This window comes from Leucopleurus acutus, assembly GCF_964270905.1.
Source record: "Leucopleurus acutus genome assembly, chromosome: 1".
In the NCBI taxonomy this organism is placed as follows: domain Eukaryota; kingdom Metazoa; phylum Chordata; class Mammalia; order Artiodactyla; family Delphinidae; genus Leucopleurus; species Leucopleurus acutus.
In genome coordinates this window covers 169,991,141-170,133,795 of record NC_139142.1, presented here as the reverse complement: position 1 = coordinate 170,133,795, position 142,655 = coordinate 169,991,141, and the positions used below count along the sequence as shown (strand labels likewise).

Sequence of the window (142,655 nt, the reverse complement as noted above, 5' to 3'; positions counted from 1 at the left end):
TTCCCTGTCTTCAAAAGGTTTGAACAGAGGTCTACACCATCTCTGTGAGAATTCCAAATAGATGGGACCTGTTGAGATGTTTGAATGTGAGGCATAAAGGAGAAAGGCGTTACTGAAGGTTTTTAAAAAGGGTTTCGTGCAAAGAAAAGCACGTTGGTTTGCCCCAAGACTTCTTCAGAACACCGAGTACCAGAATCTAGAAATAAATGTTCTGGCCCAAGTATCAAACTGTCCAAAGTAAATAAGGCTTAAGTAATAAGTAAACAATTTGAATGATTCAATCACTGAGCTTGATTTGAAAGGCATATCTTGAACACTGGACCTTACTCTTTAAAGCAACCCTGTGCTAATCACTGGTAATGTGACTCCCCTTTTTGTATAGGCAAACATTTTCCTGAAAATGTACATATATTCTCCCTAGCGTATTGACGAATTTCACACACGGGGTTTCCTCAAAGCAGGGTGTAGCAGAATTGGATCTGCTAAAAAAAGTAATAGAAACTTTGAGATGACAGGTGATGGTTTTCTTCCTCTCACTTTCCCCAGCCTGGGTTGCAGGTTCCATAATTACAAATAAGCCTTTGGAGTAGGTGACACCAACGAGTGGGTCTCCGTGGGAGGGGTCTTTGGTAGACTCAAGAATGGTACCCGTGTTTCTAGACTCAAGAATGGTACCCGTGTTTCAGCGCCAGGGGAACCTGTGTGAGCCGGGAATTGGGTAGGAATCTAGCATCTGGAATTCCAGTCTGGTTCTTGCTTCTTGTTTTAATGGAGGGCAGTGACCCAGCCTGCCCTTCTCCGTCCACAGGAAGTGGTTTATGAAATTAAAGTGGAGAATGGCTGTGAGGAACCCACACTTTATGCCCCCAGAGGGATTCTCAAGCACAGCCCGTGGCTTCTTCTCTGCTCTCCCAGTGCCCTGCCTGCCCCCGTGGATGCCTGAGCCATCTGCCCAAGTGCCCTCAAACATCCACCTTGAAACCCCTGTCATGGCCCATATCCCTGTCCTTCCCTCCGGTCTCAGAAGGACTTGTCCTTCCCACCTGGGCCCCTCCCTCCACCTCCTCTCATCAGGTGGGCTCCTGACATCTGAACACCTTCGTGGGATTCCTCATCCTTCTCCAGCTGCTGCCCTTTTTACGCCGATACATTTGGGAATGAGAGGCCTGCATCTGCCACTGTCAATCCCACATCATCCAGTCCCTTGTGACCTCCTGGTGTCCCACTTTCACCTTCACTGCCCCACTGAGATGCTTCTTTCAGAAGCCACCAATGTTTCTCATTCTTCTAGACCACCCTGCCAGGTGGGACCCACTTTAGATAGCTGTTCCGTGGAACCCTAGGATTGACACACATGTCTCAGGTGTTTTGAGGAGAGGAGTGGCCAGCTGGCTGCCATCCCATTTCAACCGGGACACCTCTGTTCTTACCTGTAAGTACTGGGATTTTGTGAAGAGCTTGTGAGAGTTGGGCCTTGCCGCTCACACTCACAATTAAAGTTTGAAAACCATGGTTGTGTCCACATGAAATGCTCCTCTCGTTTCCCCAGGTAGACCCATGTGGAAGGCCCGCTCTGGGGCGCTGCACTGCAGATGCAGGGGTTTCTGCAGGTTGACCAAACACCTCAAGGAGTGTTAGGTTTTTGGAGGGAGTGTGGGAAGGCCGGCAGGCCAGCATTTCCTTTATGAAATTTCCTCAAATCCTACTGTGCGTGAATCCCCTCTCACACATCTCCAGGCTGTTATCTTTTATGAAGAGCCTCTTGTGAATTAACGCATCCTGACACAGCACAGCAGAAGGGATGTGTGTGTGTGTATGTGTCTGCGTGTGTGTGTGCCTGTGTGTGTGCATCCGTCCAGTGGGTAGCCAGGCTCCAGAGTCCTGGCCACTTCTGACCTGGTTTTAGTGTTCTGAGGGGATCTGGGACAGCTCTGCACAGAAGCCTGTTTGTCTTACAGTCCCACGTGGGCCAGGTTTCCCGGTTTGGGCCGATGGCTGGTCACTTTCACATCCACCCATAAACTTTCTTTGTTCGATATTTCTGTTTGTCATTTGCTCCAGTTTGGTAATTCCGTTCTTTCATATTCGTCTGTTGGCAACAAATCACAGTGCAGTTTCCTGCAGTAATTACTGCAATCAGCGTGAAGCATCAGCCCGTAACTATGATCACGACGCCTGTACTCGACAGTTTTTATGTCTTGTTAGTGTCACAGCGTTGGAGCAACATTGTAGGGAGGAAGCCCCTCCTCGTACTTAGGAACCTCCCTCAAGTGTCTTTCTGGTTCTAGAACGGTGATTTTTCTGACGTCCCCATTCTGTTCATGGCTGAGGCCAGTCTTGGGGGCCCTGGAACCTACCAGGACCAACCACTGTCCCCTCCCTCCTGCCTAAAGGGCAGTGTGGACAGGGAAGGGGCCCCATGGAGTTGCCCTATGGATGGATGTCTTTGGTTTCTTTGAGATTCCTTACCGTTTCTTTCTGCCATCTGTGAACTCTTTGGAAGGCTGTGTTAACTGGGAACAAAATTATCTTAATTTTTTTTAGCTTCATTATGTAATCAAGACCCTATAGGCTGGGACTTCCCTGGCGGTCCAGTGGTTAAGACTTCGCCTTCCAGTGTAGGGGGTGCAGGTTCGATCCCTGGTCAGGGGAGCTAAGGTCCCACATGCCTCGTGGCCAAAAAACCAAAACATAAAACAGAAGCAATGTTGTAACAAATTCAATAAAGACTTTAAAAATGGTCCACACCAAAAAAGATCCTTAAAAAAAAGACCCTGTAGACTGAGTCATGTTACTAGGTAGCAAGGTGGGGTGGATACTGATGACCGAGTTCAAGCCATGGTTTTGCCCCCTACTACTGTGTGACTAGGCTTGTCTGTTATCTTCTCTGAGGCTCACTTTCCTCATCTGTAGAATGGGGGCAATGATGTCTGCCTTGTGTTTATTAAGTCATTCAACATTTATGAGTGTTTATGCATTTTTGTGTGTGTATACTGACCATGTGCGAGGCCCAGAACTGGGCCCTCATGGAGTTCATGTCCAGAGGGAAGTAAATCAAGAGGCAGTTACAATACAGGGGGAATTAAGTACCATTAGGTTTGAGAATCACTAGGTCTAGAGGGCAATGACCTCCTCTTCCAACCCAGAGGAATTGGGAGGTGTGAGAAATTGGAGGCCTTTGCCGACCAGGACTCTGTGTGCTTGGGAAAGAACTTTACATGCTTGGTCCAGGCAGGAGGTGGAAGGAACGTTTTGTGAAGGTGCTGAGGTTTAGGTAAGGTTGTGAATTACAAGGTGGAGCTCCACAAGGCACCATGGGGAGAGGCTCAGAAAAAGCATGAAGCAGCTGTGGGGGCGGGGCGGCGGTGGGGAGTGGGTGGGAGGGGACAGAAAGCTTACGGGGATGCCTTTCTGGAAATATCCAAGGTTGCCAACCAATGAATGAAATGGCAGATCCAACTGATCACAGCATTTCCAAAACAATCAATGCCACTAGTCTTCTGGGGGTACTGGAGTGTGGGTGAGAGGTAAGTCGGGGGGAAGGATGTGTGTGGGGGTGTTGACTCAGGATCTATGAGAGGAGGCAGCTGTGGCCTGGGCTAATCACGCCACTTTGGGAACAAAGCAGCAGGTGATGGGTAGGGAAAGACAGACCTCTCTGAACGGGGGTCCCATGTAGAGGTAAAGAACGTACGCAGCTCTGAACACTCCATGCACTGATGGCTCCAAAGCCCAGGCAGGACTTTCTGGGCTCCCTGATCTCCCTGGTTCTTGATCGCTTTACAGAGACCTGCACTTCTGGATGTCAAGAGAGTTTCACGCTGGGAAAGCTTGGTGAGGGTCAGGTGTCCCCAGGTTGACCACCAGTTACAGCTTGCTGTCCCTCCTCTCAGAGGGCCTCTGGGCACAGCTGCTGGCCGCAGGACTCTTCCAAGGGCCGCAGTGCCAAATTTCCTCCTCCCTGGCCTTCCCCACTCTGCTCTGTATACAAACGGAGCTCCGGAGGAAAGGTGGATTGAGAAACGGAGTGACCGCGAGGGTGACACAGGTAGAGAGAACCTGTTGCAAACATTTCCCATTGATTGTCATTCAGATGAGTCCAGTTAAGCATCACCTGCTCTGGCCCAAAGCGACAAGAATGTTTTGCAGAAGCAGCCCTGGATACTGGGCGTACACCGGAGCGAGAAGCAGTCTTCCAAGTCGGCCTGCCTGTTTTGCAAAATCATGTTCAAAAACTTTGCCCTTTCCGCATTTAGCAACATTTCAGTGGGTGTGACTTACGATAGTCATGGTCGTGAGTAATTCACTCTTTGATCTAAGTTGCCTGAAATTTACCATATCAGACACTCCTTCAGGTTTCTAAAGCATTGGTTTAAAATAATGCTTGGGGGGTGGGTGGTTGGAGGGTGCTTCTCATAGTAATGAAGTGTTGTTATTTTTCAAAATAGGGATCTATTTGTGTTTTTAAAGTTTATGTTTTTTGGACCAAAGAATATTCTGAATCCTCACTGCAGAGAGAGAGAGCCTGGCATTCAGTGGGTTTGGCAATCCAGCTCCACCCTTCTGCCTGCCTTTCCTTATCCCACCTATGTATTAATTTTTTTTTTTTTCGGTCTTGTGAAGCTACTGTAAATTCCCTCAATTCACCATGCCTTTGCTCAAGCTGTTCTCTCTGCCTGGAATGTCTTTTTTCAAGGTGGCCCCCTGATAAAATCCTGCTTGTATTTCAAGGCCGAGGTCAAGAGTTCTAAGCACCCCCATCCCTAAACAGAATGAATTGCTCCTTCTTCCGTGTCCCATAGGGTTCTTGTCACACCATCCGTCCTTGCGTTTGTCACTGTATGTAGGGGTTGGTGACGTTCTAGTCTGTCTCCTCCTTCGAGTGTCGGATGGGACTATGTTGGCAAACATTCACACATTCATTCACTCATTCATTCATTCATTCATTCACTAATCGTGTCCTGAGTTTCTTCTAAATGCCAGCCCCTGCGCTGGGCTCCTGCATTATAGAGAAGACTAAACCATTGACCCCACCCTCAAAGAGCTAGCAAACACACAGAGACACCCCTAGTACTTGTGGTACGCCTGGCAATACAGGCGGGCACCGAGGAGGAGAATTTAACACTGGACCTAGTGTTAGGGCTGTGGTGGGCGGTGTCAGGGAAGGCTTTGAGTAGCACGTGGCACCAGTGCTGAGTCTTGAAGAATGAGTAGGCGTTTCTAGGCAGAGAAATGCCTAGTGTCATTGGCACCTAGCCCAAGCGCAGACAGGGTGGGAGCTCAATCAGTATTGGCTCAACTGTTGACATTTGTAACGTCCTGGGTCTGGGTGAAGGCCAGAGCCCTGCATGTCCAGCCTCACCCTCCAGGGGCAGCCAGTCTATGCTTGTCTGGCCCACAGAAAGGCCCAATTTGTCTCAAGCATGTGGAATCTACCAGGCTGTCTTTGGGGGTCTGAATCTACAGGGTGTCCACAAATTCTGGGAACAGATCATATTATTTTATTGCTTTATAGATGGGAGGTATCGATGAAGACATTGTGCATGTTCCCTTGTCTTTCCAGGGTCTGTGGACACCCTGGCTTTCTCTGGCATTCCCCCATCCCAAGGGACCTTGGGCGTGGTGCTACAGCCTTCGCTGTCTCTCTTCTCTCTTCCTCTCTGCCTCACCCCTTGATCATGGCTGGTCTAGACAGATCAGAGTCTTGCCCCAACTGGAACCATGGAGTTTTTTTTTTTTTTTCGAAAAAACATAATAAATATCTAGGTGAAAATGGAAATATCTACATGTTTCTTTTTTTGTGTGTGTGGTACGCGGGCCTCTCACTGTTGTGGCCTCTCCCGTTGCGGAGCACAGGCTCCGGACGCGCAGGCTCAGCGGCCATGGCTCACGGGCCCAGCCGCTCCGCGGCATGTGGGATCTTCCCGGACCAGGGCACGAACCCGCATCCCCTGCATCGGCAGGTGGGCTCCCAACCACTGCGCCACCAGGGAAGCCCTTAAATGTCCTTTTAAAATGTGAAGTCCCTTTGTTGGTTGGGAAACATCAAAATAGATCAATGTGTAACTTGGTCTGCTCATAAGAAGAGGCTCATACTTAGTATATTTAGAGAGGAGAGAGAAAAGTGATTTTTCACATTGAACTTTTCTCTATTTTTCTTTTTAAACCAAAGAGAGCTTGGAAAATTTCTCCACCTTCTCCACTGTTTGTGTATTTTCCTGGCTTCACAATGCTGGTGTGGTCTTTCGTTTCCTGAGCTGGAGAGTGAAAGATGCAGAGCTTTGTTTGACCTTGAGTTCTGCTACTCTCTTTTAAATGGAAAAAGCATCTTTTCGGGGCAGGTGTTAGTCATGAGCTGAAGGCAGGGTGCGGAAGAGCAGAAGAAGGACTTTCTCTGGGAAATGAAGGCAGTGGTGAAATAAAATGTTTTTCTGACATCTACCTGTCTCTGCAAATTACCTGTTTTTTAAAAAATTTTTATTTTATATGGGAATATAGTTGATTAACAATGTTGTGATAGTTTCGGGTGTACAGCAAAGTGATTCAGTTATACATACACGTGCGTCTATTCTTTTTCAAATTCTTCTCCCATTTAAGTTATTAAAGAATACTGAGCAGAGTTCCCTGTGCTATACAGTAGGTCCTTGTGTGTTGTCCATTTTAAATATAGCAGTGTGTACATGTCAATCCCAAACTCCCTGACTATCCCTCCCCCGGCCCCGCCCCTCCCTGCTGGTAACTGTAAATTCATTCTCTAAGCCTGTGAGTCTGTTTCTGTTTTGTACAAAAGTTCATTTGTATCATTTTTTTTTTAGATTCCACATATAAATGACATCATAATATTTGTCTTTCTCTGTCTGACTTACTTCACTTAGTATGATAATCTCCAGGTCCATCCATGTTGCTACAAATGGCATTATTTCATTCTTTTTTATGGTTGAGTAATATTCCCCTGTATATATGTACCGCATCTTCTTTATCCATTCATCTGTCGGTGGACATTTAGGTTGCTTCCGAGTCTTGGGTATTGTAAACAGTGCTGCAGTGAACATTGGGGTGTGTGTATCCTTTCGAACCATGTTTTTCTCTGGATATATGCCCAGGAGTGGGATTGCAGGATTATATGGTAGTTCTATTTTTAGATTTTTAAGGAACCTCCACACTGTTCTCCATAGTGGCTGCACCAATTTACATTCCCACCAACAGTGCAGGAGGGTTCCCTCTTCTCCACATCCTCTCCAGCATTTGTTGTTTATAGATTTTCTTGAGGACGGCCTTTCTGACCGGTATGAGGTGATAACCTCATTGTAGTTTTGAGTTGCATTTCTCTAATAATCAGCGATGTTGAACATCTTTTCATGTGCTCCTTGGCCATCTAAATTAACTTTTTCATTCACTTACAACAAAAGTGTTAGTGAGCGTGGTGGAAATTTTACTGAAGTTTTCGTGGGGAAGGAGGGTTTTATGACACATACTTCATAAAAAACAGCTTGAAAACTGTTCTCCAACGTGTCTGGGTTCCATAGTTCCTGCTTCCTCATCGTCCCACCCTTTTAAGCCTTTTCTCTTTCCTCCTGGATATTCCGCCAGCCAATCCCCTTCCCACCTCCCCGATCGAATCCGAAGTCCCCTCTCCTGTACCATGCAGAAAAATTTGGTCTGGTGTCAAATTCCATGCCCAGATGTTCATTTCCCAGCCAACAGGGTTTTTAGCAAAAAGCCGTTACAAGAACCGTAGCAGTAGGAAGTTTCAGATAATCTTTTTATAACAAGTCAGAACAATAAGGTAGTACCGGAAGGACTATGCAGAGAAGTCCTAGAAGGATTTCTGAGCCCCTGGCTGCACTGAACCCTATTCTAGAAAGGTTATTTCCAATTTCTCCCAACCCCCAGCTCCCATCCTGCAGAGCTGGCCTAGGACTCACCCTCCCCTTCTTTGGGGACAGACCCAGCCCAGCGGTCTCTGTCTATCTGCGATCCTCAGCTGAACGTGGTCTAGGGCAGCGGTCCCCAACCTTCTGGCACCAGGGACCGGATTCATGGAAGACAGTTTTCCCACAGATGGGGCGTTGGGGGATGGTTTTGGGATGATTCAAGCGCATTACATTTATTGGCACTATTTCTATTATTATTACATTGTAATATATAATGAAGTAATTATACAACTCACCATAATGCTGACAGGAGGCGGAGCTCAGGCAGTAATGGGAGCGGCTGTAAACACAGATGAAGCTTCCCTCGCTCCCCCGCCACTCACCTCCTGCTGTGCGGCCCAGTTCCTAACAGGCCACAGACTGATACTGGTCTGTGGCCCGGGGCTTGGGGACCCCTGGTCTAAGGGATGTGCCTGGCTGGGTCCCGCAGCCTGAGGCGCAGGTGTAGATGCTAAGACCTCGGAGCAGTGCCAGGCCCTCCTGACAGCCTGGGTCCTCAGGGAATCTGTGGCTGTTCATAGAAACAGCAGAACTTTCACCAGATACTTCAAGATGCTGCCGGTTGTGAGAGAATGTTGCCGTACCAGATTCCATGCTTGACAGAATGATAGATAGATGTGCAAATGGAATGGACCGAGAGACATGGGAGGGGTATAGATAACCAGTGGTATCGTCTAGAAACAGGGAAGCAGAGGGTTTCCCAGGTTCCTGGGGAAGAGGCATTCAAAACGGCAAGACTTGAAAAAATCCTCTATACCAAGACGTGAAAGCACTTCTCTATACCAGCCCGGTACAGGGCGCATCCCAGGTACCGTCTCTGTCCATCCTCACAGCTTCCCGGAGAGGTCGCTGGAGCCTAGAAAACTAAGGGTTGCCCAAGGTCATGCAGTCAAAACTCAGATGGAATGGCAGAGTTCACAGTCCTACCCACCCCCCCCGCCATAATGTCTCCAAGAGGTTGCCCCTGGTTGGCTGGAAATCTTGTGCCAGATACTACCTGATAATGTTTTCCTTCTTTCCCATCTGCCTTCCATCAGGAGGAAGTGCTTCGATATTCCAGAGCATCTAAACTGAGCATTCTTGCATTTATCTCGGGGACATCATTAGCGCTCATTTCATTTCATTTAAGATGCCAGCCGGCGGGAGCAAGGCTGCCCCAGCTGAGCTCATGGTATAGACACAGAGAGTTGCTCATGGGAACCCACCCCACCTGGAGGTTTCACCTTGCACCTTGTGCAGTCCGTGGTCTTCGTGGCCCTTCGCTGTGCCCTGCATCCAGGCACGCCAACTTCTCTGTGTCTAGGTGAGAAGATTCTTTCTCCCACCAAACTCTACAAATGAGTTTTCCCTTCTGTCGCCTCCCACTGTTCCCAGGGCGTCCTCTGTGCTGCAGCACCTTCAGGTTTCTACTCTGCTCTTCCCTGCTCTGCCCCGGACTCTCTGCTTGTCCACACCCTCCTCAGGTTCAAGGCCAGGCCAGTGCCACCTCCCCTCATGCCCAGATGCATTTGGTTGGACTGGCTTCCTGGGCATGTGCCCTGGACCCTCTAAGTAGCCTTCTTTCTTTCTTCTGCATTTCTCCTTGGTTCTCACCTACCTCACTAGTCAGGAGGTCCTTTACGGCAGAATCCCCACGTAGCTTATCCTGGTATCCCTAGGTTGCATACCAATGTCCTATTCGATGGGAACCTATTTTTCCACAGCTCTTTAAAATTCACAGAGGACTCCCGCCTCCTTTCTTTGGACATGGGGCAGGAATTCCCATTTTACAGAGGAATACACTGAGGTTCAGATAGGTTGGGCAACTTGCTTTAAGTGACTCAGTAAGTAAAGGCCAGAGCGAAGGTTGGATTCTGGGCCTGCCTGGCTCCATCACGCGTGCTCCCTGCTTCTCCCTGCTCTCTCGGGGCATCAGAAGTGGTCTGTGCATTTTTGGTGCCCAGGTATTGGGGCTCCGGTTAAGAGTGTCTGGCACTCAGGAGCTGAGACATCTTGGTTTGCAGCTGAGCCCTCGGAAGGGGGAGGGAGTGGAGGCTGCAACGGAGGCTGTCCAAGTGGGAGGAGGCGGAGGGAAGCAGCTGATGGGCGGTGGGGGCAGCCACACCCACTCACACCCACTCAGGTAAGAGGCGCCCTGCCCAGGGGCCCAGATGCCATTTCTCCTCAGTCAGCAGGAACCGCATTCCACAGCACAGGAACGCTCTGTTCAAAGGAGGCCCCGTCAGGAGCCAAGGCTCCTCTCTGTGTGTGTGTGTGTGTGTGTGTGTGTGTGTGTGTGTTCTCTGGAGGCCAGACTCAAGAATGAGTTAAAGGGACTTCCCCGGCGGTCCAGTGGTTAAGACTCTGCGCTTCCGCTGCAGGGGGCGCGGGTTCCATCCCTGGTCGGGGAGCTAAGATCCCACATGCTGCGCAGCACGGCCAAAAAATTAAAAAAAACAAAACAAAAAAACTGATAAAGAAAGAGTGAGTTAAAGAGACAAAGAAGGAAAGAAGGGAAGCTTGTCCCTAACTGAGGGTGAGATAAGTATGGAGCTGGAGGATATGAGCGTCTGAAAAAGTCAAAATCACCAGTGGCTCTCTGCACCGCTTCCCATCCCACATCTTTGCCCCAGGCTGGGCCTGCAGGGGCCCAGCACCTTCTTAGGCTGCAGAGCCGGCCAGACCAGCCGGCCTCCCTGGGCAGCAGAGGGCTGTTCCGCAAGGCGTCAGGCTGCTGCAGCCTGTGCAGGGCCGGGAGGGCAGCCAGGGGAGGAACGCTGGCCTTCATGGCTTCTGCAGCGTCTACGTGGGATGGAGAAATCAGAGGTTGACCGTGGGGTGCTCAGGCTGCTCCAGATCACCAGCCTGGGGCTGAGCAAAGGGGGACCAGGATGTAAACTGTAAAAAGAGGGGCGGTGATGGGTCCCAGGTTACGTAGCTGGTAAGGGTGGGGTCTGGATTTGAAGCTGAGTCTTTTGGAATTTCCTCCTCCCAAGGGTTGCCCAGGCCGGCAGGGAAGAGAAAATCGTAAACACTCAGCTCTGGTAGAAGGTGGAAAGTAGAAAGGCGGGGTTCAGAGCTCAGAGAGACTTCAGAGGGGATGAGAGGCTGGCCCCCAGAGGGCTGGTGTTTCCCAGGGCCCTTGAAGCGGAGGGGATGCCAGGCAGAACCTCTGGGACCAGCCAGACCTATCCCGACCCTCCTCCGGGACCAGATCCCTCCAGGCACGTTGTCTGTGCGCCATGCCTTTGTGCTGCCTCTGAGACTGTGGAAAGACAGCCATTTCCAAATATTTGTTTGGGTTTTCTGGAAGCTCCTTGAAGTGGAAATGAAATATCTACCTGGTGGCTCTGAAACAGGCTCCCCCCTCAGCAGGCCTGGCTCTGACATCACTCCCTGAGGCAGCAAACAGGCCGGAGTCCTGGGGAGCTACACGGGCCATACAGCTGGGATTGTTGAGGGCACCAGCCTGAGGCATGGGGGCCCTGGGCCCTGCAGCCCCTGAATATTTGCCCAGGTGCCCTGGACAGAGCAGCTGGGGACATGGGGGCCTGGCTGCCTGCGAGGGAGCTCCAGGGGGTGCAGGCCGGGAAGCCGGAGGTGTTTTAGGCTACATTAGAAATAGCAGCAGCCTTCCTGGAGTGGACTGAGTCCAGTGGTCAAGAAACAGGCAGGCTTGGAGGCGGCCTGGCTCCCACCGCGTGGCCACCGTGCCTCAGCTCCATTAGCTGACAAAGCCACTCTTTGTCCTCACCAGCCACAAGTGGAGGATGACGCAGATTTTGGCAACATTCACGCTGCTAGCCCAGAGCGTGGAGTCGTGGCCAAGGGTGGCTTGAGGACCCCTCCCTTCTCTTACACGAAGCGGGGGGAGACTGTGCCCGACGTGAAGGGGCAGCTGCAGCTCAGTGCCAGCTGATGGTTGCCATGTGGGAATTTGGACCCGAGTTGCCAGATCTTCAGATCTTCCAGGAAAGCTGAAAATCTAGCAATTCGTGTGAAATTTCTCAATTTTTGAAATTCTTAAAGGTGCTATGCAGGCTGAGGCCAGACTTGGTCCCTTGCTGCCAGTTAGTGACCTCTGCTCTTGGCCTTTAGAATCCAAGGACTGCCTAAGCAAAGGGTCCCCATACAGGTGATGGGATGGAGGTGGGATGGCGAGAAGGTTTGAAGAGGGGACCCAAAGTCCACAGGCAAGCAAGGCATAATCCTGCCCCCACTCCCCAAAAAGGGCAAGGAACTGCTCCAATTCTTCTTGGTTCTCATCTGCCATCTTGGTGCAAATATAGGGGCAGGAGGGGAGGGGTATGACTTCCAGAACTTGGACCTTGTTTCTGTCTCAGGCATTTCCAGTTGCACTTGGCCTGACCTCATTCTGCTGGCTTAGCTGATAAAGTTTGCCCACGAGGAGGGTCTTTCTCCCACTCTGCTCCCCTCTCTGTCCACAGCTTCCCCCCCGCATAAGTCCTTGTGGCCACCAGAGCCCTCCCACTAGGAGGTCTGGCCCGTGACGAAGCTGGGAGGCTGGTGGCCAGCCAATCAGAGCAGTTGGCAGTATTGGTGGGAATTAATGACAGTTTAGCATAGGGGAAGACAGCACAAAATTTAGGATCAGACAGATCTGGATTCAACTCACAACTCTTTCTCCAGCTAGCTCTGTGACTTTGAGACTGTTATCCAACCTTCCTGCAACTCTCTTCCATCATCTGTAGAATGGGGAGAGTAATTTCTCCCTGGAGGAGATTAAATACAAAGGTTATGGAAAGTGCCTAGCACGGTACCTGGAACATATATTAAGAGCTAATCTATAGCTGTCATTGATCTCCGACTCTTCTTTTTTTTTTTTTGTGGTACGTGGGCCTCCCACCGCCGTGGCCTCACCCCGTCGCGGAGCACAGGCTCCGGACGCGCAGGCCCAGCGGCCATGGCTCACAGGCCCAGCCGCCCCGCAGCACGCGGGACCCCCCCCCCCCGGACCGGGGCACGAACCCGCGTCCCCTGCATCGGCAGGCGGACTCCCAACCACTGCGCCACCAGGGAAGCCCCGACTCTTCTTGATTTGAATTTCTAACAGAAGATACAGTGCCAGGTTCTAAGCACCCAACTTATAAACACACTCTTGGAACAGAAACAAGTTGGATACCATCTGCCCATGTTTTATAGATGTATTTCCATTTCATCTTTTACCTTCATCTCCTCTAAACAAAACCATGGTGGACCGAAAGGTAATAAGTTATGTATAAAGTAGCCTTCCACTTTTCTTCTCTTCCTACTTGGCCTCTCTCCGCCCACCAGGACCTTTACTCCAGTCTCCGGTGTCCATGACTCATCAGCCCACAAATACTTATTGAGCACACATGTTGCTCCCTGCTCTCCTGGGACCCACAGCCAGTGAGGGTGGCAGATAGGCAGACGGATGATTGTAGCCAGCATGCGGTTAGAGGGAAGCTCGTGGTGCTGGAGGGGCCAGGGGCAGGGAGGACGTCTGGTGATATCTGTAGTGAGGCTTCAGAAAGGATCAGAGCTGTGGAGGCAGGAACGGAGAGGAGACGGAGGCCCGAGACCTGCAGAGGGAGCATGGGGAGAAGGTACTGGATACTGAGATGCCAGGGATGAGGCAATGGGAAGAGCCGGGAGGAACCCCCGTTTCTGTTTAGATGGCTGGGTAGATGCCACCAACTGAGAGTGAGAGCGGCAGAGAAAAAATGTTGCCCTGAGAGGTGTCAAGTTAGACTGTGCGAGGTGGCCTTGGAGGTGTTGGTGGGACATTGGGTAGAGCAATCCTGTAAGTGACAATAGTGAACCTGCCATGAGTGAGAATACAAAGTGTCTTCAATGCTCTCATTTAATCTCCACAATGGCCCCGGGAGGCCCGATTCACTTTTCCGGTGAACATATATTGAGACTCAGAAATGTTAGGTAATTGGGATTGACATATATACACTACTATGTATAAAATAGATTAACGAATGAGAACCTACTGTATAGCACAGGGAACTCTACTCAGTGCTCTGTGGTGACCTAAATGGGAGGGAAATCCAAAAATGAGTGGATAAATGTACACGTATAGCTGATTCACTTTGCTGTACAGCAGAAACTAACACAACATTGTAAAGCAACTATACTGCAATTAAATTTTATTTTAAAAGTGTTCATGGCTAGTATAAAGTCAGTGATGGCTTTCACTTTTGCCTTAAAAATCTGTATGTTTTTAAAAAATCTAAAATTCTATATAGTCCCCCATCAAGGACACTGTGGTTTTTGTTTTGGTCTCGCAAGATCTAAAAACACTTAAACTACTAACTTGTAAAACAATTCTTCCTCATAGAGATCTATTTTCTTAAGAACAGCTTATAATAAATATTTTTTAGATTAAAAAAACAAAAAAGAAATGTTAGGTAACCAATTGGTCCAAGGTCACACAGTGAGCCAGTAGCGAGAGTCTGTCTCAGACAGCCAGTCTTCCCACCCATTTGTTCATGCATTTGTTCAACTGCCGTTTATTGAGCACCTACTATGAGGATGGCACACTTTGGGTGCTTTGGACTTATCAGTCAAGAATATCTTCCCTTATGTGGGTCCTCTTCTACTGCACATGCTGACTCTGCTCAGGGGCGGCTGGGTGTGCAAGACGGTGTTTCTGGGCTGGAAGAGCAGGCGGGTGCTGTCAGCACACCAGGGACAGCCGATCCTGCAGAGACTCTTGCCCTGGGTGCTTTCACCCGGCTCCCAGCAGCCCTGCCAGGGCTCAGGAGAGAGGCCTGCCACTCACTAGGGAGACAAGCTACGATGACGGTGGCCCGGCACCTGGGAAAGTAGGAGACCTCTCCTCATTTTACAGAGAGGGAAACTGAGGTAGGGAGGAACCAGGCATGGCCCAAGGCCTCCCAGGGAATCGGGGACAGAGCAGATGAGAACACAGCCCTGTGTTTGCCTGGCTTCCCCTCGTTCAGGTCATTGACTCTCCATGGGGCCTGCCCTGGGGGAGCCGGCCTCACACACTCACCTCCCAGGAAGGCAGGGCCCCAAGGCTCCCCCCAGTAGGCACTGGGGCAGGTCCGAACAGCCCGAGCTGGCCTCCCTGGGACCCACGCCCAACTCAGGAGCAGCTGGTCAGTGGGCATGGACTTCCTGCTCACGTGACCCCTGCCCCTCATGTGCCCCCCTCCCCTTCCTGGGGATGAGCTGCAGCTGCCTGAGCCCCCAGGCGGCCTGTGCCCCTTCCCTTATGGCTCGGGGGTCCCGGGGAGAAGAGCCGGCAGTGAAACAAGCCGAATGCCAGGACGCAGGGGCGGGAGGGGGTGGCAACAGCTGCAGGCCCCTCTCCCACATTTAGCCAGGCGACTGCTTCGCCCTGCTCCTTCCTCTTTTTGGGTGGCCACTGCCTCCACGTGGGAGTGTGATCCTGACGGCCACTCCCAGGATGACTCACGGGCGGGCGTGGCGGCCCAGAGAAGAACGCCTGCTCCTGTCAGTGGAGGCTTTTTTAAGCCAGTTGAACCTGAGCAGCTGCTCCACAGGGGGCTGGGGCTGAGGCCAAACGGGGCTGCCCCTTGTTTCCTGTGTCCCCACCTCCCCTTCAGGGCCTCCCAGCTCCAGGGAGCCTACATTATGTCAGCAGAGAGCAAGGGATGCCAGAGGCCGCTCTGGGAACGCAGCGAGGCTGGGGCGGGGAGCCGGGCCAGGCCGGCCCTGGGTGGGAGAGCAGGGGAGGTACCAGACCCAGCGCCCAGAGCCCCAGAACCATCACATACCACAACCAATTTCTGTTCATTCTCTAAAAAGAATGTCCAAATCAGCTAGTCCACAGTGTCCCAAATATGAACGATTTGTGAAATGATTTCAAACGTGGACAAATTTGAAAAAAGTTTTTGACGTAATGAGGGATTTGACACTGATTTATTAGAGGATGGAGCTACTATTTGAAGAGGAATACGTTTAAGACATATATTAAGCAGGACGTCACTGGCGGTCCAGTGGTTAAGGCTCCGCGCTTCCACTGCAAGGGCCACGGGTTCAAGCCCTGGTCGGGGAACTAAGATTCCACATGCCGCATCGCCCCCCAGAAAAAAGAAAGAAAAAAGGACATATATTAAGCAAATGTTGTGCTACAGCTCGTAGATAATCACGTCATAAAGAAAAAAACCTCAGGGATATATAAATGAGTAAAGATTGGAAATGCTGGTTGCGGCCTCCTTCCTTTCGGTTTTCTGGTCTTTTCCTCCCCTCCTTCCCCTGGTCTCCATCCAGGGAAGACAGGTGTCTGAATGTCTCTGTGAATTTGACTTTGGTTTAGTGGGACCAGGGTAGCACTTATTACAGCCTTCAAGAGTTCCGTGGTGACTTGGGCTGTCGCCTGGGATGGGGCAGCTGAGCCATCATCAGATAGAAAGTCCTGTTGGTGAGGTAGATAGAGTCACTGGGTGGGGCTGGATTAGAGCCAGGAAAGTGGGAGAAGGTTGTGATCCTAGACGCTCGTGTAGACGCCGATGAGTGGGGAAACCAGCAGACGTTCCAGGGCTGGCCCCTCCTGCCTGCACCGTCCGGATCTGGGTGAGCCCTTCTAAAACACTTCATCCCACCCACCCCGGCGACAGCTCAGTCTGACCCTGTCCTGGGTGGGCATGCCCTCGGCTACACGCCCATCCCACCCCGAAACCACTGCTGGAGGGTAATGGACACGTGTTTCCTCTCCCCACGCAGTGAGTCTGCACCTCCATACAAACCTTGTGCTTTGGGCCAGACCAGGTGGAACCAGAAGGCTGGGCCTCGGAAAGGACAGCCGATGGAGCAGTTTTTGCCTGATGCTTTTGCTAGATCAGTGCGTGCCTCCCCCACCCAGCAAGTAACGCACACAGTGGGTGTGGGACCCGCATTCACTCAGTCTCTCAGTCTGCCAGGAGCACCCTTCCCCTGCTTCCTCAGGCAGGTCACATGCATCTTGCAGGTCTGAGGCTCTCCCCGCCTACCCCCTTCCCAACCTACATTTACTTCTCCTCTTGTCCTCCTTCACAGCATCCCGTGTTTTCACTGAGCGTAACTCATTATGTTGTTCGCCATTATGCGTTTGGTTTTGTGACTCTTTGATAAACGTTGGTCACCCCAATAGATTGTAAACTTCAAGAGGATGAGGAACAAGGTGGTTTTGTTGAGTATTGATTTCCCAGTGCCTGGCTCAGAGCTGGACTGTTGAATGAATGAACGAATGAATGAATGATGGACTTTGGAGTGAAGCAAGTCAAGATTGAATCTTGATTCGCTACTTCCTAGGTGAGGGGCCATGAGCACCTTTCTGAGCGTCACCTCCCTCTGCACCTGTCAACAGAGGCAAAATTGTTCCCCGAGCTGTGCGGTTGAAAGGATTATGATACTGCATGGAAATCATGTAGACCGAGCCCAGCTTCATATTATGAGTCTTACGATAATAATAATTGATAATAATAATGATAGTTCTGGTGTTTAATGAGTGCTCATATGTGTCCCATGATTTACAGGCACGCTCTAATTTAGAGCATTCTCATCCCTATTTTTTAAAAAAATTATTTATTTTTGGCTGCATTGGGTCTTCGTTGCTGAACTCAGGCTTTCTCTACCTGTGGCGAGCAGGGGCTGCTCTTCGTTGCGGTGTGCGGGCTTCTCATTGCTGTGGCTTCTCTTGTTGTGGAGCATGGGCTGTAGGCATGTGGGCTTCAGTGGTTGCAGCTCGAGGGCTCAGTAGTTGCGGCACACGGGCCCTAGAGAACTTGGGCTTCAGTAGTTGTGACTCTCGGGCTCTAGAGCGCAGGCTCAGTAGTTGTGGCACATGGGCTTGGTTGCCCCACAGCATGTGGGATCTTCCTGGACCAGGGATCGAACCCGTGTCTCCTGCATTGGCAGACGGATTCTTAACCACTGCGCCACCAGGGAAGTCCCCTCATCACCATTTTATAGATTAGAATATTGAGGCTCAGAGAGGCTGACTTGTCCAAAGGCACATGGAGACCAAGTGACAGTGCCTAGGGGTTTTTCTTTTTCTAACAGCTTTATTGAGATTTTAATTTACGTACCATAAAATTCATTCTTTTGAAATATACAATTCAGTAATATTGACGATATTGACAGAGCTGTGTAACCATCATCACCACCACTATCTATTATTTTCAGTTTTTTCATTTTTTGGCCATGTAGCATGTGGGATCTTAGTTCCCCAACCAGGGATCGAACCCGTGCCCCCTGCATTGGAAGCGTGGAACCTTAACAACTGGACCACCAGGGAAGTCCCTCCACCACTATCTATTTTTTAAACGCCTGATCACCGCAGTTAGCAGAGACCCTACCCGTTAGCAGTCACTTTCCATTCTGCTTCCCCAGCCCCTGGCACCCAGAGACAGCATCTACTCTGTCTCCGTGGACTTGCCTATTCCAGACATTTAATATGTATTTCACATATTGTATGACATCCCATAACAAGTGGCCTTCTGTGTCTGGCTTCTCTCACTGAGTGTAGTGTTTTCAAGGTTTAACTGTGTGGTAGCATAGATCAGTATTCCATTCTTTTTATGGCTGAATAGTAGTCCGTTGTATGGATGGACCACATTCTGTTTATCCATTCATCAGTTGGTGGATATTTGGGTTGTGTCACTCCTTGGCTGTTGTGAATAACATTGCTATGAACATTTATGTGTAAGTCTCTGTGTGGAATATACTTTCATTTCCCTTAGGTATATACCTAGGAGTGGAATGGCTGGATCAGCGGGTAGCTCTACGATTAACCGTTTGAGGAACAAGTAGACTATTTCTCAGAGCTGCCTTACCATGTGGCATTCCCAGCAGCTATGAATGAGGGGGCACACAGATTGAAACCTAGCCTGTGCTTTGACTGCTGGGTGGATTACTCTGAGTGGTGTCTTATCCTGCACTAATCGTGGTTGTGGGTCAGGGGTCTTTGGAGCAGATATTCATGTGCCTGGCCAGCTGGGCCAGCAAAACCGATGTTCAAATAGGATGTGTCCAAACTCGCCTTCTCCTTGGAGCCGTGGTGTTCCTGGATTCTGAGACCAGCGTCTTTGGCAAATGCGTAATGGCAACAACCAACACACAAGCTAACAATTATTGAGCATGTACTGTGTTCCACACAACGAGCTGACTGTTTCATGCAACTACTCTGGCTGGCAGAGTCTCTGTTTGGTGACCATCGGCAGCTTGGAGATCAGCTCATCTGTTTTTTCAGACACTCAGATGGAAATGAGGGAGGCTTGCCTACCGGAGGTTCTGATGCCATTGGCTGGGGAAGGATTTGTGGGGGCAAGCTTAAAATCTGAAAGATCACAGGCAGCTGAAATGAAAAGGAAGCTTCCTAAGCATGAGTGTGAAGCCCTGTTTCTTGGTTCAAAACTCAGCTACAAATATTAAACCTAACGATTATCCTTGTTCTGGTGAAATGATTGGGCAGGGGGATGGGGCTACAGGTAATTCCCATTTTCTGACTGTGTATCCAAAGCCCTGAAGGCATTTTTTAAAAGATTGATTCCTGGATCATATCCCAGATGTATAGAATCAAGATCTCCAGGAAAGGGCTCAAGTATTTGTATATTTCAAAGTGCCCCAGGTGGTAATTATGTAGCTTTTGTGAGCCAGTGACTAGTGAACTTCAGACTCTGTGCAAATAAAAATACTATCGATAAAGCTAACCTGAGCCAACAGAGGCTTCCTAGGGTGAGGTGGAGCCTGGGTGCTCCAGCGACCCCAGCAGCAACTCAGGACCCCTTTATGAGGGGCCAGAGAGCTAAAAAGCCACGGTGGGTAGCAGTCAGGTCTGTCGCACCGTGAGACCCGGGAGTAGGACCCTCAGCATCAGATAGTTTCTCCCCTTCCTCTCCAGCAAGATGCCTTTGATCATGCACTGCAATTGGTGGCTGTGTGATGATCCTGGTTGCCAGGGGCAGCGGCCAGCAATGCTACTGAGAAGACAGGTCCTGCCTACTCCATGTGCTCAGAAGACCCACTCAGAGGCCGTCTTCTCCCAGCGTGGCAACACCGTGGGCTTGTTCAGAATGTTACAGAGTGACAGGATGCCGAGGCAGGCGGCAGATGCTAAGCGGCCTGTCTGCCCAGACAAGAGGGACCCGAAGCAGCAAGTGCGTATCACGAGCTGCAGAGACGCACGACTCTTCCTGGGATGCCCTCCGTGACTTTCCTGAGATGGTGATGCCACAACACAGAGCTTTCCAACCTCCTGCTGGGACAGAGGGGAATTTATTCCCAACAGGGGGCCGTAGAGCTCTCCAAATGTTGAACAGGATGATCTTCAGACCTTTAAGAAGGAGATGACCGCGATCAAAGAGAAAGTGGATTATTTAGCAGCAAGTTTGGAAAAAACCTCCGAGAGAGCCCTGCAGGATACTACAGGGTCTGGGAGGGCTGATGGGAAGATCTCTGATTCTGGCCTCCACAAGCCACGTCGAATTCCTTCTACTCTGGCCTCGACACCTGGCCTCTGCCAGCCGCTTTCCTCTAGGGAAAGCACACATAACAGGGGCTGGATCCATGTATAGGCGGTGGTTCTGGGAAAGGCGCCGTGAGAGATTCGGTTCCCAGGCTGCCGCCCCTCAGCTCTTCCTGCCTTGTGCTCAACACTTTGGTTTGGCCTCACACAACCTGCGTGACACCTTGTAACACATTAACAGGCCTGTTGGCTCAAGAACAGCTGGTGGGGAGCCTCAGCCTGCCAAGACCTAAGCCCACGGGGCTGTTTCTCCCGGGCCCCAACTCACGCGGTGGCTGGCATTTCCAGGGAGAGAGATGAAGTTCACATCCCCCGAGCTGTGGAGAATCTCTCCTGGGGTTACTCTTTCAATGCGCATCAGCAGGAAAGGAAGGAAACCACCTCCTGATGTTCCTAGGGAGGGTCCCAGACTCCTCGTTGAGTCCCAACAGCCTGGGGCCGCTGGGAGCACGGAGCAGGTGGTGGGCCTGGCTGGCAGCCAGGTGCTGGCGGCTGGACCGCCGGCCCCGCATGCACCAGGCGGGGACTTCAAATCCTCTGACGGCTTTGCTGGCCCAAAGGGCACAGCCTGCCCGTGGATGGGAAGGGGGGCCTGGGCAAAAAGAAGGGCTGGAGGAAGCTGTTGAACAGAATCACGGCTCCCAGCATCTGAAAGCAAGGCCAGCCCTGCAGTGTGGGCTGCAGCCACCTAAGAGGGGCCCAAGCGGACTTTGCAGGGTCACCCCAGCTGAAGCGTGCTCTTAGGGCTCTCCCAGTTGATGTGTCTCCTGATGAGTTCACACCCTCAACCCTGTGGCTTCAGGGACTTTTTAAAACTGCAGCTGCAGCCCACGCCGCTCTCCTGATCTCCGGACCCACCCACGCAGCTGCCTGGTGCACGTCGACGCTTGGACGTGAGGGCATCTCAAATCCAGCAGGCCATTCCAGCCAGCGGAGAAATCTGCTCCCCATTCTTTTGGTGGGGGGCCCACCCTCCGTCCACCCTCCGTCCACCCTCCGTCCACCCCAGCTACAAACCCCTGAGTCATCTTGATATCCTCCCTCTAGCTCACCCTCTTCACGTAACAGGATGAATTACCGGCTCTGCACACAGGAGCGAGAAGAATGCGGAGGAAGAAGGTCACAAAGGATGTGTAGGGTGTCTCTTAGTTTGCAAGTCATGTTTGGTTAAGGGGAGTGAGCAACAGAGAGAGAGAGAGAAAGTTTATCAGGAAGCAAGGTGTCAATTAGGCTCACCGGGAAGTCCTCGAAGTCAGGCAGAATGGAAATAGGCGGAAGTAGGCAAGATATATGAATAGGTGGGGGGACTTCCCTGGCGGTCCAGTGGTTAAAACCCCATGCTTCCACTGCAGGGGGCGTGGGTTCCAGCCCTGGTCGGGGAACTAAGATCCCACATGCGGTACTGCACGGCCAAAAAAAAAAAGTTAAAAAAAAAAAAAAAAAAAAGGTGGGAAGGGCTTCCAGGCAGGAGGGGCTGGGCGAACAAAGACACAGAGGGAGATGCAGTCAAGGACCCCCTGTGGGACACTGTGGGACCCACGAGGCTGCAGATTAATTGGCACAATGTGTGATGGGTTAGGTTGGGGCCTCGCTCCGCCAAGCCATCAAAAGTTTGTAGGTCGTGTTGGGGTGGCGGATGGGGCAGGACCGGCTGCTTCTGAGCAAGACGGACACATCATAAATGTGTGTTCAGGGACAATTCTGGCGGCAAGATGGGCCGGGGAGAGAGGGGCCTGTTGTGGCTGGGCAGAGCGTGGACTGTGTCAGGGTCAGGGGATCGGCAGGGGTGGTAAGGGCGGGGGAGTTTTGGTGGGCATTGGCGGGGGGAGTGATTCGAAAAGAGAGTGGGGCACCTTCTTCCTTTTTTTAATTTTATTTTTTCAAATGAATTATCATTGGAGTGTCGTTGCTTAACAATGCTGTGTTAGCTTCTGCTGTGCAGCAAAGTGCATCAGCTCTACGTATGCGTATATCCCCTCTGTTTTAGATCTCCTTCCCATTTAGGTCACCCCAGAGCACTGAATAGAGTTCCCCGTGCTGTACAGTAGGTTCTGGGGCAGCTTCTATATCGGTGTCTTCTTTGCAGTCCTCCAAGGAGACAGACGGGTGCTGAAGGGTAGGGTGAGGAGAAGCCATATTTTTAGGAACTTTGCTGATACTAAGGGGGGAGGGAGAGCAGGGGTGGGGAGGGAGGCCCACAGCACCTCAGCGGGGCCACGGTACAGTGCCTCAGCCCAGCTTTCCTCCTGGTCTGTCCGTTCACCTCTTCACTCATCAGGGCTCTGGGGTTGCCAGTGACAGAAACCCAACTTAAGTAACTTGCACCGAAAGATTCTAGATAGCGTTGAAAGAGCAAATGGTAAAAAGAGTAGTAGGGGGGTCAGATCTCAGGGACGACTTGGAGCAGGGCTGAAATGCTTTCGAGACCTTGACCTGCCCCCCTCGTTGCCTTTTGGGTCCCTCAGGGTGGACTGATAGGGAACCAGGTCACTGCCAGGGCTGTTGCCTTGTATTGAATAGCTTCCCCCATAGCAGCAAGACTGTCCTCCATCTCGATTTCTAGCCCCAAGTCCACAATCCCAGGGAAGCGACCTATTGGGTGGCTTGAGTCAGGTGTTGACCTGTGGACCAGTCAGCTGGGGCCAGCACTGGAGAGGTGTCATAGGAGTCCCTGTAGTGACCACATGGAAGAGGGAGGGCCAGGCTTTGGAAGAGAGGAGGTGGGCAGACAACCGTGGGGTCCAGCACCCCTTCACAAAACAACAGGGAGAAATAAGGGAGGATGCAGAAGACAATGAGATGGGCCAGTGATTGGCTGACCAACTTAATCCCTCTCTGGATGAGGTTCTTTTTCAAGTTAAGACATTTGTTCGTGGATCTGTTGGTTCATTGATTCTGTTATTCGTCCAACAAGCATTGACTGAATGCTTATTCTGTGCCACACCCTGGACCAGGCATATAGAGGTGAAAAAAATAAGATTCCCTTCCCTCCAGTAGCTCACATTTTAGCATGGGAGAGACAGGTGATAAATTCTATAATGATAATCATAAATAAGTACTAAACAAAGATGGGAAATAAGGAAGAAAGTAGTGATTCATTCCTCTTGGAAATCCAATAAAGGCTCCAGGAAGAGGTGAACTTTAGTTGCCCTTGATGGGCGGGGTAGGGATTCTCCAGGCAGTGATGCAGAAGGAGTGCTATGAGGAAAGGCACAGACCGTGATAGTGTGTAGGGCATTGGGAGGGGGGGTCATCTGGTGGTTTAGGATCGCCAGAGTGTAGGTTAGAGGGTTGGAGATGGAAAGTGGCAAGAGGTAAGGTTGGCTAGGCGCCTAGGGACCACTTCTCGAGGGGCCTCAGACATCACAGGTTTTGGAAGGGTGTGAAGTACAAGATGCTGTAAGACTATTCTGACAGCAGAGCGGGGGACGGATCAGAAGGAGGAAGAGACTGGAGACAGCAGGCTGGTCAGGAGGCCCCCGTGAGTGTCCAGGAAGGCAATACAGAGGTCTCGTGCTCGTGATTGGAGAGGGGAGAAGCGGAAGGTGCTCGTGATTGGAGAGGGGAGAAGCGGAAGGAGCTCACTGCAGAACTTCACCGTGGGCGGGATGAATCCACGAGCAACGCAGGGAGGAGACAAAGTTTGCTGGGGAAGAAGCGCCCGTCTGAGAATTCCCTGTTATCCTCCTGAGGAACAATCAGCTCCTTATAATAATGGAGCAGCCGGAAAAAAGGCAATGGCTTGCAAGCCAGACAATTTGTACCCTAGAAGAGACGTGTCGCTTACTGATTATGTGAATTTGGACAAATGGGTTAACCTCTGGGATATGGGGTGGGGGCAGATAGTAAATAGCCCAATGTCTGGCACATAGGATGTGCTCAACAGGTGTCATTCGAATCAGAATCGGAACCTTTCGGGAATCGATGGCTGGTTTCAATATTGTGTTTTGGAAATTGGAGAGGTACAAATGACAACTAATAGCAGTAATGGAATGAGTTGAGTCTCGAGGACAGCGATTCGTTTTCATGGCACGAGAAACGTTCTGACTGGCCATTTCCTCTGGCACCATCTTCCTTTGTACTGAAGCATATTTTTAAAAACTCTTTGGTCCCCATTCAAAGGAGGGTCTGACTCCTCTGCTTTCATGTCACGACACACTCTGAGGGATGCTCTCACCCCCTTCCTTTTTCCCTTTTATGCCAGGGGCCCTGGAGAAGAGACAAACAAGGTGGTGCTTATCTCGTTTGAAGTCCTCAGAGAGAAAGAAGACAAAGCATGTGCTGTGCTAAGTGTCTGGAAGCTGTTTATTTGATTTTCGGCTTGTTTTTGTTCCAACGTGAATTGAATTGTAGACACACGAGAGCAGCTCCTAATAGGTGCCGAAATAGCCAAGTGGTAAAATGCCCCCAACACCCCTCACTCACGTGTGCAGCCTCCACTGATCCTGCTCAGCTCGCTCCTATCCGCTCTTGGGATATGGAGTGAGTCGGGGGCATCACATCCTCTCTCCTAACAAAGTCGTAGCTACCGGAGAAGGGATTGTGTGGCCACATAAGAGAGTAAATAAGAATAGGGTAGAGGGCTTCCCTGGTGGCGCAGTGGTTGAGAGTCCACCTGCCGATTCAGGGGACACGGGTTCGTGCCCCAGTCCGGGAAGATCCCACATGCCGCGGAGCGGCTGCGCCCGTGAGCCATGGCCCCTGGGCCTGTGCGTCCGGAGCCTGTGCTCCGCAACGGGAGAGGCCACAACAGTGAGAGGCCTGCGTACCGCAAAAAAATAAACAAATAAAATAAAGAAGGAAAGAAAGAATAGGGTAGAAATCCATGCAGAAAAATGTGTTGTCTCTGAAAGTACTAATGCCCATTTAAGACCTCAAGAGGGCAAGGCCAGATCACTCTTTTATGGGCTGAAGAACTAAGACTCTTTTATTGCAAGTAACAGAAACCAAGTTGAGTTAAATTTAACAAAAATGAAAAAAGCAGAAGGTTGGATTTATTATAAGGACACAGAGGTTGTCTCCTAGAATAAAAAAAAGGCAGATATAAAGTCAAACCTCTGGAAGGGACTGGAACCAAGAGAAAAGGAATCGGCCAAGCTTTGGTCAGTTGTCCCCCGGCCCCGGTCCAATCAGTCTGGCCTAGGATCCAGGACTTTTATTGAACAAGCATGGCTCCAGGAGGGCCCACCCTGTGAAATGGGATCACGGAGGGTCTGGAGCACAGAGTAGAGACCTTGGCTCAAGACAGAGATATGGAAGCCTCAGAACATGGGGGTCTTAAAATATGATGAAGTGATGTACTCCGCATATGGTGTTGAATGATTCTGCAGTATTCATGTAGGAGTTTACTTTTAACATAACAGAGATATATGAACTAACAGCTGTTTATCATTTCAAAAGATATTGTACCCCAGTGCTTCGTATTCAGACATTCATATTATAAATTGTTGCTGATAAATATTTTATAGATGATGTAAGATAAAATTGTACATCAAAAAAAAAAAAAACATGGGGGTCTTTGAAACTCTGAGAAAGTAATTGACCCAATTTACATGGTGTGGATCTCATTGTAAGAGGTAAGACTACTTAGGAAAGAGATTGCAATGGGGAGTGTCGATTATAGACAGCAACATAAACTCTATGGGGAAGCACTGTTCCCTCATCTCTGGGCCCCTACCCTCACCTCCCCAACTCAAGGACAGCAGTGTACACGTAACAGGGGCTGGATACATGTAGAGGTTGAATCATATGAAACTACTATTTCTAAGTTCAAAATGTTTGAACAGCAACGATTTCATATTGTTCAAACTAAACACACGATGCACGTATGTTGAATTGCACGGGGACCTGGCTTTGAATCTTCATTATGGGACCTTGGGCAAATCATGGGCTCCATGGTTTTGAAGGTCCTTCCTTGCTCCAAGGTGCTGGAAATACAACTTCCAGATTTAATCCTAGGGACAAACTGACAGTCAGAGGCAGGAAAAAGCTGGAGTCAGATAGCTCTGGGTTCACATCCCAGCCAGGCACCACCCCAGCTTCTGCAGGCCCTCGGTGAGTCAGGCAGGCCTGCCCCGAGTTGATAATGCCACCTCCTATCTGAGCCAGCACTCTCCCATTTAATGGTGCAAAGCAAGGAATAACTTTTTCCAGCTGAAGCCTCTGGAACATCTTAGGCAGCACAGCCAAGTTGGGCTGAACCCAGGCCAGCATCCTGGGCCACAGCTCAGCTCAGCTCAGCAGAGGAAGCCAGAGCTTGAGGTGGAGGCTTTGTGAGCTGCCTGGTAGCTTTTCCTGGCTGTGAACCAGGTGTGGGCGGTAGCCCCCAGGAGATCAAGGGCCTGGGGAAGGCTTCAGGCTCTGTGCAGTCCCTCCCCTTGAATCCCATCTTCAATAGCGTCTGTCGGGCAGGAAGCCCAGGGCTGACATGCACGCATGCCCGGTGTCCTGACTTCTCAGGGCAAGACTTTCTCAAAAGCATTCCTTGAGCATCCGCTGTTTTCAGCAAATATGAATCAGTTGCTGTTCTGTCCTTTCCAAGAGCGAGAGCACGGCCAGTAATGGAAGGTAACTCTTATAGCGTGCTAACTGCATAGCAGGGGCTCTCCTACGCTCTTTGTGTACATTATCTCTTTCAATTTTCTCCAAATCTCCCTTAGATGGAAGATACTAACAGCTTTGTATGCTGGAGAGGAATCTTAGCCTACAGTGTTGAAGGGAGGTCGTTTTAAAAAGTTGAATGGGGGGGCTTCCCTGGTGGCGCAGTGGTTGAGTCCGCCTGCCGATGCAGGGGACACGGGTTCTGTGCCCCAGTCCAGGAAGATCCCACATGCCGCGGAGCGGCTGGGCCCGTGAGCCATGGCCGCTGAGCTTGTGCGTCCGGAGCCTGTGCTCCACAACGGGAGAGGCCACAAGAGTGAGAGGCCCGCGCACAGCAAAAAAAAAAAAAAAGTTGAATGGGGAAGGGAAAATCAGGAAGAGGAAAAATAAATCCACAGGATACTATCATAAAATATTGAGCCACTACTAGGTTAAAAAGAACCTACGGAAATTTCCCAGAATTGCAGAGCCTTTTAGCGGCAGGGTTAGGATTCAAACTCACATCTGAAAATCAGAGCTCCTTCTCAGCAACGTAGAGTAACATTTAGAACACTTACTATTTGTGCCACGGGCTCTGCCCCTCCCTTTGCATGTCTTGTCGCAGCCGTTTGAGGAAGTTTCCATTATTACCAGCATCTTACAGATGACGAAGCCTGGAGAACAGGGAACTACCAAAACATGCCAAATTTCACACAGTTGCTAAGTGGCGAAGTGGGGATTTGACCCAAGGACACCCGCCTCTTGTGTATCTTACTGGGTTTGAGGACAGTGGCAAACGTAGCATCGTCTGGCTGTGTTATAGTAGAAAAGTCGTTCCTCCTTTTTCCTCCCAAGCTCCATTTCACTTGGGGTTCCCTAGAACAGAAATATTAAAGCAATTATGGGGACTTCCCTGGTGGCGCAGTGGTTAAGAATCCGCCTGCCAATGCAGGGGACACGGGTTCGATTCCTGGTCCGGGAAGATCCCACATGCTGCGGAGCAGCTAAGCCTGTGCGCCACAAGTACTGAGCCCACATATCACAACTACAGAAGCCCGTGAGCCTGGAGCCTGTGCTCCACAACAAGAGAAGCCACCGCAGTGAGAAGCCTGCGCATCGCCACAAAGAGTAGCTCCCACTCATCGTAACTAGAGAAAGCCCACGCACAGCAACAAAGACCCAATGCAGCCAAAAGCAAATGAATAAATTTATAAAAAGTAAATAAATAAGTAAATTCTTAAACCAATTATGTAGTGTAGTATATTCATGCAATCGATTACCCCTCAGCAGTCCTAAGAAGTGAACTATCGATACAAGTAACAGTATGGATGAATCCCAGAAGCGTGCGGAGGAAAAGAAGCTTGACATAAAAGGCTACATATTAGATAATTCCGTGTATATGATGTTCTAGAGCAGGCAAAACGAATCTATGGTAAGATTCTGATATTAGCTAGACTAGTGGTTGCCTCTAGCAAGAGGGAATTAACTGTGAAAGGGCTTGAGAGAACTTTCTAGGGTAATGGTAATGTTCTATACCTTGATAGGTGCTTGGTTACACAGGTACATGCATTTGTCAAAACTCAGCCAACGTATACTGGAGGCTTGTGTGTTTCATTACATGTAAACTTTACCTCAACAGATCTTAAAAAATTAAATGAATATTGAACGTTAGTTAATAAAAAGCATGCTGAAGCAGTTAGAGGGAAAGGCACTGGTGCTTACAATTTGCTTGGAAATGCAACCAAAAAATAAGGTTGATTTCTGGATGGATAGAGAGATGGATGAATAGATAGTTATGTGATAAAGCATATGCAGCAGAATGTTACTGGTAGCGTTTAGGTCATGGGTATGTTGGTGTTTGCTGTGAAATTCTTTCAACTTGGCTGTAGGCTTGAAATTTTTCATAGTAAAGTGTTGGGGGAAGCAGTTATGTGGAGCCCTGGGGTCCCCTAGTGGTGAAGCAGGGGGTCCCCAGAGCTCAGAGCTGTTCCAGGAGCATCTCCCAGCAGGCACCGTCCATCCTTATTCACGTCTGTTACAGCCCTTGTGCGGGACCCAGTTCTGAATAAGCACGAAAATACACATTTCCCTGGCTCTTCCTTTACAGAAAATAAAAACCGGAGGCCCGGAGGAGCCTTGCTCAGAGTCTCCCAGGATAGCCAGGACTGCTGATTTCTAGTCACTTCAGGTTTATCAGAGCCCGTTTTTCCCCTCAAGATCACAGGCTTTTGTTTCATAGCCCAAGGCTGCGAATCACACCTGTGTGCAGGAATACAGGTAACTGATCCCAGGCACAAGGAGCCAGGGGCACACGGGGCAGTAAAACAAACCTCAGTTGGGACTCTGCCTCGTGTTGTTTCCTATAGGTGTATTTGAAGCAGTAGGAAACCAGAGTGGTTTCTACAAATAAATAACCCGGGAAAAGACAAGCCCCTCAGATCAAAGGCGGACTCTGGCCCAAACTTGAACCAGAATCGAGCATGCTCTTTCGACTCTGGTCTGGCGGGCAGAGAGAGGAGTGGAGAAAGTCTATCTGCTGTGCAAACATTCTCTGTCTCTGCCCTTCCTGGGTTTGTGTGAGCCTGAGAACGGGAGTGGGGAGGAAGGCTGCGCTCTCTGAACTTCTGCCAGGCCCTGCCTCATGACATTCCAGCCCGGCTTCCAGACACAGCAGGTGCCAGCACATTGGCTCCTTGTTGTGTCCGAACCCAGGGGGCTCCCCCGTGGGCCACACGCCGGTCTCAGGGCTCTCACGTCAGCCTTCTGGCGCCCCCGGTGCTTTGAGGAACCTTTCACAGTCTACCTCCTTTGTCCTGAGTTTGGGAGCCCTACTGGTTAATATTAGTGCTCCTGGGGGAAAAGGGAGATGGAAAGAGATGCACGGAAAACGGCAAGTCTGACTCCGCGTGGCTGACACGCTTTCAGGTGATGCTGACGACGCTAGTTCCTGGACCACACTCTGCGCGGCACTACCAGTGGTCCCAGTCCCCCCCTGCAGGAAGCCTATGGGCTGTAAGCAAACTCACAAGCAAATATATGATTATAAACTGTGGCAAGTGAAGAGAGGACACTGTGAAAGGTACTGTCCGAGAGGACCTTCTTCAGATGGGAAGAAGCTGTCAGGAAACACATCTCTAAGAACAGGGCTTTTCATCGATGGTTGTACTGCAAATAGTTGTGATTTCTGTGTGCTCGTGAGAGGAGGTGAACTCAGGGTCTTTGTAGTCTGCCATCTTGGCTGACTCCGTCTGGGCTTTAACTGAGACCCGAGGATGGCTGGAGTGGAGGAAAGCATTCCAGGGACAGCATGTGAAAAGGTCCTGGGGCAGGAAGGAGCTTGATATCTTCAGAGGAGATTATAAAGGGGCCAACGTGGCAGGAGTGGAGACTGGTGTGAGAGGATGCTGGAGAGGAGGCCAGGCTGGGTGAGGAGTTCTGACTTCATTCTACACGTGATCGGAGCCATTAGAGGGTTTGAAGCAAAAATGTGCCATGATCTAGCAGACTGGCTGGTCTGTGGAAGATGGATTCGGGTGGGGATGGGGGGTAGGCCACTAGATGGTTCTTATGGAATCCTACAGGAACGTCCTAGACCATGGTGGTGGCAGTGACTCTCTTTTTTCCGAATGTGGGTCACCTTTCCAAGGGACACGCATGTTTGGGGGACCTGCTACAATTGGAGAAAGGAAGTCCCTTTCCCCAACAAAGTAATTTGAGGCCTCATGGATTACAATGGACATCTTAGGAGAGCAAGAAGACTTGTAAGAACTAACCTCCGTCTTGCCCTTCCCTTTTTGTTCCTTGTTAGTCAGGATTGTTTCTATAGCAAATGTCAAAGACACAACTCAAATTGGCTTAAACAAAAAGGAACGGTATTGGCTCAGGTAGTTGAAAAGTCCAGGGACAGCACTAGCTTCAGGCAGAGTTGGGTCTGGGTACTCAAGTGTCATCTCTCTCCACCTCTAGGCTCTGCCTTCCAAGGTACAAGCTTCATTGTCAGGCAGGCTCTCCCAGCACAGAGGCCAAGACGGCCCCAGCGACTCCAGGCTTGCCAGCCATGGTAGGACGAGAACCAGCTGTCCCAATAGTTCCATGCCCTCTCTCTTTGTCTTGGGTCACGTGACCATCCCTGATCCAATCACAGCAGCCAGGGAAAGGAACATATTCGTTGGCCAGGCTGGGTCACACATCTACCTCGGGAGCCAAGGTGGGTGAGTCAGCCCCACTTGAACCAGGGGGACTGAGATTGAGGGAGGATATAGTTCTCTATGCTGTACAGTAGGTCCTTTTTAAGTCAATCCCCCCGATTGGATAATTGATGAAGCACTGAGCCATGTGGGCCCTGCTGTGATGAGAGGCGCGGTTTCTCTCATCACCCCCGCCCCAGCTGTGTGGTCCCCTGCCATCCTCTGTCCTCCCCATTAAGCTCCAGCGCCTGGCTTCCTGCTCCCGCCTGGCATGCTTCCCCTGCTGGGTCCCTCTGCCTGGATGTCCTCACAGCACCCCGGCCCTGTCCCTTCAGGTCTCTGCTCGTGTGGCACCTTCTCAGTGAGAACTTCCCTGACTGTCCATGTGAAATAGCAGCTTCTCCCCACATTATCTGCAAGACTTTTCTCTATGGCTCTTAACATCATCGGACACATACAGGGTGTGTTTATTTGCTCTTCATGCCTTCTCTACTCCCACCCCACCGCCACCCCTAGACTAAGCTCTAACCTAACCCAGGGCAGGGTCTTTGCCTGAGTTGTCTCCTCTGTGGCCCAGTGCCTAGAACCAGCATATAGTAGGCACTCAATAAATATGTGTGGAATTCAACCCTGGCGGAGTCCTCCGGGCTGCACTCCCGTTCTTGCCCGTCCCTCCCCTCCGTCCCTGCCAGCTGCATCTTTATAAAATACATGTTTTCCCCTGGCTCCTCCACTCTGCCAGGGGCCCCCCAAGCTTTTAGGATAAAGTCAAAACTCCTTAACTTCGCGCCGAAGGTGCTTCAGGAACCGGATCCTGCGCTCTGCTCGTCTCTGCCGTTCCTCAGCACTGGCTGCACCCTCACTCTTATTTAGCAGGGGAAAATGCTCTTTGAAATAAAGCTATTTGTGGGAATGAGACGGCACCCCTTAGTGTGGAGGATGGGTCAGAGGGGGCCAGCAGAAGACCCCAGGAGGTGGTGAGGAAGGGGCTGGAGCATTTCACAGGAATCTTTCTGGAGCCTCAGACACAAGCGGGCACATATAGGGCACCTCAGGCCAGGAGAAGTACCAAGCCAACTGCCGACGCTAGTATTTTCAGTTACGAGAACACAACGGATCAAGTGTTTGTTGCTACGGTCACGTACCCACTAGCAGAGCACACAAAATGAGCGGGGAAGGTGTGTAGCCAATGGTTCGCCTTGGGCAGCTCCGGGTTCTGACTCGGTCCCGGGAGAGGCTTCCCTCTGAGGGTCGCTGAACTCTGTGATCGGGCTGCTCTGAGCATCACTTGAGTTTTCAGCTCCCAGCCGCGGGGGGCACAGGGCTCTGATGACGGGCTTCACGGCGTTTGCCCAGGACAGGGCGCAAGGGACAAAAGCCCCGTAGCCGGGCAGCATCCCGGGCTCCCTGACAAGCTTTCCCTTGGCAAGGAGAGGAGTGCCAGCCAGCGGGGCTGCTGTGCCCTCTGCGGATCACGCCCAGCAAAGCCAGAGTTGAGACCCAGGTCAACTTGTCCTTGAAGTCAGGTGACAGCTCCCGTCCCCAAAGACCTACTTGCATCCGCTGATGTGTAAGGAGGCTAAAGAGGTTGAGGAAGCTGGAGTGGACAGGTGGAACATACCCTGTCTCTCCAGATGAGGCTCGCTTATCTGTGGACCCATCGGATGCACTGGGAAGACCCGAGAGATGCTCAAAGGCAGGGAAGGGCAGTGAGGCTCCTGGGACAGCAGTCCTGTACTGGGAGAAAGCATCATGCGCCCTGTAGACTCAGTGTTGGGGCCAAAGGAACAGGGTAGAGGGGGACCCAGCTGCCCTAGCAGAGGGTTCTGTCCAGACCTGTGTACACTGAAAGAACCTAATACGTACCTTGGAAGCCTGGGCAGCTGGCTGTGGGAGCGTGACAGGGCGGGCTCTTCCTCTCTGTGCGATGAGACGGGCAGCTCCCGTGGTGGGGACTCACCCCAGCGCCATGCACCAAGTTGGCAGCAGTGGGCTCGCCTCCCCTGCGGCGGGGGTGGGAGCGGTGCGGGGCTCAGCCGGCGGGGGGCAGAGATGTTGCTCGTTGTTCAGCTCAGCCCCGAGCTGAGTGGCTGGGGCATCCCGGGGCAGACAGGACTGATCTGTGGGTGCGTGTAGGTGGCCAGGAGGAGTCTCAGACACCCCGGAGGAAAGAGGAACCAAGCAAGGGGCCAGACCTCCCCTGTGAATAAGGAGGCTCGCGGGTGTCAGGTGTCTAACGCCTGGGACTGAGGGTAGGGGATGCTGGGACGCTTGGATTACCTTGGAGAGTAGGCAGTGCCCTCTCCAGAGAGCGCTGGGGTTGGTGGAAGGGGCCAGGACCCTTCGCTGCAGCCTCTGGTCACCTCAGACAGCGGCAGAGGCGGGCTGGCCTTGGACTTGGTGAGTCTGGGAAGATGCACCCACATCAGTCATCTGACTTCCCCTCTTCCTTCGTGATCTTGGGGGAGAAAACCAGTTTTAAGAGGGAAGTTATCTTTTTTCCTCAATTGAGGACTTGAAAGATTTTTTTGAAAAGAGTTATGATTTAAAAACTTATCAGCTTGTTACATGCCTCCAGTTTCTGCTTCCATACTCCCACCTGTGTTTTTCAGAGAGCATTGGACACAGAGCCCAAAAGTTGCAGAGCAGGCAAAGAGCCAAGTGGGTTGTTCCTCCGGCGATCGTTGGGCAAACCCATTCGCTCATTGTCTACGTCCACTGGGCAGCCACCGTGTGTTGTGCTGCAGGAAAAGACAAATGGGTTTACAGAGAGGCTGCCCCGAAGGAGCCTTCCGCCCAGTGTGGAAAACGTTGAGGAGCTCCAAAGAGAGAAGGAGATAGTGCAAAGAAAGATTTGATCATTAAGCTGTGAATGCAGAGGAAGAAGCAATTGCTATAGACTTTAGGGCCAGAGGGAATTCCTCAGGGGGATTAGAAATGGAATCTTAAAACAAACTGTCAATTTCCAAAGGTCAGAGGTAGCAGCTGGGAGGACCATGGCAGAGAAAGAATATTTATATCAAGGAAGCAACAGAGCATGCGCGAGTCCATTGGGGGGCCGGTAGGAGGTTCGTGTAACAGTCTGGATCTCCTTTCTGGGTACTGTTTCCTTCTCCCCATTCACCACCTTTTTAACATCCCCCCTCACCCCACAGGTGTCGTGTCTTCATCCGTGGAATCCCCCAGAGAAGTGGTCATTTAATACTGGGGTGTGTCCACAAGTCATCTTTTATTTATTTATTTCTAGCTCCCTCCTCTTCCCTTTCGGGAGCTCTGGGTTTTTTTGTTGTTGTTGTTGTTTTTTGCGGTACGCGGGCCTCTCACCATTGTGGCCTCTCCCGTTGCGGAGCACAGGCTCCGGACGCACAGGCCCAGCGGCCATGGCTTACGGGCCTGGGAGCTCTGTTTTGCTTCAATGTTAGGCAAAGGCCAAGCCCTCGTGGAATAAAACAAGGAACCAAATTGCCAACCGAAAGGACTTCCTCCCACCTTCCCCCTCCACCCTGTCTGTACTCTTTCTAATAAGAAAGCTTCCTATTTCAGGACCCAAGACTCTGGCCTGCTGTGTCTGCCACCCTTCACATTATCCAGGCAGGACTTTTTGCCCAGAGCCCAGGGTGGGGCTTCCATTAAGTCATATTTGTGTTTCTTCCCCCACTACAAAAACACATTGCACCACTGGGCGCGAGCTCCCTATGTAAAGTCCTCTAGGTCAAGCTTTTGAGGAAGCATCTCTTGTTTTGCGGTACCTCTCAGGGGATGGCATAGTGCTACAAATCTGTCCGTGAAAGAGGTTAAAAATCCCAGTTAGTGAGCGAGGCTGGCGATCGGCTGCATCAGGCAGTGAACAGAAACCAGACAGGGATGATGGTGATAAACTGACATTATGGCATCTTACGGCCCGGCGGACCACTCACTGTGTCACACACATGGCATGCATCTTTCCATCCCATCCAGGAGTCCTAGAAGGCAGCTGGAAGGATTCCCCCATTTTACAGCTGAGGAAACAGAGCCTTGGACTGTTAAATGAATGGACAAGTTCATACATGGCTCTTTTTTTTTTAAATTTTTTAAAAAATTATTTATTTATTTACGTCTGCACCAGGTCTTAGTTGTGGCACAAGGGATCTTCATTGTGGCATGCAGGATCTTTAGTTGCAGCATGCGGACTTCTTAGTTGCGGCATGCGGACTCTTAGTTGCAGCATGTGAACTCTTAGGTGCGGCATGCATGCGGGATCTAGTTCCCCGACCAGGGATGGAACCGGGGCCCCCTGCATTGGGGGTGCAGATTCTTACCCACTGGACCACCGGGGAAGTCCCCACACAGGGCTCTTAAGTGGGAGATCTGAGACTTAAACTTGGATCTTGTGACGCAGCCTGCGTGCTTAGCCAATGAGCCGTCAGGTATTCATGAGTGGCACTTACCTGGTGGTTGACAAGTGTCTCCGGACTGAATTGACCCTCTGAACTAGTGGCGCTCAAACTTGAGCAACGTCAGAATCACTGGAGGGCTTGTTACAACACAGGTGGCTGAGCCCGCCCCCAGCGGCTGAGTCAGTAAGTCAGTAGGTCTGGAGTGGGACTGAGAATCTGCGTTTCTAACAGGTGGAGTCAGGGACGCCACCGTAAGAACCATTGCTCCTAACCGTCTCGAAGCTCTAGTTTGATCTTCTAAGCCACTCTGAGTATTGAGGCTCTAAATTGCAAGTTTCTACAGTGATGGAAATGTTCCAGATCTACGCGCCCAACACGGTAGCCACGAGCTACCAATGGCGATCGAGCTCTTAAAATGTGCCTAGTGTGACCGAGGCACTGAGTTTTTAATTGTATCTGATTTGAATTACATGTAAATGTCCATAGCCACGAGTGACTAGCAGCTACTGTATTGGACAGCACAGCTCTAAACAAAAGGCAAGTTAGATATGTCGTTGTTGCTAAACTGTTTACTCCAGGGTTTAACCTCAAGCGAGTCAATGAGAAACTCTTCCTTAGGAAACCTCTGGTTTGCTGGGAGGGTCAGGCTCATCATTTAGACTGCGATGCCTGATGCCTAGGGCGATGGGACCGGGGGATCTCTTTGGGGGCAGGGTTCTTACCTTCCTTTTCCACCAGGACCAGCACAGTGCCCGCTCATGGGATGCTAAGACTACGTGTGTTGCATGAACAGGAGGGAAGACTGGTTTCAGAGCTGCCTTCCTCCCAGCTGCAATGGGTGAAGGCTTTGACGCTCCCGGCTCTGGTAGCTGATTCAGTGATGAGACGAGAGATTTGCATTTGATGGCACAGCAGGACCTGACAGGATTTGTTCAGATATGCTTGGGGATGGGAGTGGTCCGTGATGGTGAATTTCTCACATCACAGGGAACTGCAGTGTCTCTCCTCCTTGGCTTTGCAGGTGGCTTCCCGCTGGGGATTTCCCCTATCAACGGAGGTATTTTGTTTGGGGAAGATAATTTAAGACTCTGTGGAAGTATAAAGTGTTCCTGAGGCTATCCAAACTGTGACTTAAACCCTCAGTTGAAATAGGGGCAGGAACAGATGGGCCCAGTCTTCCCCCCTTTCCCTGTCCTCCCAGGCAAGCAGGGTGGCAGGGAAGGCGACACATGTCCCATATTTTGGAGTCAGATGGCAATTTTCCTATGCATTTACTGCTCCTGATCATGAGCAACAATCTTCTGCACTGTGGGCCTCAGTTTGCCCATCTGTAAAATGGGGAGGGTGGGATTGCATGAGATCCTTGCTGCTCAAAGCATGGCCCACCGCCCAGCAGCAGCAGCCTCACCTGAGAGCTGGTTGGAAATGCAGAATCAGACCCCATCCCAGACCTGTGGGATGGGAATCTGCATTTTAACAAGTTCCCCCACGTGGTTCAGGTGCACAGCCAAGGGCTGGCTGGAAAGGGTCTCCGATTCCCATCAACTCCTGCGTTCTGTGAGCCTGACGCTAACTGGCAAGTGGCTTAGTCTTGAGGAATTAGAAGCCCAGTTTCTGGAGAAGAGACCAGGTTTTGGAATGTCCCTGGTCTTTGGGGAAGGTTTTTGATCTTTGCAGTAATGAGAGAGGTCGGGGCAGGTATGTTTCCAAAAGAAAGGAGTCGCTCATGCCAGCGGAGCACGTATCACGGGGTACCCTGGGAGATGCTCTGATTTGCAGAAGCCAAGGGTCTTCTAAATGCTTCTCTCTGAGGAGGGGGGTGGGGTCCCTGTCCCTGGGGTCCCCGTCCCTGGGGTCCCCAGCATAGCAGCCTCACACTGAGAAAGGGCTCAGGGCTGCCAGCGTTCTCCAGACTTGGGACGCTTCCTGTGTTTCTCTGTGATCCAGAAGGATGCTTGGGCTGCCCTGTCTCCTGCCTCCTCCTTCTCCCTGGGGATGCTGCGTCAGGACCAGGTGACCTTTCTCTTCCGGGGGGAGCTGGGCCTGGGCTGGGATGTGTGGCCGGCAGACCAGGGAGTTGGCTGCCCACTGCTTGGTTCAGGACGGGGGGGGGGGGCCCTGCTAGGGAATGTTATGGAGGGGGTTCTGCAATTCATCAGGGGAGCTTTCTGTCGAGAGGGAACGAGCTCCTGGGGCTCTGCCTTCCTGTTTCCGTGGTTTCTGGTAGCCACTGAGGTGGACCTGTGGTTTCCTATCCAGAGAAGGATCTGAGTCGAGCCTGTGCAGGTGAACCCAGCCTGCACCAGCCCCGTTGGGCCCTCCAGGAACCACGGCATGGATTTCAGGGCCTGTGAACAAGAAACCTAGGTCATAGTGAAAGGGAACACCCATGCTTTCCTCACTGCAAGAGAGCTGGAGGGAGATTCTCGCCAGCTTCCCCAAACTTCACCCCGGTTTGCTGTCAGGATCGTTAATCTGTCCACACGGCTCAAATCAAACATTGCCTCCTCCCACTGTGCCCGGCCAGGAGGTCCATGGGGGTAGTGTTATTGTTCCTTTTTTATTAAGCGTGGACTCTGGAGCCGGACCTCCTGGGTTCAAATCCTGGATGGGCCCCCTGCTGGCTCTGTGCCCCTCAGCAGAATCCCAGGCCCCACCACACACCTACTGAATCAGAATCTGCATTCTAGCCTGCTCTCCAGGGGATGTCTGCGTGCAGTAAAGTTGGAGAAGTGCTAGCTGGGTTCTCCTCTCACTATCCTACCAGCTCCTACATTCTCTTAGTTTGCGATGACATTGCAAATCATTTAATCTTTAGGAGTTGGAAGCACAGTTTCCGAAGGAGAGAGCAGGCCTTGAACTTTGCCACCTGCTAGCTGTGTACCCTGGCTACCAAAAGAAAAGTGACACTCTTTGTGCCTCAGTTTCCCCATCCGTAAACTAGGGATTAATAACGACACCGAGCTACGAAAGACTAAATTAGCCAGTAGGCGAAAGGTGCGTAAAGCAGCGCCTGACACCTAGAAAAGGCTGTGTTCGTGTTTGCCATGATTATCATTATTGGCATTGCTGGTGAGAAAGCCACGAGCTTCAGACGGATTAACGAACTTACTCAAGGATGCCGTGTTAGCTTCCTGGGGCTACCATAACAGAGTACCGCAGGCTGGGTGGCTTGAACGACAGAAATGTATTTTCTCAGTGTTCTGGAGGCCAGAAGTCCAAGGTCAAAGTTTCAGTGGATTTGGCTTCTTCTGAGGCCTCTCTCCTTGCCTTGCAGGTGGCATCTGCCTCCAGCATCCTCACGTGGTCTTTCCTCCGTGTGTCTGTGTCCTGCTCTCCTCTTCTTATAAGGACACCAGTCATACTGCATTAGGACTCACCCACATAACTTCCTTTTCCCTTCATCTCCTCTGTCAAGGCCCCTTCTCCAGATACAGTCCCAGGCTGGGGGACTGGGGGTTAAGACTTCAGCATATGACTCTTGAGGGAACACAGTTCAGCTCGTAACAGGTTCAACCATTAAGTGGCATAAAAGTCAATCAAACTATGTCTCAGAGATTTCAAGAGGGTGTGGTTGTTCCAAAGCACCCTCTGTCTCAGCAGGAGACAGAGTGGCCTATATACACGTGTGTCATCATAAGGGAAGTGTCCAGATCCATTAGGCTGAAATCAAATCTTTCCCCTGACCTCCGCTCAGTGAGGCAAAGAGGGAATGTCCAGACTGTTTTGTCTGGACAGTGGTACCATCTCTTTTATCTCCCTTTGCCCAGGAAGTGAGCAGCTGGTCATTTTGGAATATAGTGCCTAGTGTTCCTGCCTCTCTCTCCTCTTGAGAGTAGGATATTCCAGGCTTAGGGGTGGGGGGCAGGATTCATATCTGACTGTTTTCTGTACCACTCACAGGACATAATCTGGAGACCAAGATAGATGAGCTGGTGTTTTTAGAGCCAGCCGATCTCAGCTGAGCCGCATAACAGTCACTCCCGGTTATGGGTAGTAGTATTGTTCCCATTTAAAAACTGAGAAGGCTAAGGCCCAGAGAGTTTGAGTGACTTGTCTAAGGTCACACAGCTGGTGAGGGCCGGAGTTGGAACTCTGACCAGGTTCTCAGCTCCATCTCCCAGGCTCTTTCACCCATCGTGCTGTGTATCCTTCAGAACAGCAGCTCCCACAGCTTGAGCACCGACCACCGGTCAGGCCCAGAGCTTTACGATCTTTGTATAGAGCATCTCGTTTGATCCTCACAGTGACCTTGGAATTTAAGATGCATTATTTCAGTTTTTTTTTTAATTTATTTATTTTTGGCTGTGTCGGGTGCTCGCTGCTACGCGTGGGCTTTCCTAGTTGCGGCGAGCGGGGGCTACTCTTTGTTGCGGTGCGTAGGCTTCAGTTGTTGTGGCACGCAGGCTCCAGTAGTTGTGGCACGTGGGCTCAGTAGTTGTGGCACGCGGGCTCAACAGCGCAGGCTCAGTAGTTTCGGCACACGGGCTTAGCTGCTCCGCAGCATGTGGGATCTTCCCGGACCAGGGCTCGAACCCGTGTCCCCTGCATTAGCAGGCGGATTCTTAACCACTGCGCCACCAGGGAAGTCCCAATTATTTCAGTTTTATGGATTAAAAAGGCGAGGCCCAAGTGGTCACACGGTTTTCCCCGACGTGAACTGCATGGCTGGGATAGAAGACTCTGGAGCCTGCGCTCCTGGTCACCACAGTGTCCTGCTGGTCTGAGCCGGGCCTCGTCTAGGTTTGCATGAGATGAGAATTGCCTTAGTGCGGGTGTGACAGGGAGAGTGACGGCTGTTACTGTGCCGTCTCCTACCCCAAACTGGCTTCCGGATCACCCTGCAGTCCATCTCACCCCCAGCCTCAGACCTTACACTGACCCTCCCCACTACCCCCTACTCCCTTTCTTTCTTTTTTTTTTCACATCTTTATTGGAGTATAATTGCTTTACAATGGTGTGTTAGTTTCTGCTGTATAATAAAGTGAATCAGCTATACGTATACATATATCCCCGTATCCCCTCCCTCTTGCGTCTCCCTCCCACCCTCCCTATCCCACGCCTCTAGGTGGACCCCAGGCTTATCTCCCTGGGCTCTGGGGCTTCTTCCCACTAGCTATCTCTTTTACGTTTGGTAGTTAATGATAATCCCTGAAGAAAGTTCTGGCTTCTGCAGGCATCGAGAACCCACATCCCCCTGGGGTCGGGGATGCCAGGGGGCATGTACTTGCTAACGCTGCTGCCCCAGAGATGTAGGGGCCTCTCTGGAGGCTTGAATAACACCGGTGCTCCTTTCTCTCTGCAGGTGACAGGTCCTACCCCAGGGCAGCTGAAGGAAGAGCAAAGCCCCAGCCCCTGGTGTGTGATGGCAGCAGCGAGGAGACCCGGAGACAGAGGGTAGCAGGCGACGCCTCTTGTCGCTGCTTTTCCTCCTGCCCCTCCACGCCCCTGGGAGGCCTGGCAGACACGGCGTGGAGCTGCAGCTGGACGGGAGGGTGCTGAGCTCCTGGAAAACTTCAGCTTGTTCTTGTGAAGCCTTGTGGAGTATCCCGCAGTGCCGGCCCTTCCTCTTCCAAATGGCTCTGCTAGAGGGGTTCACCGCACCCTGTAAGGAAGAGGTTCACTGCACCCTGTAAGCTCAGGACCATCGGGACCCAGCAAGGGCAGCCTCCAGCCAGCCTCCAGCCAGCCTCCAGCCAGCAGCTTCCTGCGGCGCCTTCTAGCATCGTTAGCCAACCATGCACTCTTCGCAGGCCTTCAGCAGCTGGGAACCCTTTCAAGACTGTATGTTGCCAGCTGGAGAAGCTGAACCCTAACTCGTGTTGCCAGAGAGCTTTTAGTGGCCAGCTGAGAAAGCTGTCCTCTCTTGGTGAAGAATTCCCAAGCGAAAGTTGAGAAGCTTTGGGATTCACGGCAACAGAAGGTTTCTCGAGGTTTCTGTACTCAGGCCCTGGAAGCCACTCGCGGAGGACCACCCCCAGCAATGTGGGGTCGCGACCTCTTTGGAGCAGGGGGACCTCTCTGTGTCCAGTGGCACTCAGATATAGCAGGTCTCTCTCTTGAATGTTGGGGAAAAGAGGTTTTGAGCATTATCCTGCCAGTGGGAATCGTTTTTACATCCATCCCGAAAGTGATTACTTTTTTGTCTCTGAAATGGTCAGAAGATGTCAGGGCCACAAATTCCCTGTACTCCAACCTTCCACTCTGCACACGGGAAGTCGAGGCCCAGAGAAGGGAATGTCTGGATGAGGGTCACCCGGGCGGGAGGGGCGCCCGCACCCAGATTGCCCCCCGCACCCGGGTACCTCCACCCTGGGTGCCGGCCACGTTCCTCTGCCAGCTCACGGCCCAAAGTTCGGGTTCCCTTCATGGAGCCCCAGGTTGATTTGGGGCTTCTCAGCAGCAAAGAGCAAACTACCTTTGGTTTTTCTAAACAGATGGAGACTCGAGAGCTGGGCTCTGACTTTCCCCGAGGGCCACAAAACACTCCTGTCCCGGTGTCCCCTTCTTTTTATTGCAAAGAGCATGAAAGCAGACACTCCTCTTCTGGGGGCCATGGGAAAGGCGCCATTCCCAGATGCTGTGACGCCTGACATCAGCGGCCCTGCAGAGGCGACTAGAATGGGTCCTGTTGTTCTCGGCATATCAGGCCAGGGCCAGGCAGGGTGCCCGCCAGGAGGACACTGCGGGCATTGACGCTGCGAGTATGGTTTCCTCCCTCCCCCGGCCTCCCCGGCGCACCTGTGCGGGAAGGACCAGGCGCAGGGCCAGGGTGCTCTGTTTCAGACCCTCTTGCCGAGCTCACACAAAGTGCTTCACCAGGAGCTGAAAGGTCAGAGATGATCAGATTTGTCCCTGAGCTCGTTCAGAGGGAGGAGCCTGTGTGGGATGAGAGAGATTTCTTTCTCAGTGTGGGAGAATATCTGTTTGTTTCCAGGCATGACTACAGTCATGCTCTGGGGAGGACCTGGGGACGTGGGCATGGAAGCTGGAGCTGGTCACTCCCCAAGCCCCTCCTTAAGCACTCTTGTGCGGCACACAGGACTTGAAGACAGAGATGTTTCTCCAAGGGCCTTATATTATGAAAGGGGAATTGGCATTATATTATGAAAGGGGAACTTTTTTTTAAAGTTCCTGTCTTGAGGTTTATCTAGACAGGTTCCCGTATTCACCTTCTATCTGAGTACAAGGGGGAGAAAAGTGGCTTTCGTAAAATAGGAATGTAATAAAATTCATTTAATTCTGTCACACATAAAACTAAATTCACAGTCTAGGGCTGTTTCAGTTCTCCACAGGGTCCGAGCCTAGGTTCTTACTCTCTGCATTGTCATCTTCTGCACGTGGCTCCCAGTACATGGCCAAAGATAGCTGCTGAAGATCCAGGCATCATATCCATATTCCAGCCAGCAGGAAAGAGGGAAGAAAGCCTTCCTGCTTTCCCTAAGGACATATCCTGGAATTCACACACTGTACTTTTACTATACTGGCCAGAACTTAATTCCGAGATCACAACTAACGTAAGAGAGACTGGAGAAGGTAACCTTTATTCTAGGTGGCTGTGTGCCCAGATAAAAACCCAGGGGTTCTCTTCCAGGGAAAAATGGATATTAGGAGACAATTAGCTATCTCTGCCCTGCCTTCCTCTTGGATGGGTAATATTAGAAGGGTTTATAACACACAGGCATCATATTTAGGATCTCAATAGTATCATCAAGACTTGTTTGAGAAGCACAGACTGATATTAGAAATCAGCTATAGTCCGCATCCTCATTTTTCAGATTAGGAAACTGAATCCCAGAGAGGTTAATCAGATCAGCTGAGATCACACAGCAAGTCGGTGGCATCTATTTTCCAGCTCATGTTCAGTGGGAATATTTTTTGTTTTTCTCTGTTTTTAACTTAAGGGGGAAAAAAAGCCCTTCATTCTGGAGGGTAGTGAGCTCGAGCGCCAAGGATGAAATTCCATCCATCACCGGGTCTCTGAGCTGCAGGACACAGGCGGGACAGTGACAGGGCTTTCATGCCCTGATCTGCCCAGCCCTGAGTCATGGCAGCTGAGGACTTCGCATTGGCCGGCTGGAGTATGCCCATACTGGCGCGGCCTCTGCGTGTGCGTGTGGCCCTGTCTCTGTGTGTGTGTCTGCCCCACAAACCGACTCCAGCCTGGGGAGGCTGCAGGTCTGACTCAGTGTGCTTTCTTATTTCAGGGAGCGCTCTGCCAGAATGAGAGCGGCTCACGGTCCGGACGTCTCCTTCAAGGTGCTGCTGACAATCGGCTGGTTCGCCCTGGCCCGCTTTCCCGGCACCGCATCCACAGGTGAGCCCCTGCAGAGCAGTTGGACCTCTGCATCTCCACGAGGAAGGCCAGGAGAAGGAGCCGCACGGTAGGGTCAGGGTGGCTGGGCTCTGGCCTGCCCCTGCTAACTCGCTGATCCTGGGCGAGTCTTATCCTGGTCTTCAGTTTCGTCATCCACAGAATGAGGGGGTTAGACTAGGCTCAGGGGTTACAAACTCAGTGTCTACAGGAACCAGGCACATGACACAAAGCAGTGAAGCTGGCCAGGTAGGGATGTGGTCACCTGGGGAGTTCACGCCCCTCTTCAGGGACACCCACTTCTCAGCCCCGGCCAGTTGCTGCCACATGGGGAGGGGGGGCCCCTGTTGCAAGACCTATTGAATTTTTAAGAAAAGTCAGAAATCTAGACTTTCATGTAAGAGCTCTCTACTTGTTCAAGGATGGCAACCAATTGAAATTTTACCAAACACTGGGGGTGGCGGTGGAGCAGAGCAAAAAAACACGTATCTGCCAGCCGGCCTGCCGCCTCCGAGCCACCTGGGCTCAGTGTTCCCTTCCTGCTTTGCCGTCATAAGATCTGGGCGCATTAAAGCACCTTGTTAGCCGTGATGCTCTAGGTGAGGTTTAGATCTCTCTTTCTGATCTCGATATCGTCAACTTTTTCTTTGAGTGATTTTGAATTAAAATCCAGAAGCACTAGGCAAGTTTGCGTGGGCTACAAAAAAAGCAAAAATCAAATAAACCAAGCTTGGGATGGAAGTTGAGAGATGGGGACCGTTTAAAAATTTTGAATAGAGGTTGAGTAATAACACCATCACCATGGATTGCTTTTACAAAAAATGCTATTATTATCACTTGAGCTGAATGCTTTTCTACAATAAGAATAAAGGACCTTACATTGTATTATATCTTGTTTTTCTCAACCCACGGGTGCAAGGAAGTAATCTCTAATCATAACTAGTGAAATCCCTTCAATGTGATTCCTTGTAGAATCTTTTTGGTCCTTAGGGGACATAGCAGGCAAGCAATATTTTCACTCTCAGTGCAACAATTGTCAATATTGCCTGAATTCACTCATTTAGTCCTTCCATCATTTATTCAGTTAATAACCACCAAGGGGGCACTGACCCTGTGCCAGGAACTGGGTTTAGGGTTCTCTTTTAAGGTGAATCACCTTGCGGCCTTGGGGAGGTCTCTGTGTATTTCCTCTTACATCCTGGGTCTCTCTCTTCTGTTTGACTATAAACCATTTGGAAAGGAGGCTGTGCCTTTGATTCCCTCTCGCTTTTCTCTGACGTCAGAGGGATGCAGAAGCCAACCCCCTGCCATTCATGCTCCGAGTAGGGCTTGCGTCCGCTCTGAGTCCCACTTCCTGCAGCCCCTCCTGGGAAGGGTGGCTGCTGTGGTGATATCTCAGCAAAGGCCTTGACCGTTGCCAGCTACTCACTGATTCCTACAGATGAAGAGCCACTGAAACCCACTTTTACCAAGAGCAAAATCTCCACCTCCAGCGAAGGGGCGTTCATCCACGGCCAGTCTTGTAACTGCCGTGCTTATGTTGTGGGGTCAGAGCTGCTGGAGCTCTGGGAATTGTGCTCCTGACGACAGGAGAGCCTACGAGCGTCAGGCTGACCGCTTCCAAACCCGGATGCAAAGACTGATGCAAACACGTGCAGTTGGAAAATAAAGGGGCAGCTGGGATTCTCCTAGGAAATGTGGGTGGTGAGACCCCGTGGAGTTGGAACGATTCCTTCTCGGCACGCTTACGGCTCCACGCCTGGATCTCTGGGCTCGCCAGTCGCCACATGCGTTCCCCGCACGGCTGAGGAGTCACACCACCTTGGAAACAGACACTCCAGGTCCAGGACTAGGTGGAGGGCAGCCCAGGGCCTCTGACTGACCTCTGCTGAAAGCCAGCCAAGCACTTGACCCATCTGAAGGCAAACCCAGGGGTGGACATTGGCCCTCAGGAGCCCCTCAGCTGGACGGAGGCTCCAGAGCCCTCGTGATCATCCTTGGCTACTGAGGGCCCAGGCAGAGGCCCCCAGCCCCCACCCCTACCTCGGCCCGTCCTGGCAGCTTGCTGGCAGCCCTGCTCTTACATTAAAATGAAAACTCCACGGATGAGTAAATGCCACAGTTTTTCATTGTTCTGCCACTATTTGAGTCCCATGGGCTTTACAGAATCTTGGAAGAGCTGCTTTAGCAAAACTCCAAAAACAAGTGAAATTCTCTCCCTAATGAAAACGATCCAAACCCTGAGTTCGGGCTGACAGTGAGGCAGACGGGGCATAAAGGAGGGTGTTAGGGAGCATGCGAGGGGACGGTGGGGAGTGGGACTCGGGAAACACGCACCAAGTGCCTGCCCTGCGCCTTGCAGAGAAGAGAAGGGCCGGCCGCTGCTTTCAGGTGGGCCGGGCCGATGATGCGATGGGGGCTTCCGGAGTCCACATCTGGCAATGCTGAGTAGATAAAGGAGCAGCGCCCTTCCAGTTCTCTTGAAATAGATAAACATGGGATCTTACCCTAGAGACAGCCGCGTCGAAGTCGAGTCACATTGAGAACTGACATGCTAGTAATTGTACTGAAGCCAGAATTCCTTCTGGGGTCCCACCCAATGTCATGGATATTGTCCACTGCACCCACCTGGCTCCAGAGACATGACTTCCCTTAGTGGCCCTTGCTCGGGGCCCAAGGGTGGAATTTGCATCCATTCCTTCCAGTACCTTCCCTAGGGTCTTCACCATCTGAAACCTTGCTCCCGCCATGGGTTTACTACACCTCACCTTCCTTCAGTTATTTAAAATCTACTATTTGGGCTTCCCTGGTGGCGCAGTGGTTGAGAGTCCGCCTGCCGATGCAGGGGACGCGGGTTCGTGACCCGGCCCGGGAGGATCCTACATGCCGCGGAGCGGCTGGGCCCGTGAGCCATGGCCGCTGAGCCTGCGCGTCCGGAGCCTGTGCTCCGCAACAGGAGAGGCCACAACAGTGAGAGGCCCGCGGACTGCAAAAAAAAAAAAAAACAAAAAAAACCAAAAAACCAACTACTATTTCATGCTTGTTCACAACTTTCTAGTGAGAGAAAAAAAGGAGGGCATTGGGGCTCCATCTCTGAGGCAAGCCATTCTCATTTTGTTTTGCCTGTTGCCTCTTCCTGTTCCTTTCCCTCTGGGTTTTTCCCTGCTGTCCAGGGAGATTTTCCCAGTTTCTGAGACAGTCCTCCTCTGTTCACCATACATGGTACCCCACTGGGGTACAGAGCCTTCTTAGCCATAGGAGGAGAGACTCCTCCCACTGCTTCTACTTGCGTCGGGGAGAAGTCTGCAACACCCACCATGGGGGCTTTGAGTTCAACTAAACATTCAGACTCATGAGGCTACCACAGGCCATGCCTGGCATCAGGATAACGTCAGAGGGCCGAGGACAGAAACACCGCCCACCATCAGAGCAGCGTCAGGCGTTTCTCTTCCATGAGAGTGGTCTTGGAAGCGTTCTACAAGCCTCCAGAAGCTATCTTCTTTTGTTCCCCAGATGACAGCTCCTTAGGTGAGAGGGAACAAGACTGTGATTGGACAGGTGTGGGTATTGCCCCGTCAGAGCTAGGATCTCTTATAGCAACTCCATAGATGTAACTTTCAGAGTTGCTGTGTGGGATTTGCCCAATTACGAGAGTCCCTGCACTCAGGGAAGCCTCCAAGCAAGACATCTCCACCAGGATCGTTATAAATTTTGCATAGTTCCTCCCAGTTTAGATGCCATTTACTGATCAGGGGTCACTTTTGTTATAAGATGTTGTTTGGTAACATGCCTTATAGAATACCATCTTTCTCAGGCTTCCAGGGAAACAGAAAATTAACTAAAAGTCAAATTCTCAGGCAGAAGGGGAAAAGGCTTTGCCAACTTTTTAAACAATGCTTTCCAGGGGAAAGGATGCCTTGGAATACAAGTGATCTGGGCAAATCATTGCCTAACTTTAGATCTTGGAATGTCTTGAGGAGTCATCTGGTCTACCCTTCATTCTATAAAGGGAAAAACTGAGTCCAGAAGAGGGAAGTGACTTGTTCACAGATAAAGGATGAACTAATGAAGGACATGCGACTAAATCCCAGGCCTCCTGGCTCCTATATCAGGGGTTCTCTTTGCTTTCTAGGGCCCTGCTTTGAGCTCTAGTAGGGAGAAGGCAAGGGCTATGAAAATGCATGATAGACTCCCCACCCCACCCTGCTTGTGGTCTGTGGCAGTCCTTGCTTGGGGACGTTGGTGGGTGGTGGCAGTGACATCTCTCTGTCCTTTGCAGCGGCAGCTGAGTGCCCTGATCAGTGGCCTGAGCTGCAGCCCTGGAACCCTGGCCATGACCCAGACTACTACGTGCACATAGGCCAGGGCAGAACACTGCTGCTTATCGCTTCTGCCACGGTCCATTCCATCCGCATCTCAGAGGGAGGTAAGCCAGTCTCCCTCCCCTGCCCCATCTCTCTCTGGTCGGCTGCCTCAGAGCCTAGCAGATGGGATGCAGGTTGCCATAACTGTAGATGGACAGAACAAATGTCACGTGCTTTGGGTTCATGTCAGAACATCTGGTTGTTGGAGCACTGAGGAGTGGCTTGTCAGAGGTCCAATCTTAGTGAAAGAAGCATTTATAGAGGAAACTTCTTATTGGTGCTCTGAGCATTCCTGCGTATCTGACCTTCAGATGCTTGTTCGTTGAATGCAGCACAGGCAGCGATAGCAGTAAACCAAGCAGGCGTTATTTACACGTCACAAGGCGTAGAGAAAAGCAACCACCGTAAGCACAGTGAGCATAGAAGTACTGGAAAGACACGACTCTTGGCCTGCCTGAGGGATGACATGAGGGGCTTAGGAGGTCTGCCCTTGACTCTGCTGTAATCTCACCACTAAGACTTGTCTTCCTAAACCTCACTCCATTCCTGCCTCTTCAGGAAAGCTAGTCATTAAAGACCAAGATGAGGCAATTGTTTTGCGTACCCGGCACATCCTGATTGACAACGGAGGAGAGCTGCATGCTGGGAGTGCCCTCTGCCCTTTCCAGGGCAATTTCAGCATCATTTTGTATGGAAGGTGGGTAGACGGCTTCCATGGGTCACATGATACTCTTGGATCTGAGGGGAAGGAGGTTTTTCATGGAAGAGTGGGAGGTAAGACAGCAAGGCTTTAGTGCAAGAAAGGAATTGTCATTAGGTCCTGCCAGATGGTAATCACGAACGAGACAGACAGTGGCGATTCGGGTGAGTTGGAGGAGTGCGTGAGGCATTTTATTTATTGTGGCTCAGGTCCGGACTTAAGTTACAGGAACCCCTGCCAGCCTTTCTTCTAATCACGTCATGGCTGAGGGAGTCTCTGTGAATGTTTATTAATAGCTAATGATGGACAAGATAAAGAAAAATTCCATGCAGTATTTGCCTCTGGTGTGCTCCCTCTTCAAGCAATTGAGAGTTCTCAGAATCAGTAACCAAGAGTACACAAGGGTATGCAGTCCAGGTGATCCCACATCTGATATGGACCAAAATATAACATACTTAGAACTGGAAAGAAGTGATAAGTATCTCTGCTTGGCCTGTTGGGCACATTTTGGTCTGGTGGGGGACAACCTTGGTTGCCAATGCTATGTCTACTGACCTCGAGCAATCACCAGGTGGAACTGGGTCCAAGGTGGCCACCGTGGGAGTCAAGAGCAGTGCAGTCCCCTCTGGGCTTAGCGTCCACTAAAGAGAGGTGTCGGCCGACCATGGAGAGCTGTTCTCTCTTGTAGGGCTGATGAAGACGTTCAACCAGACCCGTACTTTGGCCTCAAGTACATCGGCGTCGACAGAGGAGGTACCCTTGAGTTGCATGGACAGAAGAAGCTCTCTTGGACATTTCTGAACAAGACTCTTCACCCCGGTGGCATGCAAGAGGGAGGTTATTTTTTCGAAAGGAGCTGGGGTCACCGTGGAGTCATTGTTCACGTCATTGACCCCAAATCAGGGACAGTCATCCATTCTGACCGGTAAGGTTTGCCCTCACGTGAACACATTCATTCATTCAACGTACACTTACTGAGCGTGTGTCCTAGCCAGACGCCGCTCAGGATGCTGGGAGCACAGCAGTGAGTGAAACAGACAGAAATCCAAGCTGAATTGAACAGGAACAGGCATGTGTGCACACACATACACACATGTAAGCACAGCGTAGTTTTAGGCTGTGATCATCGGTAATTAGGGGGCAGAGACATAGTGAGAGGGTAGCGGGTAACTAGAGGAGACCACTTTGCATCACGCAGTCTGGAAAGGCCAGTGTGAACAAGCAGCATTTGAGCTGAGGACCGCTGGGTAAGGCTGAGTCAGGGAAAGAGTTTTCAAGACAGAGCGGCAAGTGCAAAGGGCCAGGGGTGAGAAAGGGCGTGATGTTCTCACAGGGAGGAAGGGCCAGCAGAGATACGGGAGGGCAGAGGGATGGAAACGAGATGCCATAATGTCAGAGTTTTAGGCGGGGGTGGGTGTGGAGGCCTTGGAGGCCCAGTGAGGAGGTGGGTTTTATTCTTAGTGGGACGCAAAGCCACCGAAGGGCTTTAAGAGGGGTACGATCTGATTCAAAGGACCTGGCTGCTGTGTAGAGAGCGGATTGTTTGTGGAGGGCAAAAGTAAAGCCAGAAGAGGTGGTTAGGAGGTCGCCGGCGAGGACTCAGGTAGAGGCGGTGGCAACAGAAGTGGATGAACTTGAGAGATATTTCGGAAGCAGATAGGGCAAGTCTCCCGCTCCCTGTCCCTTGCCCTGGCTCAGGTATCCTGGCAGATTCTGCAGAGGGGGCTCTCCCGGGGGCTCTTGCCCTGGCCTTGCAGAGGCTGTCCCAGGCCACTCAGAGAGAAAGATCCATTAGGAAGGGCACAGCTGGAATAGGCAAGCAGAGACAGCTTTCCTGGTGCTGCTGGAGGATGGGCACGTGGAACTCCTCAGAAACAGGGCATGAGCTGTGAGCGTCCACGGGAAGGCAGCAGGGAATCAGCCGTGATATGAGACAGGGTGGGCAGAAGCACGCAGGACAGCCAACCTTGCCCCCTGGTGGATATTAGTAACAATAATACGGTCACTGGACTTTGTGCAAAACCCTGTGTTAACCACTTTATCTGCCGTATATAACGGAATCTTCAGAAACCCCCTGTCAGGTGGGTTCTGTTGTTATACAGATGAGAACGCTGAGGTTGGGTGAAGCTAAATTTGCTCAGAGTCACAAGGCTGGGGAGTGTCGGAGCTGCGATTCAAACCCAGATCTGCTCAGGCCCTAAACCACTATATTGTCCCCACGGGGGCTGACAGCCACCTGCTTGGCCTGGGACGGAGCAATCCTCAGACCACAGTTAACGAAGCGAGGCTGAGCTGATGGACACAAAATCTATCAGAGAGCCTCTGCCTTCACAGGAGAGAGAACAGTCTCCTCAGTTGTGTTCTGACTCCTTGGTGCTGCTGCATTTTTGTTTTGAATTATATTATATTATATTATATTGATCTTTTTATTATTATTAACTTTTATTGGAGTATAGTTGCTTTACAATGTTGTGTTAGTTTCTGCTGTGCAGCAAAGCGAATCAGCCGCAGGTATACATATATCCACACTTTTTTAGATTTCCTTCCCATTTAGGTCACTACAGAGCACTGAGTAGAGTTCCCTGTACTATACGGTAGGTTCTCATCAGTTACGTATTTTATACATAGTAGTGTATATATGTCCCAATCTCGCAGTTCATCCCACCACCCCCCTTCCCCACCTTGGTAACCATAAGTTTGTCCTCTACACCTGTGACTCTATTTCTGTTTTGCAAATAAGTTCATCTCTACCATTTTTCTAGATTCCACACGTAAGTGATATTATACGATATTTGTTTTTCTCTTTCTGACTTACTTCACCCTGTATGACAGTCTCTAGGTCCATCCACGTCTCTGCAAATGGCACTATTTTGCTCCTTTCTGTGGCTGAGTAATATTCTGTTGTATGTAGGTACCACATCTTCTTTATCCGTTCCTCTGTCGATGGACACTTAGGTTGCTTCCACATCCTGGCAATTGTGAATAGTGCTGCAGTGAACATCGGGGTGCATGCATCCTTTTGAATTCTGGTTTTCTCCGGATATGGCGCTGCTTCTTACGTAGTACAGCATGGTTACTTGCAGCAGCCAACCTGAAGTTGAATTCATTACTGAACTGCATAATGAGATGTTATCCCAATAGCTGATGTGGAGGTTCCAAAGACAGGATGCCTGCTCCTTCCTAATCTCCTTCGGGTAAAGTACGAGTCAGTGGGCTCAGGAATCTGAGAGCTGAATGTGTGTGAGTAAGGATATTAATAAACCCTGGACACACACAGAAACGCAGGCTGTGGTCACCTGAGACCTGGCTACCTGGAGGTTACCTGCAGAAACAAGAACTTAGGTCGGCTCTTGAACGGTAGGAAGTATTTGATTGGCTGGAGAGAAGGTAAGGATGAATGAGTGAAGGCAGGAGTGGGCGTGGGTATGACCATGGGACCCTGAGCTGTACTAGGCTCATAGCAGACGATTCCTGGGGCGGAGCACTGGAGAAGGAGGGGGCCTAGGTGGGGTCAGACCAGGTTATGGGAACAATTAAAAACCAGTTTGAGGACTCAGTCAGGAGTGTCCATACATTCCCCCCCGCTCCCCGTACCACCGCTGTTTTCCTTTTCCCAAATCTTGGCTATTCATGCTGGTTTCTTTTTCTAGACTCGTTTTAGAATTATTTTGCTTTAAATTAAAGAATTAATTTAGAATTAAATTTGAATGAAAGAATATTAATTCTTTCGGAATTCCCGTTGTCATTGTACAAAATGTTTTTACTTAATAAGTTCACTTTACACTTAGAGTTGGGACCATCACACAACTGGGTCTTTCCTTTGTAAAGTCTTGTCACCTGTGATGTAGGTTTTTTGAGATCTATATTTCATAGCTCTTGTACGTGGATGAGGGAGGGTTATCTTTGTCAAGTCTGAGATGATCGATTCTTGCTGTAATGAAAGCTTCTTTCTTTAAAAATCATAGCCCTTGAGATCTTTGGATGGCGTGTTAGTTGTCACACCACAGGTAGGTGCTTAGAGTTCTCTTTTTGGGCCGCTGTTAGGACTGTTAAAATCCCCTCTCTCTGCCCTTTTTAGGTTTGACACCTATAGATCGAAGAAAGAGAGTGAACGTCTGGCCCAGTATTTAAACACAGTGCCCGATGGCAGGATCCTTTCTGTTGCCGTGAATGATGAAGGCTCTCGAAACCTGGACGACGTGGCCAGGAAGGCGATGACCAGATTGGGCAGCAAACACTTCCTACACCTTGGATTTAGGTATCGCCCATCACTTCCACCTCCCCAGGGCTACAGAACACTGAAGCATCGCTACCCGAGGCTGACTTTCCCTATCTTCCTTGCTCGTTTCCCCAGGTGACATCACCCTCAGTGGTGACCCTGGGGGGTGCAGACATGTGATCATCCTCATTGGACACGTTAGGGCTTGTTCTTAAAGGGAGCCTGGTTTTCCTTGTAAGCATATTCCACTCTTCAAGCTCCACAGGTCTCTGTGTGTATGAACTCATTCATTCAGTCGGCCACTTACAAAGTATTAATTGAGCATCTACTGTGTGTAGAAGCCGTGCCTCAGATGTACAGCTAATGGTCATTTTCCCTTTCTTTAGCAGCGGGGTCAAAACACGCCTGGGGGGATTGGCAGACATCTGTTTAGAGACCACATAAAGTGCGTCTGCCCAGCCAGGCCCCCCCGGCAGAAGGGGCCCTTTGATGTGCTCCAGGCCATGTTTTGTTTGCCTTGGATTGCAGCGTCATGCCTGACTTTGGCATGCGCGCCTGTTGGCACCAAGAGGAAGCCCTTTACCCCTCAGTAGCCCCACCTTTGAATCGTGTTGAATGAGATCTCGGTTCCGTGGAAAGTTGTGATCATCTGTCCCGTAGCTACTGGAGATAGGGATGCACCTGCCTCCAGCTCTGTAGACCGTGGGCAACATGGGGGCAGGCCAGAGCCTTTTCTGGGCTCTGAGCAAAGCAATTTTACTGCCTGGGCAGAGGTCCCTGGGGCAGGGACAGGACTCCGGGTTCAAGGGCACTTTTTCTGACTGCCCATGGGCTGCTCCTTCTGGAAGGGTTTGGGCAGGAAACTCAAGAAGCCAAAGAATGACAGTGACACTTTAGAACTGTTAAAACTCCTTTGTTAACCAAAACCAAGGGTGCTGCTGTTTCACCGTGTTATAAGCCAAAAGGCCAGTTCGTTAATTTCCAACGACAGGCAGAACCACAAAGGGACTGGCTACGTAGGGCCTCAGCAGAAGAAGGTCCAAGATCTAGCGTCCGATTTGGCCTGAATTTGAGCCTGGGCTGCACCTCCTGCTAGGTGACTGCACAAGTGACTCACCCTCTCTTTGCAGGCTTCCTGTGTCTGTACAATGGGATATTTGAGGAGCCAGCTCAAAGGGCGCTGGGGAGGGTAACTGTGATAATACGAGCAAAATACCTGCCACTGTGTGTAGCACAGAATAAGCACTCGATAAACGCTAGCAACTATTCTCTCCTTACAAACAAGAGCCAAGGAAGGATGGGTGCTGTGTTCTGTAAGTGAAGGAGATAGGTAGGCAGGGATTACATTTTTACCCTTCATTTGTATAGACCCACTTTGAATGACAAACTCAAAGCACCTAAAATCAGTAGAAGATCTGAGACTTGGACCCATCCTTTGTTCATTCACCCAGGAAGGGACTGTTGAGCAAATATTGCCGTAAGGCACTAGGGCTGGACTAGCTGGTACTGAGCTCTCACGGTCAGTTGTGACCTGTCTCTGGAAGTACTGAGCTCTCGCCGGGAGGCAGACATTCAATGGGAATTGATGACGGGCGTGAAAGAACAAGAACAGGAGGGGTGAGAGGCGGAGCTGCCAAGGTGGGCACAGGAGGGCCTCTTGCTTTGGGCCAAGGAGGTTGCTTTTTACGCAAATGGCCGGGCACTGAAAGATTTTAAGCAAGGGTGGGTGGCACAGTCAAATCCCCAACCTCGATGAAGACTTACTTTCCAAGATAAGAGATCAAAACAAAAATAATCAAAGTTATTGAGGACCAAGACCTACTGACATCTCACAGGAAGCGAGAGGCTGGGTTAGGTATTAGGGGGAAGACAAAAACGGATAAGAAAACCTTCCCACCCTAGAGCAGGGCACGCTTCAATGGAGAAGAGAGGAGTGTATAACTTTCCCAGATGGTACCCCTTCTTTTTCTCCTTTGCTTCTCATTAGGAAGAAGAGGTATTTCTTTCCTTCCCAAGGCCCAAGGCCGATTCCTGGGTACTCAGTCACATCTGCCTGTGGCATTTTCCTCGAGATTAACTCATGAGAGAACGAAGCTTTCTCCCTTGGAGCGTGTTTCCTTGTTTTCCTAAAGGAATGAGAGCACTGGCTTCAGAACCTAATTGAGCCTGGCAGGTGGTTCGTAGGTCTGTGGGCTTGTTTGTTATTTGTGATTCATACCCTGTCGACTGCCAGAATGGAGGTGCAGAGGTTCACAGTCCACAAACATCAGGCCAGCCAAGTGGTTCGGAAGGCCAGGGCTTGCAGAGAAAGGCTCTTTTTCTTCTGGAGAAAGGGAAGCCCAGCCTGGAAACTAATTTCCCCCAAGCAGCCTCTGTGTGACACCCTGCGTCAACTCTACCTCCAGTACAGGCTCAGACGTGTGAAGAACTTTTTTGTTTTTTTTTTTTTCAGACACCCTTGGAGTTTCCTAACTGTGAAAGGAAATCCCTCTTCTTCTGTTGAAGACCACATTGAATATCACGGTAATAAATGGCGAGAGGCCAAATTCCCTCCAGTGTCTCTCTGACCAAGGGACTCAGGGGCTTTTTGAACCACGCTGCACCCTCAGAACATGGCTGATCCACCACCCAGCACCCTGTTGAGTGACAAGCTGCTTAATGGCCAAGTTACACGAGTGGCAAAAGTCCATACTGATTTAAGGCCAGTCACTAAGATAATATTTACATTTGCAAAGAAATCGTCATTGGTTTAATCCAAAACAAGTGACACAGGAAAGATGAGAACTGGGACAGAACCAGCAAGGGTAATATTTTGAGCTAAAAAGACGCTTTGGGGGCTTCCCTGGTGGCGCAGTGGTTGAGAGTCCGCCTGCCGATGCAGGGGACACGGGTTCGTGCCCTGGTCCGGGATGATCCCACGTGCCGCGGAGCGGCTGGGCCTGTGAGCCATGGCCGCTGAGCCTGCGCGTCCGGAGCCTGTGCTCCGCAACGGGAGAGACCACAACAGTGAGAGACCCACGTACCGCCAAAAAAAAATAAAATAAAAATAAAAGACGCTTTGGGAAATTCCCTGGCGGTCCAGTTGTTAGGACTCCACGCTTTTACTGCCGAGGGCCTGGGTTCGATCCCTGGTCAGGGAACTAAGATCCCACAAGCCTTGCCATGTGGCCAAAAAAAAAAAAAAGATGCTTTGGATGGGCTGTTACCACATAGCACCAGCCTCCTCTGCCCAGGGAAGGTTTCGGAAGGTACTGCCGGTTCTAATCCTGGAGAGGAATTCACATGAGAAACCATGGGGTTCCAAAGTATAGCATTGTTGGAACACTGCAGTTAAACTTGCAAAACTGAAGCAAAAGAAGGGACAGTAAATAATCTGCTCTGGAAAGATTGGCCTGAAATTTCTTTTTTTTAACAAAATGACTCAAGATCCATGTGTGTAGGGGGCTTTCTCTGCATTAGCATCACATCCTTCTGAATTTGGGGGTTGGTCTGGTTGCTGACGCCTCTGATCTCCTCTTTGACAGGACACCACGGCTCTGCTGCTGCCCGGGTATTCAAACTCTTCCGGACGGAGCATGGCGAGCTTTTCAATGTCTCTTCATCCAGCGAGTGGGTTCAAGGTGAGGAGTTTGGGACACCTTGGTGACATTTCACAGGGGGCTAAAAGGCCAGGGCTTTGAAGAACGAGGACTTTTCTTTTGCACCAATAGGACCACTTGACTGTGGCAGTGTCGACTTAGTTTGCAACTGAGAGCTGTCTTTAATTAATCAAGTCTCCGTGGTGAATAGCCCAGGGGGATGTTTCCTCTCAGGGAATACCTCTTCTGTGCCAGGCGCTGGCACTGAACAGAGAACACGGACAGGAGGAGTAGGAACCAGCCTTCAAGGAGCCCACACACACGGGGACGGGGGCACAGAAAGAAGCAATCCTCACTGCCATCCTTGGATAATGGGTTCATGGATGGATTTCATCTTTCTCCTTTTGGCAGTAGTGAAGAATATCTATTGCTTTTATAAAATAAGATAGTCAATAAGAGGCACTTTTAGGGCTTCCCTGGTGGCGCAGTGGTTGAGAGTCCGCCTGCCGATGCAGGGGACACGGGTTCGTGCCCCGGTCCGGGAAGATCCCACATGCCGCGGAGCGGCTGGGCCCGTGAGCCACGGCCGCTGAGCCTGCACGTCCGGAGCCTGTGCTCCGCAATGGGAGAGGCCACAACAGTGAGAGGCCCGCGTACCGCAAAAAAAAAAAAAAAAAAAAGAGGCACTTTTAATAAAAAGGTGGGAGAGGTGGGGGAAGCTGACAGATGGTTTAGAAGCCTCTGGTACCCAGCCTGGTGAGAACCTGGACAGATGGTATTCAATTCCCATTGTGCCAAGGCTACACCGAGTGTGGCTGGCTCTCCTGCACCCTTGTCGTCTGACCCTGCTCTTTGCTTTCTTCCCAGATGTGGAATGGACAGAGTGGTTTGAACATGACCAAGTGTCTTACACTAAAGGTGGGGAGAAAATTTCAGACCTCCGGGCCACTCACCCAGGGAAGATCTGCAGTCGCCCCATTGATATACAGGTAACCAAACAGTTATAAAGGCTGTGTCTCGAAGAAGACTGTAGATCACAGACTTTCGTGCCATTTGAGTGGCGTGAGTCTCACGGCCCTCCTGTGACGTTGGTAAAGCCAGAGAGTACTGTTCTCATTTTAGAGACTGACATGGAAGCTGTGTACCTGCTCCAGGCTTCCCCACCCGTGAATTTCAAAGCTAGGCCTCAGATTCTCTCCTGGGTTCTACTGCTGAGTTCCTTTTCCTTCTCCCCAGTTGCTGCTTCAGCCACAGCTGAGGGTGCCCAGCGTGGGGTTGGGTTTGCCCTGCTCAGCTTCACTCCTCCGTTGGTCTCCTTTGGGGCCTCGAGTGCACAGGATCTGGCCGGCACTTGGGTGCAGGCGGAGCCTGGCCCAGGTGGAGAACACCTACAGCCTTGTCCTCCACCCAGTTAATGAAAACCGGCGTTTGCAGAATGGACGGTGTTTGCTCGGGATCTTCACTTGGAGTTAACTCTGTCCAAGGGGGACCTAGACTTTCTCAGCTGGCTTCATCATGAAAGTGTGGGGTGAATAGGCAGCCCTCACAATTCAGTGGCTCAGCTGGTAAGCTTCCGAGCTCAAAGGACCAGAAGAAAGACAGAGACATGTGCAAGGAAATGGAGTTTATTTCCTTATGCCTGGTCTTCTTCCAAAACAAGGTTTGGGGCCACTTAACTGTTAGATAGAGAATTAGGAGTCATTTGAGGAAGACCATCCCTGCCCATTTTATCCTCTTTCATCCAATACAAGTAGCAACATTTGTACACCACCTTCTTTCAGATGATCTAACCGCAGGTCCCAGGTCATCGGACTGCCTCCACCCCTCCACCCCCTGACCCCCACCCTGAGGCAGTACTTCTGCCCTCTGCCTTGCATCGTAGAGGGACTGTGGGACAAGGGACCAGTTTTCCAAGAGAGGACACTCTGTTCTGCAGTTAGCAAAGGCCAGGGAAATCTTTCTCATTGTTTGGCTATGGCTCCCCGTTCACATGGCTCCAGCGTTACTGAGAAGGATTTACCCAGATTCAGTTACACGTTGGAGATTCTTCTTGGGTCCAACAGAATCAAAAAGTGCTGACTCCCCCAAAGCACATACTTCCCAGATTTAATTTTAATTTTCTCTTGCAACCCTGAATGCTCCAGCTCTCATTCTGAAAGAGCCATCGTTTTATTCTCCAGTTCACTTGGCTACAGGAAGTCCAATCTTGTACCAGCACTCCCTCCCCAAGTATTTCTGGAAATCCTCGAGGAATGCTTCCATGCTCTGCAAATCCCTCTTGGCGTTTGCTCTGCCAGCTGCCTGGCTCCAGATCACTGTTGTTTAGAAGACCACTTCTCCATGCTAGGAAAATAGCTTTTCTTAGGCATTTCTAGCTCTCAGTAACTTTGCTCCCAGCACAGATCCGGGCTCTTCCCTGAGAGTGTCAAAGCACAATTAATCCCAGGCTAACACAGTGAATGAAACTTTACTAAAGGCTTGGAGATAGCAGAAGAGACTGGAGAAAGTATACGTATTTTTCCATATGTTACATATATAATCATATGTGACTGCTCACCAGCTCCATAATCCAAGACCTTCCACGGGGACCCAACCCCAGACTCTGTAACCACCAGTCTGCCGCCATATTGCAGGGCCCAGTTGCCTTCCAACAAAAGGAGTATCCTTGACAATGAATTCCCCGAGTTCCAGGTCTCAACTATTTGAGGTCCAGAGAAGAATAAAAGACCCAACAACAGTTTTCCCCATTACCCAGAAGCCTGGGCCAGCCTTCCCACAAAAGTGCATTCTTTGACAATATTTTGCTGAGCATTATAACCCCTTATGAGTTCAAAACTCTCAATTCCAGAATAAAATCTTGGCTTTTTCTTGGCAAAACAGAGCTTCCTTGAGGCAGTCATCTAAAAACATGTCACGTGCCTCCAAAAGTGAATCAAAGCTCCGCCCCTAAAGGAAAGGAGGAAGCGCTGCATTCTGGAAATGCCAGGTTCATCCCTTTTCTCCTCACCGTCAACCTTTAATCAGTAGTGACCCCAGACTTAGCCAGAGCATCTCTTTCTAGTCATAAAAGACAATGAGGTAGACTATACTGCGGGTTTTTCTGAAGTCAGAAAAGCAAAGCCAGGCTTGTCCTATGTTTACCACAGGTGAGAAAAGCAAGATTACATCCTCTTTATAGATAGAGTGTCAGACACAGCAGCCAGGAGCTCAATGCCCTAGTTAATTAACCCACCAGAGAGACTGAAGCAAAACTGAAATGCCCATGTGCCCATTTTTGCCACTATGGGAAATAAGAGGTCACTGTGGTCACTGGCCACCTCTGACCACCGTGCAGGCCCCAGTGCACCTGAAGACTCTCCAGGGCTGTGGCCGCCCCACACAAGGGGTCCCCCAGATACTTGCTCTACCCTGACGTGGTCAAATCCTCTGGAGGGGGAGGGGGTGTTAAGGACATTTGTCACCTAGGCAGGATGGCGAGTTGGAAAGAAAGAGGAAACAGAACTTACACAGTTGACCTCAACTCAAGGAAATCTTTTCCAGATCTGATAGCTTGTGATTCTGCAGAATCAAAACCAAAACCACAGTCCCCTGTTCCCATGTCATTACCCTTCCTGAGGTTCTCCTGGGTTGAAATCTCCTCTCCTCCCACCTTCTCCCTTAAAAGCCACCCGCCCTTCAAGGCCAGTGGGACCTGCTGGACTCACACATCCTTGGGGCTGAGACCATATGGGCAGTCCCCTCTTCTCCCTCATCCCCGGCACAGTGGCTGGAGGTCAGTCTGGTGGTTGGAAGATGTATTTGGAAACCAGATAGCTCCTAGTTTGCATCCAGCTCTGTCACTTGTGAGCTGTGGCTTACCAACAGTGACAGGACAACGGTTAGACGCGTGAGGTGCCCAAGGCACAAAATTTAAGGTGGCACTCACTCCCAGGTGCCGACTCTGCACTCGCGTGACCCTGAGAGTGAGTGCCGCCTTAAATCTTGCACCCTGGGTCATCCTCACTAGCAATCCTGGCCATAGATATCAGTCAAGTTATTGAATTTAGTGTCTCAGTTTCCTCATAAGCAAAAATGGAGATAAGAATTGTTCCCTCATGGGATTCTTTTGTGGATTTAATGCAACAATGCATAGTGAGCGAGTGCCCATAATTTTAAAATTATTTTCCTATGTTATTGTTTATTATGATATTGCTAGTTATTTTATAATTATTGTCATGAGCAACAATCACATTGTGTCTACTTAAAGTGAAGATCGGGGTTCACTGGACGGTGGTAAAGCCCTTTTTACTCTTCTTATCCAAAGCTAAGGTCTTTCTTACGGTTAGAAAAAGGAAAACAAGAAAAGCAGCAAGACTGAGTAGAGGTTTCCTGAAATGTTTACCGGACGTTGCACCTTAAAAAACATCCAGCTCCTTTGGGTGATGTTTTCAGGCTCAGTTCTCAATAATAAGGGGTGTCTTAACTGAAAAACATGCTGGCCTCAGGAGAAGAGATCCGGGGGTCAGAGGCATGGGCTTGACATTCAGGTGACCTTGAACTTGCTTCTAAACCCCTCTGAGCCTTAGTGTTTTCCTCTAAGAGCAAGTCCGCAATGCCTGCCTCTCTGCTGCAGAGACCACCCCAGGTAACGGCTGTGAGGGTGTTGCTTGCATGGAAGGGCTGAATTTTCATTCCGGCTGGACTCACGTCTCCATAGCTCTCCTTCCAAGCCAAGGGCAGCGGCTATCTGCTGGGTTCAAAGCAGGGTTTCCTAGAAGTTCCCCCCCACCCCGCCTTTTTCGATTGACTAAACTTTACCTTCCTATTTGCCCGGCCCTGGTCCCTTTGGTTTCTGTGCCAACGAGGATAACAGCTGCAGCCCTTGCTGTAAATTGCAAGTCTCTGATGACAGCCCCAGTCATGATGCAGACATACCCCGGCCCTGGGATCATGCCCTTCTCTGAACCCACTCCCTAAATTCTCTACCTGGCCTTGAAGCTTCTCGCCCATCAGCTCTCATCAGCTGAGACTGTGCTCTGTGCCAGGCCCTGGGCTGGATGCTGGGATCAGGGAGGGAGGCAAAACCTGGCCTTTCCAGAACCCACCAGCCACTGGAAGGAGACAGATGCTGAAGCGAGGGCAGTAGGCAGTAGTGCCTGAGGGCAGCAGTGGGAGGGGCTGCGGAGCACCAGCTGCGATGGTTGGATGCGTCCAGATTCAAATGGGCAAGTTACCCAACCTCTCTGAGCGTCCGTTTCCTAATCTGTAAAACCAGCGACAGTCTAATAGACCTCACAGCCAAGAAGAGGGAATGAAATAATGTATGTAGCCCCTTACGGGGGTTACAAGAGGGGTTCTCAAGAGGGGTTCTCAAAGAGAGAACCCCAAGAGGGGTTCTCAAACATGACTTCCCGTTGGAGTCACCTGGGCAGCCATTAAACGTCCTGATGCCCAGGCCGCCCCCTGGACACAATCAAACCTGAGACTCCACAGACGGGGCCTGGGCGTGAGTGTTTTTAAAGACCCCCCACAGGATGTGGAGCCACATTTAGGCACCAGTGGATCGATCATAGTGAGTCTTCAGTAAATGTTGGCCACTCGTGATGGTGCTCGTGGTGGTGAGTGGGACAAGTTGTAAGAAAGGAGGCAGCACAGCTCCTAAAAGAGTGCGTGCTGGCTGTAAACACTCTGGAAAACGTTCACCAGGGCAGTCAGTCACTGGTTTGGATACCAAATACGGTAGGACCCCAGGCGAGATGTTTATCCATCCTGTGACTTCATGCTGTCTTTCTTATACAAAATCGAGAAGGGGAAACGTCCGAATAATAACTTAAGGCCATTGTGAATAAGTTTTGCAGCAGGAACAATTTTAGACTCGTGCGTATATGTTTATAACATTAATCATAACCTTCCTTCTTTACAAAAAGAAATGACTTTGCTCTGTAATTTCCGTGCTGTTCCCAGGCCACTACAGTGGATGGAGTTAACCTCACCACCGAGGTTGTCTACAAAAGAGGCCAGGATTATAGGTTTGTGTGCTATGACCAGGGCCAAGGCTGCCAGAGCTACCGTGTGCGGTTCCTCTGTGGGAAGCCTGGTAAGCAGCTCCTTGCTGGGGACAGAAATGCAACCGTGGCTCGGTTCCTTGAGCTGCCAGCTATGCATTGGGAGTTTTGATGGCTGGTTCAGCTGCCTCTGGGCATCTCAGTGACCCCACGCTCCTACCAAGCTCGTGATGGAGAGAGCACTTCTGTGACACAGGAGCTGTGGGAGGGTCCTCAGAGTTGGCAGGAGCCATCAGAGTTCCACCCTGCCCACATGCCTTTCAGGAAGGGGAAGGGCCTGGTCCAGGAAAACCAGGGTGCAGTGGACAGAGCTGACCTTCCTGCAGCCCTCCCCTGCATAGACACGCAGCTCATGGCCTCTTTGGGGGATATTATTTTAAACCCGGTTCTCGAGGTGCTCGTTAGAAGGGATTGGAAATGGTCGGTTTGTTCTCAGGGGCACTTGGCCATCTCCAGAAGGCAGTCATTAGGGATGGAAGTTCTTTGGAGGGGAGGCTTACAGCTACTGAAAATAATAGTTGAGACGGACTATATTTGTTTCACATCTTTTGCAAAACGGGTGTGGTGAGGCAGCCACATTTAACTCCGGCTAAGGAGTTAGTGGAAAATTCCCGTGCCCAGAGCTAATGAATGGCTCTTTTCTGGTAGGGTTTTTGTTGACTTCAAAAAACCTGTACCAAGACTTGGATGGGGTGAGCCTGGTGATTTGGGTTTTGGATAGGCAAACCTGGCATTTACTGATTTCGGGAGGGGAAGGGAAGAGGTGGGGAGTCAGAAGTGTGCCAGGAGCAAAGCTTTATCTCTCAGTCTCTCCTGTTTTGGGTTAACAGTGAGGCCGAAACTCACCGTCACCATTGACACCAACGTGAACAGCACCATCCTGAATCTCGAAGACGATGTACAATCATGGAAGCCCGGAGATACCCTGGTCATTGCCAGTACCGATTACTCCATGTACCAGGCAGAAGAGTTCCAGGTGCTCCCCTGCAAAGCCTGTGCCTCCAAGCAGGTCAAAGTAGCAGGTAGGACATTCCCTCACCCCTCCCTAGGTCTGATGAAGCTGAAAATTGTTAGGCTTAAAGTTGACTGAAATCAAAACAAATTTGTGTCAGTCAGCTATTGCCATAATAATGCTGCATGACAAAAATGTCCTTAAGATTTTATGGCAAGCATTTATTTCTTACTCGTGCACCTACAGGCTATCTAGGGTTCAGCTTCTCCACACTAAACTTGGCTCCAGGCTGAGAGCTGGGTTCGGGTCAGCTCCATGTGAGTCTCATTCTTCCTAGGACATACTCTTCTCACGGGGGAGAAGTGAACCGAAACATGGGAGGACTCTTAAGGCCTTGCGATCAGAGCTAGCACACTTTGACACCCACTTTCCATTGACCAAAACAGATCACGTGGTCCAACTCAACATGAATGGAGAACTCTATTTTTCCCATTAAGATAGAAGGGAGGGAATGAACATTTGCTAGGCAATAATTAACCTACCACAACATTTTAAATCTCTTCTTTCTGTAGCTTTCACATTTTCCTTTTTCTTCTCCTAAATCTTGACTTCGATGCCCTGTCATTTATGTCGTGTGAGGTTACTGGAATTACAGATCGTTAGAGGTAAAAGAGACCTCAAGTATAGTCCAGGTCAATTATTCTTAGTTGGGGGAGTTATGTATCAGTTAGAGTTCTTTGTTGTAAGCAACAGAATCCAACTTGACTATCTTAAACAAAAAAACGAATTCATTGAGGCTATTCAGTTTAGAGAACTAAGTGAAAGCTGCGTGGCCAAGGTGCAATAAAGGACCAGGAACAGGGCAGCTTCAGGGGTCTGGGTAGCAGGAACGAATGGGCAGCATCCTTAAGGCATCACTGTTTGTGCATCCTGGGACATGGTGCTCAAAAGTTACCTTCCAGGGAGATGGCACTGATTGGGCTGGTGTCTCATGTGCTCACCCTCTGGCTAGGGCACCTTCAATGACTGTCCTTCTACGACTGCATTGTATGGACAGAGTCGCTCCCCAAAGGAAAATTGGGATGTATTACCAGAGAAAGGAGAGTCAATACTGGGCATTAAAAATGTCAGCTGCTATATGTGGAATCTTAAAAAAAGGTACAAATGAACTTATCTACAAAACAAAGAGAGTTACAGATATAGAAAACAAACTTATGGTAAAGGGGAGTAGGGATAAATTGGAAGATTGGAATTAACATATACACACTACTGTATATAAAATGGATAACTAATAAAGATCTACTGTATAGCACAGGGAACTCTATTAATACTCTGTAATGGCCTATATGGGAAAAGAATCTAAAAAAGAGTAGATATATGTATATGCATAACTGAATCACTTTGCTGTACACCTGAAACTAACACAACACTGTAAATCAACTCTACCCCGATAAAAATTAAGGAAAAAAAGTATTGGCTGCCGCAGAACCATGGCACCTGGAGAAGTATTAGAGTTTGGGGGTAGAAGGAAGACTATGAATTGAGAAAGCATTACCAATATATTCAGAGTATCTATTATTTTGGAAATAAAACTACAAAAGGTAAAATTCAACAGAATCTTTTTGGCTAGCGGAAGTGTGCTTGAGAAAGAATTTGGGGGCACAAAGGTTTAAAGAAGTGAGAACGTGTGATGGAGTCCAATGCCACTATTTTTTTCATGGGGATGGGGACCCTGGAGGGCATGTAGCTGAGGCGGTCCACAAATGCTGCAGCTGTGATCCTGGGGCACCAGCTCTAGACTCAGAACTGCAGAAGGAAGGCTGTAACTGTTTCCAGAGATTGTGATGTGGTGGGTGTGGCGAGAGAGAGGGAAGGGGGTAGCAGTTTGTGGGCAGAGGCTGAGATGACCAAACATTTGTTCCTTGACAAGGTAACAGAATGATACCGTAAATGACAATTTGTTTGAAACCCCTACCTTCTTCAAAAAAGGTTTCGGGGTCTCTTAGAATGAACACAAGTCCAGGTAGATCTTCCTCCGGGGGGGAAAAAAAAAACAGAGTGAAAGATACATGTCTAAGTAATGAAAGACTGATGGATGGAGAATAAAGTCAGCAGAAAGGGGGGTGGGAAATGAAGTTAGCAGAAGCTACTGAAATAGACCATAAAATGTATCTCTGAGCTTCCTGGCAGCCAGAGCAGAGAAAGGAACTTCACCAATTACTTAACTAATATTGTCTAATACAAGGAAGGAGACCAGAAGCCAAGAGAGGCAACTTTCCCTTCGCTCTGGGCTACTGGGGAATCTGTCATAGGGGCTTTCAGTGGTGGATACTGCACAACAGCGTGAACCGTCACCCTGGAAACCGTTTGATGCAAAGATGCTCTCTGTGTGCGGCTGTTTACGGTTTGATTTATCACGTTAGACGGAGGGTCATGCTGTTAGTCACATTTTCTGAAGACATTTTGAGGAAGACTTTTTTTTTTTTGGTAGAGGGCAAAATAGTTTAAAGAGGATTCCCGTTCTAGGAATGGCAGTGATTAGCCGAAGGACGTTAGACAATTACATAACTTCCCTTTGCCCCTGTTTTCTCATGTATAAAATGGAGATAATGATCACAACTACTTCAAAGGGCTGTTGTGAAGATTAAAGGTGTTAAAGAGATACTTAAAGAGATACTTAAAATAGTGCCTGGCACGTGATAAGTGCTCCATTCGTGTTAGCTGTTACTAGTAGTAGTGTTAGGTGCAGTAGTTTAGCAACTAAACTCAAGGATGGAAAGGAGGGAAGGGTCAGGAGCCACAGGCCAGTGGTTGAAACCTGTATATTTTATAGCTTATCGATTCTGCTCTTTGGGGACATGCAGTTTAAAGGAAGTTATAGAGGGAGAGAAGCAAGCCATTTCTGTCATTATTAGTAACAGACACACGAGGTCTGCCAGGCCTGCAGTTGTCTACGCGTCCTGATGCTTCTGGGTGTGGAGGCTCTTCCTGTGAATGTGCATGCCCCACCCTCCCTCCACCCTCAGGCTGGACAGGCATCCTCACTCCTCCATCACAAGGACACCCGCAGGGAGGTGGCAAGGAGCAGGTCATCATGTATTCAACAAACAAAGAGCACGTAGTCTATGCCAGGCGATGCTCCAGGCTTTGGGAAGCCATGGTGAACCACAGAGACAAGTTCTCTGCCCTTCGGCAGCTGTGAAAATGGATATCCAGCAAAGAATCATCCCAATAAAAACGAAATCCCAAATGTGAGAAAGGCCATGGAAGAGGAAGATGGGGGATTGATGGGAGCATCGGAAACGGGGGTTTGGCAAAGGCGTGGAAGACTCCCCAGAGGAATTAATGATTGAGCAGAGAGGTAACCAGGAAAGAGGGGAGGGGCAGCAAAGACCCTGTGCTGGGAAGAGCCGGCAATGCTCCAATTCCAGAAGTAGACCCAGGTAGCTTGACAGGGAGACGGGGGGCTGGAGGAAGCGGAGACCCCAAATGGCACCGTGGGGCTTTCTTCTGAGTACAATGGCTTATTAGACTTCCTAGACCCCCACTTACAGGACAGCACCAAGCGAAGCAATTCCTAGTGATTGTTGGACCCTTGGGTCTTCACTGGGTGTCTTCTGTGTCTCCTGAGGACAATACATGTGGACAGGCCTTCTGGGATGCCAGGTGTCCTCTGGGACTCTTGTCAGCAGTGGCATTCAGACTGTTTGAGGGGATGTCACTGCTCACTGTTTTTTGGTTTTGGTTTTGGTTTTGGTTTTTTTTGCGGTACGCAGGCCTCTCACTGTTGTGGCCTCTCCCGTTGCGGAGCACAGGCTCCGGACGCGCAGGCTCAGCGGCCATGGCCCACGGACCTAGCCTAAGGGAGCTGGGGCTGCCCTTGTGGCTTCTGGGAGGGTGAAAGCTTGCCTTTAAGGCCTTGCCTGCAGGGAGGTAGGAGGAGGGGCACCCTGGGAGGGGCACTTTGTTCTCACTGGCCCTCATCTGCACCTCATTGTTGAGCACCCTAGGCCTGGAGGGGAAATTTCATCTTGAGCAGGTCCTAATAGGGCAGCAGTGTGTGCCAAGAGTGACCCTGAGAATGAGGAAGCTGTGCGATCCTGGGGCACCCCCTCCTTGCCCAACGGCGTGGTTTGGATGTGCATGATGGCGCGTTGCTGCAGGTGTCAATGTTTGGCCAACAGTTCCAGGGGCTTCATGAGGGCTGTGCAGGCTGGACAGAGGGTGAGATGGGGCTGCTGTGGGCCCTGAGTACCAAGGGAGGGAAGGGTAAGTGGAGAAGATGATGCATCCCCCTCAGGACCCTCCAAACGCCCCTGGTTTAGGACTGCCTGTGTCTGTATCTCCAGCAGCTCCCCAACCCTGCCGAGCCCCTCCCTCCTTAAAGTTACTAGGCTCAGAGCGGACCATCTTGCTCAGAAGCTTTAGGGCTTACATGAAAACAGTGCCTCCTGGTGGACAGCATCGGAAAAGCCCCAGGGAGGGGTATCTATGAGGCGTGTGTGTGTGCGCGCGCGTGCGCGCGTCTTTCTGTTTGTCTGGCTGTCCTAGGGAGGCTTACATTTCTCCTCTTCAGCTCCAAGCCCATTCTCTGGCCCTCCATCCCCCACTGACATGGAGCAAGGACTCCACCTGCTTTGTTCTTTTCCAGAACTGTGCCCCCCATCCAATTACCCATTCGTGTTCTCCTCCCCAGGCTGGCTGCAGAGAGGGACACAGCCCTCCTGGATCCTCCTTCCTCACTGCCCCCAAATTCCAGTAAACAGGCCTTTTTGCATAACGATTTTCTGACGAGAAACAGATGGGGGTAACAAAGTCATGAAAATGAGTGAATCATCTAAAAAAATATTTCAAGGTTTTGCCAACCACAGTGTGATTTTCAACACCTCCCGACATGGCAATTAGAAATCTCCTCTTCATGATTCTTAAGCTGAATCTTATGTAATGGTTTAAAATAAATACATCCTTCGTCAGTAAAAAAAAAAAAAAAAAGAAGAAGAAAAAAGAAATCCCCTCAATTTTCTACCCTATTTTCATTCTCAACTTCCCACTTTGTTTTATAAGCCCCCCATCACACACTTTGAAGTACTACTACTAATTAGTATTAACATTGTTTGAGTTTCCCGTGATATGCTAAAGCACTTTACGTAAACCGACTTGCTCGCTCTTCATGACAACTTGACAAGGCGGGTGCTACTGTTTTCTCCATGACATAGATGAGGAAACTGATGTCCGTGGAAATTAAGCGTCTAGACTCATGCTTTCCAATATGGTAGTCAGCAGCCACATGGGGCTGTATAAATTTAATTGAAACTAATAAAAATTCCATTCCTCAGTCCTGCAGGCAGATTTCAAGAGTTCACTGGCCACATGTGGCTAGTGGCTACCATATCGGACAACACGGACTAGAGCATTTCCATCATCTCAGAACTTTCTAGTGAGGGCTGCTGGTATAGACCAAGCAAGTCTACTTGGTCGATCTGAGCCAGGATTCAAACTCAGAGCTCTCTGGCTCGAAGGTGATACGTTCTGCTTCATCCTTCCTCCAGGAGGGACCCTGTTCCCAACTTCTTCTCTCAAAGATGACTGGACTGGAGGAGGGATCTGGGAGCTCTGTAGTTTAAATCTGCCTTTCTGGGACCCTCCAGCCTAAGTCCCTCTGGGCTTGTCCTCGTGGTCTGAGAAGGGCAGACCGCACTGCCCGCTCCTGCAGAAACTCTGGGCCCTGCTGGGTCTGAGCCACACGTACAGGGGTCTGTTTCTCCCACTGGAAGATCCTTGATGTTTTACCCTTCTCGACTCCGGAGTGTTTAGTGCCATGCTTGCCCTGTACAGAGGGCTCGGAAGAGGGCGGATTGTGGAAGCGGGCCTGTCGTAGGATGAGTACTTGGAAGGGTCGATGTTTTATTCCTGTGCGGGGCAACTGTGCAGAGTCCTTCTGCATCCCATGCCTTCCCCACCCCTCATCTGTGCTCATGGCCCTTGTGGATTATTCGGGACAAATCTGGCTTGGCCGCGTCTGCTTTCCCCTGGTTGGCCTTCCTGTATCAGAGCCTGGAGACAGAAGGGAGGGGTGAAGGCCGCGTGGGAGAATTCCACAGACAGGGTGGGATGCTGGGAAAGCGGGGTGCACAGCTTCCCTGGGATGGTGGCCTGGGAGTGGGCTGTAACTACAGCAGCGGGACAGATAAACTGGCGGTAAGGTTTGTAAAATCCTGATAGGGAGCCCCACGTAGGGGAAGGAGGCGGTGGGACCGGAATATTCTTTCAGCTCTCAATCCGTCTTACTGAGTCTGCTCCCAGCAGTCTAATCAGCACAGTTGTCCATCTACCTGGAAGTCAGCCCTACCCCCTGGCTGCTTTTCCCCGTGGGACAAAGAAAGCTGTCGAACCTGTTCTCTTCCATGCCCATCATTATAGGTATGAAGCTAGCGGTGGGAGCCCTGCATTCCCGCCTTCACTTGGGGACAGCTGCATGTGTCACTTCTGTCACACTAGCCCCCTACTATGCCCTCGGGGCTGTTCCAGGCACATTCCATGGATTAACTCATTTCACAGCCATAGCTACCTTTCGAGATATGTGCTATTGTTATCTCCATTATATAGATAAAGGGTCTGAGGTTCAGGAGCTTAAATAATGTGTTCAGGGACTCACGGCTATGATCTGAGTCAGAATCCCACCCGGACAGCCTGGCTGCAGAGCCACAGTCCTCCGCATCTGTCCCACCTCTCCAGTTGTGTTGAGACTGGGTCCCCGAGGAAGGCCCTCTGGCCACCCACAGGAACAGGAGCCTCTGGTCAGCACACTGCCTGGACACCACTTTTTTTTTTTTTTTTTTTTTTTTTGGTCGCGTCGCACGGCATGTGGGATTTTAGTCCCCGACCAGGGATCGAACCCGCACGCCCTGCATTGGAAGCTCAGTGTCTTAAACACTGGAACCTCCAGGGAAGTCCCTGGACGCCGTATTTTACGGGGGGGATGCTGACAAATTGAGAGGAGCCTCCTGAACTCTGAAACGCGTACACTTTGAGGGATGGTTGGAAATCTGGAGGTGCATAGCCTAGAGATGGGGAAGCTTGGCCTGGTTTCCTGGCTCCCCCAAGCACCGTGGAGACCCCAAGATGCAAAGGCTAATGCTGAGGGTTAGTCGGGGAAGACTTCACTGAGAAGGAGTCACCAGAGCTGGATCTTGAGGGACGAGGTGATTTGCTCCCTGGACAAATGGAGGAGGCTGTCCCAACTAGAGAGAGCAGCTTCGATAAAAGGTCTGAGATGTGAACGAGCAGAAGCTTGCTCGGGGAATGATGGGTGGTCGGGCCTGGCTGGAGCGGAAGGGGACGTGTGGGGGTGATGGCGGGTAAGCCCACAGGAATTTGGGTTTTACTCTGTCCATGCTGCGGGCGGCTAGGCAGCTCTGTGCCCCCCGGAGCAGCATGGGAAACTCCTTTCCCGCGCCTCTGGCTGGTAGGACAGAGCTTGCTCCTCCCTGTAGCCTCTTCTGTAACGTGCGGAGCCCTGGGTGGCGGGGCTCGGGGGACATCCTTTTGGGAAGCAGGCTCTATGCTGTGCCTCTCGGGCCCAGACCCTCAGGCCCCCATTGCTTGCTTTGGCAAGTTCACCTCTGAACTGCCTCTAGGGCTCTGGCAGGCAGCGCTTGCTTCTGCACCCCAAGAACGGTCCCGGGTGGCTTTGCTGGGTTGAGGAAGCCTTTGGAAGTTTTTCTGGGTGTTGCCAGGAGAGCTGTTCATTGGGGGGTCCACTAGTGAAGAGGCCTGGGTCCACCGTGCCCAGAGGCATGAGGCCCGGAAGACCAGGAGCCTGCACGTACTTGGGGAAAGATGCCCAGCTCTGGGAAAAAAGAAGGGTCCATTTCTACTGACCCACTTACCTGCAGGGAGTGTTCTGAGCTGGGTGGTTCGGGAGACTAGGGAAAGGGGGGGGGCCCTCCGAGCACAGCCTGCCTATCAGGGGATCCTGCGTGGGGAAGCAGCGGCCGGGCTCCAGGACCTCGGCTGTGTTTTAGTCACTGGGAGGGACCCAAGCAGAGCATGACCTTGGAGCAGACACAGGAGCTCCTGAGCTGGAGGCCGCCTGCTGACTACCCCCTGGCGGCAGGTCCTCCCCGAGAGAGAGGGAAGGCAGTGCACCCCCAGTGGCTGTCATGAGAGATCACTGCTGCCTGGACGCAGGTGACATGCTCAGCCCTCGAAGTCAGAGTCAAGGGTCCACGGAGAGTAAAGAGGTGCTGGAAAGACAGGTGTCACGTTTCAGGTGCTTATGGCGAAGGTCCAGGCCCATGGCACTCACTGGGTCCCAGAGCCAGAGCCTGGTGGTGAAGAGAAAGTGTCCCCAGCACCAGTCGTAAGGGCTTGAAAGGGCATCCCTTCCTGGGGGCCGCGTCCCCCCATCCTCGCCCTGTCTCCACCAGGCCGGCCCTGAGCTCCGTCTGCCTTCCGTTTCCTCAAATGTGAAGTTAGCGAGCTGGCCTAAGTGACGGCAGAAAGCCATTCCGGGTCCTTCCGGGTCTGTCTATCCTTAGATGCAGTTATGATCGATGCTCAGTGTGTCAGTCGCTGGACATTGGGTGTTCAGGGCTGGCACGCATGGGAGTCACTTTCCTTATCAGCATCAGACGCTGCTCTGGGCGCAGCTCTCTGTCCAGCTGGGGTCACTCAGAACCCAGGGCAAAGCTCTTTTTGCAGAAGGCCCTAGCCTCCCCCCAACCCGAGGGCCTCGTAACTGGCTGTGTAAAGGCCCCAGAGCCGATGGGCAGAGGACAAGCCAGGGGTGGGAGAGGGGCTCCTGCATGGGTGCTACAGGGGACTCTGCTTCTGGACCTTAAAACTGGACAGACTCGTGGCCCTGTGACCCAAACCAGAAGCCACAGTGGGATGTGCTGGAGGATGAGGCACCGGTATTCTGCAGCACTAACTTGCTTTAAACTCTTTCCACTGGTTGATGTCAGGACCCTGAATGAGACGTAAGGCCTGACAGCTGCCTATCCGTGGCATCCCTTTGACAGGGGACACAGAGCTTCGGCTCAGGGGATAACAGTAAATTCCAGTAAATAGACTCTTTGAAAAGTTAATTTTTTTTTATTACCTGAGACTTTTTAAAAGAGGGACTCTGTTATAGACTGACGAACAGCCCTCAAAGGTGTCCACGTGCTAATCTTTGGCAACTGGGAATGTGTTACCTTATTGGCAAAAGGGACTTTGCAGATGTGATTAAGGCTCACGAGATGGGGGGTGAACCCGGATTATCTGGGTGGGTTCAGTGGAATCAAAGCGGTCCTTAGACTTCCCCGGTGGCGCAGTGGTTGAGAGTCCGCCTGCCGATGCAGGGGACACGGGTTCATGCCCCGGTCCGGGAGGATCCCACATGCCGCGGAGCGGCTGGGCCCGTGAGCCATGGCCGCTGAGTCTGCACGTCCGGAGCCTGTGCTCCGCAATGGGAGAGGCCACAACAGTGAGAGGCCCGCGTACCACAAAAAAAAAAAAAAAAAAGGGTCCTTAAAAGGAGGGGTACAGGAGGGTCAGAGTCAGATGTGATGACATAGCAGATTGGAGGAAGGGGCCACCAGCCAAGGAGTGCTTGCAGCTGCAAGGGTCTGCAAAAGGCCAGGAACTGGTTCTCCCCTGGAGCCCCTGAAGGGACCAGCCCTGGCAACTCCCTGACTGCTGACCCGGTGAAATGGATTTTGGACTTCTGACCTCCAGGACTATCAGAATAGAAATTTCTGTTGTTCTAAGCCACTGAGTTTGTGGTAAGTTGTTACAACAGCCAGAGGAGGCAAATACCTATTCCAAAGGGAATATTTTCTCAGCTTTGCCGTGCACCCGTCTCACATCTTAAACTGAGATGCTTCAAAGAAACCACCATCTCCCTGAGTCTGCAGAATTCCAGAACAACAAACATCCTTTAAAAGGCTGCAGAGCCACCCACGGGATGTAAGCTGGGTGAAGGGGTGGGCAGGGAAGCCAGCCCTCCCTGGGGATGAGAGAGCAGGGTGAGGTCACCATCAGTGGGTGCTGCTCAGGGCTTTTATAACCACAGCCTTTGCACGTGGGCACCAGCGGTGTCACGGGGCTGAGCCGTGCCTTGTTGCTCAAGTCAAGTGAAAGCCCAGTGGTTCAGGCTGCGAATCGACACGAGAGGTTGTCGCTGTCTCTACAATTATATCATCAAAAAGAAGAGAAAGCACCTACCAGGCAGGTCAGCAGTCTCAGGGACCAGCTGAATCTAGAGGCAGCCTGAGGTCTTTATTCCAGAGAAGAGTTTGGGATTGTTGTGGAGGTGATGATCAAACAGTTCCAAAGTTCCAAACTCCTGTCACCCTGCACCTTTCTTTTTTTTTTTTTTGCGGTACGCGGGCCTCTCACTGTTGTGGCCTCTCCCGTCGCGGAGCACAGGCTCCGGACGCGCAGGCTCAGCGGCCATGGCTCACGGGCCCAGCCGCTCCGCGGCATGTGGGATCTTCCCGGACCGGGGCACGAACCCGCGTCCCCTGCATCGGCAGGCGGACTCTCAACCACTGCGCCACCAGGGAAGCCCATGATTGTTAGTTTTTAAAGATAGGAAGGCCTAATTGTAAAGCAGCTATACTCCAATAAAAAAAACTTCCAGAAAAATTATAACATCAAGAAAAAAATAAAGATAGGAAGGCCTAGACGAGTCTCAAAACAGAACATGAACCCAAATGAGGGATGAAATGAAGCTACTAGAAGGGGAGCGCTATTGGATTCAAGGCTCTTGAGCTTATGGGAGGGGCTGGGGCTGAGGTCAGTGGTACGAGAGAGAGAGCATCCTCTCCTCCAAGGCCAGCGAGAGGGAGGGAGGTCGTGGTGAGGTCAACACAGAGTGGGGTGCAAGCTCTCTTTCATTGTTCTATATGCTACCATAGTGGCATCCAGAGCCCGGCAGTGCTGGACACAGAAGCTCCAATCTGTGTCCAATTTCTTTCTAGAAAATTCAGTTGTAGACACACACTCTACAGGAGGTTGAGGAGAACGTAGATTTGCCGACTTCAGCAGAATATGGATTTGCACTGCTTTAAAGCATTGGCTCTCAAGAGAGGGTTTGTTTTGCGTCTGTAAGACTCCCAACGGGTAGGCGGTCCAGGGCGTGAGCTCTGTGGGATCATCCAGAGACTGGGTTTCTTCTCTCACGTTGCTCTGCCACCTCCAGGGTGTATTCACACCCACATGGGCGAGGCTGGCCCACCAACAGCGTCCATATCCCAGCCCTATGGTAGAGCAGGAGCGACCTGAAGGGTGCACACGTTCCTTCTGCTATCCTGTGACCACACTGACCTGCAGGGAGGCTGGGAAATGTGGCTGTCCCGGGGAGCCTTGTGTCTAGCTAAAATAGAAGATTCTAGTACGGACAAGCAAGAAGAGGGGACAGAAATGGAGGGAGAAACAGTCATTTTTGCCATGGGCTTCAGACATAAGCATGCATGGCTGTGAATCCTGCCTCTTCACTCAGGCAAGTCATTTCACCTCCCTGGGCTTCGTTCTTCTATAAAATGGGACTCGGGGCCGCGGGGACCACCATGCACCATGTAAGCAGCGGAAGCACCTGGCAGGGCCCTGGAAGACAGTGGGCACACGCAGTACCTCTGATTTCCCACTTTCCCTCCTTTCTGCCCTAGGGAAACCAATGTACCTGCACATTGGGGAGGAGGTAGATGGTGTGGACATGCGGGCCGAGGTTGGGCTCCTGAGCCGGAATATCGTGGTGATGGGGGAGATGGAGGATGAATGCTACCCCTACAGCAACCACATCTGCAACTTCTTTGACTTCGACACCTTTGGGGGCCACATCAAGGTATGAGTCTGCCTGGCTGAGGCCATCAACCCAACTAGGAGGATTCCAGCGATGCCAGCCTATAGGCAGGGATTCTTGGTAGGGAAGGGGATGGAGGGGCAAAAGGTAGGACCAAGGGAAGGGTACCTTTCTGGAAATTGGAGGGGTCTTATGTACTATCCCTCTGTGTGCAATTCCATCTGTCCATACTTGGGAACAAGAGAGATGACAGAGGAACGTCTCTTACCTGCAGTCACATGGCACGTGTCACACTGCCTTCCTGATTTTCAACTTCCAATCATAGCTTTCGTTCCCTTTCTTCATTGTTTAACCCTGGCCACTTCCTAAAAGAACGGGCATTTAACTCACAAAAACTTGCATTTGCAATAGATCCGTTAAAATACAGATAAGATGGGGACTTCCCTGGCGGTCCGGTGGTTAAGACTCTGTGCTCCCACCACAAGGGACGTGGGTTCGATCCCTGGTTGGGGAGCTAGGATCCCGCATGTTTCACGGCGCGGCCAAAGAAAAAAACAAAAAACCAGAGAAGATGATAAACAGGGGAGAAGAACTAGAAGTTCTAGCGTTACATTTACCTGTGAGTTTCCTGGTGGAGACTCAAGACCAAGACAGATATGATGAGCTGCAGAGTTCTCATTGCGCAGTGAAGGAAAATGGTACCAATTCGTTGGAGCTCATGTTTTCCTAGCATTCAACTCAAAGAGGAATTCCTTTTGCATCTCTCTGTGAGGTGCCTTTATCTGGCATGTTAAATATCAGACGACACCCCAATGTTCTTCACGAGGTCATTGCTTCCAATGATTTGAGATTAGAGCTGGTAGAATAACAATATTACCTTGGTGTTTTGTAAAGACAGTTCTTTAGAAGTTAAAATCATATGCTTTAAGGATGAGACTTTCTGGTAACCTAACTGAAAGGAATAATTGAGTGAAACTTACAGAGTTCATAATGGGGGCCCTACTGGCATAGGTAAGACCATTTTTTTCTGTCATACGGGCCTAATATAAGATTTCTAGCATCCCTGGCCCCTGCTCATTAAATGCTAGCAGTGCCTCCCAGTCATTGCAACCTCCAAAAACACTTCTCTGTATTTCCAGTCAGTTTCAAGGGATGAGATGGGGACAGAGGTGGTGGTATAATCTTCATCTGAGAAACTCATTAGGGAGACTAAAGCAGAAATAGCAGGTTTATGTTACGCAAGCTGCTGCAACCCCATTTCCCATGTTGAGAGTAATCCCTAAGTGATCAGAGCACTCCTTCCCACTTTGCCCAAACTAGGCCTCAGAATCATTCTTAACACAGCTCTCAGGGCAGCCACTACTGGAGTTGGCATTCCAGCTGACACCTATTTTTGGAAGGCATGGTTAGCCTGTCCTTAAGTCATCCTTCTCTAGTAGAAGTTAGCTGAACTCAGCTTGGGACAGGAATCATTTTTGAACTGTGCTTTTCTGGTGAGCTCCTGGAGTGTAGACACTGAGTGTGATCAGGTGGTTCCTTTGGAATGTGTAGGAATGGCTCTGGGTATACTATGACGTGAGCATGTGAAGCATCCCACAACTCACACTGACAAAGACCCCGAGCTCAGCATCCCCTTCTTACAGCCAGGAGAGGGCCTCAGATGGTGGACCAAGCACGGGCTCTTACTGCCCCGAGGTCCAGCCTGTCCTGGATTCCCCAACCGTCCTAGGGCATGCTGTTTGCCAGTCTCCCCCGGATTACCTCAGGGTTATCCCTTTCTTATAACACTCAGTGGCTTAGGAGGTAGGAAAAGAGGGTTGAGGCAAGCCCCAGCCGCTGCACGGTCCCGCTGCACCTCTTGATTCCAAGCAGTTCATTGCCTTGCAACATTCCTATGTTATTAGCAGCAGCCTGTCTCCCTTGAGGTGGGAAGAGTCAGGCATCTTAACCCATTTGCGGAGAATGTCTTTGGTTCACTGAGTACCCGAGGTGGGGATCAGCAAAGCACACTGAAGACAACACGTGTGCATTTCTGGAGAGTGGGCAGCAGCGAGGGGTATCAGGGAGCATCTCATGGACTCCTTCTGACTCTGGGCTCTCCTCTCCCAGTTTGCACTGGGGTTCAAGGCCGCACACCTGGAGGGCGTGGAGCTGAAGAACATGGGCCAGCAGCTGGTGGGTCAGTACCCAATTCACTTCCACCTGGCGGGCGATGTGGATGAAAAGGGAGGCTACGACCCGCCCACGTACGTCAAGGACCTCTCCATCCACCACACGTTCTCTCGCTGCGTCACTGTCCACGGCTCCAATGGCTTGTTGGTGAGCACATCCTTCCCGGGGAAGCCAGGCATCCAGAGCCCCTTCACCCTCTCATCCCTTCCCTGCATGCCGGTCTGCTCGCTGCTGGGCCCAGGGACCGTTAGCAGTGGCAGCATGCTTAGATCTAGTCACTTGGTCCAGGGCCACTGGGGGTTGAGCTCAGATTTTAAAACAGTATCAATTGAGAACAGGTCACTGACCAAAGAAGAAGGAGAAAATAGGGGTGTATCTTTGCCAAAGGCACCAGGCTACAGAGATGGGTGAGCAATTAGTGGTCACTGGGAGTCTAGCTCTTGCTGCACCTTGGTTTCCCCAAGGATCGTTCCATGACTGTGTGCCACGGCAAATCTGTTAACTGCAGACAAGGCAGGGGTCACGCCAAGACTCTGTACTGTGGCATCTGCCTGACAGGCTTGAGGTAGTGGCAGCAGTGGCCCTTTTCCCTTTTCTTCTGTTGAACCAAGTGTCATCAGAGCGAGCACTCCTGGGAGAAACACCTTCATTAGTAAATTGGTGTGTGTGGCTTGTCTTGATTTGCACAGATCATTTTTACACTAAAGTGATCGTTCTTTAAATGAATTCAACTTATATCCTCCATACATTTTTCAAGCTGGACATTACCAAATGCCCTGCACGCTGAATCCAGTTTGTGTTTGGTTTGGTTTATGTCACGTTTAGAGAAGCATTTGATAATTTTACACGAAGTGGAACTTTCTTTCAATGCACTAAGCTCATATCCTCTATGAACTTTTAAGCTGGATGTCACGAAACGGCATCCAGCAAACTGAACCTGGTGGCCAGACGTGCTTTGCTTGCCTTAAGTGTTTCAAGAACCATTTGAATTAGTTTTCATCATTTAGAAATGTAGAGATTTCACATAAAACTCTGCATTCTTGGCTTCTCTTGAAAAGTAGTTGGAATTGGCAACACGAGACCCACATTCCCGCCTGGCAACAATGGATTCAGACAAAGTCGTAGCACCCCACCAAGCTGGGCTTATGCTCTCTGGTTTACGCCATGCCCAGCACTTCCTAGTACCCTACAGTAAATGCCCCAGGCAGGGCCACTCATCTCATTGCCTGTTGGCCTCTGTGGGCATTTGAGTCTGTGACCCCTGCTTTAATCCAAACATAAGGAGCTTCCCACCACGCATGCGGGGATAGGAAGATGAGGAAGCCTGTCCGTGTGGCGGGTGAAGCCACTTTCAGGTCTATTCAGTGTGCTCTTACAAAGGAAAGCCTGTTGTTGCTGTATTTTCAATGCTCTGACTTAAAACCCACCGAGTATAAAGAAGAGAGCACTGGTTTGGGGGCACAGTCTAGAAGGGCCTGGTCCACAGGTCATGGGCTGTGGACCTTGGGCAAGTTGCTTACCCTCTCTCAACCTCAGCTCCCTCCTCCATCAGGTTGGGGACATAACACCAAACACATAGGGCTCTGAGGGGCCAGCGCCACGAGGGAGACCCAAGACCCGGTGCCCTGCCCGCTGGGCTCACGTACAAATGTTGGCTAGGAGCCAGGGCCGGTTCCCCCAGCAGCGGGGTAGAGGGTTGCAGCTGGAGTAGTTGCTGGGAGACATGGGATTATTTTTCGGGTCCAAGAAAGAGGCAAAGGAAGATGTTTTCTGGCAAAAGCAGAAAGATAACAGGATTTCGAATAAATTCGGAAGGTTAGGGATGCAGTAGAAGACACAGGATGAACTTGGGCTCTGGAGCCAGACACTGTGGATTCCCATCTGGTTGCCACTTCCTAGCTGTGTGACCTGGGTCAGGTCGTCTCCGTGCCTCTGTTTCCTCTTCTGTAAGATGGGGAGCAAAGGACATGGACACGCTGCGCCGAGGGGCCTGGCCCAGGTTGGGCCCTGGAAGCAGGCGTCTGGTGGTCCCGTTCGCTCGCGCAGTGTGCCGAGTGAATGCACAGAAGGCAGTTGGTGACTAAGCTGAGAACACGTGCCGAAAAGAACAGCGTAGAGTTGGTGAGGAAACATCCCAGGACTGAGCCTTAGGAGCTTGACCTGCTTTAAGCATTTGTTCTAAAGTTTTGTCCTTAAGTTTAACTTAAATTCGACTATGTCTAATGTTCCTCGAGAGAAAAATATGAAGATTACAAGAAGTCTGTAACTCCAGATCCAGGTTGATTTGAGTGGAAGCTGTTCTGAACCTCTGGGCAGTCACATACGTGCGCACACACACACGCACACACACACACACACACACACACACACACATACTTGCCCTGTGGACACGTGGCTGTGCTTTCCCACCCACTTGCTGTGTGATGATCTCGGGCAAGCTATTTAGTCACGTAGGTCTTCAGTTTCCTCATATGTGCTGTGCAGAACAGGATGGCAATCCCCCATGGCTGTTCGGTTAGAAACTATAATATGCGATACTTTGGGCCATCTTAGTGATACAGACCTTCCTCTGAGCAGTGATCCCAGGTCTCACGGGCTCGTGTAGGGGGAGGCAGGGCAAGAGAAGTGCTGGGGGTGGAGCCAGAGCGCCCTCATCAGGGCAGCGCTGCAAGGGAGCATCTCTGTGCACACGCAGGCTGGGGAGAGGCAGGGAAAGTTAGCACAGGCCAGGCGTCCAAGTTCATGGATATGGGCAACGGACGGAGAGCGGTGTGGGGCATGGAAGGCAGGGGGCGAGGAGCGGCCATGGAACTGGTACCTCCGGAACAGCCAGGTGGGTGAGTCGCACCCATGACAGAGATAGATTTTTGGAGCCAGAGCTTTGGACAACTCAGGACCCGAAGACCCCGCCTACCAAAGCCTTCCTCCTGTCTGGCCGCCAGGGATGCCAGTCACCAGACGGGGAGGGCGCATCCCTCAGCTCCCTGGGTGTCGTCCAGACGCCAGGTGGCCCAGGTGCTTTGCACAGGCCTTGCCGAGGCGCCAGCGCAGCCTTATCTCGATGGCCACGCGGGGCTCCGGCCACACTCCGCTCAGGCCCGCGCTCGGCGGCCAAGCTGGCGCTTAGGACCTGGAGCGTGCAGATCTCTGTGGCCTGAATCAAGGGGAAACCAAACAGCCATGGCTTAGAATCTCGACGACGTACGCGCCCCTACATCTCTGAGCCAAAGAGGCAGCAGGATAATGGGGGGCGTTCTGTGCCTTTCTCTGCGAGCCGCACCCCTGGACGGGAGTTGGGGTGTTATGGACTAGCACCTCACCCTATAAAGGCTCCATCGCCGGGGCAGACAGTTCCAGGTTCAGAAAGGCTGCCTTGGGAGCTGCACTCCCTCCACCAGGATTTCACATTTGCTTCCTTTGTTTTGGCTCTAAGGGTTTACCCACGGCTATGTTTAGAAAGATGTTTTTAGCTGATGGGATGAAAGGAGGCCAACAGCGGACAAAGACTGTTTTCTCATTTAGAGAGCAGAGGCCACTCAGTAACATCGTGAATGCCTTTTCCCTCACGCCGTCCCCAATCCGGAGGTACCCTAGACCCCAGACAGGCGGTCACTGGCTTGTTGGAAAAAGGGGTTCCTATGTGTGCCCAGCTGGGAGGTGCTGCCCTACCTCACCACTGCTAGACACGCACTGGTACCCCCATCCTCAGAGAACAGCCTCCCTCATCCCCACCTCCTCCTGGGGCGGCCCACCTTTGGTCTTTCCCTTTCTTCACCACCAACTTTTGGAAGGAGTGATCTGAACTTAAGATTTCTGCCAGCATCTGTTACCCAACAAAAATGTGGGCTTCGCAACTTTTGTTCCCCTGAGCCCTGGGGACGGCTCTCAGTAACGTAACTCCACACACTAGCGCTCAGCTCCTGCCCTGCAAGCCCACTGCCCCCTGCTCCCTCCTCATCCGACTCTTACCCTTTCCCATGGTGAAAGTGATCGCCGTCAACTAGCGAGGTTAAAAGGATAGAGTCGTAGCAAGCTGTGTTCTAATCCTGCCAGTGTGAACTTGACTGATGGATACTTTCTGAGACTCAGTGTCCTCCTGTGTAAAGTGAGGGTGATGATAGAACCCATCTCAAAGGCTTTGGGGGAACCTGAAAGCAGGTAATGCATGTGACATACTTAGCAATGATATTAGATAGTACTGTCACTGTGCCTCTTTCCCTGTGTTCTGTGTAAACCTCACTGGTTCTGTGAGATAGTGGTAGGTATCCCTCCCAGCACACAGAGTAAACCCAATAATTAAATGACCTTGGCAAACACGGAGTATGTGTCTTTCCTCCCCATTTTAGGGATTCCCCATGCATGCTAGCATTGTCAGGGTTGCAGTGAAAACGCATTTAATGCTGGTGATCCTAGCAATGTCAAAACTCATTTCACCGCAGAGCCCTTTATTCACATAACCTTGCCTTTAACAGAGTTAGTGTTCCACAGAGCAGAGCCTGGGAAATGCCTTTCCTGATACTGACACTGTTGACGGTGTCCTTCTTGAAACTGGGGGGGTTTGCACCAAACCTCCGGGATGCTGGCAGATGAGGGGCAAAGGCTGCCTTCAAAGGAAGGGGCTACTGCACATTATCTGCGGGGTGGACAGCTGTGGGTGTAAGATGGGCTCACGCTACATCTTGCTGTGTGTTTCTGAGCTCTGAGGCAGGACACGGGGGTCACCTAAGTGTTCCTTCCTGGAAGACAATGACTCCATTCCAGTTCTCTTGAGAAAGGTAAAAAAGACTCCGGTACGGATTCTGCCTGTTTTCTCCTCTTTTCCTTTTTTACGGCAGAGTGGGTGGGAGAAGTAAACATGTCCTGTCTTTCTTTCTCACCTCATTCACTGCTCCAGATGTGTTACCTCCAGTAGCAGGCCAGGATGTCCTCCAGTAGCAACCGGGATGTCCTCAACAGGCTGCCACATTGACCATGCAGGGGGCGCCCTACATGGATTGCAGCCAGTCCTCAAGCCCTCCAGCCTTAGGGAGACACCTTCCCTTTGGCTTTCCACTAAAGAGGACTGGAGCTCCTTTACCTCTTTGGTGGGAAACTCAGTGCCCTCTGTCCCAGTCTCAGAGCTCTGGGGATTGTGGGCGAGGCTTCTGTTTTCCCTGGTTTCCCCTTTTTCCAGTTTCTTGAATTCGGTCTCACTCATTTCTTGCTTCATGAGATGCTCTCATCTCTCCTTCCCTCCTGAGCCCAAATGAGGAGCCCAGACTCCTGGGCTTGTTTCCCCACAAAGTTTCACTGGCCAGGGCTTCTGCTGGCAGAGTGGGAAAGAGATGGGAAGGAGGTAGGGGTGCATCATAGGTCAGCACAGAAATCAACTGGAAATGGAGAAACAGGTCCCTCTTCTTAAACCCTCCCCTCCCCTTCCCTCCACCTGGCTGCGGGGGTCCTTCCTTCTCCTCCCCCACTGCTCCTGGGCCGCCTTAAAAACTCATTCTGGGGACTTCCCTGGCAGTCCAGTGACTAGGACTCTGCGCATGCGTTAGATCCCTGGTTGGGGAACTAAGATCCCACATGCCACACAGCGGGGCAAAACAACAACAAAAAACACATTCTTCTCCTTATTAGGCAGAGTGATTGGGTTCTCCGTTTCCTTTCCCAGCTTCTATTTGCATATTCAGAAACTCATTAACACACCCTGCAAAGCAAATTACCACCTACTCCAAGGCTCTTTTCTTTAGCAGCTCAAGAAAAAAAAAGAAAAGAAAAATAGAAAAGAAAAGTAAACAGCAGAAGCTCAGAAATTAGTCTTTCTTTTAATAGGATCCTATTTGTAGCCAGGTTTCTCACTAAGATGAATTATATCATATCCACCCTAGAAGGCAGAATCAGACATATAGTTCATTTCTGTGTGTATTTGTTTTAAACAGTAATTTCTTGTTCGTACTGTGTACAGGTTTCAGGGGGAAGTCATCACTTGGGGTGACTCTATGCCCTGATTTGCAAAGAACAGTTCCATTTTACGCCTGCTATCCCAGATTAATGACTAACGGTACCCCCTTTCCCTCTCGATAATGTCCTGGTTCAGACAGTAAACTAAATGGTCACCCTAATTGAAGCAGTTCCTGAGAGCTGGGGAGTTTCATCCTTCACAATGTCATGCCTAGACTCCACCTAACAACAGCTGAAGACTTAAAACAGCTCTCAGGAATCGTTTTCATGATTGTCAGTCATAAGGGAATATATCCAGAAGAACAAAGGGAAAATACAGTTTGTGCAAGAGAATGGCAGGGAGCTTACACACTGCTTCTGGATAGCATGCATGGGGATACAGTGGGCACCCGTAAGTCCATACGTATGTGTCTGTTTATCCAGCTACTTACTATCTACCTATCTGTCTGTCATCTCTGTCTGTCCATCTCAAGCTATGTCACAGTTTAAGTATCTAATTCTGGGAAATGTTCTAAGGAAGAACAATCGTACAGTGTCAGAGCTGGAAGGGATTTCAGAAGTCCCCCTAAGGACACTCAGGCAAATGACACCACAAGTTTGTGATGAAACCAAACTTGAACTTGTGTCTTCTACTCCCAGCCCGGGGCTTTCTTCGACCTTATCATGCTTCTCTCTGGACTCTATATGTCACCTCACCCCACTACTAATGAGGAGCAAGAAATGCAACACAAGAGGGGAGGTTTCTTTTCTGGTGCTGTTGAGAATTGATTAGGACACAGGTTTTGGATCAGACAGATGGAGAAGCAAGTCTCAATCCGTCCTTGCAAGAGAAGTGACTCGGGCAGCTTTCTAAGTCTCGATGCCATCAGTAGAAAGGGAATAGTAGTTTCGATAAGGATTCAATGAGATAATGTACGTAAAACATTTCACAGTAAACAGTAGTTATTTTTATTCCTTTCCGAAAGGGTTTTTCTCTCCAGAGCACACCTCAAGGGGCTGGAGGGAATTTCTTATTCAGGCATTTGTTAGAATAAGAATGTACCCAATTCATTATTCACTTGCATTCAAAGAGGACACCCAAAGTGTGATCCAGACGGCGGGCACCTGGGTGCCTAGGATTTAAAAGGAGCTACGGGCCCGGGTCTGAACACTGTTCCATGTCCCTCCTCTGGGCCTGAGTGTCCTCCTTTGTAACGTGAAGGCATTGAACTTGCTCTCGATGTCCCTGCCAGCACGAGCAGCCCACGTTTTTCTTGCCTGTTCCTCCCATGCTTGTCTTTCCAGGCGATTTGCAACAAACTTTCCTAGCTCACTAGGAGGAAAGGAAGCAGTCCCATTGCATGACCTTGGTATTGACTAAAATGCTTATTGGTGCACTGAGTAGCATTCAAGATCACGCCCTTGCCTATTACCAAAGATTAAGGAAGCGATCCTCGTTTGAGAAAACGAAGAGCTTGCCTGGAATAGGGCAGTTGTGCCTGGGCTCCGTCCTCATGGGTGAATGGACACAGTCAGAAAACTGGGGTTCCAGGGGGCTTCCCTGGTGGCGCAGTGGTTGAGAGTCCGCCTGCCGATGCAGGGGACGCGGCTTCGTGCCCCGGTCCGGGAGGATCCCACATGCCGCGGAGCGGCTGGGCCCGTGAGCCATAGCCGCTGAGCCTGCGCATCTGGAGCCTGTGCTCCGCAACGGGAGAGGCCACAGCAGTGAGAGGCCCGTGTACCGCAAAAAGAAAAAAAAAAGAAAAGAAAACTGGGGTTCCAGCCCTGGCTTTGCACATGTGGGTTTTGTGACCTTGGGCAAATCACTCAACCTTTCTGAGTCTCATTTTCCTCATCTCTGAAAAAAATTAGTACAGGATTATGTAAGATTTCAGCAAGATTAAAAGATACAAGAGCCAGGCCAGTGCTGGGACATAAAGGGTCCTAGTTCCGGATGCTTCTAGAGCGTGTCTGCCTGGGAGTTGGGGAGTAGGTAAGATTTGCCATAGAAAAGGCTCTGGAGGGAATTGGGGTGTTTACCTCGATTAGTGCTTCTCAGGGACAATTTTTCCACCTCCCTTCCCCAATGGAATACTTGGCAATGAACGCCTGGAGACGTTTTTGGTTGTCACAGCTGAGAAGGTCCTGCTGGCATCTAGTGGGTAGGGGACGAGGGATGTTGCTAAACTTCCTATGATGTACAGGACGCCCCTCGAAATGGTAACAGTGCCGACATGGGAGTTGTTTGGGGATGATGTGTGAATTTCTCAGGGCCTGGTGCAGCAGTGGGTACTTACTAGGTGTGGGTAGAATGGTGTCATAGGGGAGCAGCAGCTTCCCTGGTTGGGTGACATCACTGGGCAGTCAGGACCCCGGGGGTGGGCGTGAGGATGGAAGATCTCAGATGGTGTTTCTCACCATCCTCATGCCCCGCTGTGGACAGGGCACCTTGGGCGGTAGCGTGCATCTCACCTATGGGGTGTTCAAGTGAAGCACGATGCCCGTTTGTCAGAGCCCTGCTTGAGAAAGGGAGCTAGGGCTCAGGCCAGAGGCCCTCTACCCACCTTCTCGTTCTCAGATTGATGAGTTCATAGACATTCAGACCCGGAAGGGCCTCGGAGATCCTGGACTTGGACTCCTCCATTGTGTGGTGGGGAAAGTGTGTTGACGAGAGGTTGGCAGACTTGTCTGAGAGCCTGTGATGCTTGTGGGCACAGCTGAGACCGTACTCCGCGTCTCTGCATGCCTTCAAGTGGTTTCTCCACTTGGCCAACTGACTGTGATTCCAAGAAGAATATTGAAGGGCTGGAGTTTGCAGCATTTTCTGGTTTTCTGCAAGTGTGGCTCGTTGCGGTTGCAGGCTTCAAAGCTGGCTTGCCTCCACGGGAGAGGGCACAGTGAGGAACCAGCCTTACTAAGAAGCCCCCCTGGCCTGGCTCAGACGGAGCTCTCCCTACCCCCCTTTCTGGTGGGACCTCCACATGAAGTCCTCGTGAGCAGTGTACCCGCCGTGTCCTCACCAGATTAGGCTCCCAAGGCCTCGTCCCCGGTCTCCAGTCGGGCCCACCTCTAGCAGTTTGTTCTTCTCCCCACCCCGTGAAGGCTCAGTTGCAACACCTCCAGCTGGAAAGGACTTCAAAGTCACGGCTCTGTCGTAGCCATGTCAGGTCCACCTCCAACCCCCAGATCCCCTCTCAGAGCCCGGTGCCTGGCTTAGGTTGTTTGATGTTTGTTGAGTGGCTGAATGAGCACATGAGTAATGACGCTGGGCGAACTGTCGCTCTGTCTTGACCCCTGCAGGTCAAGGACGTTGTGGGCTATAATTCTTTGGGCCACTGCTTCTTCACGGAAGATGGGCCAGAGGAACGCAACACCTTTGAGCACTGCCTCGGCCTCCTTGTCAAGTCTGGAACCCTCCTCCCCTCCGACCGTGACAGCAAGATGTGCAAGATGATCACAGAAGACTCCTACCCGGGGTACATCCCCAAGCCCAGGCAGGACTGCAAGTAAGCACCTCCCTTTCCCTGCCCTGCCCCGCGCCGGGCCTGTGTGCACGGGCTCACACGACTTCCCAGCCCAGCGTCTGACTTCTCACTCTTGGGTTGCCGAGTGGCTTAGACCTCACAGCCCTTAACCACCCAAGGCTCTCAGCTGCTCAGACAGAGGGCAGGAGTGTGTTTTCGACTTCTCCCTTCTCAGTGTGCCTCACAGCCACCGTTTTTGGCCAAAGAGAACCACTGTTCTCATCCTCGGGCTTTTCCTGAGGCCACACGGTGCTCCTTTGAGGAGAGGAAGCGGGCTGCCACCTCGGAGCCCACAGCGTGTACGCGTGCGCACCAGCTGCACTGGTCTGTTTCTTGACATGAGAGAGTCAGAGACAGAGAGAGAGAGAGAGAGAGCGAGCAAGAGAGGGAGAGCCTCCTGTCCAGTCAACCTTCTGAGTCCAGGGCCTCTCCCTCAGAGACAGCCATTTTTCTAGGTTCTCCTGACTTATATTTCTTCTAGGGTCCATCTCAGATTTAACCCACAAACGTGCTTATACCTTCAAGAGCCATGCCCCGTTCAAATTCTGAACGTGTTAAAGGCATAAATGCACCCCAGTTTAATGAGAAAACTGGGTTTCAGATGAGCAAATCAAGGGCATCTCAAATCACTGATAAGAGGCTCATCAAAGCAACGTTAGAGTCCCCGACATGGGCCACCCCTCCGCCCCAGGCAGCAAGATGGGAGCCAGTAGCCCTCTGTCTGACGCCATTCAATCTCTGCCCCCCGCCCACAGTGCTGTGTCCACCTTCTGGATGGCCAATCCCAACAACAACCTCATAAACTGTGCTGCTGCGGGATCCGAGGTGAGCAGAAACATCCCTTTTTTGGGTGGGGCTGGGGGAGAGGAGACGGCCGGGGCCAACCCTGAAAGGTGTGTGCCCTGAGCCCCCAGTCTAGGTATCCATGCAGTCAGGCTTAGCGTGAAGAGGGGAGAGCCAGCTTGGGAGGCAGATGGACTCTGGCCTTTCGTCACACTGGTGATCGTAGCTAATGAGTAATCAGTAGCCTTATTAGATGCCTGGCACATCCGTGTTCTAAGCTCAAATTTTTAAATTATATTTTTCACACTTTATTTTTTGTGTGTGGTGTGTGCACAAGCTCATTTACTTTTATTCATTTATTTTTGGCCATGCCACGCAGCATGCAGGATCTTAGTTCCCCATCCAGGGATTGAACCTGTGCCCCTGCTTTGGGAGCATGGAGTCTTAACCCCTGGACTTCCAGGGATGTCCCATAAGCTCCAATAATTTAATTCTTGTGTCAACCCTATGAGGTTTGTACTATGGTGGGGAGGAAAGTTAGGCAGGGACATGCATAGGATACAAACACGGTATTCTGTCTACACAGCCCTGCCCTTACCCACCCCTTCATGCTGCTTACCTTCCTGGGGAGCAGGTCAGGTGCCGTCTCTGGGCCTCAGCTTCCATATCTGCAGAATGAAAGGGCAAAGCCAAGGACACTCAGGCAATCCTCCCATTATGTGTCAGGAGGGGGAGATTAACCCCGGCAGTGACTCTGAAATCCAGCCATTTGGCGCCCATGGCTGATACAGTAGGACCACAGATACAGTAGGACCACAAAAGGGTTTTAACAGTCAGGATGGACGCCCACCCCCCAAAATATATTCGCCTCAAACTTCTCGCTGTTTCCCGCGGGTGTGTCTGGGAATGGGCATTGGGGCCATTTGGGTGATAGCGCTAGGCCCACCCCTAGTTTGGGCCATCCAGTCACCCCAACAAGAAGCTCCCTGGTGCTGAATTCTGCGGCTTTCCCCCCATGTCCTCCTCCACCAGGAAACTGGATTTTGGTTCATTTTTCACCACGTACCGACGGGCCCCTCGGCCGGAATGTACTCCCCAGGTTATTCAGAGCACATCCCACTAGGAAAGTTCCTTAACAACCGAGCACACTCCAACTACCGGGTAAGTCCTTCCAGGCCTCCCCGCCCGCCCACCGGTCCTTCTTCCCAGGCCTGCGCATGACTAGAGCCGGAAGAGCCACAGCTCCTCCTGGCAGCCCCGGAGCTGGGCCCCTGAGTTCGATTTCGCAGTTCACTTGGGGATGGGAGCGGTGGTGACTCCAAAAAGCCAGCCCTGATCTGTGAGCTAGGGAAGGTCAGGACCTGGTTCTGCAGGAAGATGAAGGTAGCATTAGCATCCTCTCCTCTGGTCGCTTTTTTTTCCTGGGAAGCGGGGTCCTCCATCCATGCAGTGCTAGGGAGGCAGGTGGAAAACAGACATTTCTGTCATCTTCGTTTGCTCATCAGTAGTTCTGTGTGTCCAGCACCAAGCGAGGTGCTGGGGAAAGGGACTGGGCTCTCGGGTGTGTCAAGGGCCCCCAGCTGAGGACAGCATCCAGACCAGAGTCATGGGCACGTGGGAATGGAGCTGGGAAGCAAGGCTGAGACCAGAAATGCCGTGCTGGGGACAGAGGTGGTCTTGGGGACGCAGGGGCAGTGTGCAGGTAGAGACCCGAATGTCAAGGCTGTTCTTCTGGGCCGCTCCCTAGTGGTACAGATGAAGAAACAGAGGGTCCTAGAGGAGAATGGATGCATTCAGGGTCAAAACCAAAGAGACTCAACTAGGGAGAAGCCCATGAAGATGAGAAGTAATCTCAGAATAGACCTGTGTATACAGCTAGGAGGTGGGGTGTGCCTGGGAGAGCCGTCTCCATACGGAGCAGGTGCAGAGGCTCTGGGGGCTGTGGGAAGCAGGGGGCGGTACTCCTTGTCGAGATCCCTTCATTGAGAAGCCTTCCTATGAGCCGCAGGTAGGCCACGCAGTACCCGGATGTTTGGAGAGGTTGGAAAGGGGAGGAACACGTGAGGGAGGATGGTTTCCAACAGGAAACTAGGCAAGGACTCCTGGCCACAGATGGAGGGAGGGGCCCTCGGGGGTGGCAGGGTGAGAGAGGAGCAAAGAGGATCCTCGAGCCGGATGGATTCCGCTGCCTGGATTCCAGATGGGTTCCGAGCCAAGGAGGAGCCCCGCGCGTGGTGTTCACACCTGGTGAGCCCTGACTCCGTGCCACCGTGTGAGGGTCCTGCTCCCAGACTCTTCACGTGGCTTCTCTTATTTGGTCCTCACAGTAGGAATTCAGTGTTATCATCCCATCTTACACAGACTGCAACTGAGGCCCGAGATTTACCCAAGGTCCTAGCTCATGAGAGAACAACCGGGAATCAAGTCCCACTTCTCTTGACTCCCATCACCACTGCTTAATTAGAAGTCAGTTGAAGATCACAATAGCCAGTGTCCTCCAGTTCTGTAAAGAAGAGATAAGGAGGCCAAGGGAATCCAGCCCTGAAGGTGGATTGAACGGGGCCTCACTGGGCAGCCTCACTCCCGCTCACCCATGGCTGACAAAGTGGACACCTTTGGAGCCAAATAAGAAAGCGAGGTTCTTTCCTTGGGTCAGGCGACAGCCAAGACAAGACTGGGGAAGGCTCCCAGACCCCTGCCCCAAGGTGAAGACGGGACTTAAGTTCGGCATCTTCTTTGCATCACTGCAGACACATTTCCCAAGAAATCATATCTGTCATCCTCAATTTGGGGCCTGGGCTTATAACTGCCCAAGGCAGTGTGAGTTTGGGGCATGGACTTCGCTGTGTGGCCTTGGACAAGATACTTAACCCCTCTAAACCTCAGGGTCCTCATCTGTACCTCCAAGAGGACACATTATTCCAGATTTGACTTGAGCAATGCAGAGCAATGCAGGTTCTTCACCTCCCTCGTTGCAGACCCCCTACTTCTATTAATGTGTCCTGAGAGGGAAGCTGGTTTCACTGGAGCATTCAAGAGTATGCAGTGAGGCTGGGTGTGAGAAGATGCCTGCAATCTGCTGTCCGAGCTCATGTGTCCCTGAATGTCCCCTCTCCCCAGGCTGGCATGATCATAGACAACGGAGTCAAGACTACCCAGGCCTCTGCCAAGGACAAGCGGCCCTTCCTCTCCATTATCTCCGCCAGGTAGTTCTATGGGCACGTTCTATGTGCTGCGCATGGAGCTCGTTGCTGGGGGTACCATGGTGAACACCGAGCAGGGCCAAATCTGAGTCAGGGCTGAGGCTTCACCAGCTGAAGGGAAAAAAATTCCGAGAGGTTTCTAAAAACATCAGCAAAATCCAATACCTGCTTTTTGATAAGCTGACAGGACTGGCCAGGGCCCCAGCAGGTTGGACCAGGATAAAAAGGTGAAGAGAAAAGAAGGGAGGAATTTCGCTATCAATTTAATAGGAACATTCAGGTGGTACCTATAGGTACATCTGGAGCTCAGCCCAAGGCCAGGAGCTGCTTTCAAGAGATGTTGTCAAAACCTCAAGGTAGTTAGGAAAATCAGGACCCTTTAAGGAGACCAAGTGCTTGGTCTCTGTCAAAAGTGGGTAACACCGGGGACTTCCCTGGTGGCGCAGTGGTTGAGAGTCCGCCTGCCGATGCAGGGGACGCGGGTTCGTGCCCCGGTCCAGGAGGATCCCACATGCCGCGGAGCGGCTGGGCCCCTGAGCCATGGCTGCTGAGCCTACGCGTCCGGAGCCTGTGCTCCGCGACGGGAGAGGCTGCAGCAGTGAGAGGCCAGCATACCACACACACACACACACACACACACACACACACACACACAAAAAGTGGGTAACACCAATGACATGATCATGTCCATGGAAGACACGACATGGAAGACATCAGGAGCACCCAGGCTCAGTGCTCCATTTGGTGGCTAAGATGTAGAAGCCCAGGAAAGGCACCAGGTCAAGGTTACCCCCAGGGGAGTAGAGAGCTGGGCACCTCAGACTCCCCTTCCCGGCCACAGGGCTGCATTGCATGCCAGGTTTGGGACTGGCTGTCTGAACTTCCTTCTGTGATTTGACCCCTCCTTGGGGCGGCGGGGTTCCCCAGTGGTGATGATAACAAGAGCAGTGACATGTCTGTAGGATGCATGGGGCTGGACCCTGGGGAAAAGACCTCTGAGCTCAGGAAGTTCCCTGCAGAGCCCAGGGGGTGTGAGTCGGTTGCTGTTTAGCCCGAGCCTTCCGGGCACCATAAGCAGAGAGAAACTCACTGCCCAGAAGGCAGTCAGTTCAGGGGTCCCCTCAACACGGCCACCTGTGCCTCCCCATGCTGTGTTCCAGGTACAGCCCCCACCAGGACGCCGACCCGCTGAAGCCCCGGGAGCCGGCCATCATCAGGCACTTCACTGCCTACAAGAACCAGGACCATGGGGCCTGGCTGCGTGGCGGGGACGTGTGGCTGGACAGCTGCCGGTGAGTGTGGCGTTGGCACAGCGTGGGACGATGCTCCTCCCCTGGGCAGGGGACAGACACGAGCAAGACAGAGAGAGGAGTCCAGACATACCGATGTTTGACCTTCTGGTCGCCCACCCAGGCAGAAGCATGGAATGGCATCAGGCAGTGACCCAGAGAACCCCCTAGAAGCAGCATGTGGCTTCAGCCCACCGTGCCAGGGGCTGTGGGGCACGACTTGACCACAAATAGTCACTGGGCTTGGCTGTAGGTCACGTAACTTGTCATATAACCAGTCAGCGAAAGGAAGGAAGGAAGGAGGAAGGAAAGCAGCACTTTCTAGGCACCTTCTGTGTGCTGGACCCTTGGCTGCCTTTATTTCTTGCCATGTTTCTTGGAGATATAAATTCTCATCTCCATCTTAGACAATGAGGCTCAGTTGAATGAATTTTCCGAAAGGTGAATAGTTGAACTGGGACTTCAAATACCAGCACATCAGACTCCAAGGCGCAAAGGAAAAAGACAAGGAACCCCGAGTTCTGATATAAGGTCCCCATGGAGAGCCACGGCCCACACTGGACAAGAGCCGGAGGGACCGGTAGCTGAGTTGGGACTTCCTCTAAAGGAGTAGCATGAAATGTTCTCCTCAACTCCCTTTACTGTTAAAAAATGGGAATCCGAAACTCTACATGGGAAATAAGTGTATTTCTCCATTTTATCATGACCAGTTAAAGGAGAAGTGAAGGGGGACTTGCTTGTGAAAGGAGCAAGAGAAAGTGAGAGTGTGTGAGGAGAGAAACAGATTTCACACACACACACACACACACACACACACACGCGCACACGCGCGCGCACACGTGTAAGGGCTTCTCAGAAAAGCAGAGGCCTGGGCAAGACAGACACTGGCCCATGGATGGACCCCAGAGAGAGCCAGACACACGCAGGGATGGAAAGGGAATGTCACTGGCAGAGAAACCGGGGCGGGTTTTTTTGTGGGGTCAGAGAAGAGAGGAAGGGATAGAAGAGGATTTTGAGAGTTTTGGGGAGAGGGGAAAGGGAAGAAGAGAGCCTCTTCTGGGTTTCTGAAGGGCATTTAGGGTATCAGACGGGAGGCAGGCTTGCTCTGATTGGCTCTAGAGAGCAGAAGTTGCAGATCTGGGCAGATTTCCACTCAGTAGCAGGAAGAACTTTCCCGCAACCCAAGACGCTAGTCAATGAGAAAAACTGCTCATCCCTAGAATAGAGGCCCAAGGACACTTGAGAGAGAAATTATGCAAGAGGTGAGTGAAAGAGGAAACAGATGGGGGTCAAAGCTAAACTTCTCTGCGGTGTTCTGCCTCCAATGAATGTCTAGATTGCTGGAAGTTCAGGTCCCCGTAGGGGAGTGGATGCCAGACTTGCGGCCGAAAGACAAATTGTGAAGCACTCCCCTGCCAGCGGGGGTGGCTCTTCTAACCCTTCCCCAGCCTCCTTCCAAGGTAGCCCAGAATCTGGCTGGTGCAGAGGTTGTCGTCCCGTGAGTGGGCACAGCCAGGGGCTGACAGAAGATGGGGATCCCTTGAGAAGCTTTGAGCCTTTGGCCATGGTGTCCATTTCTTAGGAAGGTCGCTCCAGCAAACCACGCCGTGGGTGGAGGCACTCCTAGAAGTGGGAGGGACAACTAATAATACGGCAGTGGTCCAGAGGAGAAGGAGTTACAGTGAGAACTTAGGTGAAAATGCGCTTCGGGAGAGGGAACAGGCTTGGGTGGACGGTAACTGTTTTGCTTTATGTGTGTTAAGTTTGAGATGCATTTGAGATACCCCCGTGGAAATACACCGAAGTCTGGAAGTGCAGGGGGGAAGGGCGGCTGATTTTAGAGTCACCAGCAGACTGGTAGGGGTGGAGGCTGTGAGTCCTCATGCCGTCCCCAGGGGCACAGTGCAGAATAAGAGGACCTTGGGCAGAGCACTGGCGGACAGCGGTGGTAAGGAAAAACCATGAAGGGCCTGGGAAACAAAAATCAGGGAGTCCTGGGAGAGAACTACAGGGCCCTGGAAGATGGGCCTTGAACGGTGAATTTGAACTGGATGGGCTTCAGACAGGGAGAGTGCACGCGTCCCGGAGGACGGGAAACAGGGCGCGCAGAAGCAAACCGGGAGCTAGGGAGACTTCAGGCGGCCGGGACCCTCCCTGGAGCAGAGGGAAAGTGCATTCACTTGGGCCTGAAGCATGAGGGCAAGGATTGGGCTTAGGTTTCTGGATGCCAGGAAGCCACCAGAGTTTAGGAAGCAGAGAGTGGCACTTGGAGGGGATGTTCACCCCTGGGACAAAGGAGGTGAAGGCAGCCACCATATCTGGACCCACGGTCCATGGCAGCGCAGACCCAAGGCTCGGCTCAGATTCTGTGGGACCCCTTATCACTCACAGCCAGACTTCCTCCAGAAATGTGCTCCTCCTGGCCCGCAAAATGGACAACGGCAAAAGGGAGCTGATGAGATCGCTGCAGTGTAATTGCAAACTTACTTCTCAGGGCCAACGTCCGCCTGACTTCTGGGAAAGTTAGAAATCAGCTATCAGGGTCCTTCCTGCTGTGGCTGAAACAGTAATGAGGATGGCTACGGGCAACGGAACTGCATCCATGTACCCCCACCGTTACCCAGGGCGGGCTGGTCCTGCGGGTGGCAAGACCTTCCACGTCCCTTTGGTCCAGTATCCCACTGAGCCCTGGAATCACAGGTGGGGGTGGGCTGGAGAGGGAGGCCCATGGAGTCCAGTCTGAACGCTGCTAATGCACGTTGCACCAAACGCTGAGAGCCCCTGCGTTCACTCTTTTCTCTTTGGAGTCAGACACTGTGTGGGTGGGGATCTAGGCGATCCCATTACGCAGAACGTGTAAGCCTGCTCCCTCAGCAAACCCCGTGCTTATGCAAAGACCCCTCCCCTACACAGGATCCACGGTATGACACCAGGGCGGGGAGGAGTCCTTCCCTCCACGACTTCACTGACTGTCTGCTCTTGTCCCCAGGTTTGCTGACAATGGCATTGGCCTGACCCTGGCCAGGTAAGAGCCAGTCATTGCCCTTGGCACCCTGTGGGTTGCTGTCTCTGGACGTCTCATTCCGGACATCTTCTCTCTACAGTGGTGGGACCTTCCCGTATGACGATGGCTCCAAGCAGGAGGTCAAGAACAGCTTGTTTGTTGGCGAGAGTGGCAACGTGGGGACAGAGATGATGGACAACAGGATCTGGGGCCCAGGTGGCTTGGACCACAGCGGAAGGACCCTCCCCATAGGCCAGTAGGTTTGCAAGCACGGCAGCTTCTTTGTTCTGCGTGGCTTAACCTAAACGACAGCAGTGGAAGGAAAGATGCTAGGATGTGATTTCTACCTGTGGACTATGAATTCCTCTGTCCTCTACTGGTCAGAGAAATCACTGAAACAATGGAGATTAACCAGCAGGGGGGTGAAATCTAGAATCAGAGAAGTCAAAAAAACTGTGTCGAATATGAGTCAACAGGGAGACACAGCTGTCAAAACATAAAACGTTGTTCTGAGCTACGTTAACGGGAATTTAGTGTCCAGGATGGGCGACCATGGCTTCCTCTCTCCTCGGACAGCACCCCCACTCGGACCATCTCATCCACCTCTGATGGTGGCAGAGTGATAGTCACACACAGATTGGGATCTTCAACCAGAGGCTGGGACCAGACGTGGGGGAACAGCCCGGGAGATGCTGTCACACATTCTCAGGGCTGCTGTGCGCATACAGGATGAAACTCACTCTGTGTTAGGGTTAGAATTGGTTTTGTGCAGGCAAGAGTTTTCTAGCAGTCAGGTCTGTTAAACAGCAGAAGAGCATGCCTGTCCTGGAGGGTCACAGGCTCTCTGCTGCTGGATGATAAGCAGGTGGTTGGAGAGGGAGGGGGTGACTTGGAGAGCGGACGCACCAACGGAGCAAAGGGACTTGGTTAATTCCTTGGAAAGCTGCAGCTTGGGTCCGTGGTGAGGAAGTCTCTCCTTCTGATGGTGTTTCTGTTCAGACAGGAATTCAAGCCAGAGAGCCACAAGCAGCAGCGGGCTAAGATGAGCCCTTTCTGCCCCTCTGAGCTTTTCCCTCTTTCTCTAGGAATATGTCCTTCCTGCCTCTACAGGTAGGACATAGGCCTGAACTCCCAGCCCTCGTGGGATGGGTATCTTTGAAAAGACTTTGCAGAGAGAACCACAGTCTCCTTTGGCATGAGTGACCCAGAAGCCCTTGTTCCTGTCTAGCCTGAGTGGTGTAGCCGTCCCTTCAGATCATTTTTATGAGCAACGCTGGGTTTGCATATTTGGGTTTCTTTGCTGAGGGTTACCAGCCTCCCCAGGGCCAGAACGTTCTGACGACTTCCAGAGGTGGGTTTGTTTATGGAGGCCTGACAGCTTTGTCAGACTTAGGCAGGTCCCTCAAACTGCATTTGTAAGCAGGAGCCCAGGACCCCACGGTCCTGATCGTGAGGGATTCATCCCGTATGGGCCTGGGTCGGGGTCCAAGGGTAGAGTAAGCACACAGTTTAAATATAGAGCCAGTGAGAACGGGCTGTCCCTAAGATACCTTAAATGGAAAAATGCATGGCGCCACTCTGTGAGAGCCAGGCTTCAAGGCGATGACATTCATCAATTACAAATATAAAAATACAGAAATACCAGAAGCCCTTGGCACACCGTGTGCTGCAGGGACATTGCCGAGACTGGTGCCACCAGGCCCTTCCTCAGGGAACCGTATCTGGTGAGGGGAGCTCAGCGCTGAAGTAGGGACCAGCTGGAATGTGACTTCTCCCCATAGATTGCCCTTTTCTGCTTTCTTGTCCCTCTTTCTGCCCTTTCTTCTTTATGTTCACCATGGAAGGAGAAGGCCCTGACCCAGAAGTAGAGATACCAGTAAAAGCGTAAACATTGGGCTTGAAGAATGGGCAAGCCTAGCTTTGGGGCCAGGCCCAAAAAGGATCGGCCCAGCCAGCCCCTCCTAGGCCCTTGTTTCCCACGCCCTGCTCGGGAGTCCGTGGCAAAGGAGAGAGGCATCTCGAGCACCCTGCCCCCTTGCTGGGCCGAAGGCAGAATTTCCAAGTCCCCAGTTCTCCTCCAGCCCCTCCTCTAGCTCCAGCTCCAGGCCTTTGGCCTCTTCCTCCCTCTTTCCCTGCCTCTGGGGTATCAGGCCCTTCTAGGGGTCCCCTGGCAGTTCACAGTCTTGCCCTCCCAAGGGGGCCTGCCCTCCCTTCTAGGGATGCTTGAAACATCACCATGCAGCTATTTTTCCGTTTCATTATCACCTTCCATTCTGTGTCCTTCCTCTCCCTAGTTTCCCAAACCCAGCGTACTGCCCATCGAAAGGCTTACTCACAGAGAGAAAGCTCATCTGGGTCTTAAGCTAATTAAATTGTTATAGCAACTGAGACCAAGGCGATAATGAGTAATGGCTCTACTCTCCCAAGGGACATGATACTGGCTCTCTCCGGTAATATTTATTTATCCAATGCCTCTAGGATGGGAATATGTGGGGAAATGTTTGTTTTTTGGTTTTTTTGCGGTACGCGGGCCTCTCACTGTTGTGGCCTCTCCCGTTGCGGAGCACAAGCTCCGGACGCGCAGGCTCAGCGGCCATGGCTCACGGGCCCAGCCGCTCCGCGGCATGTGGGATCTTCCCGGACCGGGGCACGAACCCGGGTCCCCTGCATCGGCAGGCGGACTCTCAACCACTGCGCCACCAGGGAAGCCCTGGGGAAATGTTTGTATAGAGGACCGTCTCTCAGACCCCAAGCCAGCAGCTAGACATCCATCTCTCCATCCATCCATCCATCCATCCAATAATTCATCCAGTAATCATTTATTGACATTTACTGTGTCCATAAATGCTCTCTCAGTGAATTAATTAATGCCTCAATAATGTTCTGTTAGAGGGGGAGTTTTGGGGATGGGAATCAGGAATGGTTTACCCAGAAGGTCTCTTACCATCCACCTCGGAGGGTGTAGACACTGTTGCAGCACAGCATGGCAATCAGCCTGACATCTGGCTTGCTTAACTCCATAGGAATTTCCCGATCCGAGGAATTCAGTTCTACGACGGCCCCATCAACATCCAGAACTGCACTTTCCGCAAGTTTGCAGCCCTGGAGGGCCGGCACACCAGCGCCCTGGCCTTCCGCCTGAACAATGCCTGGCAGAGCTGCCCCCATAACAACGTAACCGGCATTGCCTTTGAGGACGTCCCGGTGAGTCCTCGAGGCACCAGGGCGAGCTCCCGGCAAACCCAGACCTTGGGCGGTGATTCACAAGTCCCTGCGGGGCCTGGAGTTTGAGCCGTTGCCACCACCGCAGGGGTTGAACATTCTTCTCCAAGCAGGCTGGGCCACGTCCCAGGTCTGTCTGCATCCAAACTGGAAAAGTACAAGTGTAGTTTGCCCCACAGGTCAAGTCTGGGTAAATGCCCCCTTGCCCTCACCCTGCTCAGAACCCACCCAAGCCTCAGAAGGAAATTTCCACTGCCCTCAAGGTTCTGAGGCTCTGGTCCTCCAAGGCTCTTGGGTTCAACCTACCGAGTCTGGTGACCGGGCCACTTCAGTTAGCACCATTCATCTAAAAAAAAAAAAAAAGAAAAACAAAAACAAACAAAAAAAAACCCCCAGCAATTCCCAAAGGAATCGTTGCTGAAGATGCTCTGTTTAATTTCTCCCGGAGAGTGGAACATAAACAGGGCCCTCCTACCCCTAGGCAGCCAACAAGTTAGGAGCCGGGGGTGAGGAGGTCAGGACAAAGGGCTGCGCTTTGAGATGAGGCAGGTCCGGGGCTCCTGGTGCCTTTTCTCTGGGTTACAGCTTGCCCAGACCTGCATTCCTCCTCCAGCCCTCTGCTCCTGCCCTCTGCCTGTCTGCCCAGTTCCTGGCAGCCTGAGCGAAAAGATGTGAAACTCAAGTTACTGAATTTCCTTACTCAGGCCACCGAGGGCCTGAAAGAGGTCAGTCATGGAAATCTCCAAGGGCTCATGTTGAAAGACTGACTTCCTGAAACACGCCGCACACTCTCACACACGTTCTCTCTCCCGCATATCCATGCGACGTGTGTGTGTGCGTTTATTATACATGTATATGTACTTTCTCATACATTCACTGCCACTCAGCCTCATTCCCTCTCCACATACACACACTCACACACACACATTCACTCACGCACACACGCGTGTGCACACACACGCACACACTCACACGCACTCATGCACACACGTGCATACATTCACTCACACCCACTCACGCGCGCACACACACACTCTCACACGCACACACTCCTGTGCCTGCCTCCCCATCCCTGCAGTGCTTTGAGCCACGTATTAGAGCTCTCTCCAGGGTCACACACAGCAGCCAACCCTCCAGTGAGCAGAGGCCAGAATTACTGCTGGGTCTGAGAGCTCAGGCACAGTGAACGTCTGGCTGTTTCTCTGGCTCCATCCGAGAGGTCAGCCATGCGCTTTCCTGTGCTGCCCCAGAGCATCTTTGGTTTGGCTGGTTTGTAACGTCTGGAAATCGGAAACTTCGCCCTGGCCTGACGACAGCTGCTGCTTCCCTTCACCTTCTGGTCCAGCCTCACATTCCTGGGCTGTGTTTAGATTACTTCCAGAGTGTTCTTCGGAGAGCCTGGGCCTTGGTTCAACCAGCTGGATATGGACGGGGACAAGACGTCGGTGTTCCATGACGTGGATGGCTCCGTGTCCGAGTACCCTGGGTCCTACCTCACCAAGGACGACAACTGGCTGGTCCGGCACCCAGACTGCATCAACGTTCCGGACTGGAGAGGCACCATCTGCAGCGGGCGCTACGCACAGGTGGGGATGCAGGGCGCACGCCCTCAGTGTCACCAGTCGCTCACTCACGGGACAAGCATTGAGTGAGAGCCTACTGCATGCCTGCCTCTGTGCCAGGCCACAAAGGGACATAGGTTTCTTCTTCATTCTTCTTTCTTTCTTTTTTTTCTGGTAACCCAGTAGGATTTTCAAAAAGTCCAAGTGAAAACACTTTGTAAGCAGAATGCTTAGAAAAAGAAGTCAGACTTCGGCACCTAGTAACTGTGTGACCTTGGGCAAGTCACCTAAACTCTTGGAGTGTCAAGTTCCTCATCTGTAAAATCAGGATAATAGTTGAACCTTTTTAATGAGCACATAGAGTGCTTTACCAGCCCTCTCCACCAGAAATACAGTGCAAGCCGTCCGGGTGATCTTAAATGTTCTAGTAGCCACGTGGAAAAGGCAAAAGAAATGGCTGAAATCTATTTTAATAATATACTTTGTTAAACTCAATATATTCAAAATACTATCATCTCAACATGTCATCAGTATAAAAAAATCATTAATGAGGCACCTTACATTCATATGTTTTTCCTGTTCTAAGTCTTCGAAACTCCCTGCATATTTTATACTTATAGCCCAGTCAGTTTGGATTCGAATTTTCTACAATTAAAGTAAAAGCTAGTCCTACCAAAACAATAAAGCTATGTTTAACTGTTTAGCTGGAAAACTATTTTACCCCACTTTCGGTTGGAAATTTCAGTTAATTAAAATGAGATTGAAAGTTTGGGTCCTCCGCCACACCGGCCACATTTGCAGTGCCCAGTGGCCACATGGGACAGCGGGCTGCGTCAGTGCCTGGAATGTGAAAATATGAGTTACTGTAGTATTGTTACTGGTGTCATGTGGAAGGAGAGCTGAGGGCTAGATGAGCAAGGGGAGAGAGCCCCCGAGGAAACGAAGAGCTGTCAGATCAGGAGGGAAGCGCATGAGCCCAGTGACCCCTGAAGGGGCAGGAAAACGTAGGAATGGGGAATCCTCACAACCGTCCCGCGGGCAGGCATTCCTCTCACCGCTGTGGGCATCAGCGTCCCGGGCATTAGCAAAGAGAGAAAGGTGGACTTCCCTGGTGGTCCAGTGGTTGAGACGCCATGCTTTCACTGCAGGGGACCTGGGTTCGATCCCTCAGGGAACTGAAATCCCACAAGCCCCGAGGCACGGCCCCCCCCAGAAAGAGAAAAGAGCTAAAAGTGATTTCGGGTCTGGGGAGGGACGGGGCAGGGGGCTCGTGCCAGTGAAGGGGAAGGACCATGGGGGGCAAGGTGGGCCCCTGGAGGCGGGGCCGTGCTGGGAGCGGGTGCCAGTGGAGGCGGGAGGGATCATTAGCAGGAGAGGGGCACAGAGGAAGGCAGGGGCCCGGGGCAGGGAGGTCCAGGGTATTTCTTTCCACAGTAGAAGGGGAGGTCATGCAGTGAGAGGGCAGAGAGTGGGCCTGAGCTGGGTGGCCCGCAGAGAGTGATCAAGTTGGGAAGAGGTGCCGTGGAGAATGGAAGTTGCTGACAGAGGCGTGCGGAAGGAGTGCCAGGTGGTGCTGCAAACCCAGTGGAGACTGTACACGGAGCATGGAAGGGGCACCGTTCCTCCTGGCTGCAGGACTTTCTCAGCCCTGCTCCAGAGCCCTGCAGAGGAGGCGGACCCGTGGAATGGTCCAGGCCGAGGCATCTGCTGCACGGGTGGGCAGCGCAAGGGATTTGATGCTACGGGAGCGAGTGGTTGACCTGATGGTCTAGGGCAGATAAGAAGGGAAGTAGAGTCAGAAGGAGCTGACAGATTGGGGTCATGACCTGAATAACTAAAGGCTGACCAAACCCTTAAGGCTTGCAGGCACACTGCGGGCCTTATAGCATCCCTGATTCGAGGGCGAGACATCCCATGTGGAGCCTTGATCCTGAGCTTCCCTCCCACCCTTTCTTTCTGATACATCGCTTATTTTCTGCTGAAAAGGGCTGATTGTTAGTTAGAGCTTGCAGGTTACCATACCTGGCTACTGGTGAATTATTATTAATTATCTCCTCCCTCCACTTTGCAGCTTACAAAAGGCTTTACTATACCTTTAAATTCTTATACCCATGACACCGCCATACTAGGGCAGGGTTGAAGTTTCTCTTCCCATTTTATGTGTGATACAACTAGAGGGGAAGATAACCCCTTCTTTCCAAAGGCACAACATTATTGCATCTTGATGCGATGGTCTCTCTTGGCCACAGCTACGGGGATGTCACCCGATGAAATGGGACAGGTCCTAAAACAGGACACAGTGTTTTATTTATTTTAACGAATGTTTTATTGAAGTAGAGTTGATTTCCAATGCTGTGCCAATCTCTGCTGTACAGCAAAGTGACTCAGTTATACACATACAGACATTCTTTTTTTTAATATTCTTTTCCATTATGGTTTATCCCAGGATATTGACTATAGTTCCCCGTGCTATACAGTAGGACCTTGTTGTTTATCTATTCTAAATATAATAGTTTGCGTCTGCCAACCCCAAACTCCCAGTCCATCCCTCTCCCTCCCTCCCTTCCCCTTGGCAACCACATGTCTGTTCTCTATCAGGACACAGTCTTTTAAACCAAGGGTGGCCCAAATCATCCAGGCTCTTTTGTTTTGTCCCTTGGACTCAGTGGCTGACAGTCTTGCTTTCATATTTGTCTCTGAAATGAGATGCCATTCATTCCCCCGATGTGCACTGATAGCCACATGGACTGGCCACACAGGCCAGACACTGAGAATCAGAGGGGAGAAGTAGGCAACACATCAGGCTTTTTCTCAAATACAGACAGGACAGCAGCCGGTTAAAGGGGAGTTGCATTTGCAGCAGAAGTGTCATAAAACTCTCTCCCTTCCTCCTCTTTCCTGATACCCCTCCTTTTCCAAAATTCGCCGACTGTTAAGCAGACTCCCCTCAAGTTGCCACTGGTCTCTCCTCTACACTTTTTTTGAAGATGTACAGAAAGCGTTAGCTGGATTGCACAGTACGGCTCAGGCCGCATTCACCAGCAGAAGGGGATGCCCCCTTATTTGGCCTTCTTTCATTCAAGCTTTCTAAAAAGGGCTCTGGGAAGAGAAAGTCCTTTTGCAAGTGTAGTCTGTAGTCAGATGCTAACCAGACGCTCTTGGAATAATCCCTTGTCATTGCCTCATTGTGTGTTTCCTCTCTGGGCTTTAAAAGATGTACATTCAGGCCTACAAGACCAGTAATCTGCGAATGAAGATCATCAAGAATGACTTCCCCAGCCACCCTCTCTACCTGGAGGGGGCTCTGACCAGGAGCACCCACTACCAGCAGTACCAGCCCGTCATCACCCTGCGGAAGGGCTACACCATCCACTGGGACCAGACGGCCCCTGCCGAGCTCACCATCTGGCTCATCAACTTCAACAAGTGAGTGGGTGCCTGGCCAGGAGCAGTGTGACATGGGGACAGCTGCTCTGGCTGAGCTCAAAGCAGCAGTGATAACGGTGCCTCGTTGCAAAGCCCCGGGCTTCCCGCTCACAGACCCTCAGGCTCGCCCACGTCATCCCTGCACGAGGATGGATCTAGACGTGACATCACCCAGTGGTTAAGAATCAGAAGACCTGGGCTGAGCCCCCGTTCTGGGCGTGGGTGACGCCGGGCAGGGCGTCTCACCCCTGGGGACCTTAGTTCCTTCATCTAGGAGATGGGGTTAGTCTCACTCTGCAGAGCTGCAATGGGGATCGAGTGGGACAGTGTCTGGCAGGCGTTTCACCCAGGACCTGGCTTTACGAAGGGCTCAGTACACGGTCAAAAACCCCTGGTGGCTCTTGTTACCGTTTTATGGGGGGGGAAGGGGGCGGGAACAAGGCTCTGCGAGGTAGAGGGATTAAGCTGAGGGCATCTGGAGAGAGCTTCATGTATTTACGTTCATGTATTTTCTATGCACGTCATTAACTTGTCACAGTAGTCCCGTGAGACAGACATTTATCAGTTGCAGAAAATGATACCCAAAGAGCTGAAATGGGCCCCACAGTCAGGCTGGACGGGGAAGGGGCTGAATCCAGGTCTTACAGATCCTGGCTCTTTCATTTCAGCCCTATTGAAAGAACGTTCATTTTTCTTTCCCCCAGCCAACGATCCACACAGAGCACCCAATGCAGGCCCTGGGGACGCCCCACCGCCCCCTCTCATTCACTGCAGTCACCGTTTCTCCCTCTCTCCTTGAACGCTTTGTGACGCAGTCATTACCAACAGCAAAGCCTTCTTTCAAAAGTTCCCACTGAAAAGTGGAAGCGCCGTTTGGTGGAGAACGCTTTGGTCTCTGGCCAAGGCACACGAGGAGGCCCTGTGGCCTGGACATCCTCGCTTGTAACCTGACTGCACTTCCGATTCTAGGGGCGACTGGATTCGAGTGGGGCTCTGCTACCCCCGGGGCACCACCTTTTCTATCCTCTCGGATGTTCACAACCGCCTGCTGAAGCAAACGTCCAAGACGGGCATCTTCGTGAGGACGTTGCAGATGGACAAAGTGGAGCAGAGCTACCCTGGCAAGAGCCACTATTACTGGGACGACGACTCTGGGTGAGGACCCCCCCTCCTGGCTGCAGGAAAGTGGTCATTCTCATGCTGTCCCCCGGCCTTTCCAATAATCCTCAGACCTGCCGTGCCGTTGCTGCCGGTTAACGTAGGATCCTTTCCTAGGCACTTCTATTCTCAGACAGCTTGTGTCATCCACCAGTGACATTTTTAAAGCTGTGACGCTTTGGGAGTAAAGTAAGCACTCTATTAATATACACATGGATTGTAGTGAATATACCTGTTTCAGGGGGAAAAAAAGTGAAAGCAGTGAATCTTAGAACTGAGAAAAGGTGGTACAGGACCTCAATTCCATACAACTCAGTCAGAGCAGATGATAGTATCCCTAATTTAGGGATGGGCAGGGACTTCCCCGGCGGCCCAGTGGTTGAGACTCCCCGCTTCCACTGCAGGGGGCACAGGTTTGAGCCCTGGTTGGGGAACTAAGATCCCGTGTGCCGCGCAGTGCGGCCAAAAAAAAATTAGAGATGGTCAAAGAAGGTACAGGATAAATAAGAATGCCTTGCTCCAGGGACACCGCACAAACTTGGCGCGGCTAGTTTTGAGCTCACACCTATCCGTAACCAAAATCCTCCCCCTTTTGCTGAACTGCACTAGGTTCTGTTCAGCAGGGATCTAATGGGGGCAGAGTACTGTCCCCGGAGACAGTGAGCGACTTGGTCGCCTCCCCTGAAAAGAGAGTATTCTGACATCTGCAGAATGCCAGCACGTCTCCAAAGCGGTGAAGCTGTCGCTAGCCAGCCCTGCGGGGACTAAGGGTAAAGGACTGTTTTATGGCCATTTTTCCCATTCTTGTAGTGAAATCAAGGGTAATGAGACGGATAGAAGATGCTTAGACATATCTATAAAGGTAGGGCTTTATCGGTTTGATTAAAGGAAAATTCAAATTTGAAAGTCAGAAGCGTAAGTAAAAATGTTGGGGGGCTTCCCTGGTGGCGCAGTGGTTGAGAGTCCGCCTGCCGATGCAGGGGACGCGGGTTCGTGCCCCGGTCCGGGAGGATCCCACATGCCGCGGAGCGGCTGGGCCCGTGAGCCATGGCCGCTGAGCCTGCGCGTCCGGAGCCTGTGCTCCGCAACGGGAGAGGCCACAGCAGTGAGAGGCCCGCGTACCGCAAAAAATAAAAAATAAAAAAATAATAATGTTGGGGTTGGGGAAGCAGCAAGTAGCACCCCTTTTCCCACATAGTTCTAAGCCAGTGGTGGAGCAGGCACGACAGCAGGTGAGGAAGGAACTGTCTGTCCTACTGATGATGGAGCTGCTGGGGAACAGATCTTCCCAGTGCTGTCCCCGAGTGCACCTACCCAGTCCCAGGCAGCCCTGAGCAACCGGGGTCCTCCCCACTCAGAGCCCAACTCCCAAAACTTAGGGTGCAGGGGGAGCAGACCGGAGTCCGCCTCTCTACGGGCTGACCTATGTACCTCCATCCAGCAACCACACGAGTCACTCCACTTGCCCCGGGAAGACATCAGTGAGGGGATGGGCCGGGGCCAGGAGTGTTTAGAAACACCCTTCCATGTGAAAACCAGAGGGGGAATTAAATATCCTTCATACAACAGCAGAAACGATAAATATTATGATTTTAAAAATGGTAATAAGGTGAAAGTCTTCACAGCACCACCTGTGCATGATTTCTTTATCGATAGGATCGTGAGAATTGGGATGTTGCAAAGGTGTGAATTTTTCAAACGGAAACGGCCACTGAACAAGTTGAACCTTTTTGATCAACACATTTAAAAACTGGCGATTTTTCCCCTTTAAGCAGATTTTGCTGCTTAATTCAACCGTTTTGTTGGTAGCTTAGTTAATCATACCTATTGATTATTATGCTGCGCTTTAATTCAATGGTAGCCTTAGGGACTGTGGGCTGGGTTACGGGATGTCTGTTGCCTGTGCAAGAGCCCAGAGTCTTGGGCTTTGTGAATTCCTGGGCTGTTTTCATGATCTTTCTGCCTTACAGATGTGTTGCTCTTTCTTACTCACATTCAGAGCACCTGCTTTCAATGGCTACCTTCTATTCTGCTATGGCCTAGGACACTTGATAAGCAGCTTGTTATAATTGGGGGTAAAATAAAAAGTAAGTAGGCTACAAGTGAAGGGGTCCCGAAGTGTGAAATATATTTCACACCCTGAGTCACCTCTGTAAATCCTTCGAGGTTAAAAAAAAAACCACTCGGGTGATTTCATCTGTGTCCTGGAGTTTGCCAGACGCCACCTAAGCGAGGTATTGCTAAACTGTACATAAGTGTAGTATTCAGGTGCACGGCCATCAGTAGGGCTGCTCTGAAATACTACCTGGCCACAGCCAGGATCTGAGCCCAGGCTTACTGACGCCAGGGCTTCCCAGTCCAGCTGACTAGGACACATCCATGTCGAAGGTGAGGATTAGAGAGGGCAGCTGCTGTCTGGAAAGTAAGGAGTGGGAGCTAGACGGTCTTCTAGTGCCCTCCAGTTTGGATAATTTGATATACCATGACAGCGGGGAAACCTGAATACTGATAGTCTTGTGCAGAAGCCCTAGGAACAGAGTCTCTGGGTCTCTTTCCGGGATTTTGCTCATGACCTTGTCCCCTGGGGTGGTTTCTGACCTTGTGTGGGAGCCTCTGGTGGAGAAATGATGACAGGCACCACTGAACGGGCTTCCTCCTAAGCAGCTCAAAGCTTCCCCCGCCCCATGCAGAGCATGGAATGCAGAGGAAGAAGCTCTGTTCTCTGCCGGGGCGAGAGATCCCCCAGCAGTTCTTCCATATGAACACTATATTCTATTCAGGGGTTGCTTGATGTCAAGAAACGTAAAGCCACTCAAGGGAACTCAAAGTGGAGGTGTTCCTGAGAGGGAAGCAGGGCATCTTCAGGAAGTCATCCCAGCTGGGCTTCCTGGGCTCCTGTGCTGAAAACAGCCAAGCCCTAGGGACCAGATGGCCCGCCCAGTTCTGCTTCCCACTTTCTCCTCACATTCACACGCGTTCCCTTGGTGAGCATTTTCCTCACCAGGCACAGGGTTGGGATGGAAAATCCCAGCTCTGTCCCCTTTGTGCTGTGTGGTCCTGGCAAGTCACTTCACTTCTCTGAGCCATTGGGATCTGAGAAATTGGGATGATAACAGTGCCTGCTGGACTGGATTGTCTGAGGATTAAATGAGATAATATGTCAGTTTACGGCACGTGCATAGCATGGCATAGAGTACGTGCTCAGAAAATGAAAAGTGTCAGTGTTAGCTTTTTCTTCAATGCATTTGTTTTTAATTTCTCCAACCACATAAAACCTTGTGGTAGGACTTCCCAGGTAGCGTAGTGGTTAAGAATCCACCTGCCAATGCAGGGGACATGGGTTCGAGCCCTGGTCCGGGAAGATCCCACATGCCGCAGAGTAACTAAGCCCGTGAGCCACAACTACTGAGCCTGGGCCCTAAAGCCCACGAACCACAACTACCGAGCCCACGTGCTGCAACTACTGAAACCCACGTGCCTAGAGCCCGTGCTCCGCAAGAGAAGCCACCGCAATGAGAAGCCCACGCACCGCAATAAAGAGTAGCCCCCGCTCGCCGCAACTAGAGAGAGCCCCCGCGCAGCAACGAAGACCCAACGCAGCCAAAAATAAATAAAATTAAAAACAAACCCCCCAAAACCTTGCGGTAGACACATCCATTTTGTAGGGCCCACCGGCTGTAATCACTGTGGCCAGCACGTAGTTCTGGGTAAATGCCTTTGGGGGAGGAGGGGTGGGGGAGGGGGGTGTGGACACCAAAGGGAACCACCCGCTCTGCTCCTGTGCACAGGCTGCTTTTCCTGAAGCTGAAAGCTCAGAACGAGAGAGAGAAGTTCGCCTTCTGCTCTGTGAAAGGCTGTGAGAGAATAAAGATTAAAGCTCTGCTTCCAAAGAACGCCGGCGTCAGCAACTGCGCGGCCACAGCCTACCCCAAGTTCGCGGAGAGGGCCGTCGTGGACGTGCCGATGCCCAAGAAGCTCTTTGCTTCTCAGCTGGTGAGTGGCCGACAGCGAGCCCGGGCCCTCCGAGGGGGCCCAGACCCCATCAGCGTCCTCTCCGGTCATCTACTCCGCTCCTTAGACCGTCTCCCGTGACCGGGGGTCGGGGGCAGTGAGGGGGAAGACCACCCATCGGGCTGTACACTTGACTCCACAAACCTGACGGCCACACTGGGTTTTGTTTACTTTCCAGACGACCAAGGACCACTTCCTGGAGGTGAAGATGGAAAGTGCCAAGCAGCGCTTCTTCCACCTAATGAACGACTTTGCCTACATTGAAGTAAGCAGCCCTCACCCCTGCCCACAAAGGACCGCAAACCCGGTGGCTTAAAACAACAGAAACTTATCCTCTCGCAGTTCACAAGGCAGAAGTCCCAAGTCAAGGTGCTGGCAGGGTTGGTTCCCCCTGGAGGCTCTGAGGGAGGGTCCGTTCCAGGCCTCTTCTAGCCTCTGGTGCTGCCGGCAGCCCTGGATGTTCCTTGGCTGTAGCGGCGTCCCTCCAACCTCTGCCTCTGTCTCACATGGTCTCTCCCCCATGTGTCAGAGCCTTACACCTCCCTCTGCCTGTAGTCCTTATAAGGACATCTGCCACTGGATTTAGGGCCCATCTGAAATCCAGGATGACCTCATCTCAAGATCCTTAACTTAATTACCTCTGCAAAGGCCCTAGTTCCAAATAAGGTCACTTTCACAGGTTGCAGTAGACATATCTTTGGGGGAGGCCGTCATTCAGTCCACTACAGAGGTTTGCAAGGAACCGACTGAAGTGAGTTTTATGCTTTGAAGAGCCGCACCGGTGACCTCTGTCTTCAGAGTCTGCGTGGGAACCCCCGGGGCAGGAGAACCTCGGGGCTCTGCTGCCTTTGGGACCCCCTGCATCACACTGTGCACTGCTTGTCGTCTGCAGGTGGATGGGAAGAAGTACCCGAGCTTGGAGGACGGCATCCAGGTGGTGGTAATGGACGGGAGACAAGGGCGCGTGGTGAGCCAAGCCCGCTTCAGGACCGCCATCCTGCAGGGCATTCCGTGGCAGCTCTTCAATTACGTGCTGGCCATCCCCGACAAGTGAGTGTGCGCCTCTGCTTCGGGCACCGGCCAGTGGCGCCGCAGACCCCCGCCCGAGTCCCCCTCCCTGTCCCTGAGACCTTCAGCGCAGTCCGGTCTGAGAAGGCTTGGGGAGTGTCCACGGTCTGCCCACACATCATGGGTCCTGGCTGGGAAGCTTCCCTGCCTGGTGCCTCTCCCTTTGGAGCCAGGGCCACGGTGAATGTAGGTCAGGCTGAGGCGGACGGTCTACCCAGCTACAAATGGGAAGCCTGCCCTGGCCCTGTGCCCCCATCATGACCCACTCTCGCGGCATGAGCTCATCCCCTCCCATACTTTCAATATGATCCAAATGCTGGTGGCTTTTGGGAATCTCCAGCCCAGATCTCCCTCTGAAACACCAGATACTTTTAATCCAACTGCAACTTGGACCATGCCACCTGGATGTCTCCTATGGAACTGAATTCTCATCATTTCTTTTTTTTTTTAACCCCCCAAACCAGTCACTCCCCTTTCCCACGTTTTGGTGAAACCATCATCTTCCATCCGGGCAGCTAGATGAGAGTCTGGGCATCGCGCTGGGGCTCTTGTCTTTCTTCTGTTTCGCCACCACCACGCCCTATAACCACATCCTGTCAACCCTACCTGCATCGTTGCTCTCCTGCTAGGTATCCTGCGGCATCCTCTGCATCGCTGCTCTGTCTGGGGCCTCCCTGTCTGCCACCCACACTGTCGGCAGTCACCCAGCAGGCTCCCTTGTCCAGCCTCCCCCTCGCGAATCCACCCACCGTACTGGGGGGTTGAGCTTCTTAAATACATGTACCTCCTGTCCCCTTCCTAGAAATCTTTGGTAATTCCCCTTCCACCTTCCAAATCTAACTCACATATCACCTCTTTGGTGAGGTCTCTTCCAATCCAACCAAAAAGTTCTACCTACCCCCCGCACCCACAGGACCAGTGGACATATCTACTCCCGCATCTAGGGTATGGACTTCTTGATGTGGGGACCATATCTAACGCATATTTACATTCCTAGTATAATGGGTGGAGAATTCACTCCAAAGCCACAACCTGGCATAGCAGACAGTCTAAGCACTTAACGTGGTACCTGTCATATAGGAGGTGCCTGGTAAATATTTATTGACAAAAACAAATGTGCTACTTCCGAGATGCCGCACGATGGGCATGACTTGAACTAGACTCTTATGTGAGATTCCAGAGAATGGGGTTTTGCTTAACCACCTTTTGTCTCCACTCTCTTCCCCCATCACAAGCTTCTTTAGCCTGACATTTTCACGTGCAGATTCATACAGAAGGACCAGATTTGCCAGTTTGGGGAAATACATGATCATTTAGAGATTTTTAGTTTTCATGCCTTTTGGGGCCAAAGGACTTTTTCTGGAAATGAAACAGGATGCAGAAGCCTGGAATAAGAAACTGAAATGCGGAGCTGCTCTGTTTAGAAGCAGGGGTGAGAGGCGTGGGACTACCCCATGCAGGGCTGCTTTCAGCCCGTGCTGCGGCCCTGGTGCACCTTGCCAAGTACCTGGTGTGAGCCATGCCCTGGGTTGGCACTGGGTACCCAGATAGGAATTGGGCACCACCAGACCCCGCTCTGACCTCCGGGAAAGCGGCAGTGGATGGGGCAAGGCAGGTCCTGCCCCACTGTCACCCCAGGCCCAAGCCAGGCCGCCCCCCCCTTCCACCCCCTCCACAGGGCCAGCCTTGCCCCAGGGTCCCAGGGCAAGAAGGAGGCCGCTGCTCGCACCCAAACCTTCAGGGATGGTTCCCAGGGGCTGTCTCTGCCCAGCCACCCTGTGGGGACCTCCGTGCTGATAGGTCAGGGGCTTGGAGGGCATGAGATGCCCATACGAGACAGAGAGGGACACCTGAAGTGTGCAGGCAGCTTCTGGTGCTGTCAGGAGGCTGGGCACACGAGAAGCTCTGTCTCCCTGTCCCGCCCCTGGGAGCCCCGTCTGGAGGGCATGACCTTCGTTTGAGTCCAGCCCAGCAAGAAGGCTTAACTGAGCCAAAGGGATGTTAGCTTTTCTTCTGAATGGGAACAGAGCCCGAATCCAAAGTTGAGGATGTGTTTGCGATGCTCCCTGTCTCCTCAACAGGCACAAATCCCTCTGCTTCCCTGAAGAGCCAGACGCAGTCCCCAGCTCACTTCCCCTCTGTTCCTACTGCACCCAAGCTCTTTGCCTTTTAAGAGCTTGCCTTCTGCTCCCAATGGGACCCAAATGGGGGTAACAACAGCTTCCAGAATCCTATACAGTTCTTCCATGTCTGGACTGTGGTCTGTGGTTACAGGATTCCTCTAGCTAGCAAACTAGAAGCCCCAGTCGGGCCTCTGCCCCTGTTTCTATTCCTGGGGGAGGTGTGCACTTCCTGCCGTCTGGTCCAGCAGGCTGAGTCTGCCACCACGACGGCGGCTGTTTTCCCAGCACTTTGGCCTGAATGCAACCAGGGCAGGGGAATGGAGACTTTTTGCTCCCAAGCTGGGCTTTTGCAAGTCAGGACCTTCAGGCTGGGCATGCCCATTGCTCCAGGCCTCTGCCTCCGCCCAGGCACCAGGCACGGCTTCCCCTTTGGCAGGTCCTCTCAGATACTTGGTAACTATTTGCCTCCCTCACCCGCTTTGTAAAATGGAACGGTAACACCGTCCTGCCTGAGCGGAGGGAGGGTGTGAACCTAAGGGGTTAACCCTTCTCCGAGCACAGGCTGACTCCCCACTCTGGCTTCTCCCAGCACCATGTCTCCATCTTGTCCTGCTCAAACAGGGTTTGCATATTTAAGTGAAGAGACGCGTGCTGCGGTCGTTTGTGTACCCGGCCCTGTCGTAGGTGCTGGCCCCCAGATGGGGTGCTCGGCGTACCTGCTCTGTCCTCTGTGGGGACAGACAGGGAGCAGCAGGGAGCTGAGAGCAGGCGCAGAGAAGGCCACGGGCACCAACCGCAGCCAGATGTGTGGGAGGGCGTTCAGGATGTGGGTCATCACATGGAAAGAGCCGGTCAGCTCGGCACGCGGGAGGGGCTGCCTTTCCCCAGTCCCTGGCGGGCCTCTGGGCACTGCTAGCTCGAGTCCCACGAGGCACAGTCCAGCATCTCTCCCAGGGAACCCCCGCATCCAGCTTGTCGTCGAGTCCTCTCATCCATCCCTTCTTGCTCAGCTCCATAGTTCTCATGGCATCGAAGGGAAGATACGTCTCCAGAGGCCCGTGGACTCGAGTGCTGGAAAAGCTCGGGGCAGACAAGGGCCTCAAACTGAAAGGTAAGGGGTGTAGACGGGGCCCTACCCTGACCGTGAATCCAGATGCCCAGGGCGCAGGCTGCTGCTACCCGCTGCTGAGACCAGACCACTTTCCCCCCAGACCTGGGTGGGGTCTCAGAATCCTCAACACAACTAGTGATCTGCAGGTGTGTGTGGGCAAGAGGCCGCCTTGTCCCCATTCCTGCCCCGCAGCGACAGCATTCCAACTTGTGACCGGACACCGGAAGGAAATTGCTCGAGCTGCTCACCTGTCGACTCAGCAGGTGGCCCTTTTTTTTTTTCCACAAAAGTATCAGCAGAAAAGTGGCTCAGTTTGACCCTCCTACCCACTTCCTGCTACTCCAATCGGCCAGGGGCCCTACGTCTTCTGCAGCTTCCCAGCTCATGGCCAGCATTTGTACAGCCCTTTGCAGTTGGCAAAGCTCTCATCTGAGAAGCTCATTTGAGAATCAAGGTCACACAGCTCTTCTGCCATAAAGCCTGGCACAGACCCCTTAGGGAAGACGCCAGCCAGGACAGAAATGTCAGCATTTTATTATCGTCACTGCAGACTGTGATGGGAGAGTCCTGGGGGAGGTCGAGAGGCGAGGCCGAGCAACGCTCCAGATAGATAATAATGATAATGTCCGTTGTCGTCACCATGTAATGCTCAGCCTTGCCCCTTGCTGAACATCCAGTAACGATCTCAGTTATTCATTAATAACCTGTGTGACAGGTACTGTTATTTCCACTTAAGGTGAAGAAACAGAATTAGTTAAGTAATTTAAGGTTAGAATTTGGATCCTTATTTTTTCGAATCCAAAGCCAGCCATCCTTAGTGGCCATGCCATCCTGACTGCAAAACACATCAAGGCTAGCAGCCTATCTATCATATGGGACGCTTATCCCAGGCAGCTCTCAGAGAAAAATCAGGAACAGTGAAAGTCCTTCAAACGAGCCAAAAGAGAACACAAGGAAAATAGAAGCATCTTCTCCAGCCTGGCCCTGAAAGCATTTGGGGGCCTCTGTCCTTTCAATTCAGACCCTGTTGCCCAAAGTTGATGAACATAAAGGTGACATACGTCAAGGGACACTTTCCCAGTGGTGATGGGTGTGTGCTGCCTGCCAGGCTGGGCCGTTCCTGAGTGTAGACGTGGACCCCCAAGTCCCTCGGACGGGGTCGAGCTCCGAGCTGTGAGCCAGAGGGCCCTGCGTGGGGCTCGGGAGTCTGGAGTTCTGGTCTGGGCTGCACCATCTACTAGGTGCCCTTGGGCAAATTCCTCCACTTCTCAGAAATCCCTTCTAAAGCCACAGAACGTTGGAGCTGGGGCAGAAATCTCATAGATGCATGCCATTATTTGACAGGGACACGGGGCTTCAGGGACGGGCAGAGACTCGCTGCTAATTGTAGGGTCAGCTCAAAGGTGGCTGGGGTTCCTGGGAGGCCTCCTGTGGGAACCAGAGAGCACTCTGCACAGGTGGCTGGGAGGCTCAGGTGAGAGAGACCCTGTGTGCCCCGTACAAACCAATGCCGGGCACCACCAGTAACCGGCCACAAAGCTCTTCCCGGGGGGCGGACAGTCCAGTGTGGCTAGAGGAGGGGGTGCCTGGTGGGGGCAGGGGAATGGCGATGGGGAAGCCTGGAAGGTGGTGGCATATAGCCATGCTCTCGTGAAGTTGCTGCTCATGTGACGTCACTGCTTTTCAGAGAAAATGGCATTCGTTGGCTTCAAGGGCAGCTTCCGGCCCACCTGGGTGACTCTGGACACCGAGGACCACCATGCCAAAATCTTCCAAGTTGTGCCCGTCCCCGTGGTGAGGAAGAAGAAGCTGTGAGGACCGCTGCCACCTCAGCGCTGCCCTCCAGTGGACTCTGACGGTGGACTCCCGGCAGCCGCCTGGGGCAGCCTGGCTGGTCCCCCAGCCCCTGTCCAGCAGCTGCCGGGGAAGGCCACGTGTCAGCCCTGATGGGCCAAGGGGAGGGTATCAGAGACCCCTGGTGCTGTCACCTGCCCTCACTCAAGTGTCTACCTGCAGCCCCAGGGGCAGTGTTGCTGATGCTGGAAACCTTCTCTTTCCTGCAGCCTCTTGGGTGCTTCTCTCCTATCTGTGCCTCTGCGGTGGGGTGGGGGGTGTGTGTGTGTGTGTGAGGACCGTACGAGGAGACCTGCGCTGCGCTGGCAGCAAAAGTCCACTTTGGCGGGAGCTCTGCCCCAGCTGGGAGGCAGCCTGGAGGGGGCGCTGGGTCGTCCACAGATCCCCATGCTCTCCAGCACGCACGTTAGGGTGGTCGGTGTAGGAGGAAGAGCCCTGGTCCTAAGGAAATCTTCATTCCTGTAAGCAAGAACCGACCTCTGCGGGATTCGGAGCTGGCGTGCAGACCGGGATTCCGTCTTCCCTTCACCAAGATGGAACCGGCTACCCTCGCAGAAGGGCGAGCCTGCCTCCGGAGGGGTTCAACCTCTCAGGAGGCTTTGGCACCCAGGTTGGGAGTTGGACTAGGTGACTTTTAAAGGTCCTTTCAGTTCTGAGATGCCAGAACTGCAATGCTGTGGCTTTTCACATTGTGCCCGGAACCCAGCAATAGGTGAGAACGTTCCTTCCAGCCAACATCCATGATGCTGGGTGCTCCGGGCGTACAGGATGGAGCGGTGAGAAGCATTGCCTAAGGCAAGGGGCTCGCAGTCTGGTGGAACAGGTGGTTGGGTGTGTGTACCTCTGATGCCAAGCGGAGAAAGCCAAGAAAGGTAAAGAGGAGGTCCGAGGCAGTTCCCGGAGGGAAAGAGCTTACGCGCTCCGGTGGTCAGGAAGCTTCCTGCAGTAACGAAGGGCAGGGGCATTTGGGTGGGCGGAGATGAGGCAGCCTCTGGAGTGGTTCCTGCCCACATCTGCCGAAGATGGGTGACTTCAAGGTCGCCCTTTGCCCTCGACTTGCTGGCCACCCGTAATAGAGAAGCGGGCATCAGAGGGGGTGATGGGCTGAGCTCATTATGGCCAGAGCACTGGGTCAGCTGGTCCACCAACCACTCCAAGAGGGGGTGGAGTCAAGTCGAGAAAGGGGAGCTCCTGCATCGGGGGCCCTGAGAGCCCTCGCGGAGGCCCACACGGACACACTCACACCTCAGTGAGCCTGGGGTTTCAGAGCTGGAAAGGACCTTAGGAAACACCTAGTCCAAAGCCTTTGTTGTATGGATGGGACACATGAGACCCCAAGCTGGGGAAGAACCACACGGCCAGGGCAGGGCCAGGACGGGAGCCCCACTCTCCGCACTTACTGCCACACCACGCTGCCTCAACAGCCGGCCTGAGTGGCCTCGCGAAACGGGGGCAAGTCCCCTTGAAGGGAAAAAAGATCAGAATAGAAAAGAGAGTTGGCCGATGACTGTTTCTCTCCTGGTCCTCTGCTCGCACAAGGGCGCCCTCCTCTGGGCTGTGGAGGTCCTGCAGTCTCCGCTTGGCTCAAACTACCTGCCCTGCCGAGCCGGCGCCCAGCAGCTGCGGTCACTGCACTGGTGCTACCTGCTTCTGTAGGTCTGCAGGCGCGCCCAGCAGACACGTTTTCGGTGAGCCAGCTAGGTGGCTCCGGGATCTGAAGAGCTTTGGGTCCACCCCAGGCCCTCTCAGTCACTGCCTAATAACCTGCTCTCTCCCTTGCCCACCTTGGAGAGAGCCAGGAGAGCTTCCAGAGAAAGAAAACTCTATCTGTGGCTTATACTCCCTCATGAGGCACCAGGGTCGCTCTGGGTCTCATCCCCTTTCCTGCCCCGGCCACAAATTCTTTCCTTCCTTGGCACCATCTGCCCAGCTGCAGCCAATGAGACTCGGCCCAAGAGTTCACTGCCCAGGTTGAGCCAGTTGCCAAAGAGGTCTCCCCACTAGACAGGTCTTTCGCTGCTAGGACGTGACAGTGGGACTCTGCCGCTTAAGACCTGGCAGCTTCAAAGGCCCGGGTCCCAGGAAGGACCTCTTCCAGGCAGGTCAGAGGCCATGGGGAGGAGAGTTCAATGACCTCGTGTTCTTCTTGTCTATAGTTCTGTTGAGTTTTCCTAAACTCTTAATGCAAGGGTCTCATACTGTGAACCACTTAGGATGTGATCACTTCAGATGGCCAGGAATGTTGACTGTCTTTGGTTCAGTTCATGGAAAAAAAATACCTATTTGAAAATCCTCAGAGTTGTACATATGTCTAACAGTGCAGGATCTGTGCATAAAACTTCCCTTCCTAAACCATTCACCAAGAGCCCGTGTCTGGGCATGTTCTTGGTAGCACAAATTTTCCTACTGCTTAGAAAATTGTTCTTGTTGTTCTTTCTGTCTGTAAGCCTCAAAATGAGTTAGGCCTTTAAAAAACAAAAAAAAACAAAAAAAAACCACTCCTCTGAAATGCTTGTCTTTTTCCTGTTGCCGAAATAGCTGGTCCTTTTTCGGGAATTAGATGTATAGTGTGTTTTGTCTGTAAACATTTCTTGTAGGCGTCACCATGAACAAAGATATATTTTCTATTTATTTATTCTGTGTGCACTTCGAGAAGTCATTGTCAGAGAAATGAAGAATTGTCTTAAATGTCATGTTTGGGGATGTCCTTTGGACCACTTGAAAGGGGTGTACCCAGGGCCTTCTGCTTGCAGCAGAGGGTATCGGCTCTGGTTTGGAAGATCTTGCTGTACCATAGTAAACATACAAAGGATATCATCCACCTGTCTGCGTGTTTTGTTTTCCATTAAAGTGGGCCTCATTTTAAGCCAGAGAGCTACAGAAAATAAGATTGAGGAAACCTCCCTTTGCATCTGCCTCTCACTTCCAAGAACTATTCATGTGTCAGAGTCCTACCTTGTCCTGCCCTAAGGGGGCGCCCACGAGAGCAGGTGGAGATGGTCCTAGGAGAGTGAACATGTCGTTCATGTGGCCGGCCGCATTCAGGATGCACTATGTCCTTCTTACTCCTAAGCCATCAGTAAGCTGTCAGGGCAGCACCCTTTCCGAGGGGAAGCCAGGGGCCAGCAGTCTGGACTCGAAGCCAGACTGTTTCTTCCTCATGGGCACAGTTCGGTCAGAGGCCAAACACGGTATCTGAGAAGAATGTGGAGACTGAGGTGGAGAAATAGGTCCAAATCAAGCTGCCAGACAACAGGGGCAGAAGCACCTGTGCAGAGTGAGAGGGGCTCGTGGGGCCTGGAGAGGAGAAAGTGAGAAGCTTAGAACGGGATGAAATGGGAGGGTCTTAGAGCTGTGCTCTCCAGCAAGGCAGCCACTGGCCACACGAGGTCACCTACATTGAAATTAAGTTAAATGAAATACAAATAAAAATTCAGTTCCTTGGCTGCACTAGCCACATTTGAAGCGCTCAATAGTCCACATGTCTAGTGGCTACCATATGGGACAGGAAAGATATAAAATATTTCCATCAACAAAGCAAGTTCTTCTCTTAATGATTTCCAGGAAGCTTCTGGGGCTCATACACTGGACTTTTAAAAAAATCTATGCTCCTAATATGTGTGTGTGTGTGTGTGTGTGTGTGTGTTCAGTCCACTTAAAGCGGCTGGCACCAGATTAGTGCTATCAAATTGTCAATAAACAAATGCAGTCGTCTCTCCAAGACCTCCATGGATACCAAAATCTGAGGCTACTCAAATCCCTTACAGTCTGCCCTCTGTTTCTGTGGGTTCTGCATCCGGGAATTCAACCAGCCTCTGACTGTGTAGTATTTTCCATCCGCGGCTGGCTGAATCTGCGAACACAGAACCTGCGGATATGGAGGGCCAGCTGTCCACCTGACAGAGCAGCCTGAGCATCCTAGGTCAGTGTGCGGTGGAAGGCACACGGGCCCTGCCCTCCAGAAACTTCACCTGGAGGGAGGGCTCACATTTGTACACTCATTCAACAGCTATTGCTGGGCACTTGCTCTGTGCCGGCGCAGCACAGAGGAGCATAAAGGAGCGCCGTGGGGACCCTGCAGTCCTCACGCCCAGCGAGTGGTGTGTAAGAGCTCCAAGTGCAGGGAGGAATTATCAGCTGGAGTGGTCAGGGGTCAGGGAGCAGAGGTGGGACTGGAGTCAGCTTGGGAGACAGGGTCAGATGAGGGATGGGGCCTTTTCATAAGAGGCACAGCCTGTGGGCAGGGAAAGTAACCAGAGGTGTGGGCTTGAGGACGGCCGGGCATAAACCAGAGAGCAATCCTGAGAGGGAAGATGGGTTGGCCAGACATTGGGCAGGTTTTAGGGACCCCTGGATTTGACTATGGGAGGGGGTCCCTCGTGACGCCTCCGCCAGCAGTTTCGCTGCTTGAGTGAGTGCACAGCCCGCTGGTTCAGTCGGCGAAGTCAAAAAGGCATTTGGGAGGATTGGGAGACCAGGCTCAAAGGAAGTGTTGGTTGAGCAACAGGAGACTGTAGCCAGCTCAGCACACGGAGCAAGAGATAGCCCAGAGTGGAGAGAGAGGATGGACTTGGGGGCCCCTCCCACACTTGTCTCTTCAACAGTCACCAGACGCCCAGGGGAGTCACTTCCAGGCTGTTACGTGATAAGGTGAGCACACCTAGCCCCTGTCTGCATGGAGACAGCCATAAAAATATGGAAGCAACCTAAGTGCCCATTGACAGAGGAATGGATTAAGAAGATGTGGTACATATATACAATGGAATATTACTCAGCCATAAAATGAATGAAGTAACGCCACTTGCAGCAACATGGATGGACTTAGAGATTATCATACTGAGTGAAGTAAGTCAGAAAGAGAAAGACAAATAGCATATGCTATCACTTACATGTGGAATCTAAAAAAATAGCACAAACGAACTTATTTACAAAACAGAATCAGACTCATAGACATAGAAAACAAATTTATGGTTACCAAAGGGGAAGCGGCAGAGGGATAAATTGGGAGTGTGGGATTAATAGAGGCACAGTGCTATATATAACATAAACAACAAGGGCTTACTGTATAGCACAGGGAACTGTATTCAATATCTTGTAACAAACTATAATGGGAAAGAATCGAAAAAGAATATAGATATATATATATATGTATAAACAAATCACTGTGCTGTACACCTGAAACAAGCACAATATTGTTCATCAACCATACTTTAAAAAAAGAAAAGAAAAGAGAGGAAGGTAGGAAATTCAGAGGAGTGGAGTATGCTCTGGGGGTTCCCCTCTCTTACGGGCTCGTCCCTAAGCAAGTGAGGGGGGCCGACAGAACCCCTCGTGGGGAGACCGGGAGTATCTGCAGTAGGGAGAGACTGACAGTTTACTTCTCAGTGCTTACTGAGCCCCCAGACTCACAGGCCACCCGACCACTGCCGGAGCTGGGGATGAGAATTCTCTGGTGTCTTACTTCCCTGTCATTTGGGAGAGTAGAGGCTGAAGGTGCCTCTGCCCTCGTCCTGGGGTGACAGAAGGTGGATGCAGGCTGGAGCTGCCCAAGGTTCCCAGGAGAACAGCCTCTGGGTAAATGCCCCTGCACCCGCTGGCTGGGTAAGGATGCATGAGGTTTCCATGCATCAAGAGCACATCATGGAGGGACTTCCCCGGCGGTCCAGTGGTTAAGACTCCGAGCTTCCACGGCAGGCGGTGTGGGTTCGATCCCTGGTTGGGGAACTAAGATCCCACAAGCCGTGCAGCCAAAAAATGAATTAAAAAAATTTTTTGAAGAGCGCATGTGGAGCTCAGCGCAAGTAAGCTAGCTTGAAGGGACCCTGCCCCAAACAGCTGTCTGCTCAGGTGAAGGGATACCTGGCAGAAAGAGGCTATGGGGCATCTCCAAAGGCAGGAGCTGAAAAAGGAAGAGGCGCCACCCGTATTCAGCTGGGAAATGTATTGCTCAGATCCAAGTGGGTAAGGGAGCATTTGGGAAGAAACCAGAAGACATCCCGTGCCAAAGAGCCATAACACCTGCCATAACAGAGAGCGCTTAAGGACAGTTTGCAATAGCACAAATTACTGAAGACTTTTTACCCCTTTTCCTCTAATCCCCCCCCTCTGTGCCCCAAACCGGTAGGAGCCAGCAGGAATGGGGAATGATGGGAGAAGTGGAGTGGGAAGCAAGGCGGAAGCAGAGAAAAAGAACAGCCCCACTTCTCCACCCCCATCTCCCCTGCAGGGGCTCAGACAGGGCCCAAGCAGGTGGAGAGCAGGTAAACTCGCTTTAGGGGCAGGAAGAGAGAGCCCTGGTTTTTAGCCTTTGCTGATGTCCATGGTGTAAATACTCTCGTCGGCCAATTTCCAGCTACAGTGGTTTCATAGCCAGATCCCAAGATTCCTATTTAACGACTGGTTCTGCAAGCTGGTACCTGCTGGCTTCAGCGAAGGAGTTGAAGGCGGCGCTGAGAAAAAATACAGCTCTGCTAGTTTGTATCCTTCAACAAAACAATTACAAGGAGTGGAAGGGAAGAGTATAAGGTTTATACTCCCCTGGAAAGTATCATGTCGACTCCCTTAGAAGAAGGAAGCTGCTCAAACAGAGTTTTGCTTGTTTATAGCTCTTAAACAGATCTTTTTTTCCCCTTCCGACTCTAGAGGGAAAACACTACACCAGGTTGAATAATACTACAATGTTGGGTATGGAGAACCTCTCCTAAGCAAAACCCCAAAGGCGAAATCACCAAGATTCGTTCATAGGATGACATAAAATTATTAAAATTTAAAATTGTAAATAAATAAATTGAGGAGATGAGTTTAAAAAGACCAAAAAACCCAACTGCCACTTTTGAAGAGCCTGGAGCAAAAGCAGGAGGTCGGGAGCAAAAGCAGGGGGCTGTGCATGCGCCCTGCACACACCACCACCTAAGGGGTGGGCGAAACACCTAAGCCACCCCCTGGCCCGACCCCTGGACACACCCCTCCCCGCACCCCATATAAGGAAAAAGCGTGCCCCCCTCGGGGAGCGGGCAAACAAGGGAACCTGCTGTTTGTTCTCGCTCCCCAGCCGCAGCAGGGCCCCAATAAAGCCTTGCCTGAGTTTTTTGTCTGGCCTCTCATCAATTTCTACCGTTTGGGGAAGGCCAAGAACCCTGGTTGGTAACACACGTTTGCAAGGCCAGGATTATGGCAGGAGTATGCTTCTTGTTGGGGGTCCCTGAACTTTATTCACATAATGTGCAAATGGTCCCTTCATTAAAGGATTGGTACGATGCCATCTGCTTTCTACTGGGACTCCGCCGATATTTTATATATGAGACACTCTTACAAAGCAGTAAAGGGAGGGTGGGGAACACCAAAAGAAAACAGGAAGGTGTCAATTCACAGAAAAAGTATATAAAGGTGTCAATTCACAGAAAAAGTATATAAAAGTATATAAAATAAATATATGTATTTAAAAATTCAGCCTCACAGCAGTGTAAAGCAACTACTCCAACTGAAAGAAAGAAAGAAAGAAAGAAAGAAAGAAAGAAAGAAAGAAAGAAAGAAAGAAAGAAAGAAAGAAAAAGAAAGAAAGGAAGAAACTTTAGTCCGAGGTGGGGGGGAAATAAAAAAATAAAATAAAAGAGTCTCTAGTTAGAAAAAAAGAAATTCAGCCTCATTGGTAATTATAAGATGTAAACTGAAACAACAGGGAGATACTATTAATCACCTACCAAACTGAAAATATTGCAAAGAATGCTACAAGGCAAGAAGAAACAGACATTCTTAGATGAGGACAGAAAAATAACTTGGTGCCTCTTTTCCATAAAGCAATTCTGTATTATGTAAAAGTGAACTGAAAATATGTGCAGACTTTGGCTCCAAAATTCTGCCCAAGAATTTATCTCAAGAAAGAGCTGGGACTTCCAGGTGGCACAGTCGTTAAGAATCCACCTGCCAACGCAGGGGACACGGGTTCAATCCCTGGTTCGGGAAGATCCCACATACCACGGAGCAACTAAGCCCATGCACCACAACTACTGAGCCCACAAGCCACAACTATTGAACCCACGCACCTAGAACCCATGCTCTGCAACAAGAGAAGCCACAGCAATGAGAAGCCCCTGCACTGCAACAAACAATAGCCCCCTCTTGCCGCAACTAGAGAAAGCCCGCGCACAGCAATGAAGACCCAACGCAGCCAAAACTCAACCAATAAAATTAATTAATTGATTTTTTTAAAAAAGAAAGAGCTTACAGTAGTGCACAGCATTTGTGACAAGGATATTCACTGCAGCATTTTATATGATAATGAAAACTTTGAAACAATCTAAATAGTCAGCAATCAGACTGGCTACATCGAGATACAGTCCCTTTCCCAAAATGAAGATTAAAAATGACTGTTGAAATGTTGATAATTATGAATGCTGGGTGATAAGGAACGGAATTCATTATACCACTCACTCTAGTTGCATGTTTGTGTGTACATTTAAAATACTTCCTCAATAAAAAACTTCTGAAAGTTGGAAATAACTATTTAGAAAGTACTTAGCATTACGGATCAAGAGCCTTAAAAACAGTCATTTTCATTGACCTAGTAATTATTTATCTGGGAATGTAGCCTAAGGAAACAAAGCTTAGGTATAAAGATGTTCTTTATGGCATTATTTATAATCATTTGACACGTTCAAAGCACCTAAACGTTTGACTCCACGGGAGTGACTAAATAAATTACGGTCTCATTTGATGAACTATTACACCTCACTGAAATAATATTGACAAAGAGCTTGTAATAACAAACTGTGCATTTGCAAAGTCACTTGCAAAATCATTGTGGGTTCTGTAAGTCACAGAATATTACAGGCTCAAAGACCTTGGAGCTCAATTGGCCTGGCATTCTGCACGTGAGAGATGCACACACACACACACACACACACACACACACACACACACACACACACACACACACACACACACACACACACACACACCTCCAAGCCCTGCTACCTCCACCAAGCCCACACTCGCGTTCCTTCTGATGGTGCCAGTGCCACAGCCTCCAGGCTGGTCCCCCAGCCTTCGCACATCCTCCTCCCTCCCCATCTCCCTCCTTCCTGATCTTGCCTCTCAAAAGCCCAAGGAACTAGTTTGCGATAGCAAAGGCCTCCTCGGTGGCCGCTTCCCTTGGCTAAATTCCTTTGGTGAGAGTTGTCTGGTGCATCTGAGGTACAGTAGAGGTGATCCATTCTAGCCCGGGGCATACATTGATTTAAAATTAGAAGTAGGGGCTTCCCTGGTGGCGCAGTGGTTGACAGTCCGCCTGCCGATGCAGGGGACATAGGTTCGTGCCCCGGTCTGGGAAGATCCCACATGCCGCGGAGCGGCTGGGCCCGTGAGCCGTGGCCGCTGAGCCTGCGCGTCCGGAGCCTGTGCTCCGCAACGGGAGAGGCCGCAGCAGTGAGAGGCCCGCGTACCGAAAAATAAACAAACAAACAAGTAAATAAATAAATAAAATTAGAAGTAGGAGCCCAAAGGCAGAAAACACCATCTTTGCCCAAGAGAATTTAAAGGAGGAGCAAAGATCTTAGGGCATTTGGAAAGAAGCTTCTCTACTAGGGGTTCAGGGACCTCCTTGGTGCTGGAATGAATTCCTCTAGTTCAGTTTCTTCCAGACCTTGGTATGTGGATTCCAGGCCTGGCAGAACTTGTCACCCCTGTTTATAGAAGTGGTGAGGCCCAGGGACATCAAATTGGCACTCAAGGTCATCTAACGTGGGCTGCAACAGGAGGCTGGGATCAAAGGGGCCTCCGTGTTTCCAGGCCCATCACTGAAGCCTCGCTCCCCACAAGGAAGAATGCCGGCTGGTGGGCCCAGCAGATGCAAAGCAGGCCAGATGTCCCTGGAATTCCTGACATTCCAGGAGGGCAGCCCTCCTTGCGGCCCCAACTCCAGGCCTCAGATTTGTGGGCTCAGAAACTTCACCCTGGCAACTTCGGCAGACTTCTCTGGAGGGAAAAAAAAAAATTGCTCTGAGTGTGCTAGGGCACCGTGCACTAAGATCTAAAAATCCTGCAAGGGGGCTGCTCAGGTCCAGGGTTTGACAGAACTTGAGTGATGGCTCATTGATAGGCTTCAATCAATTCAACAAGATCTAGGGAGAGTTTACCACGTGGCCCCAGCTGCCAGCTCAGATTTCCCCAGATGCTGGGCCGAGTGGAGAGGGCCCCGGAGTTTCTGGCTTATGACACTTGGATGAGACCTGAAATCTGCCCCCCGGAAATTTCCTTGTCCTACCAAACAGCACAGTCAGCCTGCAGTCCATCCTGCACTAGGGCAGCTCTGCCCCTAGTCATTTTCAGGGTGACGCCACATGACCTAAGCGTGAAGGTCCTCAACAATGCAAGCATCTGGGAGTGCGGTGCCAAGGAGGTGGGAGCAGTGGATGTTCCTGCCTGAACAGAAGCAGACCCACTCTGCTCTTGCATACTGCACTGGGCAGATGGCCATTCTTCTGGAACAATCTCTGCAGCCCATGCAGACTTCTATCCCATCCCCCTCCTTAGGCTGTGGTGCTCCAGTGAACAGAGCACTGCCTCCAGAGGGGAAGGATGCCATTCCTTCCTTGCTAGCAGTGACCTTGGGCCAGAGGCTTAACCCTACGAGTCTCTGTTTAATCATCTAAAAAGACAAACAAGGGCTTCCCTGGTGGCACAGCGGTTAAGAATCCGCCTGCCAATGCAGGGGACACGGGTTTGAGCCCTGGTCCAGGAAGATCCCACATGCCACGGAGCAACTAAGCCCGTGCGCCACAACTACTGAGCCCGTGCTCCGCAACGAGAGAGGCCACCACAATGAGAAGTCCATGCACCCTGCTCGCCACAGCTACAGAAAGCCCAGGTGCAGCAACAAAGACCCAACACAGCCAAAAATATAAGGAAATAAAATGAATAAATTTATAAAAAAGAAAAATACAATAACAGTTAACACATACAGAATGCTGTGTTGAGCACTTCACGTGGATTCACGCATTTAATCCTCACAACACGTCTATGAGGCAGGAACTTTTATTAGTGCCCATAGCCTTAAGCAAGCTTAGATGATGTGCCCAAGATGATCCAGCTCCTAAAATGCAGGACCTGGCAGTGCAACTCCAAAGCTGTGCTCTAATGGCCTCACACTAACAGCTAACGAACTGCAACCTTGCAGGGCTACGGAGAGTAAATGAAATAAAGTACGTAAAGAGCCTGCACACAGTGGATGCGCAATAAACGGAAAGGACATCGAGCATCTTTAATGCCATTTGTAAACACCAGGAGGGCAGGGGCTTTACTGCCTTGTTCGCCTTCACCCCCATCACCGGCTCAATTCCTGGATCTTGTAGGTGTTCAGTAGGTACATACGTGGCGAGCGGGTGTGCAATAAGGCCAGGTGGACAGGAGCAGCCGGCTTCCCAGGCAGAGCCCCACGACCTGAGTTCGAATGCTGGCTTTGACACTTCCTAGTGGTGCGACCGCGGAAGAAATACTTAACTTCTCTGTGCTTCAGTTTCCCTATGTGTAAAATGGGGGTGATGCTATAGTATCGACTGCACAGGGTTGCTAGGAGGATGACGTAAATTAATTTACGTAGAACAGGACACACGGAGCAGATGATCTTTTAGGTTTCAAACAGAAATCCAGAGAGAGAGGCATATGCAGATGTTCACAAATATTTGGCAAGCACAGATTGAGTGACCTGTTCATTAAAATAATAGCTGAAGAATTCTGCCCGAAGGGTAGGTGGCAAAGTCAGAGCTTCAAGCAATGTGGATGCCGCGAAGCATGCCGGTCTCTGCTGCCCCCTAGTGGGCATGTCCCTTAACTTTTTTTAAATTAATGAATAAATGAAAATTTCTATATTTATTTTGGTTTCTTTGTTTTTTTTTTCATTTTATATTGGCGTATAGCTGATTAATAATTTTGTGATAGTTTCAGGTGCACAGCCATACATATACATGTATCCATTCTCCCCCAGACTCCCCTTCCATCCAGGCCGCCACATAACACTGAGCTGAGTTCCCTGTGCTATACAGTAGGTCCTCGTTGGTTAGCCGTTTAAAATATAGCAGTGTGTACATGTCAATCCCAAACTCCCTAACTATCCCTTCCTTCCCCCCTTCCCCCCTGGTAACCATTAGTTCATTCTCTAAGTCTGTATGTCTGTTTCTGTTCTGTAAATAAGTTCTTTTGTATCGTTTTAGATTCCGCATATAGGAGATATCATGATATTTCTCTTTCTCTGTCTGACTTACTTCACTCAATATGACAGTCTCTAGGTCCATCCATGTTGCTGCAAATGGCATTATTTCATTCTTTTTTATGGCTGAGTAATATTCCATTGTATATATGTACCACATCTTCTTTATGCATTCCTTTGTCAATGGACATGTCGATGGTGTCCCTTAATTTTTGACTTGATTTTCTTTCACAGGAAGATGCTAATGGTCTCTTCAGGGGGACCCCTGCTCTAGAGGGTTCTGGCCAAATCACTTTCCCCAGCTGTGCCTTGGTTCTCTGGACGGTGAGGTGGAAAGAATGAACATTTCTAATTTCTACTTTGCCTGATAGGGGTTTTATGAAACAGGCAGAGCACTGGCTGGTTCTGTGATCAGAGGCAAACCCCCTCCCCCTCCCGTTTTACCTGTGAACAGGAACCGTCCACACCTCCAAGGCAGAGCAGGTGCGAGGTTCACACAAGGTGGTTAATAATGGGAGGCTGGTGGAAGCTCTCAAGTCCAAAACGTGTTTGTTGTAGTCATTACCATCCACATCTTCCTCCTCTGCTCCCCAGATGAGTTCAGCCAGGCCTGTTCTTCGGGACTTTCCTCCCAGACGTGCACCCTCAAGGACCCCCAAGTGAAGAGCCCAAGCTTTGGCTACTGTCAAGGCCCCTCCGCTTCAAGCCCTGGCCTCACCCAGCCTGGTCAACAAGGTACCTCGCAGCAGCATCACAGGAAAACATTTTTTTCATCAGCTTTCAGTCAAAGGGTTAATTTTTATGTTCAATAAGGAGCACACACATTACAAAAATTGGAGATGAAAAAGAAAATTGGAGTGGGCAAAGATGCCCTCCTTGAGCAAACTTGAGTCAGGTTCCTCTGAAGCCTCATCTCAACTAGGCCTCAACCTTGGCCTGCTGAGCCCTGTTTAGCAAAGAATCCTCCCAGGTCAGGTTAATCCTCCCCCGCCTTGAAAACTCAGCCTTGGGCCGGTCTGGTAAGAATCCAGTGAGGCCAGGTTAGCAAGCGTCCCCCTACCCTTGACAGCTAATCTAATTTTCCATCCACGGACCCTCTCACTCTGCTCTTTGACTAACTGCATTCAGAGTTGAATTCAATCTCTTTCCCCTTTTGCAACAGTGGTAAATAAAATCTTCCTTGCCAATTTTAACAAGTGTCTAGTACAAAATTTTTCTTTAACACAGTCCACCAAGAGACTGAGAAGCATGCAAATGAAAATAAATTAACATTTTATACCTCGAACTATGCCTGGCATGTAGGTGATCAATAAATATTTCTGAATGAATAAATACATTAATGAATTAAAAATAATGCCCAATTCTAGTGAGTTTTTGGCAGAATGGATGGGTCTGCTCATATACTGCTGGTGACCGCGCAAACTGATATAATCCTTTTGGAAGTAAAATGACAACGTATAATAAAAACGTGTCCTTTGTTCCAGTAATCTTGAAAACAATACTAAAGGAGTCATCTTAAGGCAGAAGAGAAACTAATTTCAATGAAATTGACAATTGTGGGTCACTAAAAAGAACCCAAATATTCAACAATATAGGAAGCGGTCAAGAGAGTGGCGATACAGCATAGAACGAGGGTCCTGACATCTTTGCTTTGTTTCATACCCTGTTTAGACAGATAAAAACAGAGAATAAAAAAAGTTAGGAGATCAGACCAGTTGCAGAAACTTCTTCAAAGCAGCTCTAGTGAAAAGCTCATAAGGATCTAGAGCTCCCAGAATCCAGGAACAAGCAGAATAATCAAGACCCAGGAGGTCAGAAACTCAGGGCAAGTCCAGAAATTTCACCAACAGAAGCTCTGAAACCTTCACTCTAGTTGTCGCACTGTTGATGATTCAGCTACCAAATCATTCAATCTCTGGCCGAGAGGATCTGATTTGCCAACCAGGTATGTGCCCAGGGTGAGGTCTGCACCTCTGGTCCCAGTGACTGTGACCATCCAAGGTGGGTGGGATAGGGGAGTAGGGTCACTCCTGCGAACAGGGAAGCCTTGGGATGAAGCAGACACTCCTGGAAGGGGATGCGGATGAGACACAGATTAGACTCATGCCCTTGTAAGTAGCAGAGGCACATCTGACACTGCAGTCTGGCCCAACTTTCTCTGCAGGAAAAGGATGGGACTGTTACACAGCCAGTGAAATGTTAAATGTGAAGCCCATATAGCAACAGGGAAACGGCATTATGATACAAGGCTAAGTGGAAAAAGCCAAAAATAAAATTCTGTTTCTGCTATGATGACAACTGTGTGATTACAAAGTTCAGAGATAATAACCTGAAAGGAAGCTTGGTCAAATGAACAAGGCTTGAATAGCTGGGAGGCTGTGTAGGTGGGTGAATTTCTTTCTTTCATGGAGATCTTGTAACATCTGTACAATAAGGTTTTCAAGTCTTATTCTGAAAGCACAAACCTGGTAAGTCAGGGAATATTAACTCTTAAAACATGAAGAGGGCTTCCCTGGTGGCACAGTGGTTGAGAGTCCGCCTGCCGATGCAAGGGACACGGGTTCGTGCCCCGGTCCGGGAAGATCCCACATGCCGCGGAGCGGCTGGGCCCGTGAGCCATGGCCGCTGAGCCTGCGCGTCCAGAGCCTGTGCTCCACAACGGGAGAGGCCACAACAGTGAGAGGCCCACGTACCGCAAAAAAAAACCCAAAAAGAAACCATGAAGAAATACTACTTAAAGACCGCTGGTTTAAGACCTTAGATTCGACCCCATACCTGCATAGCCTCACTGTCTCACCCTCATCTTTGCTCTGACTGCACCTGTCTTTAACATTTACATGTTTTCATCATCAGTTTCTTTTTTTAACATTAACTTGATTTTTTAAATACACAATTAAATATTATTTCTCTTTACTGAGTTTTGTGATGCCCCTTACATCATGAGCCTGTAGCAAGTGCTTCACTGCCCATGCCTAGCCCTACCCTGGCCAAAAGCAGCATTTGGCATGGCCTTTCCTCCTTCTGCAGGGGCGGGAGAAACATGGTTATTAGGTAGAGAGGAACACTCCAGCCTGACCCTCCCAGAGGGCAGCCAGGGCTCCGAGGTCCATTGCTAATCAGAGGGACTCTCCGAAGGCTGGACAGGAAACCTTCTAGGAAGAGTGTTACCCACCCCCACACCCAACCCCACCAAGGTCTAGGACATTTGGTAAAAATCACAGGACGGCACAGCCTACTCATCAAGCAAGGCCACACAGCCTGAGCCCCCTCCCTTTCCTGTTAGGTTATAGAAAAGCTGAGAAAAAGCAATACTCAGGCCATGAATTGCAGCTCCAGGAAAACAAACAATGCTCAGATAAGGAGGGAAGGGAGTCAGGAGAATTCACCAAAGATAGATGGTCTAGGCCAAGGTCTGGGAAAGGCTGTGTCTACAAAGCATGAACAAGAGGGGAAAAAACAAAGACGTGGTATCTATCCAAACATGCTGCAATTAGAAAACCACCACCACAAAAGAATATATGTACAAATACAGAAAAATATTCTATTCTGGGAAAAAATATAACACAAGGTGTAAATCAACTATACTTCAATAAAATTTAAGAAAATGAATAAAAAGAAAACATGAAAAAAAATGAGATACAAAAACAAAGTTGGCAGTTTCTTGAAGAAAAGCAAACAAACAAAATCCACAAGGTACAGCGTCTCCATTTGGACTTCCTGAATTCACAGAATTTAACAAAAACTTGGTTTCTAATAAAAACAGATTAAAAACAGAACGAGATTTTTAAAAAAACTCATTTCAGGGGCTTCCCTGGTGGCGCAGTGGTTGAGAGTCCGCCTGCCGATGCAGGGGACACGGGTTCGTGCCCCGGTCCGGGAGGATCCCACATGCCGCGGAGCGGCTGGGCCCGTGAGCCATGGCCGCTGAGCCTGCGCGTCCGGAGCCTGTGCCCCGCAACGGGAGAGGCCACAACAGTGAGAGGCCCGCGTACCACAAAAAAAAAAAAAAAAAAAAAACTCATTTCAGAGCTAAGAAAAAAATTGGTGCCCAAAACATCAACACAAAACTGAAAATAAGTTAACAATAGAAGATAATTTTTTTTTTCACATGATGGGGAAAAAACCACCTAAATTGCAGTTGGAAATGACACACCACATTCTACGAGAATAACAAAAGATTTTGAAAAATCTTTTTAGCAAAAGTACTGAATGACAGGAATGAGGCAGGATCCCCAGGATCTGATCGAAAAAGCAGCCGCTTCTAAGAGGAAAGATAAGACTGGCCTCAGACCGCTCCAATGGAGCAATGGATGTGTTACACAACTTGTCAGTGTACAAATAACACTCTTAAAGAAGAACCAGGAGACGGAAGGAAGTTTGAGAATTCCTCCACCTTGATGAGGGATTAATACATACTAAGTTGGTTTAATTTAAAAAGAGGGGGCTTCCCTGGTGGCGCAGTGGTTGAGAGTCCGCCTGCAGCTGCAGGGGACACGGGTTCGTGCCCCGGTCCGGGAAGATCCCACATGCCGCGGAGCGGCTGGGCCCAAGCCATGGCCGCTGAGCCTGCGCGTCTGGAGCCTGTGCTCCGCAATGGGAGAGGCCACAACGGTGAGAGGCCCGCGTACCGCAAAAAGAAAAATAAATAAAAAGAAAAAGAGGTTTAACATTATAAAGGAAACAAGTACTAAAAACCACAACCTAAAGTATCAAAAACTAGGGGGGTGGAAGGATGTCTAATTATTAAGTTCTCATGTTTCATAGTTTACAGTCAAAGATGTCATGTGAGTGTATTAAATCAAGAGGCATGAAAACAAACATGAAAAAGTAAAAACGCTGGTGGTCCAGTGGTTAAGACTCCACGCTCCCAGTGCAGGGGGCATGGGTTCGATCCCTGGTCGGGGAACTAAGATCCCACATGCCGTGCAGCACGGACAAAAAAATAAAAAAATTTAAAAAGTAAGAATGAATTTATATATGTGCATGTGTATATGTATTATACACCCCCCGCCCCTCCCTTAAACACAACATTTCTCTTGTTCATGAATCTGCAGATTGGGCGTGGCTTTTCTGCTTCCTGCATGGCTGGGCCAGCATTTGAAGGCTCATCTGCTCACCTGTCTACGCCTCGGCTGGGATGACTCCTAGCTGGGGCTGGTACAGGTGGGGCTCTCTGAGCATCTCTCTCTCTGTGTGGCTCCTATATGTGGCCTCTCCACTAGGGTGGCTTCAGGGTAGCCAATGAAGATGTGGTTTTCACGTCTATTAAATTGGCAAGTGTAATGCCCAGTGCTGGCCAGGATTTGAGGTCTACTGTTAGCAAAGCTAAGTTAACAAAACCACATTGGAGGGTCATTTGGCAGTCTACATGGGAAGGTTAAAACTTGCTTCTTCTAGCAATTCCACTGCTAGGAATCTGCCCCTCAGATATAAACACAAGTTTACCAAAATAGTTGGTAATATCTGTTAAAATGTCCAGTGCAGCACTGTACCTACTAGTGAGACCCTGAAAACTCAACGTGCATCAGCAGGGACTGTGCAGGGGAACCGTGGGTCAGACCTCACCACCACCCAGCTCACCCGGCGCCACCTTCAAGCAAGGCCTGAACTACTGAAAGACCCTCCCAACTTGCCCCTCACACCAACCACTGCCCGCTTCCAATCAATTCTCTGGTGTAGCCAGTGCAAATCAGATTACCACTTGAATCCACCCCACAGCTAAAATCCTTCAGTCCTCCAGAATCTCTACCAGACCCTGTGCACCCCACACACATGCTACAGTTCCAGCTTTCATCCTCGTTACTGGAACGTACAAGGTCTAGGGCTTCCTGGGGGAATGGGGGGGGAGGATAGCCAGGGAGACAGGAGTCAGGACAGCAGGCATTAGCTTTGTCGCCTGGTAAGGTAGTTCTGTACCCCTCTTACATAGGAATCTTCCAAATAAATCTTCACTTTCATAATTCTTATTCATAAAGGTGTACTGTTTCTTTAAGAGATCCCAGAGACTTGTATAAGCTCTCGACCCCCATAAAACCTCCATAACTCACCTGTCCAGCCTGGTCCTGTGCTGTGCCCCAGCCTCTTCATTGGCCTTCCCGCTGTCCCTCCTCTGTTCCGTCTAACCACAGGGCCTTTGCGTGGACTGTTTCCTCTGCCTAGGTTACTCCCTCCTCCTGCCTCAGAGAGGTCCCCTCTGACTATCCCAAGATTCCTCCACTTCTTGGCACTGTACTTCTTACCTATTTCAACGGTTGCCATTTCACTTTGTATAGGATTAGTATTTGTCTTTCCCCACCAAATCACTGTTTCACGATGGCAGGGGCTGTATCCACACTGTTGCTGGCATCTAGTGGTACCCAGCATGTAACAGAAGCTTAGTCAATACAGGCTGATGTGGCCGCATATCCCATAGGAAGCAATGAGACAGACGTGTACACTGTGACACGGAAAGTCAGCTAAGTGGAAACACAAGGTCCTGGGCAGGGTGGAGGGTGTGCGCCCTTCTGTTTAATGAAGACAAGCATCCAGTCAGGACGGCTGCCCTGTATACGAGGCCAGCGCGACGACAGATGACAGAAACCCAACAAATCGCCCAAGTAAAAACTGAAAAAACCCAGGGACAGGGCTGGTTTCAGACGAGGCTGGATGCAGGGGCTTAGGCGATACCACCAGGACTCGGCTCTCTCCCTGCTTCTCCCCACTTCATCCTCAGACAGCCCTCCCCTGGAGGGGGCAAGAGGGTGGCAGCAGCTCCAGCCTCACTTCCCTGGGTTCAGATTGTATGAGAAACACAGAACGCCTCTTCCTGACGTGGCTCAAGCAAACTCACCCTGGGATTAATTCCTCCCTGGAGTGGGGGGCCTGCAGGGCAAACATCCCCCTACAGCACAGAACAGAAAACAAAGAGGGTGTGGATCACTGTGGGGAGATCTGAATAGTTACCAAAAGGAGGGGAAATAGAGGCTGTAAGGCCAAAACAAATACATATCACTGTAAACCAGTAAGTGTACCTTTCTTTTTTTTTTTTGAAAACAAATTAACAGTAGCTTCCACTGGGACAAGGCAGTGGTAGCAGGGGAGGCCAAGGCTTTTTGCTTTGTACCATTCTTTAACGATGACGTTTTCTAACCGTGTGCATGCTGTTTTTAATTTGTTAAAATCACAATGGAAGCCTTTTTGAACAAATGATTTTAGTTCTTAAAAATGACACCTGTGTATAAATTCCGTAACTCTTAAGAGTAGGCTCTGACGTATGACAGCAACATCAGACAGTAACAGGTAGCACATCATATTAGTACCATACAAAAACACCACAATTTTAGGCACTTTATCAAAGAAAAATGTTTAGAAGTGAATGAGGTTATTGAGTCTTCTGCTACGCTCTGCAAAGAACTCTGCTCATGCCCGATTTACACCCTCGAAAATCATCACATTAAATGGAACACACAACTCTCAACACCAGCATTACTCTTTCCTAAATAAAGTTCTATTCTGACAGAACCCCTGGACTTACAGACTACATAAAACCTGACAGATACCAAGAGTTCTCTATAACTGACAAGAGGGATTCAAGTCCAAGAAACTCAAAGTGAATACTTAGGATTCCCAAGTTCCATTATTTTCTGTTCTCTGCATTTTCTGCACAGATTTGGGATTTACGCATCCTGGTGTCCTGATTGTATATTTAGATACGTGCAGTGCTCCTGTGGAGCGTTTCTAATCTCACAGTAATGAAGTGATGTCTGTGGCATGGAGAGCCTGATTCAATTTAGTCAGGAGTCTTAAGTTGGTCTGATGAGAACCTGGTATCCTTTCAGTTAACAGAAATAAAAAGCATGGATACAGCAGGCTGCCGGATAAGAGCAGGTGCAGCGAAGGGAGCGGTGCCACAGTCCGGCCAGAGACTCCCCACATTTATGGGGAAAAGCGACACCGCCAGCTTTCCATTTAAAGTGATTTTACAGTAATCGTGAATTTGTCAGTGTCCCATGTTAATTACAAAACCTCTGTCTTCTGACTTGAAGCCTTTTAAACAGTAATTCTTACACTGACCAGAAACTGGTCACGTGGCAGACCTTTGCCAGCAGAGAACTCATGGCTGTGTGGTTTCCCACGCCCACCCCCGGCCCACGCGCCCTGGCTGAGCTCCCCGCGCTCCGCTGCAGAGCCCGCAGCTGCCCCGCTACAGCTCTTCCCTTTTACTCCCAGCTCGATTGCCTTCCTTCGAAGCCCGAGGTCTTGGCTCTCCCCCCTCCTTCTTTTTGCCTTTCTCTTGCTTGGTTTTATTTTTCTCTTTGCTTCCTCTTCCTTTGCCAGGGTACACCTGTCCCTCCAGAGTTACATCGGCACACCTGTCTTGACCGACCAAGAAGTCCTTGATCTCCCAGGCGTAGCTGCCGTCACGCAGCATGAAGATGGCACGGTCTGACCCCACGATGAACCTTGACAGAGAGACGGGACCACAGTCAGCTCACCGCCAGTACAGGGCTAATGGGTCAGAGAGGCCCTGTGGCACTTAACCGAGAAATCTTTTTTCAAATTCTACATGAATACAGAACCAAACATTCTATTTTCGAAGGTCTGACAGTCACTGTTTGAAAATACTAGCTGGCTGAACCATTTAACACCTCGGCTCAGATCAAAACAAAGGAGACCCTGCGGGGAGGGGGTGTGATGTAGAAGTGGCTGCTCGCGTTAAGGGCGGGATTAGGAAGAAGGCCTCGGGAGGCTGCAGACGGGGCTCAGGGCCTCTGCCGGGGCAGCAACAGGGAGGCTGCCATTTGGGTCCGTTTTACATTCTGAAGGGCCCAGCTGAGTTTCCATCTCACAGAAGGCCTCTGCTGATAAAGGCTGAAAAACACCAGTTTAGATCAGGTCATAAGAGGCCCATGAAGGGCTCAGGAGGGTGCTCGGCTACTGGACAGAAACCCTAACCCTGGAAGTTAAAGCAAGCATCCAAGTACTCCACACTCACCAGGCCCCAAGGAGCAGGGAGGAACAGAATGGAGCCTGGGTGGATGGATGGACCACTAGTGTGGCCAGTGGGCACAATCCTTCTGTTCCCGAGGGGCTACACCTACGACACCACCCTTCCGTTTGTAACGCCCCACCACTTCAGAGATCGGTGAGAGCTCTGGACCAGTAACCACCACAGCACTGATTTGTTCCCCTAAGTGTCTACTTAAGCTAACAAAAGCATTCTGCCGGGCTTCCCTGGTGGCCCAGTGGTTGAGAGTCTGCCTGCTGATGCAGGGGACACAGGTTCGTGCCCCGGTCCGGGAAGATCCCACATGCCGCGGAGCGGCTGGGACCGCGAGCCATGGCCACTGAGCCTGCGCGTCCGGAGCCTGTGCTCCTCAACAGGAGAGGTCACAGCAGTGAGAGGCCCGCGTACCGCAAAAAACACACAAAAAACAAAAAAAGCATTCTGCCATCCTAGATACTCTCTGAGTACTCCTTCATTCCTTTTACATTTCCCGAACTAAGATATTTGAAGACCCTAAATTTCAGAACTGTTTTTGGGGAAGAAAAAGGAAATTCCTTAAAATTGCATCTTAGGAGTATATTGACCTCTGACAACCGGGCTCCTTCACTTTAAAGTAACAGTCTGCTCCAAGCTTATGTGTAAACATAGCTACACAGAAAAGCATTCTCTGAGGCGCAGAGACTTCTAAAGGAAGAGGCACACTACTGTCAAACGGTAACTAATTTGCCCCCCACAGAGGCTAAGCTATACAGCTTCTTACTCAGATAAAAGAAAAGTTAAAGACCCAAAGATAAATAGCTTTAGGATCAAATGAGATATGAAAACAAACCAATAAATAAATTTACTGGCTTTGACCAAAAATGAATGCTCTTCTTCAAAGACAGAAGAAAAGGTAAATAAATAAATGTAAAAGAAGACAGACTAGATAGGAAAGGTCCAGAGCCCTTATAAGTACTGCCAGGAAGGATATGCCATTACACAGACACAGAAAAAGCTCCAGCACAGCCCCCATCTTCTCGGCAAGGCTGTTGCTGCTTTACCTCTGGACGTCGTAGTTGGCGTTGAAAAGACTGCCCTGCCAGAGGCTCGTGATCTCCTCCGTCTCCTTCTCCGTGGGGCTTCCTGATACAGTGACAAACATCATGAGAGTCTTGCCCTTCTTTGTCATCTTCAGTATGCTCTCAGGCTTGCCCGGGTCTATCTGTGAGAAGTCTATAGGTGCAGAGGGTCTTTTGTGCTCTGGGAGATCTCCTTCTTCTATGTCGTCATCTTTCTATAAGGATGGAGGAAAAAAAGCATCAGACAAAGTATGCATTTCAACTGGCAAAGGCAAGAACATCTGCGTATGATGTCAGGTGCAGGTTTATGATCTAAATAATAACAGAAAGAAGTAAACCCAGGGGATTCCCTCCTCCACTTGACTTTCAAGCAAAGGGTAAATTTCAGGCAGCACTCATCACTCCAGGTCACCAGGCACAGAGAACCCCACGTGATGGGTTTCTAAAGTTTTTTCACCCTCAAAGAATCTACCCAATATGGTAGACTATAAGAACGGCCACATTCAGGTTTGGCCATACAATTAAATACTACACAGCGATGAAGAAAAACAAATACTGATACATGCAACCAATCTCAAAAATACTATATTGAGTGACAGAGCCGGGCACAAAAATCAGACACGTTATACAATTCGTTTATTTGAAATTCAAGAACAGGTAAAATTAATCCAGGACGACAGAAGTGAGAACAGTGGCTGCCTCTCGGGGAGAGGGTTACAAGGTGGGACTGACTGAGAAGGGACACAAGGCTACTTTCTGGGGTGTGGGAATGCTCTGTATTTTCACAGAGGTGTGGATAACTTAACAGATGTATCCATTTGTCAAAACTCATGAATTTTCACTGAATACTGAAAATCTGCACTTCATGTACATCAATTCCACCTAAAAAATAAGAACCATAAACAAATATTCAGTTCTAGGTAGTAGGTTTGGTTGTTGCAGTGGTGTAAGCTAGCAATTCTGAACCACAATCTGAATTCTAGGCTTGAGCAAAGGAGTAACTGTATTGAGGCTAATGACAGCCAGGTTCTTCCCTTTGGGGAAGGGAGCTACAAATACAGAAGGGGGAAGAATGCACCTGAGGTATTGGGCTGGCATTGGAGGCAGCAGAAGGAACTTATGATTTTTGATAGACAGATAGATAATAATATTTAAAAGAACCAGGATTCCGCAGAGAAAAGGCTAATTCCAGCAAAGAAAACAGAAGATGAGTCTGGAATATCTTCTTGTATCAGAAAGTGAGAAAGTGCTCGGAGAATTATGGGATGTGTCAGAATGACACAGAAGCCAACATGAAACAGAGCTCATGGGCCTAATCTGGAATAATTTGAAAATCAAAATAATGACAGAATGATTTATAACTCCCAAATAAAATAAGAACCACTGAATCCAGACCCAAATAAACAAGTGAGTTAATTGTTAATGGTAGAATGCCAACCAATAAATAGAAGATAAATGAATTAAAACCACGTAAAAGAACCTGTGTTCATTGGAGAAAAGGCTACTCCCAGCAGCAAAAAGAAATGCAGGGACTTCCCTGGTGGCGCAGTGGTTAAGAACCCGCCTGCCAATGCAGGGGACACGGGTTCGAGCCCTGGTCCAGGAAGATCCCTCATGCTGCGGAGCAACTAAGCCCGTGCGCCACAACTACTGAGCCTGCACTCTAGAGCCCGCAAGCCACAACTCCTGAAGCCCTTGCACCTAGAGCCTGTGCTCTGCAACAAGAGAAGCCACCGCAATGAGAAATCCGCATACCGCAACGAAGAGTAGCCCCCGCTCGCCACAACTAGAGAAAGCCCGCGCGCAGCAACAAACACCTAATGCAGCCAAAAAAAAAAAGGAAGTGCAGTACTGCTCGATGTTATCACATGGACGATCCCTGACAACATTATGTAAGTGAAAGGAGTCAGACACAAAAGACTACATACACATTGTATGATTCTACTCATATGAAATGTCCAGAGCAGACAAATCTATGGAGACAGAAAGTAGATTAGAGGTTGCCTAGGGCTGGCTGGAGGGGTGGGAGGAACTCAGGGAGGGGTGACCAAGACTACGGAGTTTCTTTTTGGGGTGATGCAAATGCTCTAAAATTGACTGTGGTGATGGCTGCACAACTCTTTGAATATTCTAAAAACCACTGAAATGTACACTTTAAATGTGAACTATATGGCATGTGAATTATATCTCAATAAAGCTGTTATCAAAAAAAAGAAAATAATCACACGAAAAACCCCAACCTAAAATGAAACAAAAAGCCCCTATACACTACTTGGGCCTCTTGACAAATCACTGAAGGGCCAAGGCTTAAGACGCCAACAATAATGTACTGCAATAAACATATTTTTAATAGAAGATGAGAATGAAAGAATTCTGAAGCAGTGTTTGAAGGCGATCCAGATTTGTATCAGAGCTAGGATCTGACTTCAGCTCCACCTGACTAACCTGTTGGCCTTGGACAAGACTCCACAATCCTCGAGGCCCGCTTCCTCGTTTCCTCGTCAGGAAGAGGAAAAGCAGAACTAGGTGATCTCCAAGGCCCTAGCAGCATGGGGCCAGCCTTTTCCTCAGCTCTGCCACCCTCTCAGCTGACCCACTTCTTCCTCATTTTGCTCTGAAAGAGCTGCTGGTGACCTGTAGGCAGGAGCATGGGCTTCACGGTCACAGGGACCTGGGCTCGGCTCCAGGTCCCAGCCCTATAGCTGTGTGGCCGTGGAGAAGTGGAAAATCACTTTCCTCACCTATAATGGGGGCAGAGGATAATGACGGTATCCCCCTCCTAAGTTTGTTTGGGGGATTTAATGACACAAAGGCAAGTAGTAAATACTTAATACATGTTGCCTAATACCACCTGACCCTCTGTAACCTGGCCTCCAGCCGACTATGGAAATCACCCTCTCAAAGTACACAGGAGCTCCCGGTGGCCAAATTCACAGGCTGTTTCTGACTATTCTCTTCTATTTCTCCATAACATCTGTCACGGTTGCCTTAAAATACTTCGAGACGTCTAGTTGGTTCAATTACCTAGAATATTTTTATTTTTCAAGCTGATCCTACTGACGGTCATGACATTAACTCAGTAGGTCACAAGCACCATTTCTTTTCCATGAAAATATAATTAAATAATCATTAGTCTAGTGCATACAGCAAAGGTAAGGATCGTTTCAAGAAACTTTAATTTCCATTTTATATGTTTGAGGGTGAGTTTCGGTTAAAAAAGGAAAAGAAAACCAGTACACTAGTTGCAAGCAATTGTCCAGGTCTATTCTTAGTTCCACTGCTTCCCTGAGTAAGCTTACCTGTTCTATCACTTTCTCTAAACTGACAGCAATCAAACGCTTACCCCCAAGCAGGGCTGGGGTGGGGGGACGACCAAGCGGCCCTCCCCACACCCTACCCAGGCTTGTCTCCAGACCAGTCTTGCATTTCTGACCAGCTTCACCACTTCTCCACTGCTGTTTGTCAAATGTAACAGCTACAGAGCTGAACTCCCTTTTCCTGTAAATCCTTTTCTTCCTCCCAGGGTCCTTGATAATAATACCAGCTACCATCTACTGTGTAGCTACTGTGTCTCGGGCATTTGTTATTTCCCACCTCAGGACAATTCTGCAAGATCCCCATTGAACAGAGAAGGGGATGAGGCTCAGAGAAGGTAAGTAACTTACTCGAGGCCACAGGCTTGAAGGGGTTGATGCTGAAGTACAAACTCACAGTCTGGCTGTGGATCCCTCCCCACCTGCCCCTCTGCAGCACCTGGTTACAGTAATGTAAGAAGGAATCACCTTCGGTTTTCCTATACCAACCAGGACTCAGCAGTAGTTGCAACGTGGTGGAAGTGGAAGGAGTTCTTCCCTTCCTGCCCCACTCCACACCTGAGGCAGGCCTCTCACTGCGGGGATGATGTTCACACTAGCAGAGGAGTGGGGGAAGAATTCAGGGATTGCCACCAGGGGAGGAAGCACTGCTTCCTTCAAAAAAGCAACCAGAGATGGATCTGCTCTCCCACAGAAAAAAATAACTGCTACTGCGGAAGGGCGCTCACACTTGCAGAGTGTCTGCAAACGTTAGCTCATTTCATCTGCAAGGAACCCTGCGAAGTGGGATGTTATCTGGCTTTACGGATAAGGAAAATGAGGATCACACAGTTACCAAGGGTTAAGGCTGAGTTCAAAACCTCTGTCCTTTCACTACGTTATCCTTGTCACCTTCCTGGTTATGCAGTCAATCAACTGCCAAGTCGAGTTAAGAGCATAAAATCTCTCACATTTCTTTCTCCCTTCTAATCCATTACTGCAGCTTCTAGCTTAACCCAGGTCCTCCTTGTCCCCCTTCGTTTGCACTCTGTTCACCAATCTGTATGGCAGTGTAGTAAAATGGTTAAAAGAACAAGCTTTAAAGTCAAGTGACCGAATGTGAAATTAAGTTAATTTGCTGTGTGCCTTTGGGCAAGTTACTTAACCTCTCTGTGCCTCAATATCATCTAGAAAACAGAGATAAGTACCACCCTCCACAAACTGGTAAGGGGATTAAATGAGATAAGAGTGTTTAGCCTTGTTAGCTAATGAACACTCAATAAACATTAAGCTGTCTCTGCCTTCAGAGTCTCTCCCTGCCCATCCATTTTAAACTTTGCTGACCGATTAATTTTCCTGAATTTTAACCCTAAGCATGATATTCTACTATTCAAAAACGTTAGGACAGCTGAAACAACCACTCTAGGGCATACTCTGAAGCCTTTTAAAAATATTACAAGGACTATGCAGTAACCTGCAGAAATGCTTAATATATAGCAAAAGAAAAAAAGAACAGCAGAAAATTCCATTGATGCTATGCTTTCAGCTGTAAAAACTATGTCTGAATACAGAAGGGGAACCAAAAGACTACACACATGTTTTGGGATGAAGTTATGGATGATTAAACATGCCAGTATTATAACATTTGGGTAACACAACTTTTCAAACTCATCAGGGACTACATTTTCCCTTCTAAATAAAGTCCAAACCCCACAGGATTCAAGGCCTAGCAAGGCCTGGTTCTCACTAACCTTTCCATCCTTACCTCTCACTATGTGGCTTCAGAAAGTCTGTTCCAGCCAACCTAGCCAATTTATTATAACAGCGTAGCTAATAGTTAGAGCTGCACTATTCTAGGTTCTTTCCAAGTTTTCTCAGTTAATCCTCACAACAACTCTGAGGTGGGTACTAACACCTCTATTTTGCAGGTGAGGAAACTAAGTCCAGAGAGGCTCTTTACCAGTCCATATTTCCAAGCTGAAGTGGTTTGAACCCAGGGAGTCTAACTCCACAGCCTGGGCTATTAATATTTACAGCATTGGGCTTCCCTGGTGGCTCAGTGGTTGAGAGTCCGCCTGCCTATGCAGGGGACACGGGTTCGTGCCCCGGTCCGGGAAGATCCCACATGCCGCGGAGCGGCTGGGCCCGTAAGCCATGGCCGCTGAGCCTGCGCGTCCGGAGCCTGT

General features: G+C 50.7%; 2 protein-coding genes across 2 annotated transcripts in view; one reads left to right on the top strand and one right to left on the bottom strand.

Annotated features, from left to right (window-relative positions):
* Positions 1–43,762: 43,762 nt before the first annotated feature.
* On the top strand, positions 43,763–114,891 carry CEMIP (cell migration inducing hyaluronidase 1; the record flags this gene model as incomplete). The annotated part of the gene is made up of 28 exons (XM_082838424.1): positions 43,763–43,856; positions 48,133–48,279; positions 48,776–48,914; positions 49,606–49,842; positions 52,996–53,175; positions 55,589–55,659; positions 56,661–56,756; positions 57,582–57,703; positions 62,658–62,790; positions 63,589–63,780; positions 75,365–75,540; positions 77,608–77,817; positions 86,893–87,098; positions 87,872–87,941; positions 88,932–89,060; positions 91,020–91,105; positions 92,263–92,394; positions 95,381–95,416; positions 95,496–95,651; positions 98,419–98,599; positions 99,988–100,203; positions 103,394–103,605; positions 104,575–104,760; positions 108,552–108,756; positions 108,953–109,039; positions 109,667–109,824; positions 112,976–113,076; positions 114,764–114,891. 28 exons carry the CDS (start codon positions 43,763–43,765, stop codon positions 114,889–114,891), a joined length of 4,086 nt encoding a protein of 1,361 aa, XP_082694550.1.
* Positions 114,892–134,001: 19,110 nt separating this feature from the next.
* The window catches only part of MESD (mesoderm development LRP chaperone), a 10,531-nt gene continuing 1,877 nt past the window's right edge, over positions 134,002–142,655 (bottom strand). The window contains exons 2-3 of the mRNA XM_082836405.1: positions 137,159–137,391; positions 134,002–135,573 (exon numbers count right to left, since the gene is read on the bottom strand). Coding sequence (XP_082692531.1) covers positions 135,315–135,573; positions 137,159–137,391 — 492 coding nt within the window. The 3' untranslated portion in view covers positions 134,002–135,314. The remainder of the gene's footprint in view (positions 135,574–137,158; positions 137,392–142,655) is intronic.